Source organism: Euprymna scolopes, chromosome 41 (assembly GCF_053919585.1).
Source record: "Euprymna scolopes isolate OS-2025 chromosome 41, ASM5391958v1, whole genome shotgun sequence".
In the NCBI taxonomy this organism is placed as follows: Eukaryota; Metazoa; Mollusca; class Cephalopoda; order Sepiida; family Sepiolidae; genus Euprymna; species Euprymna scolopes.
In genome coordinates, this window is record NC_136522.1 from 50,063,173 (window position 1) to 50,207,351 (window position 144,179).

Consider the following 144,179-nt stretch of genomic DNA (forward strand, 5'->3'; position numbering starts at 1 on the left):
CATCGATGCGAGCCGTAACCCCCACCCCCCGACGTACTCCAATAAGGGGTCGCGTTCGTCACAGCGCGGACAGAAGCCCCTCGTATGTTCTTTATACCAGCAGAGTTCGTCGAGAAGGGGCAGCGCGTTTCGGACCAGTCGCCAGGTGAGGGAAAATTCCGAGTTGTTCAGAATCTCCCGTCCCGGCGCCAACTCCAATGAGAACGGACAACCTCCATCGACCATCCCATCCGCATACAAAGTGGATCCTTCGCGGTCCCCTCCACTAGCTCCCGATAAAGTTTCTTTCTTGGCTGATCGAGGACACTGGTCCCCGGCAAAGCTCTAAGAGCGGTCCGGCAATCGGAGAAGAACTTAGACTCCCCCCTCGGTCTACGACGACTTTCTACCGAGGGGTTGGGTTTGAGATTGGGAAACAAGTTCTCAACCACAGGGATCCAAGGAGCGTCTTCTTCAACCGAGCGACACAGGAAAGCCAATCTCTCGGCATTTCTATGACACAAGAGACTGGGCTGACCCAGGCCTCCCTCGCTCGGACTCTGGACACAGACCTCTCTGCAGACATAATGCTTACCATCGTTCTACAATAGTGAATCGGGGCGCCCTTGCAAGCGGGTTAATCGTTCTGCAGGGAGAGGAAGTACAGCCAATCGGTAAAGGATGAGCAGAAAGACGTATGTAGCACACGCCTCCGCCCGACCCTTCAAGGACAATTTCCTTCCAATCCAAGTCTTCACCGACGATTTGACCTTGCCATATACTTCCGACCAATTCTTTTCCAGCTGAAGTCCCGGTCCAAACCAGAAAACACTACACTTTGATCTTATCGCCCGGACCGCACAGGGAGGGGAGAAATACAATTCAGTACTGTAGTGTGTAGGTTTCAAATACTCGCTTCCACTGTGCTTTGACTGGTTTGGTAGTGTACAAAGTAAACCCACACGCAAGTTTATGAGATGCCGGTCTCGGAACCTCGTTGTAAATTTTGTGGACTTATTTGGTCAGTAATTATACCACTGTGTTTGTGATAAGTACATGACAAACACAGCGGTATATAAATAAATAAAAGTAAAAAGTGGGACGATATAATTCTCGCCCTAAAGAAAACAGCACGACAGGTTTATTTGAAAACTTTTATTGACAAAATACATTCAGATAATTTTATTACGTAGTAGAGCTGACATCTTCCTAATATAGCCGCCTTCAGCCTCGATATGGGTTCCGAACTGGGAGCATGCCTTTTTAACAAGCGCTGGCGGGTGCTCGGTGATTACTCTGCGGATGGGGCGATACGGCTGGCTTTGTGTTGTGCTACGTCATTTTAGTGATGGCCTCGGCGTATGACCAAAGGAAATAGTCCAACAGGTTCAGATCAGGGGAGGAGAGAGGTCAGTCAGCGTGCTAGCGGTCAGCTGATTGCCCTGGGAATCACAACAGTATACGTCGATTTCCAACTACTTGGGAAAGAAAAAAAAAACATGATGAATGGGTGCCTGATATATTGAACGACAACTTAAACAAACACCGTTATGAAGTGTCATCTTCCCTGATTTTACGCAACAAGAACGACTGGTTTATCGACCAATTTGTGACTCAGCTCAGTGGATAGACGCCGACGAAGCACCAAAAGAAAGTAATGCTGACTTTTTAGTAGTCTGCGACCGGTCTCTTCTATCACAGTTTTTTTTAATGCAGGCAACACCATTACAGCGTAGAAGTACTGTCAACAAATGGATGAAATGCATCAGAAACTTCGACAGCAACACCCAGCATTAGTCAGCAGGATAGGCTTTATTTTCCTACCCGGCAATACCCGACCGCATGTTGCTAAATCGACTAAGCAAAAGTTCAACGAGTTGGGCTACAAAAATCTGTTTCATCCGCCATACTCTCCAAAACTCTCACCTATCGATTACCACTTTTTCAAGCATCTCGGCCTTTTGCAAATTCATCACCACCAGAACGCAAGATTTTTTAGCTATTGGCATAAATGTATTACACTTTAAGTTTTAGCTGTGGTTATTTAGGATTCGTTTTAAAAAAAATCAGTTGATATTCTGTAGAAGCACCAAACGTAATTTTAAAATAGAAAAAATAATTGGGAAAACAAATGTGATATTATGTGTTAATCGCACAACATGCTGCGAAGAAATTATGAATTCCAGCCAAATAAATTGTTGCAATACTTTATCTAAAGAATGATGTCTAAAATATGATGGGGAAGTGGTTTTCCTAATGAACAACGTCTTTTAAGTACATGGCGGAACGATAAATTTGTCGCCATAAAGCAACAAAAACGCTACAGATTTATTTTAAAACTTTTAGCGAAAAAATCAAATCTGATAATTTGTTTATGAAGTAGAGCTGACATCTATTAAATGTATCCACCTTCAGCTTCAATCACCGCCTCTATACGAGTTCGGACTGGGAGCAATCTTTTCCACAAGCGCCAAATGTGGGATCTTGCTGCGTGTCTGGTTAGCCGAGGGAAGTACATCGGGGTGGGGTGCACGTACTACGCTACTATTAATCTGTCCTGGTAACACTAGTTCGTCTTTAAAATTTTCTCATTGATTTTATGGGAACGAGAAAAAAGCTATTAACGTCAGACTTAATTAAGTATTAATTTTTTTCTACACGGTCATCGATTGATTTCGTACATAGGATCAATGTCTGTTTATGTCCATTACACATCTGGACCTGTCGCGGAAACGATCATTGTTATAACGCTTAAAATGTCGACCACGACGCTGGTGTTCATATTCTCCGTCCTCGTCAGCTTTGCGCTCTCCTCGGCCAGTGTCTGCACGGTTGTGACTCTAAACAGAACTATTTTGCATGGTGGTAAGAGACTAAACGGTTTTCAATTCTACCGGATGAACATCGTTCCAGATGTTTTCCAATGTGCTCGCTTCTGCTTTTTCAGACGCAGATGTGTTTCCTTCAATTATAATGCCAACCAAACATTTTGCGAATTCAACAATGCGCGGCTCGATCCGCCTAATGCGAATCTATCCACCGCAGCGGATTTCGTATACTCAAACATTGAAGACTGGGGTGAGGTAAGCATTTTTTAAAATAATTATTACACTCAAAATGTTTACTGTATTGCTTAAACTTATATAGTCTGGCTTCACATTTGGATAAGTAAAATCAGAATCAGAATTATTCTTAACAGAATGGTTCCAAAAAGAGTCGCAAATATACTAGTTCCGCATCATCAAGTTCGGATCCATGTCTCATTGCGACAATGTTGCAACCTGTGCCTGTTTTACAAGTATTTAAAAAAACACGTTTAGAAAAAAAAATCCTATCCTATTCACTGTAGAGGTCCATAAATGAAGCAACGCTACTATAGTAGCTTCTTCCCTGTAACTGTTAGACTTCGGTATTTCTTCCCTGCTCGCTTCTTCTCTGGTTGTACTGACATGCAGAAGTTTAGATGTAATATAACTCGATATCTCCTTGAAATCATGATCCACTGTTGTCATAGTCTCACATAGTTTCCCCTTATGTTCATGAGCCAAAACGCATCGTCCGAGGTGAACATTTTTTCTCTCTAAGTCATTTAAGAATCTGGCATATATGTATTATTCCCCCCCAAAATGATATCATAATTTAAAAAAAGTAAAATGCAAAAAGGAAAATACTTTTCATAACTTTACGTTCTATACGGCTGTACGTTCTAGCTTTTCACAAACGCTTTTCCATAAGGTAAATCGCCAAATTAGTTAAAATGATGATTTTTGCCGTTAAGATGTCATATCTCTACTCTACTCAATCTTAAATAAATGATTTCAAAATAAATTCATGTGGACTTTTTTATTCCGTCACCTATAATTGTCTACCTTACAAATCATGAAATTCTTGTGAAAAAATAGAGAGTAGTTTCAGTTTTAACAGCATAGTTTTAACAGCATAATTATAACAGCATAGTTTTAACAGCATAGTTTTAACAGCATAGTTTTACAGCATAGTTTAACAGCATAGTTTAACAGCATAATTTTAACAGCATAGTTTTAACAGCATAGTTTAACAGCATAGTTTTAATAGCATAGTTTTACAGCATAGTTTTACCAGCATAGTATTAACAGCATAGTTTTAACAGTATAATTTTAACAGCATAGTTTTAACAGCATAGTTTAACAACATAGTTTTAATAGCATAGTTTTACAGCATAGTTTTAACAGCATAGTTTAACAGCATACTTTTAACAGCATAGTTTTAACAGCATAGTTTAACAGCATATTTTTAATAGCATAGTTTTACAGTATAGTTTTAACAGCATAGTTTTAACAGCATAATTTTAACAGCATAGTTTTAACAGCATAGTTTTAACAGCATAGTTTTACAGCATAGTTTTAATAGCATAGTTTTACAGCATAGTTTTAACAGCATAGCTTTAACGGCAGAGTTTTAACAGCATAGTTAAACAGTTAGTGGACATTTTGTTTACCATTTTGCAAACGTACCTCACAAAAGCTGACACTGAATGGAACGCTAATCTCGCAGTTTCTGGGGGTATGCTTGACTATTTGGTAAAGTCCTCGCTACTCTGTTCTCACGAATTAGCAGGTTTATTTAACTCTAGTTCTAGCTACAAACCTTAAACTTACAATTCCATTGCTCTGTTGAAACGTTTCCTGTTTTCAAACGTATATCATAGCATTAATATCTAAAAAAAAAGTACCTTCCAGTAAATGTGCATCATTAGCATTAAAAAGTAGCATTTTTAGTTACTAGTTTGAAGTTACTAATACCTTAATTTATGGAATGCAATTGAATTAAAATTAAAATACAAGAGGGGAAATATATTTTAGAATCTCACGTTATACTCTTTCATAAAAACTTTCCTTCGCTGGTCTACCAAGCATCATTGTGTAAACGTTATCATGCATGCCCCCCCCCGTGAGCGCACAGTGGACGAGGCATAGTTCAACATTTGTCCCACCTCATTTACCCCCTAAAAGGCCACAGGGGTGTCAAATCCTGGTGAAAATAAACTAAAAATTGCAATTTTAGGCCTTAACGCATGCACATTTGAGTTCTGCACCTTGCAAAGAATAGAAATGACCAAGTCCATCATTTGCCCTTTCCATTGAGCCCCCAAAGTCTCCAAGGTCTTAACATATTTAAATTTAAACTCAGCACCATGCAAAACTGCTAAATAGACACACAGAAAATTTTGGACAAACATGATAAAATAGTAACAAAATGGTGTGTTTTAGCCCTAAAAGAACCCCTTGGGCATACTCAAGCGTTATCGCGAAGCATAGACGTCGACAGCGACGACGGCGTTAATAATTTTTTTGTGATTGTTGTTTAGGCTTATTAACAGTTAGTAAACCTTTATGTCTAAGTTTTAATACATTTGGCGTTAACTAGAGTAAAAATAAAATGTCAAATAAATAAGTCGTAATAAAAATCGGCTGATATATGTTACGAAAGGAACAATGAACGGAAACACCTGTATTGCATATCGCATATTTTTTCGTTGATCATTTTCAACATTTCTGATTAATGTTCAACTGTCAGGCTGGAACTTTCAAGCCTCAACGAGAAAATAATTGTGATTTCTATTTTACAGGTGTTTGAACTGAGTCAGGTGTTAAATGGAGCCTGTTGAATGTCGAGCAGTGATCCAGTTTTTGTATTTGAAAGGACGCACACCACAGAAGACTTTTGATGAAATGAAAGAAACATGGTGATAATGCCCCATCATATAACGTTGTAAAACGCTCGCATCGTGAATGCAAACATGGCTGGATGTCTGTGGAAACAGCTCTCATACCTGGTCGCCAGCCTTCTGCTATTGATGAGGCATCTGTCCGTCATGTTGAGGCTGCCATTTTGGAAGATCGGCGCATTACTATTCGCCAAATAGTCCAAGATGTCAAAAATAGTACAGAGTCTGTGGAAACTATCATTCATGACTATTTGCATATGCATAAGGTGTCTGCCAGATGGATTCCCAGGCTGCTCACACCATTCCAGAAGCGAGAACGCGTCGAGTGCTCGAGGATGAATTTGGAGTGCCAAGGAGATGAGTCAAAGTTTTTCAAAAGACTGATTACACAGGATGAAACCTGGATCCATCCGCTGGCAAGGTCATGCTCACAGTCTTCCGGGACCAGGACGGAGTAGTGATTACAGATTTCATGGCAAAGGGTACCACAATTACAGGAGTCTATTATGCTTCACTTTTGAGGAAATTAAGAGAAGCTATCAAAATCAAGAGGCGGGGCAAGATCAGCAAAGCTACCCTCCTCCTGCAGGACAACGTTCCGGTCCACAACTCGTATGTCGCCAGATCAGAAGCACGGGCGTGTGGTTATTAAATCCTCCCCATACTCCCCACTCTCCTGACCTTGCACCCTCTGACTTTCGCCTCTACCCAGCCACGAAGATGTTTTTGAAAAGAAATCGTTTCCCAGATGATACAGGCTTGATTTCTGAAGTCACGTCGTAATTGGAGGACCAACCTGGAGTGTTCTACAAAAAACGGTCTCCATAGGTGCATCAAACGATAAGAGAAATGCATACTTCTGGGTGGTTCCTATGTAGAGAAAGACTAATAACTGTGCCAAGTTTCGTTGCTCTACTGCTATGGGAAGTGGATCAGGGGCATTACTTATTGCACGCCCCTCGTAAGTACCCAAAATTTTATTTTTTATTGTTCAATGTCTTTAATGTTAAATTATAAAATAAAAGATATTTAATATTTCATCTTGTATTATTTATTAAGTGTGTTAAACAACACAGTTAATTTAAATTAAATTTCAATCCCATGATCACATTTTCAATAATTATGTGCTTATATTTTACCCATTTAAAGTTTGTAAAACATGTAAAAACACCTTCTACTCGATACCGATTTTGATTTTTAAGAGTCCCTTTTAGTAATTACTTGGTTTGAGGATATTTGTACAACGAAACGTCAAATCTGCCGAAAACTTTTCTGTATTTTACCTAAAAATTTATTTAATAAAGAAAAGGCATTAATATTTTTGCATGTAAAAACTTCTGTATAAAAAGAAAAAAAGTGTACATCAATTTTGTTAAAAAACGTTTCCTCACGGTAAAAAAAGCAAAAACAAAACAATCGAATCTTAATCGGACCTTAATCGCGTTTTTTTTTTCAAGTTAAATTCAACTTTCACAATAGCTTTTTTTTATATAATATCTTTTTTGTAATAATAAACTGTAAATAAAAAATTGTTTTTTTAATAATAAATTGTAAGTTGAAAGCGCAGAATAGTTACAAAACACCCCCCCTCTTGATGGTAAGAATGGCTGAAAAAACAAATGAAAAAAAAAGATATTTCAGCACATTACCAAAATGCATATGTACGGTAAATTTTATTCGAAAAAAAAACTGTACTTTAACCTGAGAATTCATAGTTTAAATAATAAATAACGTACATCTTTTCGGATATAGAAACAACTGTTAAAAAGAACACAAAAAACGTGTGCTGTCAATTTTGATTTACGACAAAGATGGTTTTGTTAAGGTTCTTTGACTTTTATGTTTCAACTCAAAACACACCTTCTGACGAACAATTTGTTTTAAATGAAAAAAAAAATGGGAAATGAATTTAAATTTTAAAAATAAAATGTTTTTATTTTTCACTTATAGATTAGAATCGTCAGATCGTGGTGGATACATTGAAATAACTACCGGAAGTAAACCCCGAATAGTCCTTCAGAAACGAAAATATTTTTTATTTTATTTAATATTTTTATAATTTGATATATTAATTTATTTTAATAACATAAACACATTCCTGGACTCTAAGGAAAGTCTGTCCGAAAATTTCAATTAAATTGGTAATGTAGAAATATGGTTTTCTTGATAACGAACGAACCAAAAATTACATATATATATATATATATATATATATATATATATGTGTGTGTGTGTGTGTGTGTGTGTGCAAATGAAAATGTCTGTCTGTCTGTCTATGTACATTTCCCTACTAAATAACTCTGTCAATTTTCTGTCAATTTTCAATGTACAGATTCAAAATTTGACATAAGGGGTATTAAGATTTGGGAAAATATTTTAATCGGGTTTCGGCCAGATATTTTGTTGTTAAGGGGTCAAAGTTTAACGATTTGAAACTTTGAGAACTCTACAAAACTCCTCCACCAATTTTGGTTCTGGTTCTAAACACTTCAAATGTTAGATACGGGATCCTTGGACATAGATCTAACTTTATAATTCAACGGAAACGCAAAACAGTAAATGTTAAGGGGTCAAAATTGGGGTCAAAATTAAAAAGATTTACCCTTGCGGTCTCTAACAAATAAGTAAGCGAATTTTTGGTCTAAACATGTGAAATTTTACATAAAAGGTATTCAGACGCAGAGCAAGTGTTTATTATTTTTTTTTTTGCTGAAAATTTAGCTTCGAAATGATTAAAGTTCAAAATATTTGACCTTAGTGGTTTCTTGCAAACTATTTAGCCAATTTTGGGTCTAAGCATTTGAAATTTTAAATAAAGGATATTCAGACATTCAGCAAGCTTTTTAATCAGTGTTTTGGGCGAGAATTTCAAAGTTGAAAGAGCTGACCTTTGCAGATTCTAACAAACCCCTCTGCCAGTTTTGGGTCTAAACACTATTAATTTTAGATGTAGGTTACATGGATATGAGTCAGGCATTTTAATTTGATTTGAGCCCAAAACAATAAATGTAATGGGCCAAAATTAGGGTCAAAGTAAATGAAAAGTGTTAAGTCGTACAGACGACGTGTGTCTATATATTTAAGACGTATCTCCGCTGTTCCTCTTTTTTGTAACAGTTATTATGCTTTACTTTCTATGAATCTTTAATACATTAGATTCTTAATTTATTTTATATATGTTTCGATATGTTGTTACCTTCGCTGATAAGTAAATACGCTATGGATGTTGTTGTTTTTGTTGCTGTTATCATCATCATCATCATCATCATCAAACGATCGAAAAAATAAATATATTTTTTGGCTCCTACTCAAATCTATACCTTAACCAGGTTGCAGAATATTCATATTTCACTTTAATACCACCGTGAAAAAAGATCGGAAATTCAATTTCTTTTTCTCTATGAAACTAAGATCGACACCAAGATGAGAAAAAATAGAATAAGAAAAAAAGGGAAAACAAAAAAACGTCGTCTTTAATTAGTCGGGATCTCACAAAAAGTCTTAAAAAATTAATAAGAAGATAATGCACTTAATTTGTTTATTTAATAACAAAAAAAAAATATACAGTATCGTTCCGTTTTCCAATGTTTAAATGTTACCATTTTACGATGATGCTTTCTAAGGATGTCGCTTGCTTGCATCCATAAAATTGAGTTTATTCTTGTACTGACATAGTTATTAAAAACCGGTTTTTCCTATTAAAAACATATTAAATCAAACTTGTGTAATACACTAAGTCTTGGATAGGCGAGCGACTACATGACGTGGAACTAAGTTACATTTTACTTTGAAGACGAAATTTTATGAATTATTAATTTTAAAATATTTTATTGGATGATTGGTTTCATATGATTATTATGCTTAATTCTATTTATTTATTTTCTACATCTTGCATAATTGCGTTGCGGATGGAAAATTTTAACACACAAACACACACCCACACACACACACACACACACACACACATATATATATATATATATATATATATTTAGAAAAATGATTCATAATTTGGAATAAAAACTTGTTTAAAAGAAAAAACAAACAACATCAATAGATTGTACGATAGCAGTATCAGAATTTTTGTAGGAATTTTTGACACCCCTAACACGAAACTGCGAATACAATATAAAAATCTCGTAATTTCTCTGTTAAAAGTGGGTTATTTATTTTCTTTATGGATTATACTTCCAAAATAAACTATTACAGTTGTTTTAAAAGTAATAGAAATATTTTGTTTTTAAAAAACAGTAATGAATTTTCCGAACTCAATATTTTTCAATTTTTAAATTTTAAAAATCTATCAAAATTTTTCTATTGATTCTATTTTTACGATATTTTCAGGGTCAATGTGAAATTTTATGTTCTTTCCAATAAACCGAATATAATATTTTAGACAAACGTTTTTTTTTAAATTCACGCCCCCCCAAGTGTCACCCATTTTCAACTTTCTCTTAAAAAGTACATAATTAATTTATGGTTAATAGTTTTATATATCACAAATTGAAGAGAAAAGGTCAATAAATAATATATTCAAAGTTAAAACAAAAAAAAAATCGCTTTTTTAGAAATTTACCTGTAAAGTCCGAAGTTTAAAACCTTATTTTATAAGAACACATTGTTTCTTTTTGTCTTTTTTTTTTTTAATGAAACCTTGGTCCTTGCTCCTTTAATTGAAAAAAAAATTAGGGCTTGAATGACATTTTTCGAGGAGTTATAAGCTTAGAAAGATAGGGGGTCGAATAATTTACGCCTCTCATTTTGAAATGTCTATTAAAAAGTAAATAATTAATTTATGGTTAATAGTTTTATATATCACAAATTGAAGAGACAAGGTCAATAAATAATATATTCAAATTTAAAACAAAAAAAAAAAATCGCTTTTTTAGAAATTTACCTGTAAAGTCCGAAGTTTAAAACCTTTTAAAAAAAAAAAAACATTGTTTTGTTTTGTTTTTTTTTAAATAAAACCTTGGTCCTTACTCCTTTAATTGAAAAAAAAATTCGGGCTTGAATTACATTTTTCGAGGAGTTATAAGCTTGGAAAGATGGGGTGGAATTATTCACTATTTTCACGAAATTTCTGACACTGCTAATTGTACGATCCTTTCGGAAACGATGTTTATTTTTATTTAAATAGACAATAAGTTTTGAACAATAATTTGATTAAAAGATTTTTTTAGTATTCAAACAATGCCTCGTCATCAGATAAAAAAGTGCGTTGGGGGTGGGTTAAAGATACCAAAATAAACTAACATTTTTGTATTAAGGCAGATATTCCTGGATATATTTAAAAAAAAATAATAAAGTAAAAGCGATTACTAATTTCCATGGTGATAAATAAAATAAAAATAAAATACTGTGGAAAAGTAAGGTTAAGACGAAATATTTGTTTGTTTTTGTTTTGAAACTGATTTTTAATTAAAAATTATGAATCATTTTACTCAATATTAAATTAGCTCTAGGATATCTATGCCTATCGAGCTTATTATATACTGTTTTCTTTTAATAGTATTAATACATTAAGATAAACCCTGCTCTTTAGATTCTATGTCTCATTCCCTCAATATATATATATATATATATATATATATATATATATATATATATATATATATATATATATATAAGCTGTTAAGGGTCAAAATTCAGGTGACCATGACAGATGTAAATTTGTTATTTATGCAAATGGGCAAATAAATATTCATAGCTGGAAAATGTTTTAGTGTTAACTTTTCTTATCGTCAAACACACACACACACACACACACACAAACACACACACACACACACACACACACATATATATATGTATATATATATATATATATATATATATATATATATATATATATATATATACTAGCTGTATCCTGCCACGCGTTGCTGTGGCTTCATTTCGTGTAATGGAAAATTCTAATAAACAGAGAAAATGCATGTTTCTTATATTCTTAGTACAGCAATCCACTCCAAAAAGTAAAAAAAAAAAGGCGAAAATAAAATATGGTACTCTTGCAGAATTGGATCCGGATCTTCGGGAGTTACCATCAATCATGGCTTGGGCGCGACCAACATTCAGTTGATTAATTGCTAAACCATTGAAACGTTAAATAGTTTTCTTTTTTATTGCATTCAAAAATGTGAGTTTTTAATTAATATTTAGGTAAGGGGGGTGTTACTATAAACAGATTCGAAAAAGTTGTTCAAAAACGAATAAATGAAAGCAAAGGTAAGGTAAATTACGTTTCTATCTAACTAGATAATTTTTTAGTGTTTTTATTTAATGTAAAATGGTTAATCGTCTCAAAAACGCAGTGTTTATCTATGTATTTGAAAAAGACGAATGGTCGCAGACTCTGTTGAATACGTTAAGTTTGGGAAAATCAGTTAAAAACTATACAAAACAATGTCAGACACCTACTGATTATATGTCATTGTGACATAGGCTGACATATTCGCTGGGTTTCTGATAGTATTTGTTTATAGTTTTTTTAATTTTAAATCATTTTCTCAAACTTAACATCATCAACAGGGTCCCTCACCGTTTGTATTTTTCAAGTACACTGATAAACACTGTTCTTCGAGCCGATTAAACGTTATAGTAAATAAAACGGGGTTGTATTACTAAACACAGAAACGAAAAACTTGTTGAAAAATAAATATAACAAATAAAGGTTATCAAAGGCAAGATAAGTTACTTTTCTACCTAACTGGATAGGATTTTAGTGTTTTTATTTAGTGTAAAATGTTTAATCGGTTTGAAAACATGTAGTGTTTATCTGTATATTTGAAAAATACAAATGGCGGCAGACTGTTGAACACATTAACTTTGGGAAAATGAGTTACAACTAAAAAAAACTATACAAAATACTGTCAGGAACTCACTCAATATATGTTACCGTGACATAGGCAGACATGTATTCAGTGGTTTTTAACAGTATTTTGTATAGTTTTTTTTTTTTTTGAACATTTTGAAAAAAAAAAAAAGAAAATAGAGAGAGAAAAGATACACTTTTTAACATTCAACAAGTGCGGCTGCGAAGCGACGAGAACAAAAAAAAGAGACACCTTTTAAAATTCAACCAGTGCGCGCCGCGAAGCGACGAGAGAGACAGATAGATAGACAGAGAGGACGAGGAGAACAAGACAGGCCAGTAAGCGAACCTTTTTTTCTTTCTGTTGTCTGTGCAATTTGGCCTAGAGGGAGAGTGAGAAGGATCACAGAGAGAGAAAGGAGAGAATGCTAAAACAATTGATTGTAGCCCAATTGGCGCTGAATGAGGTTTGTATTTTTCTTTATTGAATTAAAAGCTTGAAAGAAAAAAAAAACAGAGGAAGTGGAAGAAGTTTTTTTATTGATTTTGCTTGAAGTTTTGTTGGTGATTGAATAATTGTTTTTATCATTACTGTGTTGATGTTGTAATTTTTATCTCTTGTGAAGTAATTGATATTGCGTATATTTGAATATTTTAATATCATGGGGGCGTAAATAAATCCTTGCGACAATGTCTAGTTAAGACGTAAGAAGGGATTCCGAAATGCAGGCATTGTAATAGCAAGGAGAGGTCGCATCTGGAACGGTGGTGATGGTGGCAGAGATCAGGGTGGATTTAATTTTTTACGATGAAGCAAAGAAGGCCTTAGCAGCCCTCTCGGCGAAACTGACTTACGAAGATATCAAGAGACAACCTGGCAGTTCAGAGAAATCTCTGGATGGCCGGAAGACTGACTTGATTTTGGTTGATGCCACCAGGGTCCAAAATAAAAGGTCCGAATGACATGTAGTGACATGTGGTCAAGATTAAATGAGAACTGTGGGAGAATGCCTACCTCCTGTGGAACGAGAAATTTGAAATGGGATGACATATGACCCTATGACCCACCGGATGTGAGATTAGAAGGAAAAATGAGTACCCTACCTCGAGATTAGCGTCATACAAGGGTAGAGTTTTGTTCACTTATTTTAAAGTGACTATTCGTTGAGTTCTGTCGAGAGCGAGTTGGCTCTGATGATAATGATTTATGACTGTAATTGCATTACAATTTTTAATTGTGAGGGAAGAATTCCGAGGATTAAGTTTAGCTGAAAACATTTTTTAAAAAAAAAGTTTTTAAAAAAGAAAAAAAAAAAAGAAAACGAGAATACTATTTTAAGCAATTCGTGAACCTTGACGAAACATTTTAGCTGGATATCGGCTGAGTATTTATATAGCGATGTTGAACGCTGTTGTGAGAATTAAACTTTTGAGAGTTGTGTTTTTATGTATTCAAACGAGAATGGTTGGAGATATTAATTAAATCTTGAGAGTTGAATTATTTTTGGAAAAAAAATGTTTTTGTTGCCTCAGTCTGGAGGGATTTCATACTAAACTGAACAAATTTTAGTTGAGTTCAGTTGAGAATAATTAGAAGCAGTCATTTCGGCGATTGAACTGACTTTTGGAGGAATTTGAATTTTGCCTCAGTCAGGAAGGATTTCTTAAATTGCGAAATAAGGGCCAAAGAGGCTGCAAGACTGAATGAAAATAATTGGAAATAATTATTAGCGTCACTGAGTGAAGTGTGGTACATTCAATTGTGCGCAAAAAGTGATTTATTATTTTTTAGATGGATTTTTCCATTGCGAGTACATCAGGTGCGTGATGTTCGCACCTGGAGATATTAATAGAAAAAAAAGATAGAATTTCTTGTGCGATAACTAGGCGTTGACTCTCCTTAAAGGGCGCGACCTGCGGGGTCGTTAATTATCACGCATTTTAGTAATTAATTATCTTTAATTAGTTGAAACGATTACGGAGCATTTAAATTGAATTTTGGGAGTAAGAAGTTCGCCGATCCTTGATAACTTCGTGGTGCATTTCTGGATACGGGTCCGTTCGGACATACTGCATTGCTGAATACGGGTCCATTCGGGCATACTGCATTTCTGGGTACGGGTCCATTCGGACATGCCACCTGGGAGGATAGCTCCCTGTAGTTGTTTTATTAATCGTCCAAAAGGAGACACATGTTGAAGTTGAGGTCGTTGTCTGCACGAGCGTGTGTGTCTCACACGGAGAGAGAAGTGTATCATATTAATCGTCCATAAGGCGACAGATGTTGAAATTGAGGTCGTTTTCTGCACAAGTGTGTGCGTCACACGAAGAGAGAACAAAGTGTATTATGAGAACGTGTTTTGAAATATCGAAGGGAATTCGATAAATTAGGGGGCGTATTTAGCTTCCTGTGTTTTCTTTTATTATTTTGACTATCCGCAAGGGTACGAAGTAATTTAATTGAAACTGAATTGGCTATTATTTAAACAGCCTGTGACAAAAAGGTACTTGACTTTTTGTAAATAGTTGTGTACTGACAGACGGAATTTTCACCGCTTTGTTCCGAGCGTGGGCGTGATCAAGCTGGTGTATCTGTGGAGACCAGGAGAGATGGTCAGTTAGCAGAGTAGCGAGCGGTAACTGGCAGAAGGAGGGAACTGTGTAACGCGACGTGGACACACTCGCCAATTGTTGAGCCTCGGTGGCCCAGAGCACCCCGTTCTCTCTGTTTGTGGTTAATAATAGCATTGATGAGCGTTCGGCCTGGAGGACGGTTGGGGAGATCGATGCCTGTCAGTCATAACTGCGTTAATAAATACAAGGTTTAGGAGTAGGATAATATATCCGAATATTAAACGCTTGGAGGATAAAACATTAGTGTTTGTGGTTGAATTATCAAAGAGGATTCGATAGAACGAGGAACCAAATATAAGGTTTATCGAGTTGTACCCTATCCACTGGACACACCCAAGTTAGGGTTCATAATCAGTTACAGAGGGGAGTCAGAATATGAGCTAATTGATGATGGCAAGAGACAGATTCATGCTGTTGAATCAGCGAGAGGCAGGAATATGCCGAAATAATGGTCTTGGAATTTGACGGATTACAGAGTCCGTTGTATGTCACGAGAGATCATGAGTTTGTGTGTGTTGGGATTATTTCAGTGGGTGAGAGAGTGATAAATAGCGTCTGCAAGGTTGAAGTGGCAAGTGAAGGTCTTTTGCCACTAGCTATACGAGTAGCTAAAGCCACCTGGTTGGTATCCATGCAAGATGGAATTGTCTAAGGTATGCGGTAACACGGCTGCTGGGACAATTTAGGTGGGACCACTTTTAACTATTGTAGAACTGGACAGGGGTTGTGAAGTCCGGGGAAAGGGCATAGGGGTACCTGCATATTATCAGGTTGAGGAACGGTATTTGCTAAAAGCACCTGAGGTAGAGTAGGCGAATGACCAATTGACTAACCTCACTGACCTCTGGGAACACCTGATCCATCGTTCACCGCCACATACCCGACTTAGGCTACCAAAAGCTATAGGAGGAGTTAGACGAATGGATTTGAGTGAATTACAGGCCCGATTAAACGGTCTGGAGATTACAGAAGCTAGGGATAGGCTTCATAAGGTAGTGGTTACAGAAGCAGGAGTGAGCATGATAGTAACGATAATTGTGCTGTTGTTGGTGGTTGTATGGTGCGTGAAGAGAGCGAAGATGAGAGGAAGGCAAGGTGATTAGCATCTCGAGGCCAATTGCATAGGTGGCAGGAGAGGAAGAAATCCTGGTTCGAGACCGCCTGTGGTTCTGGAAGATGCAGCTGCTGGTGCTGACAAAAACGAGAAGCAACCTGAAGACCTCCGTGATGCTGAAATCCAGAGGAACTGAAGACGACTTGAAGATCTTCTTTTCTTTTCTTTTCTATCTGTTGTATCTAAGATACTTGCAGGGACCGTCGAAGGAAAGTCCCAACGATACCTTGAATGACCGTCTATTGAGGTGAGTAGAAGTCCTCAGTGAAAGAAAATCTTACAAGATGCTTATGAAAGAAGACTTGGAAAGTGAAATAAAAGGTGAAGGTTCAACTATAACTGCTTAAGGTGAGAAGATTCCCCTAGCTCAATAAAAAGCGGGTCCTTTGAGAACCCTGATTATGGCTGCAACCCTGTGTTATACAAGACTGTGCTGTTGATAGCAGCGAAGTGAAAAAAAAAAAATTGAAGAAACTCTTGAAAATTGTGACTGTGGAAAAAAAATTGAACTATGATAAAATTGATGAAAAAAAATTGGAAAAAGGGGAATAACTCTTATAAGACTTGAAGAAAACAGTCGAGTAATGTTATTTGAAAAAAAAGAGGGGACAATACTTTTAAACAAGGGAAGTAACTCTTGATTGACTTAATGCATTTTATGGAGTGACAAATTTTTAAATAATGATTATCTTATCATTGAATTATGAATGTAAATTGGAAAAAAAAAGAATATATAACCAAAGGAAAACAAATTGCATGTGAAAAAAGGGAATTATATTACCCCTGACGAACTTTGAACGTTTTACATTTTTGATGATTTTACTTTAAACTTTTACATTTTTGATGATTATATTAGCCCTGACGACTTTGAACTTTTTACATTTTTGATGATTTTACGAACTTTTTCGAATTAACTTTCTTATGAAATTTGAATGAAAAGGAGAGAATATGGTATTGTGTGTATGTTGTCTTGTTGACGGATAATTTGAGGATGGAAAGAGGGGTCTGTGAAAAAAAACTGATGGTGTACTGAAAAAAAGTATGGAGTGGTGTGTTAAGGAATTAGACTCCATTGGTTTTACGAAGCAACATAGTCTAATGGGGCGAATGTAACGAAATCCCCCATTGAGGAGCGTTAGATCTACGCTGAGGTAGCTTTGTATTTCCGGGTGTCGCCAGATAACCCAAGGATTTAACATAGAGAAGATAAATATACATATTTTATTTCATGTCAAAATAGATATTGTTTGAAAACAAGACAAATGTATTTTACGGCTAAAACTTGACGACAGGAAATTTCACTTAGAACCTTGTCTGGCCTTAAATGAACCCAGGGTGGGATGTCAGAATTGACATATGTCCTTGAAAATGGTGAAAAATCTTCAGATGTGGGAACAGTGCCAACCCAAGGACCTGGGGCTTAGCATTTCGTGGAGATTTCGTGACGAAATCTTATTGACTGGGGAAAATTTCCACCCCCATCCACTACCTCACTATATATACGACTGTCGTGCGATAATTAGTCAGAAGAGTGCAGAGTGTTTTCAGATCAGAGTAGAGCAGAGATATCACCCCTCCCCACCTCGTCCATCCGTCGGTCGCTGTCTGTGAAAAGAGTTGAGACTTTGAAAAGAACTTACAAAATCTGAATGAGAATTGTAAAAACATTTTGTACACAATTTTATGAGAATTAAGCTCTTGTAGATAGATTACAATCGTTTGTCTTTCTTCCTGTCTGCCGCTTCGATATTCGCTTTCAGCATACCAGATTAAATGTAACAGCCTCAGAGGAGTCTAGGCGACACGTGCCGAGAATCCAGAGAAATAAGAGTCCTTAACCACCTCCTCGAGGGAGACGTTACATATAGTAAGCTATCATAGTCTACTTATTCTAATGTTATTTACACAACTTCATATAGGGTATGTTTTTTACATGGTCTGATTTTAGTTATATAAAACGATTTTACTCAAATATCCACAATTCCGACTACTATCAATTGAAACTCCACACCATGTGAGGATTTTCTGATCCTCAAATCCTGCAAGTTTGCTTATTTATGAATCCATTTAGATGGAAATGGGGCTTATCGGAAAGAATGAGGTTTTTGAGAAAGTTTTTATCAGCATTGGACAAATCTTGGAATTGCATGGCGTATTCGAGCCTTTTACCGGATCGTTTGGCTGCAGCTCTTGCACGAATTGAATTTTATATGGAAATGTGCCCTCTAAGTGAAGCATTCTATAAAGACATGATTGAGAGACCCCAATTTTACTTGATCTCCTTCTTACTGATGTTGATGGCTCCTCGGCCTCACTCTCAGCTAATCTCTAACGATTCTCATCACTTCTTGTCGTACGGTGTCTACCAGATTAAGGGAGGTCACATACAGGCTATTGCTCATGAAGTCCAGCCACCATATCTTTTATAGCATCGGGAGTACCTGAATTTCTTGTGTTGAAATTGCGTCGAAATTCTCTTTGAGCTATTGATATTGACTCATTCAACCGAAAATACGACTCTACAATAAATATTTACTCTTTGGTCATGTGACGACTCATAATGACCTTGACAGAGTTACTCCAAATAGTCCGAAAAAATAAAAGAAAAATATGAAAAATTAATACAGTTATGAAGTTTTTAACCATCAGCTTCTTTTGGGACACGCTATATATATATATATATATATATATATATATATATATATATATATATATATATATATATATATATGCATCCTGCTTATCAATTCCTTCCAGCTTCTTATCAGCCTTCAAAGTATATGTTTAGTTTAAAAATTTTAGTTTTCAATTCATTACAGACGACGGTTACTTTGAGGATATGAGCTATCGATGGAAAGTCCATGGAATAAGGAACAAAACTTAAAATATTTTAGTCCTTGTCGAAACATAAATTAGTTGTAATTTTTTATTTACAGAAATTAAATGCGAATTTCATATATATATATATATATATATATATATATATATATATATATATATATATATAATCATAATTAAGGTTGGTGGGTTGGTTGTTTTGTTTTACGGCATATCAACCCTTTTCAGGTTATTTAATGCCGAATCTGGTGATTTTGAAGAACGATTTTTTAATATAGTATATTTGTTTTTTTAAGTCGTATTCTATTTAACCCATAGATGGGACCCTAACAGGTACTACCACTCCGGGTTAGAGTGGACCTGGGAGCAATGGCAATTAAAGGGTGGCTCCACACTCCCTAAGGCCTGCAAGCTGGGGCCTCGCCATCGGATATAGTTTAACGTCATATCCAGGTCCTCATAATTCAGGAATTTAAATATTAGCAAATATTGTAAAAGGTTTGAACATTATTTGCTTAAAGTAATAGATAAAAAAAAATTAAATTACGAGATCTGTTTACCCACCGAATACCAAGAGCTTCTATTACAGGATTAAGCATCCACTTTTGATTTGAAGTTCAATATCCCTTATTTTTTGCTGCATCAATATCTATTTTCCCTTATTCTATATAGCTTAATGATTTAGAAACTTTAAAAACATTTAATTTTCTATGTTTATTACCTTTAGCAAATTATTCAGAATAATGTATATATATATATATATATATATATATATATATATATATATATATATATATTACACAGTGATCACCAATTATCAAGGCCCGGAAGCCACTCAGGGATAAGGGTTATTGCAAGTACTTTACGCTAGTGTGGAGATTTGATGAAGTGTCTACTTAAGGGGGCGGTTCATTAGAAATTGTTAACGTTGGACTTGAAGACATCCAAGTTGTAGTCCGGTGGGAAGCAGGCAGACGGAACAGAGTTCCACAGGTGTGCAGTTCTAAGAAAGAAGCTTTGTTCATGGAATCCGCGTTTTGATTTAGGCACAGATATAGAGTAAATGGATATTTTTTTGTTTTTTTAATGTAAAATGTTTATTCAACTCGAAAAACACAGCGTTTACTGCTATATTTGAAAATTACAAATGGCGGCAGACTTTGTTAAAAACATTAGGTTTGGGAAAATGAGTTAAAACAAAAATACTATACAAAATACTGTTAAAAACCACAGAATACATGTCTGCCCATGTCACTGTAACATATATTGAGAGTATAGTTTTTTAGTTTTAACTCATTTCCCAAACTTTGTATTTTTTCAAATATACCGATAAACACTACATGTTTTCGAACCGATTAAACATTTTACACTAAATAAAACTACTTAAATCTTATCCAGTATGGTAGAAAAGTAACTTATCTTGCCTTTGATAACATTTATTTGTTATATTTATTTTTCAACAACTTTTTCGTTTCTGTGTTTAGTAATATAAACCCTTTATTTACTATAACGTTTAGTCGGCTCGAAGAACAGTGTTTATCAGTGTACTTGAAAAATACAAACGGTGAGGGACACTGTTGATGATGTTAAGTTTGAGAAAATGATTTAAAATTAAAAACTATGCAAAGTACTATCAGAAACCCACCGAATATGTAAACCTATGTCACAATAAGATATAATCAGTAGGTGTCTGACACTGTTTTGTATAGTTTTTAACTGATTTTCCCAAACTTCACGTATTCAACAGAGTCCGCGACCATTCATCTTTTTCAAATACATAGATAAACACTGAGTTTTTTGAGCCGATTAAACATTTTGCATTAAATAAAAACACTAAAAAAATTTCCCGTTCGATAGAAACATAATTTACCTTACCTTTGCTTTCATTTATTCCTTTTTAGACAACTTTTTCGAATCTGTGTATAGTAACCCCCCTTACCCAAATATTAATTAAAAACTCACAATAAAAAAGAAAACTATTGAGCGTTTCAACGTTTTAGCCACTTTCGGCTTAATCCATTGAATGTTGGTCGAGCCCAAGCCATGATTTACCGTAACTCCCGAGGATCCTGATCCAATTCTGCAAGAGTACCATTTTTTTTTCATTTTCGCCTTTTTTTTTTAAAACTTTTTGGAGTGGATTGCTATACTAAGAATATAAGAAACATGCATTTTCTCTTTTTATTAGAAGTTTCCATTGCACCAAATTAAGCCACAGCAACGCGTGGCAGAGTACAGCTAGTATATATATATATATATATATATATATATATATATATATATATATATATATATGTGTGTGTGTGTGTATATATATATATCACATTTTCTCTTCGTGTCTGTTGGGTGGTCTTTTTCAAATTCTTCTCTGAAGTTTTGTGTAACAGACTTGAAACATGACATTTACGGAACTTCAACATGGAAACAATTTCGAAATGTATTCAGTCTGTAAAAAAGAAGCTGCAAAGGGGACAAAAATAAGTCGACCTTGTAAGGAGTGAGTCGACTAAACCTGTTACTTATGCAAATACACAAATTAATATTCATAGCTTAACTAGCCGATAGATTAAACGAAAACAACTTAGGATGAAGCGCTTAATGTTATGCGTCGATAAACATGTTGCATTGAATAAAAACACAAACACTATATCCAGTTTGGTAGAAAACTAACTTATCTTGCCTTTGATAACATTTATTTGTTATATATTTGTTTTTTGATAACTTTTTAGAATTTATGTGTACAGTAATACAAACCCTAAACTTTAAATAACCTTGCATCACAGAGGAGACAGCCGTAACTTTCATACCATCCGCGCCATTCTTCCGAACATTAGAAAGTATCACCGTGGTAGAAAAAAAACGGATTCTCTATTACTGAATTCTTTCATTTTCATAATGGCTAGAAAATATTTTGAGGATGACGTATTACATCAAAGTGTTAATTTTAAACATGTGTTCATTTATTTCCTTAAATATTGCGTTACACTTTGGTTTACAAACGTATATATCATACGTATTTCATTTTAAAATTTAAACAACGTTGTATCACGAAGAACACAACCTTAACTATGATTGCTATATATCAAACCGATTAGTGTCATCTCTCCACTGCGGTGCGTTGTGCATGATCATTAATTTCCTATCTATGTTAATCGTACACGGATGAATTGTGCAGTTAACCAAGATTCCAGAGTATATTCATAGAGATACTTGTTAAGTACTTGCCCATTTCCGGGGGACAAAACGTTAAAGGAATCCATGAAGCAAGACCGGAAGCAATGGCAAATGGATACAATCATTCTTAACAATCGTGAACACTGGAGGCTTAGAATAAGGACAGCCCGGCTCACAAAACTTTTTGTTAAAGACGATAAATTTGGATACTGAATGAGTGTGAGTGACACTTGACCTTGTGTCAAACCTTCTGGAGAGAAGATGAAAAATACGTTTTGTTTATTTTAGATCGTCAATCTTCAGGTGTAGTGCGTTGTGCATAGTCATGCTCATTTTTTATATCTTCTGTTAATGATATTTTGTCTTATCCAGCTTAAGGAAGGTTTATTTGTACCAGTCGACGATACGTCTTCTACAACCATACCTACAGAGTGTGACTTTGGGTTTTTCTCTAGCCCTGCTTTGTCGGGCGTAGGCTTGTTTTTATTGTCATTACTTACTTTTTGAAACGAAGGTTAGTTTATTATTAATTGTCTGAAGAGCCCCTTCCGCTAAATGCCAATAAGTCTACCTAGACATTTTTTGTACATCATCTTTGTCCGATATTTTTCATCTCTGTCTGTCTGTCTGTCTGTCTGTCTCTCTCTCTCTCTCTATATATATATATATATATGTAGAGAGAGAGAGAGACAGACAGACAGACTGTCTGTCTGTCTCTTTATCTCTCTCTATATATATATGTAGAGAGAGAGAGAGAGACAGACAGACAGACAGACAGAGATGAAAAATATCGGACAAAGTGATGTGTTCATCAACGTTTCCTCTTTATCTCAATACCTTCTCAAGGTGATTAACGTTTTTCTTCAAATTATTCATCCATAAGTCTTGAAATAAAGACGAAACGTTGCGGGACTTATAATTTGGTCGTTTCCTTTTTCATCTCACCATCACGTCGAAATATCAGTTTCATAATTTTCATCATCATCATCATCATCATCATCATCATCATCATCATCATCATCATCATCATCATCATCATCTTATTATTATTATTATTATTATTATTATTATTATTATTATTATTATTATTTTAATCATTATTATTTTATGTATCTGCATAAAAAATGTGTAAATATTTTTAGTATTAACTTCGACAGTACTCGATACGTAAGTAGACTTGGGTAGCAAGTTTTGAAAATATATATGGCAATGAAGCTACACAGAATGTTCCGCGTTTTATTTTCACACAAATCCTCACGAGGATACAACGCGGAAAACTGTTTAGCTTAATTGCCATGCATGTATTTTATAGATATGCTGTTTTTCTCGTATTTATCTCGTCAATGAAATAAAAACATATGTTTCATATATGAATAAAAAAAAAATGCAATGGAATTGCCCTGGCCTAATGTGAAAAAGCTAACTGTGAATAGCAATGATAGTTGGTGTACGTCATATCTGTAGGTTTGGATTGTGATTACAGTTGCTTTGATTATTTCAATTTAGAGGCGAAATATAAATTGTAAACATTATTTTGTGCTGACACAATTTATGACATACAACATAACTCAAGAGAACATCAGAACACATGAAATTCAGTTTTTTTTTTTTAATGGAAATCGTTTCAGATAATGCATGCAGTTACTTGATCCCAGGAACTAAAAATACGACTTGAAAGTTTACAAAATTGACACACGTGGTTGATTGAATAGATTCAGGAATACTTCGTTCTTTGTCAGAAACCTCGTCCGTGGAATGTGTGGAATATGAGGACGAAGTTAGGATACTGCCAACAGTTAGTAGATGTTCTGGTCTTTAATCTCGCAGATTCTAATTAAGATATGATTGCGGCCATAAGTAAATCGATATTTTCTAGGACAGATTTGTTTGAATTTGATATGATACAAACTGTTGTAATAATCCGATTGCGTATAGCTGGAAACATTTCATTTAACGTTTCAGGCAACGTGTCAACCAATGTACGATTGTACTAAGAAATGGTAGAAGTTCATAATTATAAAGATTATTATCTTAGTAATTATAAATTTCTTCCTAGCTTGTTTGAATCTTGTATATACACACACGCATATATATAAACATATACATATATATAAATATAAAATAAAAATTACAATTAAATTTACCAAAATGATCCAAGATGGTAAAATTAAAGTATATTATAAATATTACATAATTAAGGACTATCCACTTATCTAGTGTTTCCTTTTCAGATTAAATATGGTTTTAACTCATTTCAAAGTATTTTTTTAACATGTTTTATTAACTGTTTGCTCGTATATATACATATATGTATATATATGTATATATATATATATATATATATATATATATATGATGACAATCATGGAAATAGTATTCTGACAAAGTAGAGAAATAAAGAGGAATAAACCGAGTTATATATTCATCAACGTTTCATCTTTATTTCGAGACTTCCTCTGGATAAATGAGATTAAGAAAACAAAAACATCAGTAAAACTATTTTGACATTTTTTCCTGTGCAAAGTGTGACGCTGTTCTATTTCAGAAACGGAAAAGACGTTGGAAATAAAAAAAAGGGAGTTATTTATCATATATATATATATATATATATATATATATATATATATATATATATATATATATATATATATATTGAAGTTACCCGATTTCATCTAATCTTGCTCTAATAATTATTTATCTAGGTTAAGTGCCCAAATTTAAAGTAGCCCGATCTCTCTAATCATTCTCTTATGACCAACTGACACCAGGAGACAAAAGGAAGAAAGAACAATAAGTAAAGGGTTATGGCTACCACGGTCCCGGGACTTGTCATCTTGTGATTTTTATCTTTGGGGGGGGGGTTAAACCAAAATTTATGCAAATAATACTCACAATCTAGACCAACTTAAGGAGAACATTACCAACGTTATCAAGAAAATCACCAGAGAAGATCTACCAGCAGTATCTGCAAACGTTGTTAAACGTGCCCAGAAATGCATAGATATCGATGGGAGAACTTCCAGCTTCTTTTATAACACTAAAGGTAATTTAAACAATGATCCAGACAATTTACACAGTAAAGGAATGTTTCTCCTCGCTAGTACATTCCCTGGGCTACTTTGGAGTGGGCCACTCTATATATACAATTTAAATCTAGATAAGACGTCTGCACGATTTTGTCGTAAATAATCGTCAGATTCAATGTCGTAACTAATACATAAGTGTTTAAATACAGTACTTATCCGATAGCTAAATGTTTTTGTTTCGATTCTATGTGACAACACTCAAGTTATATTTTTTAAACTTTTGAAATCACTTCTATATATTGGGTACAATATAATAATCAATAGAATGTTCTATAATAATAAATATGAAATCAGCATGAATCAAAATATCATATATAAGTGTATTTTACGATCGAGCTAGTTATTACTAGACGTATTACATTGTTTTGACTCTCGAGTATATATCTGACAGAGTTAGACACAATTACTCAACCGAGAACCACACGAATCTGCATAAAACATATGTGTTATAAACGAATACCCACTCGAGAGTCAAAACAATGCTCTTGTCCTGGCCCTAGTAATAACTATTCATTTTCTACTTCTTCCTCCTCATCGAACGTCGTTTTCTGTCACAATACTTTCGATTTAGTGACTATATTACACATGTACTTATTAACATTTTGCATGGGTTAAAATACGTATATATTCAAAGCATAAGTTTTACTTTGGATTTCGGAAGTCACTAAGGTATTTTTAAGTCTTAGTTTTCTTTTTCTAGGCAATTGGCTTCGGACCTTGCTCGAAACGCCCCTGCCGCATATGTGAAGCTTGTTACCCAGCGGAGTCAAACTATACATGCGTCCAAGAAGGTAAGTCGTACGTGAATAGAAAGATATATCGACAAAAAATAGTTCATATTACTCTCGCAGCAGTTACGATCTTAATATTCGACTTCCGTTATGATAGTGAAAATGACGTTGTTATTAACTGAATCTGTGATTGCAACATTCTGTCTAATAAAGCAATGACATTCTGCATCATCTAGTGAACTGCAGCATCTGTTGTGGCTATACAGCTCCAAGCTGGAATTGATTATTTGTATGCAGGAGACCTAGGTTTGCCTTGCTATAACGGTCCTCCTCTGGGCGTTGCAAAAAAAGTGCGACGCAACGGCAAGCTTATACGGCCGGAGGCAACGCAGCTGCAGGAATTGATAGAAAAGTTTTGCCGTGTTTCATCATCCGCCTATTCGGATTCCAAACAAGATTTTTTCGGGGTTTACTCCCTTGGGATTTTTTTCAAGGCATTCACAAAGCAGTGGAGCTATTTGTCCATAGATGGTAACAATTTAAAAATGGTTCCAATTTTGTCGAAAATAATTGTAGCTCGAAAGAAACGTGACTTTTTTAACGGTGAAATTTTGAATATATTTCCAATTTTGACGAAAATAACGAATCGTCTGAAAGAAACGCGACTTCCGTAACGGTGAAATTTTGAATATATTTCCAATTTTGACGAAAATAACGTGTCGCCCGAAAGAAACGCGACTTCCGTAAAGGTGAAATGTTGAATATATTTCCAATTTTAACGAAAATAACGTGCCGTCCGAAAGAAACGCGAATACCGTAACGGTGAAATGTTGAATATATTTCACATGTTGACGAAAATAAAGGATATCGTCATTGTAGTTATAGTATCAAAGTGCAAGCGAAATCATTTAATTATTCTTCTTAAAAAAGTGTCGGGCGAAAGAAACGCGAATTCCATAATGGTGAAAATTTAGAAAATATTTCAAATCATTATTCTAGTTATGTTTGTATGAAATTGAAAAATCCTAACTCGATACGTGTTTTATAATTCGCATACCGTCCTCATGTTGCTTGTTATTTTCATAAAGTTTCGGTTGATATAACCTCTGACCTTATGTAAATTTATCTTATCCTACTCGAGAATCTTTCTATCGGACGTGAAACTTCCGGTTGAATTCTGGAATTTGTACAGAATTTCGAATGGAACCCTTCATTTATTCCACAGGGATAGCATTCTCTTGTTCCGTCCTAAGTAATCCAGAATTCTATTTTTGAGTGTCGACCCCTACTATGGATCGCACTGAACCATCGTCCTCCCGAATACTGTAATTCACTTCTATGAAGTACTCTATCCACCACACCACGGACGTGTACTGAAGTTAGATGCTTAATCCTCAGTGGCGACAATACCTAATATAGAGTTGCGATCTTCTACTTGGCTGGAGAACCGAGAGCATTCTGCCCCTGAGGATGAAATAATTTGTTTCGTTCGAAATTATCTGCATATTTCAGAGTTCGACGGAAAAATTCCCGTGATCGACAGAACAATTACTGAGATATCGCAGAGGGACGGAAGTTACATCGACCGAAACATTTTGAAAACGAAACACCCGATATTCTTGCATACAAGGCGAGTCGCCAGCCACTTGTGCAGTTGCACCAGACATAAGAAAGTTTGCTAGCTAACACAGACAAAGCAACCAGCGGCAAAATCAGACTATGAAATCTATGCACTGCATCTCAAACAAGTCTGTAATCATTCAATCAAACCTATGTCTATGGTTTTTACACTTGCTAAGACAATGTTATCAAACAAGCTAACATAGGAACCAAATTACTAATTAGTACAATAGTCCGAAGAATAAGAAAATATGATCAATCACTCCTCATCAGAGAAATTACGAAACCAAATATATTTGAGATCTTCAAAAAATTAACATCACATAATGGGATGAAAGCCATTGCATTAATTTTTGTTTTAAATCTACATCCGACTTGGGATATGTTTAACTGATGAGCACACATTCTAGCAAAACTCTTAGAAGTCTGCTCAGTTGGATTTCAAGGCTTTTGTGAGCTGCGAAGTTGTTTGGCTGTGGAAAAAATTATTTCATCTCATATTCTAAAAATTCAATTATTAATTTGTTTCCTAGGTTCTTGTTAAATTACATTGTCTTAGCAAGTGGAAAAATCCTCTCTCTCTCTCTCTCTCTCTCTCTTTCTCTCTCTCTCTCTCTCTCTCTCTCTCTCTATATATATATATATATATATATACATATATATTTATCGGTGGTGAAAAAACTGGACTAGAGTGCTCAATGTGTAGTCAGAGCAGTATATAGGAAATGTATTACTGTGAGTCCAGAAATGAGTTTACATATTGTTTTAGCTAGAGTAAGATTCTCAAAGAGAAGAAATATCCAACTAGCATCGTCAGAATTTATAGATGGAGTAAAAAGTTAATAAAACATGTTAAAACACTCTGAAAAAGAGTTAAAAACATATTTAATCTGAAAAGGAAATACTTGATTATATATATATATATATATATATATATATATATATATATATATATATATATATATATATAGTGCCGTCCCAAAAATGTCCACGTATATCATTTTTTCAAAAATCAGAAATTTTAACTAAATTGAATGTAAATGTTTAAACAACTTATACTTAGTTTGATACGCCTTTTATTCCTCTATAATTTACCTGTTCGTATGCTAGTGTTAACGGCAACTAAGAAAATAGCTAAAAATCGAGAAGGCAACAAGAAACACCGCAGCAACAAATGAGCTTACAACCAGCTTTAAATATTCACTTTTTAGCATCTATTAGCGTAAAATATTTATCTTTTCAGTATATCTAATCGTAATTGTGTTACATGAAAAGGGCTGTCCCACTTTCATGTAAGTAAAACAAGATAGAATTAGTTAAATTAAAATGATATCAAATATAACGAGAATCGAACACTGTATATAAGTTTTAAAGAACAATAGGTTTTAAATGGAATGTCCAGTTCAATTGTTAATTATTTTAAAATATTTTATAAATAAAATTTGGCTATCTATTCACATTCTAAGAAAGAATGCATAATAAAAATATCGGTTAGAGAATTAACAAGTAGGTTAAATTCCTTTGTAAAACAAAAAGAATGGGAAATTTCCTGGTCGTCAGAAATGGTTTCAAAACGTGCAAATCGCGCATGTTTGAAACATGTGAGTAACAATGCATGCTTAAACATGGAGGCATGCCATGCCATGTGTCTGATATGCACGTGTTGGTCATGCAATGACGTCATGGGTCTCAATATATTCAGTAAAAAAAATCAGTCGTGGAGTCAGTCAGTCAGAGGGGGGAAGAGAGGAGTCAGAGACAGAGCTGACATAGAACCTTGGAAGCGGAGGTTAGAAGAAGAATCATGTAAAGACTTGAATTCCTTGATGCAAAGCCATTGTCAGGTCATATGGAATAATAGACGAACATCTTCAAACGCATTATCGGTCTATCTATCTATATATCATAAATCTCCTCTCATTGAATTACATGCCGTCGGCTATCCTGTAGTAACTTGTACCCTACCTGTCGGTCTCGTTATATATAAGACTTGTCTCCATCTCTCAACAATATGACCACTCACAATGAATATATATGATATCTAGCATCTCACAACATGATCACACACATGAACCCACTAAGACCCTTACTAACAAGAACACTTAATAAGAACTATGTAACAATTATTGTTGATCTTAGGTTATACAACAAATGTAAAAGCAGTAAAACACTGCCAGTTTTCTTAATTTGCTCATCTTACAGGGAAGAAAACGCTTCCAAGATTACATCTACAGAAACAGATTGGAAACGGCCCGACAGATCCAACAACAGTGTGATTTTGTAAGAAAAGTGCTCTCTTTCTACTGTTAAAAGCAGAGTGAAGGAATTTGATTTTCAGAGATGTATCTCAAGACGAAAATCAATGATTTCTTTTAAGAATAGAATGCGCCGTTTAAACTTCGTCAGATGCAATGAAGACAATGACTCTTTATATTGGTCGAAAGTGATTTCTACCGACAGAAGTAGTACTTCCGTCGAAGGAAAGACGAATAATTCTATCCTAGGTGCATTTTCAACGCTGTAAGGTGGTGGAGGCAGAGTTTTCTTGTGGCGCGTTATTCGTGCAAATGCTCCAGGGCCTGTAGGTCGCTTGTAAGGCCGAATTACATCAATCAAGTACGTTAATATGTTGACTGAGAATGTTCTACCCTATTTGGCTGAAATTTGGATGATAATCGTATCATCATGCCAAATAATGCTCCCATTCACACAAGTGGAAATGTCAAGAGGTTCGTTGAAGAGCATGGTATTTCGTGTTAGGATTGTCCTGTACAATCTGCAGACTCTAATCATATCGAAAAGGTATGGTATTACATCAAGCAACAACTACGCAATGATAAACTTTCAAATCTGAAAGAACTTTGGATAAAAATTAAAGTGAAGTGGGATGCCTTTCACCGAAGTATTGCCTAAGACTTATTCAAGAGAATACCCCAAAATTTGCAGGTTGTTAAATTGCAGAACGTATATGCTACTAAATAATAACTAGTTCATTGTGTTCCTGTTGTATTTTGGTTGCATCAATGTTCTAAAGTTACATTTAAATAACAATTTTCCATTGTTCGTAGTTTCTTTTTGCATTTTCGATTTGAAGTGGGTTTTTTTTTAAATTGATGTAAACAGTAGGACATTATATATATATATATATATATATATATATATATATATATATATATATATAAGCGAAAATGTATGTATGTATGTATGTATGTATGTATGTGTGTCTACAGAGAAGTGGTCGATCGGTTCACAACTTTTTAAAACTTTTTATATGACATATAAATCGTAATATCTCAGAGTTAACAACGAAGATCGCCTATTTATTTAGTTTGCTCGATCTCGGGAAGATAAATATTCAACATTTGTCGCTCGCCACATGTGGGTTAGTCTTTTTCCTATAACATCTTGGGAAGCGTTCCCGCAGTAAATGAAATACTATATCGCAGTCAAACTTGACCTCATTAACTCATTAAAACGGGTACCTGCCAAATCCAAGTAATTAAATAAATTCAAACGTGTTTCCGGTAGCATCTCGCGGTGGGGCAATGGTTAACGTTGTACGTTTTTTTTCACGCTTTAATTTACAACTTTGCCTCAAGGGTTCGGGTTCGATCCTCATACTTAATTTTTTTAAACCCCCTGCCCCCGGAGTTTCCATACACACCTCCAAACACCCGGGCAACGCCGGGTATCCCTCGCTTGTATATTATAAAAGGAACTTTGTCTCTGTCTGTGTCTTTGTGTATGATTATGTTCCCTTTGGTCTCGAAAATTTCTGAGTCGATATTTATGAAGGTACTACATGTGCCTGGCAGTGTTCTTGAATAGTTTTTGTATCGGAATGTCTTCGATAAGTATCAATAATTGGTAAGCGAAAGTATCCGATAAAAGAAGGAACAGTCTAACATCTCAAGTGCACGTGAAAACTTATATTACCACACAAGCTGAAAACTAACCATAGGTCCTTTGATACGATTAGGTGCGTGTTCGAAATGAATGTTTTTGTTTAAAGCACAATTGCACCATGATACTTGATTTTATTTTATTTAAAACTTAAATGCAAATCATTCTCACCGCATAACCAGTTAGACCAGGTATACAAAATCAATGGTAGATATGACGGAGTGTTCGAAATGAATGGTTCTGTTTAGAGCGAAATTGAAGCATGACCATTGATTTCTGTATTTTTAAGTTCAGTACAAGCCGTTTTATGCATCCAAATAATGTTATACAATCAACAGTAGGTTCTCTATAGTGCAACATAGACTACGATGCATTTTGAGGAGGCCAATGAAGCTTCTTCTCAGTGCACCCCGATGGATCCTCAATTTAAGCAGGCAATCTTTTGATTTGATAGAAAAATGGGCGATTTCACCGATATCGATGACAATAAACTATAAGAGTGTGAAACATTTGTTGATCATCATACATTCCCAGGCAACGTCATGTCTCCTTGTGGCTTATATAATTCAAATGGACAGTTTTTCATGCTATAAAGATATCCAATAATTTCATAAAAGTAGGCATTTAATATTACCAATTGATTGAAAATTAGTCTTCTGGCTAGTAATAACGTGTTTTTATTGTGGTATTTCAGTAAATGTTGGAACTTGGTTTGATCTGTTCTGTTTGTAGTGAAGGTTGCTTACGTCACGAAGGCAACAGTGTAGATTTCTATTTCTAAAAAAAGCAGCGCAAAAAAATAGGATCTATTTTTATCAATGCGTTATTTTTTCTTTTAGATTTTTCTAAACTGTGTCCAAATATTTGTTTTCAGAAATGACTAGCTGCAAAGATGTGAAGATCTGCACGAATACCTCATCAGATGGTGATTACTACATCCGGCCCAAAATGGAGACGAGTTCCCGGCTGAGAATCTACTGCCACAAAATGAACACAAACTACCCTAAAGAATATGTGACCCTACTTAAGGAGAACTACAGCAAATATTCACCTATATATTATAGAAATTGTTACACTTATGATTGGACCAGAGGACCACCAGGTGTTATATATTACTGGAAAATCCGACTGGATATTACGGTTTGTAATTCCGTGATGGTTTAACTCGTTAGCTTTCCTAAATTCAGAAAAAGATCATTAGGGATGATTCTACTTGATTCAATTAGAGCTACTAGCTTAATTGTGGAATGATAACATATAAAAATATTTAACAACTAGCAGGGCTACCTGGTGTTGCTCGCAGAAAATGTAATATAATTCTATTAAATGTGTTATCTTTTTTACTTCTCTCTACCTGACTTTGTGACTTTATTTTCGCCCTTTCTTTTTCCCCAAACCATTGTTCTCTTGATAGACATAAACGCATACACCAGACTCCTTTTTTATATAATAAATTCCTCTAGTCATGGGCCGAGATTTTCTTTCTAAACTAGTACATTATATAATAATAATACATGAGTACAACTGGCCAAGTTGAGCCCCAGAGAATGCAATTTTTTTTTCTAAATGTTAGATATAATATAATCTAGGATAATACCGACCAGTAGACTACTAACTTTGTGATTGTTCATTTTGTAGTTTTGTTTGTACTTTTAGCTGGGAATGCACGCATACAAATCGTTTTTATATAATAGATCCTCACGTGCAATTAGTTGACATCTTTTCTAATTAGTAAATAACAATGGCGCTTCAATAATTCTGACGAAACCCGGTATAGTTGACCCCCAGATGATGAATAATTTTTATAAACTCTATGTATTACTCATCCAGTGCAACGTCAATGAAGAATATACCAAATTTGTGAGTATTTGTTTTGTATTTTATTATTTTTGAATAGACAAACAAAACCCATGACCGTGTACAACTATGATCACTCGACGTTGCTCGAGGTCATAAAAACTCAGTAGAAAACATTAAATAATTTGAAGTTAATTACCCCCACCTCGTTTTAGAAGTAAAACTCCTTTTTGTTAAGTAATGAGTGAAAAAATAAATTACAAGTGAGCTCTATAGAATTATTGAAAGTGAAACTAACTAAGGACCTCTACAGAGCACTACTAAAACTATTTTTTTCACTCTTTTTCTTTGTAAAGAAATGATAATAATTAATAAACGATGGATCAAATCCGGAGTTTCCAATTTTTTGAAATTGTAAACAAAAAGGTTGACTAATTTCCTGGGTTGTATTAATATAACATAACTTTAAAAATCCTGATAAAATTCTCTATCATATTAAATGTTACAAGTGACAACTTCAGTCCCAAAGAATTGATCTCATGTTCAAAAGATTATATATTATTTTTCCGACGTTACACTGATTTAAAATATACTAACTTGTTCGGGTTTTATTGTGCACGTTTGAAATTTTAGCAAGGCATACAAACATACAAACATACGAACACACAGATGTTTGCCTTTTCTATACGAAATGACAATGACAAAAAATGCTGTTACTTTATCCCAACACTAACCCAAGAATACGCCTCATCATGAAACAAAAGTGATCATCGAGACGTTAATATGTCTAATATCTAATGATTAGGGCTGTGACAACAGCATATTCTTTTCATAGTTTTGACTCTTGAGTATATTTCTGCTAATATCTTATGTTTTTATATAGACTTATGTGGCCTCCGGTTGATTGGCTGTCTTATTGTGTCGGATATATACACGAGCGTAAAAAGAATGAAACGTATATTCTGATGTCACAATCCAACTAATGATATCAACCAATTTATAGAAAATTATGCTCCCAATGTGGTTACTGGTGTTGCATCACTTCTCTTCTTATCGTCTGACAATTAGCAAACTAATAAAATGTGACAACAGCATATTCTTTTCATAGTTTTGAATAAAATATATGGATTGTTCCCAGTCACACACGATAGCAGCAAAATTAAATGTCATGATTTTGTCGCCTGAAAGTAAAGGCTCACACTAGCACGCAGAAAGGAATTCATTTATTTGAATAAAGTCAATTTTTGTATTTTTTTAAAGAATTTTGATGAGAAGTATAACCAATAGATTACAAATAGGAATATTAATCAACGCACATCTAAAAAAATGAGAAACGTAAGTCTAATTTAAGGAGGTATTGACATTGCCTTCTATTTTGCCAATACTTGAGAAGCCATCTCAATCTAGGAAGATTAAGGCCTCCCGACGCTTATCGTCTATCTTATACCATATCTACTTTCCGGCTGTCTACTTTTCTCACTTTTCTCCTTTACACCAAGTAAGAGATACTGTTTTACAATTTCCACAGCCTCGGCCGACAAGATACTCAAAATACTACATATTCTCTTTTGTTATTATGATCCAAAACACAAAAGAAGCCAATAAGATAAAAGATGGTTCACCCACAAACAAACTCTCATGCTGTTTAAGCTAATCAAGTCATTTCATTACTCCTTATCATAAGTTTTAAATTTTTGTTTCAACTTATCTTTGACATCAATCTTTTTTTTTTACAAGGAGGTCACCACTTATCAAGGCCCGGAAGCCACTCAGGGATAAGGGTTACTGCATGTACAGTACGTTGTACGTTAGTGTTGAGATTTCATAAAGTGTCTACTTAAGGGGACGGTTCATCAGGAATTTGTTTACGTTGGATTTGAAGACATCCAAGGTGTAGTCAGGTGGGAAACAGGCAGACGGAACAGAGTTTCACTGGCGTGCTGTTCTAAGAAAGAAGCTGTGTTTATGGAATCTACCTTTTGATTTAGGCACAGGTAGAGAGTTGGGAAAATTTTTGACAGTGGTTTCAGCTAGACGGGTGTTTTCGTAAAAGATTGGCGAGGGGGCAGAGATTGGAGATCAGAAGAGCACTTGCCATGGAAATAACGGTAAAACAAAGACAGGCTCGCAACGTCTTTTCTGTGGGAAAGAGGTTGCAGGGAAGAGAAAAGGGCATCCTCCACTAAGCCACGAAGTCTATTTTGTATTCTGTCAAGGCAGGATGGGCTATTTTTAGCAGCTCCTGCCCAGATATGGCAGCAGTATTTCATCCTTGGACGCACTTAGCTTTTATATAGATAGAGAATTGCATCAGTACTGAGATATCTTCTGGAGCGGTAGAAGGATCCCACCATCTTTCCAGCGACGCTGGCAACAGACTTGATGTACGTGTTCCATTTCATATCAGGAGTAAAGGTCAAGCCCAGAAGCTTGTCAACACATTGAGCTTCTCCTAGGCGAGAGCCATCCATTACAATTGATGCCAGATGGTGATCAGGGCGTTGATGGTGTAAAAATACGAGCTTGGTTTTAGATGCATTAAAGGTAACCACGTTTTCCCCCACTGAACTACACGTTCGAGATCAGAGGAGAGAGAATCAGAGAGAACTTTGTCATTTACGGCCTTTGATGTGTTGCCGTAGATGGTCGTGTCATCAGCATAGATGTCAACGAATGATTTAAGTATGTGTTTAGGGAGATCATTGATGTAGATCAGGAAGAGTGTTGGGCCCAGGATTGACCCCTAAGGGACTCCAGCATTTATATTGCAGGCCTCTGATTTTTGTCCATCGAACACTACTCTTATGAGCCTATCAGAGAGAAATGATTTAATGATTGAGAAAACATTTCCAGTAATACCGTAGCTGGAAATTTTGTGAAGTAGGCCTTTATGCCATACCTTGTCGAAGGCCTTTGATATGTCAAGTGTAATTGCCCTAGAAAGGTAGGCTTCGTCGAGAGATTCGCTAATCCTATGAGATATAACCTTAAGCACATCTGCGGTAGATCTTGCAGAACGGAAACCATATTGTGTGTCACTAAGGAGGTTATTTCTGCTGCGGTAGTTGACTATTCCTCTATTTAGTATGGATTCTAGCAACTTACTCATGGCACGCAGGAGACTTATAGGTTTGTACTGAGAGGGAGAGGACTTATAACCTTAATTCTTAAATACATGCCATACTGATGAAGTTTTCCATGGTGTTGGTAAGCATTTCTCCTTAAGGCAAGGCTTAAACAGTTTTGTAAGTATGGGAGCAAGTTCAGGTTGAAGCTTTTTTAACACTATAATTGGGATGCCGTCAGGGCCAGTTGCTTTACTGGAATCAAGGTTCTTGATTAGCTTGGCGACCTCACTCACAAATATTTGTATATTACCTAGCGTGTTTTGTGTTATAGGAGGAAATATGGGGAGTTGATGGCCTTCGTCGCATAGGGTAGAATTAGCTGCAAAGTTCTTTGCAAATAGTTTGGCCTTGTCAGACGCTGACGAGATGACCTCTTGTCCATTGATAATGGTTGGGATAGAACGCACACTTCTGTTCATGATCCTATTTGTTATTTGCCAAAACTGATGGGAACCAAGCCACTGATCTAGAAAGAGACACTCAAAGGATTACCAAGTTGTTGTGTGCCGGTGCATCTGTACACACCTACATCTTCCTCCATTACAGGGCTTATGAATAATTCATTGTTCTGGGCACTTTGTCTAAATCTATTTGAGAGTCGACTGGTACCTTACTTTGTCCATGGGATGCTTGGCACGGGCCTGAAAAAAAATCAAGAAATGAGAATAAGTCAATGCCGATATATACGTCCTCATTGCTATTAAACATTCCGCTTCTTTTATATAAAAATATCTTTTGATATGTATAGCTTAAATTCTATGGATATAGTACAGGGTGCTTAATGCCCAAATAACTAAGTAACGGACATTGCTCTTTTATTACTAAACAATTTTCACTTTTTCTCTAAGTTCGGAAGACCTCTATAACATCTCTTCTGACGCGTCTCTGGGAGTCAAGGGCAACATCACTTTCTATCCACGTCAGCTTTCTCTAGTCTACTTTACTTGGTATCTCAGCGTGACCTTTGTCCTTTAAAGGTCATTTCACATAAGCCTCGTGAACGACTGATTTTTGCCTTCCCATTTTTACTAAGACTAGCATATCTCAGTTTTTCGCTAACCCACGCATGTACTCCAACCTCATATCAGTGATCAATTCAATACGCGCGCGCACACACACATACATATATATATATATTAATATGTATCTATTTCTGTAGAAATATATTTTTCTTGTTATATATCAATCCTTATATAAGAAGCTCAATGTGAATACAGAGCAATATATAGAATAAATGACAAAACTTTATATATAGAATAAATGAACAAAATTATATTCCAAAGTACAATGTTGACAATTTTGTATTTTATTCCTTTACAACAGTTGATGATTACAGTTCTTGACAGTATCTGTTTCGTAGCGCACAATCAATCATTTAATTATCATATCAATCAGTGAATTTATTATGCCCTTAACTCATCAGAAGAAATAGCAAAAATTAATCCAACAAAAGAAATCAAATTGTGATACGACATGATGAGAATACACAATTTTGAAGAGAAGCTGCAGTTACCTTTATATTTTTCAATTACACCATCTTGGATATATATATATATATATATATATATATATATATATATATATATATATATATATATATATATATATATACGCACATGTATATATATACATATATATATATATATATATATATATATATATATATATATATATATATTGGCAGCAAATCATTAATCAGGCACGTCTGATTGAACACGACAGTTATTCTTTCTTCAGATCTTCCTGGATATCTTTTCCATTTGCCCAGCGGTCTATTTAATTCCAGCAGGCATATAATATAAAATGGCGCCCAAAAGTTGTTGTTCTACCATTTCTGATAAAGTGCTTTCTATCGGTGCATCCGATTATCATCATGAGCGATTGTTGTTGTTTACTGATTTCTTTTCCTTTGAGGCTTGGTGTATTTATAATTTATTTTTTTTATTTTTATTTTCATTTTGTGTGGCTATAAAGGTGGGTGCAGGAGGGTTGGGGGCGAATTACTTTTAGTTTATATTTTTAAATTTTTTTAAAATTTCTATTTTCCTATTTTATAGTTTATTAATTCACTTTCATGTTGGTTATTAAATGCTGTTAGTATATTTGTCCCGGTGTTTAATGAAATCCGGTTTTAAAAGGGCTGTAGTCTTTTTTGTGTTTTTTGTTTTTTTTTGATAAGTATGGCTCCTAGTAATTTTAATCGTCGTGTTCAGTTGTTAAGATATCAAATTTTAGTATTGTTAGTTAAGATATTTCTAATGTTGGACGAATGTAGGTTTTTATCGTAGGATGTTATATATATATATATATATATATTGTGTTCACCCAAAGCAAGTTACGTTGCCGCTAAACGTAAGCGGGTATGATTCGGGACCATGTCTATGGAAGACTATGCAAGGAGATGGGCGCGATGTCTGTTCAAATTACACTTAAACTTCTGCAGATCAGTACGGCCAGTGAACCAGGAAACGGAAGGGAAATTCCAAAGTCTAGCAATCGGAGAGAGGACTTTGCGGTAGTAAAGTGTTGGAATTTAGATGCGAGACGGGTTCGTTGGATGTATGTACGTCGAGGACGTAAACGAGTAATAAGGTCGTTAGAGTACATTCCATCAACGTATTTTAAAAAAAAAACTAATTAATTCAACATATATACATATGCATATATATATATAATTATATATATATAATTATATATATATATATATATATATGTCAAATATATAATAAATCATTTATTTGCTCTATTTTCATTTAATAAAACCATTATCAGTGCCCAAATATCAACGAAAACCATAGTAAATAGCGTCAACTGCATACCCCCGAATTTACTGACTTACTTCGTTTTATTTTTTAATAATCTCACTTCCGGCATTCTCTACAGTTGGTTTTTTATTAGCACTAAAATTTAAGTAATCTCATATCGAATCGGAACACCTCATTTCCGTGTTCTTAAACCTTTCGTTTACATTACAAATTCATTATAAATATGAATATGCTTTTATGAAGTACAGCTTCAAGTATAGACGCTGAATTTCCAGATCCGGATTCATGCGATTTTGTCAATAATTTCTGATCATAACCATACAAAATATATTTAAAAAATACTCCTTTTACAAATTCGACTCTCTATCGTTCTGCATAATTAACAATTTTATAAAGGAGGCAAGCAACAAAGCATTGACACAATACAAAATAAAATGACCCAACAAGAGTTAACAGACTATTAAGTATCGCAAAGTGTAAAATAGCTCGGACAGCTATATGCAAATGCTTGAGAAATAACCTTACGGGTTGGGAAAAATACTACTAATAATAGGAGATCACGTTAACGATTAAAATAACGTTCGTAATCAAGTTTGAGTCATGTATAACATTCGCGAACACGTTGTAGAAGACAATCACGTGGGCGATATCATGATCGTGACACTGACGAAATAAACGTCGCTGTTACATATAAAAGGAGAGTTGGCGTTTTTTTCTAGTCTGTTCCTGCTTTACGACTGGCGTTACAACGTGTTGGCTCCCGGACAACATTACAGAACATCTAATAGGTTAAACAACGTCAGTCAATCGAGATAGTGGATAACTATGCTAGACAATACAACGATGGGCAAACATTGCATCCGACCTTAATTCTCAATATTGGATGAAATATTACTGAAGTTATATTACGGCAACGTTGACACATAGAATCTGTTTATTTGATCAAAGTGACATTTTGCCACGTTTTTACTGTTATAAAATTAATACGTTTTCTTCAATTGGTGAAGTTATAATAAACAACAATTATTATGTTACTTAATTTTTGAAGATAAACATTGGTTATTCGCATTATTTGGATTCTTTGAACTGTTGTTCACATCGTAATTGTTATTTTCCCAAAGTTTCGGCCGGTGTATATTATTTCTTCAGGTGTTTTTTTTTTTTATCGAACTCGGGGAATATTTCTATCGAAATCAAGAATTCTCACAGAATTTCGGAACCCTTTATTTATTCCACGGGAGTAGAATTCTCTCGTTCCTTCAGCCATGATAAGGTATAAATACTAAGTAATACTAAGTAATTGTATGTTGAGTGTATCCTACAATGAGGATTGAACCTTCGATCTCTAGAAGAGTATAACTTTACAACTGTATTTTATTATTATTTGGATTCTGCAGAATACTGTTCTCATCTAAAGTGTGATTTTCACAACGTTTCTGTCGATATAATCTCTGACGGTATTCATGCGTATACTTTCGAACTTTTCAATCTTTCTGTTCAACTCGGAAAATTTGACATACCCCTTTATTTACTTCAGGAGGGTAACGTGCTTTTCTTTTATCATGATTAGATAGAGCTTCTAAGTAATTCGCAATTGTATTTTTCGGTTGCACTCACTAACGATTGAACCTTCAACCTTCATGGGAATATCACTATTTACACGTACTATGACCACTGCGCCACGATTCCTTACCAATCAAGGCTAACGGAACAAGAACAAAGAGAAAAAGGAGGATCGACCTGTAAATTAACCCTCGTTTGTTCGTCCGTTCGTCCGTTCGTTCGTCTGTCCGTACTTTTCTCAATAACTACGCCTTGGAATTTTTTGAAATTTTGCACAAACATTAAACATGATATTAGTAAAAAATAACGGCACGAGTTTCCCGGGAAAACTTTGGTTGCCCACTTAGAGGTGCCTTTCTTGTTAAAATGAATAAAATGAACACTTTTGTGCTTATTAAAAAAAAAAAAAAAATTAATGCCTTGGATTTTTATAAAACTTTCTGAAAACTTGTAATTAACTGATTTCTGTATAATTTTGTTTGTCTATACTTCGTGATAACTCTTAGGTGTGCCCCAGGGTCTCTTTTAGGGCTAATAAAAACACTATTTTGGGGACTAGTTTTCCATATTTGTCAAATTGTTTTGTGTATGTCTATTTAGCAGTTATGCATGGTGCAGAACTCAAATTTACATATTTTTAGGCCTAAAACTGCACCGTTTGTTCATTTTTACAAGGATTTGACGCCTCCTGGGGCTTTTGTGGCTAAATGACGGGGCAAATGTTGTTTTATGCCTCGTTCACTGTACACTCACAGGGGCCCATGCATGCTTCACTTGTTTTTCTTTTGTAATAACTACGATATATCGAGTACAATATAATAATCAATAGCGATTAATCTCCATAATATAAATGCGAAATTTTCATAAATTAAAATATAATATTTAAACGTATTTTACGGGCGAGCAACGCCGGGCGACCTATTCCTTTAAAATTAATTCCCACCTATGAAAACGTTCATCGAATGATGTGAAATGTTCCTATGGGCAGATGACATACAAGTCAAATATATCTACTGTCAGCTGAAAGGTTTACCCTTTGAATTTGTGTTATACAAAGCTGGTAAGTTTCTAATGGATGACCTAAGGTCAAACAGCTGATCAAACTGGTGGCATGTTAAATGGAGTTAAACAGATGGAATAGAAACTTAAAAAGACAATAGAACGAAGAATTTTAGGTAATGGCTGTTTAGCAAATAGGCAGAAGACATTGATAAATATACGAGGTTGCGGTATGCAATAGAATTCCATCCATCCATCCATGCTTCCGTTCAGTCTTGAAAGACAAAGGGATACCCCTCAGGGGCAGTAGCGCGTGTAATTGTGAGGCAAGGATAGCGCAATCCCTAACCACACTATTCCTGAATCGGCACTGTTTGAATCCAGTGGCAAGGAAAAGATCAGGACGACTGGAAACAATGCCGATATAAGCGGAGAGCACATACAGCACCTGAAATCCCAAATGGTCACCCATTTAGTACTGACTAGGCGCAACGTTGCTTAACTTCGCTGATCCATTGGGAACCGGTGTGTACACGTTATTATGCCATATAATAGAATTCAACATGCTTCATATATAAAGCGAGAAAGAGAGAAATAGTGAAAGAGAAAAGGAGAAAAAAGTTGGAGTGAGAGAAAGGGAGAGAGAGAAAGAGAGAGAGAAAGAGAGCTAGACATAGATGGATACAGAATGCTAGATAGAGAGAGAGAGAGAGAGAGAGAGCGTGATAGAAAGGAAGAGAGAGATAGAAAGCGATTGGGAGCTTCCGAGAGAGAGAAAGAGAGAGAGAGAGAGAGAGAAGAGAGAAATGGAGAACTTTTAATTCTCGTTGCTTTATCATTAGAAATTTGGATGAAACTACACTATAATAACAGAATTCGGAAAACAAAAATATTGCTATAAAAACGATAGTATCTGCTGATGTTTTGTATCAATTTACAATGATGTCCTATTTAATTTGCATGTAAAAAGTTCTTAAATATTACGTGATAATTCTTTTAAAAAAGTTTTCTAAAATAAAATATATATGAAGTGCGCTTGAAAGCCAAATCACAACGTAATATTAGGAAAATAAACAAATATTTTACTTGTTTGAAATTTATTACAAATATATTTCAGAGGTAGACTCCATCTTCAGTGTGTTCTTTGTTTTTCATCCTTGACGTTATTCTCACGTTGCCTACGCACAGTTCAAACATTTCAAAATAAAACCGCTAGATACAACGCGCGGCTCTTTACAAACAGACTTCTTTCCTAACTTTAAAACATGGCAAGGAAGACGAAAAGGAAAAAAAGAAACAAAACAACACACTGAAGATGGAGTGAAATATATTTATGATAAATTTTAAACAATTAAAATATTTGTTTATTTTCCTAATATTACGTTGTGATTTGGCTTTCAAGCTCACTTGATTCGTATTTATTTTATTCGAATTAACTCATCGTTTCTATATGATCTCTCATCCTTGAAAACTTTTCTATTTTACGTACAAACTCTCGTCATTATGTTTTGAGAACCCATGACGTATTAACAACAGGAGTTATTCTATTATGTTAAAAACATGGCAGGCACCCCATATTTATGATTGTTAACGCACAATGTATGAAAAATTTGGCATTAATTACACGCTATTTACCTCCCCTTGGAACTCTCGAGTGTTTATTTAGCCGAATATTTTATTTTCGCTAATTTTTGTACAAAAAAAAGTTTTCTTTAATAATTATTTCTACTTACAGTTTTTGTAACTTTTGGATATATTAATTACTGTAACACGACAATCAAGTAGAGACCATTGGTTTGTACTGCAATTGTGGATTAAAAATTTCGTATTTCGCTGTTATAGTAATAGTCTCATTGGTTTATACTGCAGTAAAAAAAAAATAAAGAAGGCATTAGTCCTTTGTCTTATTTCGATTATTCTAACTACTATTTTCACTGTATGTGTTTCTTTCGCAACGTCTCGGACGACTTCCGCTAGGTGCATCTTGTCCAACTCGGCAATCTTTCCTGTGGAACTCAGTAATTTTTCTTTCTGACTTCGAAATCTTTCTACTGAACATTTCACAAAATTTCGAACAGAACTCTAATTCACGGGCGTAGCATGCTTTCGTTACGTCAGCCATGGCCAAGTAGAAATATTACGGAATTCGCAATTGTATTCTAGTATCGCACGCACTGAGAATTTAACCTTCAACCCCCTTGAAAAGTTATCCTTAAAACTAAATTTTACGTAAGACTGTATCCGTAACGCCGCGTTGCTTGCATGATACAACTGAAGAAAGTCGGAGGTTATATCGACTGATATGTTGTGGAAATAACACTCATGATGAGAACAGTATTCTGAATAATCCACATAATACAAATTATGAAACCTTCTCTAAACTATTTTAGAAATATAAGATGCTGTTAATATTACTTTACTCTGTTTCATGTTTGTTGTTTCACCACGTTTCGCCCCACTCATCCTCTGGCCCTTTACGGTGATTAACAGCAACGGGACGGGGATGCTGAGTCTTGTAAATTAACCCAAGTTATTACAGCCTTCCATAGTCGTTGCCTCACCACGCTCAGGGTCAACTAATACTCTTGCCTACTTGGGTAGGATTGCAACCGCTCTCTTCAGACAATGCTCACCTAGAACCGTACGTTTAGGTTTAGGCACAGATAAAGAGTGGGGGAATTATTGATAGTGTTTACAGCTAGACGAGTGTTTCTTGTGAAAGTTTGGCGAGGGGGGACCATAGATTGGAGCTCAGTCGAACACTTTCCATGAAAATAACGATACATCAGAGACAAACTCGCAACATCACTTCTGTGAGATAGAGGTTGCAAGGAAGAGAAAAGGACATCTCCTATGAGGCTACGAAGTCTATTTTGAACCCTATCAAGGCAGGACAAGTCCTTTCTAGCAGCTCCTGCCCAGATGTGGCAACAGTATTCCATCCTTGGACGTACCTGGCTTTTATATAGATAGAGAATAGCATCAGCAGTGAGATATATAGCGGATCGATAGAAAGATCCCACCATTTTTCCAGCGGCCTTGGCAACAGATTTGATGTACCTGCTCCTTTTAAGATCAGGAGTAATGGTCAAGCCAAGAAGCTTGTCAAAACTTGAGGCCTCCTGAAGACGAGATCCATTCATTTCAATTGATGCCAGATGTGGATCAGAATGTTGATGATGTAAAGAGAGAAGCTTGGTTTTAGTTTTCCACTGCACGACGCCGGAGATATATCACAAGACTCAGCATTCCTATCCTATCGAGGCTAATCATATGAAGAAGGACAAAGGATGAGTTGGCCGAGACGTGGTGAAACAACCACAACTATTAAGAAGACAATAACAGTCTGAAAAAAGAATGAATACAAAAATCGATGTTCTTTTTTGTTTTTTTTTAAAGGAATTTCATACGGATCACGGGAAAACTCCTATTTCTAATAACAAGCGTAACTTTATTATTTGGGTTCGGAAGGTTTTCCGATTTTAAATATTATCATAATTTTTTTTAAAAAATAATCGTATTCTTGAAAATATTTGTTCATAAAATAACACCTTTGCTTTCTATAACATATTTCCATCTGGTAACGAGCTTATAAATTAATCGCTTGCAAAATTATTTACGTCTTGATCTGAAATATGAATCTAAATCTACTTCAATATATTAGCAAGATGTGTGCATTTTGTTTAAGGATTGAATTCATTTTTAACGGTATTATTTAGACAGTGTGTATCTGTAAATTTAACTATTCCGATAAAGTTACCAATATGCTTCAACTAAAGTAACACATAGATCTGAAGAAAGAAACAATGGTAGCGAATACGTAGAAAAATAAATTCTAGAACACAAAACTTCGCTCATGTTAAAGGTATCACTTCCATCTTTAGCTCTTCAAATTTTTGAGTTAAAAATAAGAAGCATTATTTTATGAACGATCCCCTATAAATTAATATTAGAAATACGAACGGATTAATCAACGCTTCGACGATGTTACTCGCTTTTTCGAGGATTCCATGGCTTAACAATACTATTTAAATTACTTAAATTTTAAAATGAAGTTCAATTGTTTTATTTTACTTCAGTCGAAGTTCTCAGAAATCAAAGGGCCCTCAACCTGGAGCTAACACTTGAACTCTATATGAGATACATAGATATTCGAATGTTCTATTTAAGTTCTTTATTTCTCAAACACTGAGTTAGTAAATAAAATGAGAACATAATATCTCTCTCTCCAATTTACCATTTTCATACATTGTAGTATACCTTTCATTTTAGTCTCTTGGTCAACAGAATTGTAGGACAAGAATTTATCTAGTCTGGTGGAGTATCCAGCTCGTGCTATTAATTTAGGTAACATCACTTGGAATGGAAAAAAGTGCACCATTCCTCGTAAAAGCTAATATGGGTTAGCAAATAGTGAGGGTATTGTGCATACATATAGCGTGAAACGTGTTTTTAAACATTTTTCTTCATACAATTGTTTCAGTCGATTTTCAGAATCAACATTTTTATTGACAAGTAATTAAAGGTGGTTAGAAACAGTTTATTGGATTTTCCCACATCAAATTAAGCATAAAATAAAGACCTGTCAATATCTTTATATTATTAGTTTATTCCTTTTTTCTAAACCATACGAATGAAAACTAAAATTCACTTATTCCCTTAAATAAAGAGATATTACATATTATTAGAAGATATAAAAATAACGATGTCAATATTTGTTTTCATTATTCATTATTGCGCATTTACACTTGTCGCTTTAAACCGACTTCGTCCTAAGGAGAAAGTTTCTAGCGAATATAAAATCCATAAGAGATCTTCAGCAACATGTATATCCCGGTCAAGAAAAATGATGACATTAGTTTTTATTTATATATTTTTCTTAGTTCTTGCAATGCGGTATCGCTATCCTCCTACACACAGCGCCTGATATTCCCAAATTGTCACCCATCTGATACTGGCCAGGTTCAATTTGTTTAACTTCGAACCAGCTTATCGACGTAATTACAATGTATATTTATATGATTGTAGTCTTGATTTCTATATAAGAGATTAAAGTTTTTTTTTCTCTTTTTGCTTTTATTTTCTGCAGAGTTTTAATGTGGTGACTGGAGATAAAACATTCACGAATGTCAGTTGTGATCCGAAGCTATTTGGATTGTCGGACCCAAACGCGTTCAAGAAAACGGGAAAAACATGCCGTCCTCAGCTCAACTATGGAACCGGAGCCGATTGCATGTACCTATCTTGCAAGCCGAGACGTGGAAAGTTTCATATAAACTTGGAAGGTACAGGATTAATAGTTGCGCCTTCGGTAAGTATTCTTATATGCTCGGACCCTACGCCAGCGAGTGTAACATTTTACATAAGAATCAGGTTGTTAAAAAGAAATCCAGCGTTAACCAATTAAAACACATTGGAAACAAATGGTCTTTTCATTACACGCGTAGTTGTGCGTTATAGTTGGTGATCGATAAAAAAAAATCGATTAAATAAAAGCTATTATTTGTTTACATACGTGCGTCTGGTCTTTACACTTTGATCGTCATTTTTTTCTATATTATCGTTTCTTAATCGTCCAATGGCGACGAATACCATGGCGATAGAAGTAGACTTGATGGCGGTTATTTGTGAGAACTATTCGACCTTGAAACAATTAAAATATATTTGGTACGGGGAGATAAATATATTGTTTAAATTGAAAACAATTGAAATATATTTGGTACGGAAGATAAATATATTGTTTAAATTGAAAACGATTGAAATATATTAAGTACGGGAGATAAATATATTTTTGAAATTGAGAGTGATTGAAATATATTTGGTACGGAAGATAATCGTATCTTAAAAAATGAAACCGATTGAAATATACTTACTACAAAAAGATGAACAGAATTTTGAAATTGAAAACGAGTGAAATTTATTTGGTACGGGAGATAAATATATTTTTTAAATTGAAATCAATTGAAATATATTTGGTCCGGGGGCTTAATATATTTTTTTTAATTGAAAGCAATTGAAATATATTTGGTACGAGAAAAATAAAAATATTTTTGAAATTGTAAATAAATGACAATATTTAGTACGGGGAAATAAATATATTTTTGAAATTGAAAACAAATTAAATATATTTCGTACGGGGAAAATAAATATATTTTTGAAATTGAAAACAATTGAAATATATTTTGTACGGGAGCTAAATATATTTTTAAAAATAAAAAGCAATTGAAATATATTTGGTACGAGGAGAATAAATATGTTTTTAAATTTAAAACAATTGTAATTATATTTGGTACCGGGGATATACATATATTTTGGAAATTGAAAACAATTGAAATATATTTAGTATGGGGTGAATAAATATATTTTTAAAACTGAGAACACTTGAAATATATTAAGTACGGGATACTATTTTAAATTGAAAATGATTGAAATATATTTGGTACGGGGAGATAAATTATATTTTTGAAATTGAAAACAATAGACATATATTTAGAAGGGGATACTTAAATATATTTCTGAAATTGAAAACAATTGAAATATAAAAAAAAATATGTTCTTGAAATTAAAATATACTTTGTACGGGGAGAATAAATATATTTTTAAATTGAAAACCATTGAAATATATTTGGTACGGGGAGATAAATATATTTTTAAAATTGAAAACACTTGAAATATGTTTGGTACGTGGAAACAAATATCCTTTGGAAATTGAAAACAATTTAAATATATTTAGTACGAGGGAGTTTAATATATTTTTAAATTGAAAACAATTGTAAATATACTTAGTACAGAGAGATAAATAGATTACTGAAATTGAAATCAATTGAAATATATTTGGTACTGGTAGATTAATATATTTTTGAAATTGTAAATCAATTGAAATATATTTAGTACGGAGATATAAATATATTTGTAAAAATGTAAGTCAATTGATAGATATTTAGTACGGGGAGAATAAATACATTTTTTAAATTGAAAATAAGTGTAATATATTTAGTACGAAGACATGAATATGTTTGTGAAATTGGAAGCAATTGAATCATATTAATTACAGGGAGAATAAATATATTATTTAAATTGAAAGCAATTCTAATATATTTTGTACGGGGAGATAAATATATTTTTGAAATTAAAAACAATTAAAATATATTTGGTACGGAGAGATAAATATATATATATATAATTTAAAAACAATTGAAATCTATTTAGTCCTGGAAGATAAATATATTTTTGAAATTGAAAACAATTGAAATATATTTGGTACGGGGGAGATATATATATGTGTGTTAAATGTACTACGGTTGAAATATATTTAGTACGGGGAGATAAATATATTTTTAATTTAAAACAATTGAAATCTATTTAGTACGCGAAGATATATATATTATTTTTTATTAAAAACAATTAAAATATATTAAATACGGGGAGTTAAATATATTTTAAAAATTAAAAACAAGTGCAATATATTTAGTACGGAGAGATAAATATATTTTTTAAATTGAAAACACTTGAAATATACTTGGTACGAGGAGATTAATATATTTAAGAAATTGTAAACAATTGAAATATATTTAGTACGGGAGATACATATATTTTTTTAATTGAAAACAATTGAAATATATTTCGTAGCGGGAGATAAATATATTTTGGAAATTGGAAACAGTTGGAATATATTTGGTACGGGGAGAATAATTATATTTTTGTAATTGAAAACGATTGAAACTTATTTTGTACGAGGAGATAAATATATTTTTTAAATTGAAAAAAATTCAAATATATTTAGTACAGCGAGAATAAATATATTTTTTTAAATTGAAAACAATTGTAAATATTTTTGGTACCGGGGATATACATATATTTTGGACATTGAAAACAATTGAAATATATTTAGTATGGGGTGAATAAATATATTTTTAAAACTGAGAACACTTGAAATATATTAAGTACGCGATACTATTTTTAAATTGAAAATGATTGAAATATATTTGGTACGGGGAGATAAATGATGTTTTTGAAATTGAAAACAATAGAGATATATTTAGAACGGGATACTTAAATATATTTCTGAAATTGAAAACAATTGAAATATATTTTTTACGGGGAGAAAAATATGTTCTTGAAATTAAAATATACTTTGTACGGGAAGAATAAATATATTTTTGAAATTATAAAACGATTGAAACTTATTTTGTACAAGGAGATAAATATATTTTTTAAATTGAAAAAAAATTAAAATATATTAAGTACGGGGAGATAAATATATTTTTTAAATTGTAAATAATTTAAATATATTTAGTACGGGGAGACACATATATTTTTTAAATTGAAATATATTTGGTACGAGGAGTTAAATATGTTTTTTTTTTAATTGAAAACAATTGAAATATATTTGGAAAAGGGGGGAAAATCTATTTTTTTACTGTACATATATTTTGTACGTGGGATTTTAATATATTTTGAAATTAAAAACAATTGAAATATATTTGATACGGGAGACTTAAATATATTTTGAAATTAAAAACTATTGAAATATATTTGGTACGGGGGATTTAAATATATATTGAAATTAAAAGAATTGAAATATATTAGGTACGGGGCTTTAAATATATTTTTGAAATCGAAAACAATTTAAGTATATTTGGTACGAGGAGATAAATATATTGTTGAAATTAATAAACAATTGAAATATGTTTGGTACGGGGAAACAAATATACTTTTGAAATTTAAAACGATTGAAATATATTTATTACGGGGAGAAAAATATATTCTTGAAATTACAATATATGTTGTACGAGGAAAATAAATATATTTTTAAATTGTAATTATTGAAATATATTTGGTACGGGGAGATAAATATATATTAAAAATTGAAAACAATTGAAATATGTTTGGTACGGGGGAAAAATATACTTTTGAAAATGAAAACGATTGAAATATATTTAGTACAGAGGAGTTAAATATATTTTTCAATTGAAAACAATTGTAAATATATTTAGTACAGAGAGATAAATGGATTACTGAAATTGAAAACCATTGAAATATATTAGTACAGCGAGAATAATTTTTTTTTTACAATTGAAACCAATTGAACTATATTTGGTACGGGAGGATTAATATATATTTGAAATTTAAAACAATTGAAATATATTTAGTACGGAGAGATAAAGCTATTTGTAAAATTGAAATCAATTGATATATATTTAGCGCGGGGAGAATAAATATATTTTTTTAAAATTGAAAACAATTGTAATATAGTTAGTACGGAGAGATAAATATATTTTTGAAATTGAAAACAATTGAAATATATTAATTACGTGGAGAATAAATATATTTTTAAATTGAAAACTATTGAAATATATTTGGAACGGGGAGATAAATATATTTTTAAAATCAAAAACAATTGAAATATATTTGGTACGGAGAGATAAATATATTTTTTAAATTAAAAACAATTGAAATCTATTTAGTACAGGGAGAATAATTATATTTTTGAAATTGAAAACAATTGAAATCTATTTAGTAGGGAAGATAAATATATGTTTGAAATTGAAAAAGATTGAAATATATTTAATACGGGGAGATAAATATATTTTTTAATTGAAAACAATTGAAATATATTTAGTACGGGGAGATAAATATATGTTTTTAAATTAAAAACAATTAAAATATATTTAGTACGGGAAGTTAAATATATATTTTTAATTGAAATAATTGAAATATATTGAGTACGAGGAGTTAAATATATTTTAAAATTGAAAATAAAAAGTGCAATATATTTAGTACGGAGCGATAAATATATCTCTTACATTGAATATACTTGAAATATACTGGGTGCGAGGAGATAAATATATTTTTAAAATGAAAACAATTGAAATATATTTAGTACGGGAAGATACATATATGTTTTTAATTGAAAACAATAGAAATATATTTCGTAGGTAGAGATAAATATATTTTGGAAATTGGAAACAGTTGGAATATATTTGGTACGGGGAGAAAAATTATATTTTTGAAATTAGAAAACGATTGAAACTTGTTTTTTACAAGGAGATAAATATATTTTTTAAATTGAAAAAAATTAAAATATATTTAGTACGGGGAGATAAATATATTTTTATAATTGTAAACAATTTAAATATATTTAGTACGGGGCGAACAAATATATTTTAAAATTGAAATCTATTGAAATATATTTAGTACGGAAAAAATTATTATATTTTTAAAATTGAAAACAATTGAAATATATTTGGTTCGGGGAGCATAAATATATTTTTAAAATTGAAAACAATGTAAATATATTTGGTACGGGGAGAAAAAATTTATTTTTAAATTGAAAACAATTGAAATATATTTGGTACGGGGAGAATAAATATATTCTCCAAATTTTAAACACTTGAAATATATTTAGTACGGAGGGAATAAGTATATGTTTTAAATTGAAAACAATTGAAATATATTTGGTACGGGAGAATAAATATATTTTTAAATTGAAAACAATTGAAATATATTTGGTACGAGGAGATAAATATATTTTGGAAATTGAAAACAATTGATATATATTTGGTTCGATAGGATAAATATATTTTCCAAATTGCAAACTATTGAAATATATTTGGCACGGGAGGAACAAATATATTTTTGGAATTGACATCGATTGAAATATATTTAGTACGGGAAGAATTAATATATTTTTAAATTGAAAACAATTTAAATATATTTAGTACGGGCAGAACAAATATATTTTTTAAATTGAAAAACAATTGAAATATATTTGGTATGCGGAAAATGAATATATTCTTCAAATTACAAACACTTGAAATATATTTAGTACGGGGAGAATAAATATATTTTTTAAATTGAAAAATATTGAAATATATTTGGTACGGGGAGAATAAATATATTTTTTAATTGAAAACAATTCAAGTATATTTTAGTACGGGGAAAATAAATATATTTTTGAAATTTAAAACAATTGAAATATATTTGGTACGAGGAGAAAAAATTTGCTTTTGAAATTGAAAACAGTTGAAATATATTTGGTACGGGGAGATAAATATATTTTTAAATTGAAAAAATTGTAATATATTTTGTGCGGGCAGAATACATATATTTTTGAAATTGAAAACAATGTAAATATATTTGGTACGGGGATATATATATATATATATATATATATATATATATATATATATATATATATATATATACATATATATTAATTGAAAACAACGTAAATATATTTGGTACGGGAAGAATAAATATATTTTTTAAAGTGAAAACAATTGAACATGTTTTGGTACGGGGAGATAACTATATTTTTAAATAAAAAACAATTGAAATATATTTGGTACGGGGAGATAAATATGGTTTTTAATAGGAAACAATAAAAATACATTAGGTCCGAGGAAAAAGATATTTTTTAAACTAAACACAATTGAAATATATTTGGTACGAGGAGAATAAATATATTCTTGAAATTAAAAACAATTGAAATATATTGTAGGGAGATTAATATATTTTTGAAATTGAAATAATTTTAATATATGTGATACGGGATGATAAATATAATATGTAACTTTTAAACAATTGAAATATATGCGGTACGTATATATATACATATATTTTTTTAAATTGAAAACAATTGAAATATATTTTGTAGTGATATATACATATATTTTCGAAATAGAAAGTAATTAAACTATATTTTGTACGGGGAGAATAAACTTATTTTTAATTGAAAACAATCGAAATATATTTGGTACGGGGAAAGTAAATATATTCTTGAAATTGAAAACAATTGAAATATATTATGTACGGTGAGAAAATCATATTTTTTAAATTGAAAACAATTTAAAAATATTTTGTACGGGGAGTAAATTCTATTTTTGAAATTGAAGATAATTGTAATATATTTTGTACGGAGATATAAATAAATTTTTAATTGATGACGATTGAAATGTATTTTGTATGGGGAGAATAACATTATTTTTGAAATTGAAAACAATTTAAATATATATGGTCGGGGAAGATAAATATAATTTATAAATTGAAAACGATTCGGATATATATGGTACGGGGATAACAAACGTATTTTTTATTTGACAATTATTGAAATATAATTGGTAGAGGAAGATTAAACTCACTTTTTAATTGAAAACAATTGAAAAATATTTAGTACGGCAAGAATAAATATATTCTTGAAATTGAAAACAATTGAAATATATTTGCACATGGAGAATAAACTCATTATTTAACTGAAAACAATTGAAATATATTTGGTACGGGGAGAATAAATATATTCTCCAAATTGAAAACAATTGATATATATTTTGCCCGAGGGGGTAAATATACTTTTGAAATTTAATATTTTGTACGGTGAGAATAAATATATTTTTGAAATTGAAAACGATTGAAATAAATTTTGTACGGGGTGCAAAATATATTGTTTAAATTGAAGACAGTTGAAACACATTTTGTAGAGGGGGATAAATACAATATTTTAAATTGAAAACAATTGAAGTATATTTTGTACGAGGAGATAAGTATATTTTTGAGATTTAAAAGGATTAAAATATATTTTGTACGGAGAGAATAAACATTATATTTAAAACAATTGAAATATATTTGGTACAGAGAGCTACATATATTTTTTAAATTGAAAACAATTGAAATATATTTTGTACGGCGAGATAAATATATTTTGGAAATTGAAGACGATTGAAATGTATTTAGTACGGGGAGAATAACTATAATTTTTAAATTAAGAACGATTTACATATAAATGGTAAGGGGAGATAAATATAATTTGTAAATTGAAAAGGATTGAAATATATTTGGTACGTGGAGATAAATATATTTTTGAAATTCAAAACAATTGAAATATATTTAGTATGGGGAGATAAACATATTTTTTTTAAATTGAATACAATTGAAGTATATTTAGTACGGTGAGATAAATATAATTTTGTAAGTGAAAACGATTGAAATTTGTTTGTTACGGTGAGCTAAATAAATTTTCTTAGGAGCTATAATATTTTTACAAAAAATTAAAAATATAAAAAATATTTGTAAATATTTTTACTCACGTAAATTTTAGTATAAATATTAATAATATATAAATGAGATGTATAATACGGCATATTCCTTCATTGTAATCATATATATAATTCACTCTGTCTGGTTTTTCTGTTCGGCTCGATTTTTTGCTTTAAAATTTGTCTTTTGTGTTTATATCAGCTGCTACGGACTCCAAAGTGTGATTAAACTTGAATTCTTGGTCTTATAAATTCATATTTATCTATTATCTGATCTTGAATATTCGGGCCCCTACCGGATGGTATAAATTATTTTAATTGGAATTCATTATTGACATTCGTATTATTAATTAATTGTATTTATTGCGGACTATCATCCTCCTCTTTTTGCTTAGTTGTGTCCCGACGTTTCGGCTAACTATTCCTCTGACCTTCGTCGGGTGCTTACCGCGACGGGATAGGAACTCTGAATCTCCTGACTGCATCCACTGCAATTACTGCCTCCCATAGTTGTTGTCTTCTCACCACATTTTGGCCAAGTAAGCCTCTGGCCGACTTTGGTTAGGATTGAAACCGCTATCTTGATCGCCCTTCGGGGCCCGTAGCGTAGTTGATAGAGACGTTAAATCTCTACGGTTCCAGGTGAGAATTATCTGAATCCTACTCAATGCCGGTTAGAGGCTTACTTGGCCCACACGTGACGAGGACAGCAACTATGGAAGGAAGTAATATGATGGATGCAGTTAGGAGATTCAGAGTTCCTATCCCGTCGCGGTTACCACCTGATGAAGGCCAGAGAAATATTTGGCCGGAACGTCGGGGGGAAAAAAACTAAGAAAGAAATGAGTCGGCAATAAATAAAATTAATAAATAATACTCATCTCATTAATGGATTCCAATTAAAATAATACCAAGTAATTTCTTTTAAAATTTATAAAATAATATGATGGTTACTGTGAAGAAAGAATTTAAATAATTAATATTTATCAACTTGAAAGCCTCTTTAAAATTCTCATGAAATATGCTAAAATTGTATTTGTTTCCTAATATATGAACTTAATGAATCAGTTTTGCAATAGTGAAACAATAAGATACTGCCGAAAGTGCAATGCTATTCTTTGTGTGAACTGCTTTAGTTTTTAACATAATATGTACATTGCATTTTGAGTGAATAGTTTTTTTTGTGTGATTGTCCTATTTATAGGAGAGTCAATAGTTTTGTTTTCTATATAAAATAAATAACTTTCCAAATAAAATAATTGTTTCAATAAATAACTTTATCTTTTCAATTAGTGTATTCTAAATCATTTTCTATTCATTATAAAATATAATGTATTTTCTTTAAGACCTAATCTAATAAGATAATATAAGGAATACTTAATTATTAACGGCTTAGATTTCTCATAAATTAAATTGGTAATTAATTAAATTTGTAAATTAGTTTCCTCGCTAGAGTATTCGAAATCATCCGAAACTTTGTATTTTGGGTTTTATCTGGGTAAATTTTTTAGACATTACACTTAATCTTTACACCGATACTTGTAGCCCTTATCACAAACTCAACCTTACGCTTTTATACGTGCCTAAATCTTCTAACCACCCCAACTGAATTATAAAATCTATAGTACAATCCGTCTCTAGTAGAATTTCTACTCTTTCTGCCGATAAAGAACAATTTAATCAAACTGCTACTTTCTTCAATAATGCCCCAAGGAACTCAAGACACAATGAAAATATTAAATACAACCATTATTCTCCTCCTGTCGGCCGACTTAAATCTGTAATCACACACAATATGACTAGCAAAAAAAAAAACAGTTTAAAAAAACAAGATTTGCCGCTATTAATTGGAATGGACCAGTCTACATATATTATCTAAACCAAAATACTAATAGTAATACTTCTAACCTACCCAGTCGCACCAGGAGAAAGAAAAATATTTGGTGTATTCCTTCATTTAGCGTAAATGTCAAAACTAATATACCTAAGGAATTCTTCAACATTGTACAAAACTCTTTCAGATACCCACACAGGCCGTTCTATTTTCAATAAAAACTCAATAAGGATTTCTCATTCAACTATGCTTTACAAAGAATCTTAACACCTAATAACAAAAAAAAATAATAAATCAGCCAAAAATTACATTTCGCAATTAAACCCAAAACTAACTGTAACTGTAATAACAAACATTATGCCCACTCAATAATGATTGCATCCATAAAGATGTTATATATTCATGCACAATTACAGAGCTCTCACGCAATCCTCCCATTAAAGACACTAATATTTTGTCTTCTAGTTATCCCCCTTCACATCCTCCAATCTGATATAGTTACTAATCACACAAGCAGCCCCTCCATCTATAATCATATGGCAGCAATAATAATAATAATAATAATAATAATAATAATAATAATAATAATGATAATAATAATAATAATAATGAGAATAATAATATTTCTCATAATAGCCACCCTAACACTAAAAACACTCATTATCGCCTTCCAAACAGTCCTCATACAATCATTGTCCTGCCCTTAGTTCAACATAATGAACAAAATTTAAACTATTTCCCTAATACAAATCAGCAAATTAATATTAATTTCAGACTTCGAGCTTTTAATAAAGTACATAGATATATCGGTGCTACTTCAACATTAATTCAGAAAAGAATATCAAACTACCTTTATTATTTAACAACCAAAATTCTAATAATCACCAAGGAACTTCTCTAAGCATGGTAAATAAAAACTTAATTCTAATGCTACCCCTTTCTCAATCAAATGGGCCATCCTAAAAAAAATTGGGTCTTATACTCCAGGCTCTAAGTCATGTCGCCTCGGCACAAAGCTATAACTATAATTACTCCCTCTCAAAGTAGCAATATAATAAACTCTAAAAACGGAAATAAAATTCAGTTATGGTAAAGTTGAAATTACATAGCCATTAATTTAACCTTTCAGATATATATTCTTGTCGATAACATTATCGTTTTGTCTACATACTTTTTAATATTTTACAACTTTAACAAATTAAAAAAAAAATATTTTAATTCTTTTTTCTTCCTTGTTTGATCGGTTTTTCATCTGTAATTTCCGCTTTTAGCGTCCAAATATGCCTATCTTTCAATATATTAATCTACCTAGACTTTTATATTTTAATTGTATGCGTATTTATACTTTATTATATGCATTTACTTACATATTTGTTTACATACTTACATACTTACCTGCTTTATCCGGAATTTGCTGATACCGGCCTCTTTCTCCCCTTTAATTTTTTTCATCTATTTACTTATATGTATGTGTGTGTATGTGTGTGTGTTTGTTGTGTGTGTGTATATATGCATATATGTGTATATGTGTAATTGTATGCATTCATGTATATTTATGTATGTATTTACATGTCTATGTATAAATTTTATATTTCTTCTTATTTTATTTGGTTGTCCTTCAAAAACTCCTGCTGATAATTCAATTCTTAAATAATAACTTGTAAATTTCAGTTGACCTCTTTTTTCGCTTAAAATTTTTGGCGCCTTTAATCTTATCTTGTCTGGGTCATTTTGACATTGGTTTTTCTATTTTCTTCCAATAACCATTCAACTTCTTTTTCCCTCTCTCCTTTTTCTTTCTTCTTCGCCTATTTTCTTTAATTCAATCTTGCATCGACAGTCGAGGTTATATTTGTTCCATTTCTTTTTTACGCCCATTTGATCTTTCTTTTAATAATATATTGGAATTCTTTCCCATTTGCTTGTACCTATTTGTGAATTATCCAACGGATTTCTACCTTTTGGATTACTCTGGATCATCTTCCAATGACGCGGTTCCCTTGGATTTGACTTGTGCGAATGGAAATTTAACTAACTTTCTTGGATTCTGCGTCTTTGGGTTTTACCGTCATATGAAATTTTACCTGTCACCAGACTATCCATTCACGTGTAATCACATTTTTATTCACCCTATTCCCTCTACTTCACGTTTTGTTATCAAGTAAGATCTATAACTTATTATAGTTTCATTTAATACTTTCGTAAGAAAAATTCGATCCTGCATTTTGCTAAATCCTCCCTCTGATGAGAAAGAAAGTATTTCTTCGAAACTCCGCGGATTAAGGGCTATCCATTTGTTACGTCTTTCCTATTTAAAACTTATATATGTTTTTAACACTTTTTCAAAGTGCATTTCAACATATTTTATTAACTACTTGTTCTCATATATATATATATATATATATATATATATATATATATATATATATATATATATATATATATAGATAGATAGATACCGATATTGGATATTTTATCCTTCACCAGACTATCCATTAACGTGAAATCACCCTTTTCATTCTATCCCCTCTGCTTTACTATTTCAAAGATCTATGCCTTGCTTGTAGTTTCATTAAATACTTTTGCAAGCAAAATCCGATCACGTGTTTTGCTAAATCCTACCCTGTGATGAGAAGGAAAGTATTTCTTCGAAACTACGCGGATTAAGGACTATCAACTTATTTTTTGCTTCCCTTTTTAAAATTAAATATGTGTTTAACTCTTTTTCACAGTGGTTTTTAACATGTTTTATTAACTACTTGTTCTTATATATATATATATATATATATATATATATATATATATATATATATTAGCAAAAGTACTCGTCCTTGACGGGGTTAAAAAACAGGCTACAGAAAATGGACTCTGATTTATGAAAGTATGATATGTTATAGAAAGGGAGGATTGTAAAGAGTTATCGCCGAATTCGGGGGTATCAAAACCAAAGAAAAATATGATGAAAGTAAAAATAAAATATATAAGCCTAATAATTTATTATAGCATACCTATTCACACTGAAACACTTATCACAATATTCTGTGGATCCATATTAAAAACGTTGTTAAACTGTGTGACATATTTTCATTTTATGGAGGTCAGCCGTGAACGAACCCTCCATAATTTTATTATACCATATTTCTTCATACTGAAACATAATTATCAAAGTATACTTACGCAGATAGATATAAAAAGTGTTTATTAAAGCTTTAAGCTATTTCCATTCTATAGTGACCAGTTGTTAACGCAGATCCCACACTTTTATTATACAATCCCTATTTAAGTTAAAACATACTCATCAAAGTAGTATTATGTACATCTATATCAAAAACACTTGTAAACGTTTTTTTTAATTTTTAAATGTTTTATTTCCATACTTTGTGGACCAGGCGCGTACTCAGACCCCAAAATCTTAATGAATCATCATTATGCCAGATCGAACATACCCATTCTTGTGTCTCGATACATCTTCTATCATTATATATGATCAGTTTACTATAATAGTCAACCATATAAGAGCCTATTCGTGACCAGGCACACACACAGACGTTCAGCTTTATACTATATATATATATATATATATATATATATATATATATATATATATATATATATATATATATAAAGAAACATATATGAGCACTCTTGAAGTAAATACTTAAAATTTACGCGTAAATACATACTTTCGTATATTAATTTATGTGATTAAATGGAGTATATATATATATGTATATATATATATATATATACACATATATATATACTTCATTTAATCACATAAATTAATATACGAAAGTATGTATTTACGCGTAAATTTTAAGTATTTACTTCAAGAGTGCTCATATATATTTCTTTATAAGGTTTGGTCTTGGTTTTGATTCAAACTGATGCACTTAATCATATAGATATATTTTTGAAATCTCTACTTTATAATATATTAGAATATATAGAAAACCGAGTATGTAATAATAAATACGAAATCTGTATAAATTAAAATATCATATTTTAGCGTATTTTACGAGTGGGCTACGCCAGGCGTTCCTGCTAGCTTAAATAAGTACATTTGCAATTTTAACAAAAGAGCTACAATGATATTAAAACATCTCGATTAACACAGAATGCCAACATGAATATATTACATATGAAAGAGTCTGCTATGAAATTTCCACAGGTCTTGCTAGTAGTAACTTTATGTGTTTTTTTTTTCCTTGCTATTGAATTTTTTTTGTTTTTCAAATACTTAATATTTGGTGTGTTTTTCTTGACAGGTTAAATGGAAAGCCAGTGGATACGCGGCGAAAATAAGCACTTTTTACCGATCGCCAACAAATCAAATAATAACAGCATTATGCGGTGGCAACTGTGGATCGTGCTATCCCATAGATGTTTTGACCCTACAGCACAAACCTTAAAGACATGAAGATATCATCAGGGTTAACAGGCGTTACCCGTGTTTGTATGTGAGATAAAAAAAGAGTAATTTTAGTAGTAGATTTTTAAACTCAATAGCTGGTTTGTATAATTTGGATTCATCGCACACCTGTTTACATCTTGAGTACTAGTTTTTTATCATTTCGGTCGATATAACCACCGATCTTTTTCGGGTTCATCTTGTGGATCTTTCTGTTGGACTTGGAAATCTGCACGGAATGACCCGTGGCGTTTTTGATGAAGTACTTAATAAAATATAGTTGTCAGTAACACTGATCTGAAGATTGAAGGTTCAATCCTAAGCGAGGGCGACACTTAAAAAAAAAACAATTGCGGATTACTAAGTACTACCACCCGGTCTAGGCTGACAGGACGAGAGTATGATACCCTTGTGGATTAAATGGAGGTTTCCTTCGAAACTCCGTGCAGATTTTCGAGTTCGACAGATTCTCGTGTTCGGAGGTTACATCGATTGAAACATTGTGACGATCTGAGTCAAGATAAGTACACTAGTCCGAATAATCTAAATAATACGCATTATCAATCTTCATAATCAAAAGTAATTGTATTAAATTACAATTATTAAAGTATATATCGAGATGTAATAGTTTTATACGTTCGATCCCTATTTAATTAACGTGATTTTCTAAACGGGAGAAACCCTAATGGCGCAAAATATGGCAATTTTAATCTTGATAATTTCATTTTTATAAGAATACACTAAGGACCTTCGTGTTCGTACGTATGCAATAACGTTTCACTCGGATATAAAAATGGTTTTGGAATAATCGTACCCATGTAAATATATACTTTAATACTTTTACAATGAATTGTTCCCAAATCAATTCATGTTCGGACGATCTAATAAAAAAGCACAATGAAATAAATACATTAAAAAAATACATTGGTTTTATTGGACACTATTCATACACATGTAGAATATGGATCGTGCTATTTTTAAATAGAATTTTTATGTTATATTCATTTTTTTACGAAATAAATGTTTATTAAACTGTAAATTGAGAGTACAGAATTGTTATAAAAGACTCCTTCCTTTCCATCTTACAATGGGTTTCTAAGTAATAACGTTTTTTTTTTTAAAAAGAAGAGTCTCTGTATATGTCCACTTTATTATTTCAGCACACTTCGTACTCTGCAAAAATACCAAAATATTAAAGTGACTATTATTTGCATAGTAATCAGACAGAAATTTTTTAAAAGAATTGTTACAAATTTTGAAATAAATACGAAAATAATAAAGAATATACATAATATTTAATTTAAAAATATTTAAATAATCGTAACAATTTTTGCGAGATAAGAAAGTGATTTTTTTAAATAGAAGAGTCTCTGTATATATCCACGCTATTATTTCAGCATACTTCGTACTCTGCAAAAATACCAAAATATTAAAGTGACTATTATTTGCATAGTAATAAGACAGAAATTTTTTAAAAGAATTGTTACAAATTTTGAAATAAATACGAAAATAATAAAGAATATACGTAATATTTATTTAAAATATATTTAAATAACCGGGACAATTTTTGCGAGAGAAGAAAGTGATTTTTTTTTAAAGAAGAGTCTGTGTATATATCCATACATGGAGTATTGTTGCTACATCTGAGCTGCTGCATTAATCACTTGTCTCCCGCCCTTCAATAGGACCCAACAAAGAGTCTCAATTTAATAGCTCAAAACCGTTTCTCATCGCTGCAGTGTTATATTCTTATGCCTGTTTTACAAGTATTTTAATAAAATGTGGTGTGATAAACCCATTACATCTGTACCCCCATGACATACATACCTGTGACAAAACCGTTTAGTAAGAAGCACCCCTATACTGTAGTGGTCCTTAGATGCTGAAAAACCTTCTACTCTAAGCAGTTAAACTTTGATTGTTTTTTGTTTCATGCTTCGCTGGTTACTGGCACGAAGAATTTAAAATGTAATGTAAACCAACATCTCGCTCATCTCCTTGAAATCATTATCCCCTGTAGATCTTAGCCCTTTCCGCCCAAGTGGCAATATGCTTTGTCCGATGTAAACAAGAGGAAAAATATACTTCAGTCACATACAGTTTCCATCAAAATCATAAAATGATTGTGAAAAATAGAGAGAGTTGTTTGAGTTTTAAGGGCATAGCTTACTTAGTGACCGTTTTGTTTACCATTTTGTCTCACTAAATTTATCACAAAAACTGACAATGATTGGGCTGCTACTCTCGCGGTTTCTGGGGGATTATGTTCTATCCGGTAACGTCCTCTGTACTCTGTTCTAACATAAAGCAGTTTGTATCTAATTTTAATTCTAACCATAGATATAACACTTACCACTTCATTACCATGTGGACACATTTCTTGTTTTCCAACGTATATCAGATCATTAATTACAAAATATTAGCTACCAGTATATGTAAAATATAAATATTATAACTAGTCTAAAGTTAGTAAGAGCTAAATTTGTAAGATGCAATTGGAAAACTGTTAGAATTCAGGATGGAAACTATATTCTAAAACTATACGTTATAGTTTTACATATACATTTTTATTCGGTGATATAACGGAAAACGGTATGTCACCGTGATTATGCCATGTATTTTTATTACGTAAAACGATTACGCTGTTCAACAAAAAAAAAATTGCTGTCTGTGACTTGCCAGCTGATTTAGGACGAATATTATGCGCTGAATCCAAAAACTACATTGGCTTTGCTCAGTCAGGTCAAGGCTTTGATTTGTAATCACATGTTTTTTTTTTTACGTTTCTGTTCATATGTATGCATATGGGAAGCATTTTAGAAGAGATTAATGGAGTAAATGCCATTTCGAATAATTGGTTTAATAGGGAAATGATTATTTTTTTACAAGAAGTATTCAGGTCCGATAATTCAAGCGTATTATGTCGAAATAGGATCAGTTTAAAGTCGCCAAACCTCGAAAAGTTCCAAAAATGTGTGCTCAACATACGAGAAGGACTGGCTTATACGGGATGAATTGATGCCTTGCAAAAAAAGTAACGTAAACAATGACCCGCTGGTGGACAGACACAGAATACCGTTTCTCTTGTTACAAATTACCCTCGACTTTTTTTTTTCTCCGTTGACTGTAAAATGCCCAGAAAAAAACAATTGAAGGTACTCTGTTTTTTGGGGGTCACCCTGTATATATATATATAAATATATATATATATATATATATATATATATATATACATATATATATATATACTAGCAAAAGTACCCTTCGTTAACTGGGTTCAAAAACAGCCTACAGAAAATGGACTCTGATGTATGAAATTATGATAAGTTATGAAAAGGAAGGGTTGTAAAAAATAGATTCTAATTTGGGGGTATCAAAACCAAAGCAAAATATGATGAAAGTAAAAATAAAATAGATAAAAACCATAATGTATTATACCATATTTCTTCATACTGAAACATAATTATCAACGTATACTTACGCAGATAGATATGAAAAGTCTTTAGTAAAGTTTGTGCTTGTTTCCATTCTATGGACGCCTGGCGCGAACGCAGACCCCGCAGTTTTATTATACTATCGCTATTTAAGATAAAAATACTTATCAAAGTAGTATTATGTACATCTATATCAAAAACACTTGTAAACGTTTTTTTTTTATATTTTTAATTTTTTTTTATTTCCATACTTTGTGGACCAGGCGCGAACTTAAACCCCACAATTGTAATGAACCACCGTTCTGCAGGATCAAACACATCCATTCCTGTGTTTCGATACATCTTCTATCATTATATGTAATCAGTTTTTTAAAATAGTCAACCATATAGGAGCCTATTCGTAACCAGACACACGCACACCCACCCACACACCACGCATACACACACATGTATTCAGCTTTTACATATACATATATAAGTCTGTTTTTTGAAATGTCGTTACTTTCAATGTATACCGTTTTTGTTCAACGGGTCTAGATTGTTATTTTAAAACCATTCACCGTTAATTTTGAGTTAAGCTCAATGTGTCTATTTAATAGGGACAGAGCATATATAGTGCAAGGTTTTGTTGAGCATTCAAAGACTCACGATTTCTTTTTATAACCTTCGTTTATTTCCTGGATTTTTCCATTACATCTGTTTCATTGATGAGTTGGCAATTTTACGATTTATGTTTCCATAAAAATATCCTGTCCCCACCAACTCCTTCATGCTGAGCATCGTATTCGGGTAAAAAGATTTCCAAAGCCATTCTTCCTCATTTCCTCCATCTTTTGGTGGTGTGTAAAGATACACACACACACACACCCACCCACCCACACACACACATATATATATATATATATATATATATATATATATATATATATATATATATATATATATATATACAGGGTGGGCCAAAATAAGGGTCCTATTTTTAAAAATTCATAAATTCATGTAAGTTTTAAGAAGTGTTTTTCGGCCAAAATTTGTTTTGTTTATTTCAAAAAAATCTCGGAAGGGTCAGTCTACACACACATAAAGTTTGGTGAGTTTAACTTTTATTTTGTGGAAGTTATTCAAATTTAAAGATAGGACCCTTATTTTGGCCCACCCTGTATATATATATATATATATATATATAAATATATATACATATATATATATATATATATATATATATATATATATATATATATATATATATATATTAGAGAACACTAGAACCTATCGTTGATAAAGTTATTTCTGACAATCCACAGCAAGGAATCCGAATACATGATGATGATGATGATGATGATGATGATGATGATGATCATCATCATCATCATCATCATCATCATCATCATCATCATCATCAACTGGAATGAATAAATATCATCATGTAATAAGTAAGCCTTTTGTGTTCATTTTTCATCCACCAGAAAAGGTTACGTGATTTAGTCTTTCGTCTGTGTAAATGAGCATTATATACAACCCTCTCTAAAAGTGTGTTAGTCACATTCATCGATAATGTATATCTGTCTGTGTTAAAAGAACTGCCTATTACCACATATCTCTTCGCTTATATCAGTCTCCTATTATAGATATGAACTGTGTGCCATCATTATATATGTCCTTATCCGTGCCCATTCTTTATCCGTTATGTGTCGTACCTGATATGTACACAGTCACTACACAACACCGGCGATTTGGTGCTCGTGACATGGGCATCCTTCAAAACAAAAACAAAAAAAAAAACAAAAAAAACAAAAAGAAAACAACGGAAATCAATACATAAGTCACAAAAACAGGGTGCGTAAAAAAAACACGAAAAATGCTCATCGAAGTAAAGAGAAAAACAAACAAGCAACAGAAAAAAAAAGGTTAAAATTAAATTAAAAGATTTGACTAGAAACCAAAATGAAATAAATAAAAACATGCACTTACACACGGAAACGGAGTGCAAATATAGAAAATGTATTAAAAACCAGAGAGATGTACCGCAAAAAGAAAAAAAAAAAAGAAAAGAAAAAACAGAAGAAAACGTAAACACGAAGTCCAAAAGAGTTTATTTGCGTATTTCATTGATAGATAAACGAGATTCGGAGTTAGTGAATTTTGATCATCGTGGATTTCAATCATAATCTGATAGACAAGCTGCTGATAATAAATTATGTGTGTCGTTGGACTAAATCATTGTTTATTTGCAGGAAGAATTCGGATAATGGATATTCCGTAGCTTCTATATATATATATATATATATATATATATATATATATATGTGTGTGTGTGTGTGTGTGTGTATGTATGTATGTATATGTGCATATATATGTATATATACATATATATGTGTGTGTATATATATGTGTGTGTATATATATATATATTTAATATTTAATACAAACTAATATAGAACATATATAATAATAATAATAATAATAATAATAATAATAATAATAATAATAATAATAAAAATAATGATAACTACCAGGACCCGTGGAAATTCCACGGTAGTTAAAATCTTGTAAAACACATCAATAAGAAATTCCTTATTGTTATATTATAAAAATGAACGTATGGAAGCAAGTAGAACAAACATAGAACTTTAGTTAAAACTTTTATTGAAGGCTATTGCGATCGTAACCTTTTTTTTATATTAATTCAATTTTCACCCCAAACAAGGCACAGTGCCACTTTGAAGCAGGGGGCTACTATCAGGGACTTAATTTGCAGGGTCATTATGAAGGGAGATGAGTAGAAAGATGTTTGTTGACATTACACTTGAACTTCTGCATATCGTTGCAGTTAGGAAAGCAGAATCCCGGAAGGGAGTTCCAAAGACCCGCAGTTCTGGGGAAGAAACTATTGGAGTAAAAGGCTTTCTTGCACCTAGGGATCTCTACTGTAAAGGGATGAGACTTAGTAGCTTGTCGGGTTTGTCGGGGGTAGTTACGTCGGGGAGGTACAAGTGTTTGCAGTTCGTCAGAGCATTCACCATTGAAGTATTTGTAGAACAGGCAGAGGGATGCAACATCTCGTCGATGGGACAGAGGCTGAAGCCTAGATGACAGTTCAGGACCTATCAGGTTGGCGACTCTCTTTTGAACCCTGTCCAGGAGCGAGAGACAATAAGCAGATGCACCAGCCCAGATGTGACAACAGTACTCCATACATGGGCGAATGGTTGCCTTATAGAGGTATAGGATACTGTCAGGCGTAAGTAGTTTTCTAGCACGGTAGAGGGAGCCAACCTTCCTTGCAGCAGCCTTGGCAATGCTCTCAATGTATCTATTCCAGTTTATATTCCCTGTAAACGTTAGGCCGAGGAGTTTAAAAGAAGTACTTTTAGGTAATGTGTTCTTAGCCATTGCTATTGGTGGTAGAGAAGGTTTCTTGTAGTTATTGAAGGAAACAAGCTTAGTCTTAGCAGCATTGAATGTGACCAACCATTTTTGTCCCCATTCCACTACGGATTGGAGGTCATCCTGTAGTGTTTCTGCCATTTCCTTGGATATGTGTTCATTTGTTTTCCCCTGATATCTGTTATAGAGAGTGGTGTCATCGGCAAATATACCCATCTCCGAAACAATATTATCAGGGAGGTCGTTTATGAATTGTCAGGAAGTGCTGGTGATGATTGAGGCGGTGACAAGGACGTTGATCAACTGCTTGGAGTGAGAATAGTGGTCAGTCAGCAGGTTCTGGGGAGTCAGACTGTGAATTTAAAAAAAAACTGTGTGACATTGTTGACATCGATTTTGTGCAAGTTCTGATGACCCTAAGTTGTTTAATATTTCAGGACATCTTGGATTACATGTATAAGTAAGGAATAGGTATGGCTTTCCATATTTACAGAAAACTGCCATTGCATCTTGATACAGTTGTTGAAGATTCCTAGGACTTCCTGTAAATGAAGATGGTAGAATAACTGGTGCACCAGAATCGCCATCTTCATTCCTTGCTAAATGATCCATTAAGCCAGAATATTGAGCAGTTCTTGGTTGGCATTGATAACTTTTACTGAAGTTAAATAAGCAACCGTCAACGTTTACATACTTTTCTATTTATTTTAAATTTTATTCAATGAAGATTTGGAAATTCACAAATATTTTTTAAGTCGAATTATTGATATAGATTTCAATTAATGCATCACAACTTCCTGATAATATAAATAGACCACTTTGAATTTTCTGTACAAAAGTTTTTTCCATAAAAACATTGTAATCTGTTATAATATTCAGACTCTTGTGTATTACATGCATAGAAAATGAAGTGTTTCTGTAAATCTTACGAAGTACAGTTAAATTTTGATTTTTCGATAATCAAAATGATGTGAGGTAGGTTGTACCTATCAAATTTATGTCAATGTTATATAATTAAGTAAAGTTAAACAAACTGTACACTACTTTTTCATCAAATTATGAATTTTAAATATAAGGAAAGCAATTTTAAAAAAAAATTACAAAATTATATTTACATGCAAGTTAATTTTTAGATTCCATAGCTGTTCCTGATTGTTTTCATAACACTTCACGGTAAACAATATTCTTAGTATATGTTATACCACGCTTTCTGCCCTGATTATCATCTCTATGCAGTTGCATTACCTTAAATTTCACACTGTGCTTAGATCGAGCTCTTGAACATGCCACATACAACTGACCATGAGAAAATACAGGTTGTTGAAGATATATACCAACCTTATCCAAAGTTTGGCCTTGTGCTTTATTGATGGTCAGTGAATATGCTAATCGTATTGCAAACCGTATCTGATGAAATGCAAACGGAACATTTGTATCACTTGGCTTTAACTTAATTCTTGGAATGATAACTGTGGAACCTCTATTAGATCCATTAATTAAAATAGCAATGATGCTGTTTTGATGACATTCTTTTATTTTCATCCTAGTTCCATTACAAAGTCCTTGATTTATGGATAAATTTTGCAGTAGCATTACTATTGCCCCTATTTTCACATTAAGTCGGTGAGGTGGCATTCATATGGAGTTAATGAATTTATGAACTCGATAGGATAATTTTGAAGTTCAGCATCATCATCGGAGATGTAATCTGTACTTAAATATGTATTTATGCCTCCGGGAAGATTATTTAGAATTTCTACATTTACTGTTAAACATTCTGTATTTTTTGGAGTCATGATGATTCTATTTTCTATTTCTTGAGGGCTGCAATCAAATATTACTGAGATTAGAGAACCATTACATACCGAATAGTCAGGAACATCTATGGAATCTACAGGAACGTCATTAAGACTGCTCGTTAGTGTACCATTACAAAGATGAAGGAGCCATCTAGAAAACTCCTGTTCATTTATGTTAGTTCTGACGTTTTGTGTTAGGTGTAATTGACTGAAATGATGCCACAATAGGCATTTTTTAAGACAGGTGTCTATAATAGATGTAGGTCATCCATGTGCCACTACTGGCAAAATTTGCCTGAAGTCACCTCCAAGTATGAGAAATTTTCCACCAAATATTTTATCGTTACCCATTATATCTTGTAAACATCTATCTATAGCAAGCAGTGCATGATTAGGTATCATAGAGGCTTCATCTATGATGAATACCTTTACCTTTCTCAAAAAAGAAGCATGCTCTGATAAAGGAGAAACGTTACAGACACCGGTTTCTGTCAGAGGTACAGGTAGTTTGAATATACTGTGGAGTGTTTTCCCTGAAGTTAGTAGCATTGCAGCAATGCCGCAGTAGCGGTTACAGTACTGCTGGAGGTGAAGTAATCATATAACATGTTGAATAAAAAGGTTTTTCCTGATCCGGCTGGGGCATCTAAATAGAAGCAATTGTTGTGTGGGGCTTCTTTTTCAGTTGCCATGACAGCCTTGATTATAGTATTAAAGACCTCTAATTGTTCATTGTTTAACAATTCAACATAAGGCCCGTTTGTATTTCGAGTCATAATATCTATTGGAGGATCACCTGTTGGTTCAGGTAAACCCATTGCCTGGCAAGAAGAGCCATGCTCATTAAATATTGCTTTTATCAAATGAATAACTTGGGGGATATGTATATACACTGGCCCCCGCCCTTTGCGGCCCGGGTGACAAGATCAAAGTGTAGTATCTGTCCGGCAGATACTGCAAGCTATGACTAGCTATGACTAGCAAAGACCAGATGTTGGGGCAACCCCACATGCCTGACTTTTAACCAGCTCCTATTTCCCACCTCTCGGGAGCTGGCCCCCATTTTCCCTTCCCCCTCCCTTCACTCCTCACATTAAAAATCGGCCTTGTGCCTAATTTGCTCGGTGGGGGAGCAAATAAATACTATCTGTTCCAGCAGATGCTGCAAGCTATGACTAGCTATGACTAGAAAAGACCAGATGTGGGGGCAACCCCACATGCCTGACCTTTAACCAGCTCCCATTTCCAACCTCTTTTTTCCGTTCCCCCTCTGTTCACCCCTCACATTAAAAATTGGCCTTGTGCCTAATTTGCTCGGTGGGGGAGCAAATAAATACCATCTGTTCCGACAGATACTGCAAGCAAAGACCATATGTGGGGGTAACCCCACATATCTACCTTGGTCAATGTAGGGGCAACTCTTCATACCAACAGTTCCTATCCAACTCCCATTTCCCACCCATCGGGAGCTGGCCCCCATTCTCTCCCCCCTCCCTCTCTCTCTCTCCACATTAAAAAACGGCCTTGTGCCTAATTTGCTCAGTGGGGAAGCAAATAAATACAAACTGGGGGATATGTACAATATATCCACCAATCCACTACGCTTTACCGTAAAATTCGGCTTAAACAATTGTTGACGAATTACCTCGTTTGAATCGATATCGTCTGTTTGTGACAATTGAAGCGAACACCTTATTAGGTATTTAATGCTAAAACATTTTAATACAGCTGGCTAATTGGCTATAAAGTAAGTTATTCCGAACTTTGATCTAACAGTTTAATTAAAAAAAAGAGCTTAACATTTTCTTGTATCTTTTTTTTTATATTAAGAAAAATGTAAGCATCATGCTGAAATAATAAAAATGCCATTCTTAATAAGGGGAGAGGGTTTGACTATTCTAAATTTTCACCTAAATAACCATTTAATGAAAAAAAATGTTTAAAATGTTCTTGTATCTTTTTTATAATTTTTGTTAAATAAGAAAAATCAATAAGCTTTGATAACACTATTGTAAGAATCATGCTGAAAGCCATTCTTAATATGGGGAGGGGGGTTAACTATTCTGAAACTTTACCTAACAATGTAAAAGAAATAAGGGAACAATATATGTATGAATAATAAATATTTCTTCAGTTAAATAAATTATACTGTAAATCTTTAAATAAGGAATAACTATTTATTTAAACCATAACTATTGAAACAGTATTTTACTGCATAAAAAACGGTTATGGGGAGAAGGGTTAACTATTTTGAACCTTCACTTAAATAGCGATTTAATGAAAAAAAATTAATGGTCTCGTATCTTTTTTTTTGTATAATTTGTTTTAAAACAAAAAAATAAAAACTTTGATACCGCTATTGTAAGAATCATGCCGAACGCCATTCTTAATATGGGAAGAGGGTTGTATCTTTTTTATAAAGTTTGTTAAATAAGAAAAATCAATAAACTTTGATAACACTATTGTAAGAATCATGCTGAAAGCCATTCTTAATATGAGGAGGGGGGTTTACTATTCTGAAACTTCAACTAACAATGTAATAAAAATAATGGAAAAATATATGTACGAACAATACATATTTCTTCAGTTAAATAAAATATACTGAAAATCTTTAAATAGGAAATAAATATTTATTTAAATAAATTAAATTGTAAGTAATGAAACAAAGTGTTTTATTTCATATTAAAAAAAATTGTCGTGTCCATTTTTTATAGTATTTAAATATGCATGCCCTGTCGGTGGGCATTAGAAGATGATGAGTGCCTGTAAAAGAAGCAAAATAAAACAGACAAAACATAAATAATAACTATGTAAACAACGTGAAGATATATAAATGTTACAAAATTACTCGATTCGGCATTAAATAACACGAAAAAAGATTGATATGCCGTAAAACAAAAGCAAAACAGAACAAGACGTAAAATATGTTTTGACTGTGTTACTCAGTGTATTTGCGAATGGTGACTTTGGTTATTTATTTAATAAAGTCATTCTTGACTTTTGTAACATTTATTTCGAAACATATTTTTTGTTATGTTAGGCTTACTCAAAAGTAAATAAAAATATAAAAAAAGATAAAGTAGCACAGTAAAAAAAAACGAACGAACTCGTAACGTTAAATGTAAATATATATTTATTACTGAATAAAATAGAATAACCGTTCTGTATTCACTACACTAATAAACAGAAGACATCGTTAAAAATGTAAGTAAAATACTATACTATTTAAACTGTGGAACGATACCTTCTATGCATTTAAAAATATCCAGAACCATAAATAGACAGTTCATATATATTTATTTTTTGTTGTTGTTGTTCGGGAAGTTTTGGAATATAAAAGGGGTTAATGATTTTTAAACTAATAGAGATTGAACAATAAAGGGAGATAATTCACAATAATTAATGTTTGCGATGATGATTACGTGTGTCATTAATTAATATTTGCGATGATGATGACGTGACACCGTACGTACAAGCATATTAATATATAGATAATGATAATAATAATAATAATAATAATAATAATAATAATAATCAATCTAAAAGGGAAAAAATAAAGTCTTAAACTATTATCTTCTCCCACCCTCCCTCAGACAACATGTCACGTGAACCTTCACTGCGATACTATTATTGTAAAGAATGAAGCCCGCATAATAATAACAACAATAACACACATAATAATAATAACGATAACAATAGCAATAAGAGTAATAATAATAATAATAAATTATACAATTTTGTATAAAATAAAGAAAAATAATATATATATATATATATATATATATATATATATATATATATATATATATATATCCAAAGCTTACAACAGAAATAAAAAAATAAAGAAATACGTAAAATAAAATTACCCCCAACTGACCCTACCCTGTTTCTGCAGTCCAGTCGCGTTCTTTTCCGCCATCTTGAATCCACTTTTGTCTTTTGAAAAGGAGAGGTCCCTTTCTCTCGAAATTATTCAAAGTTACATACCACCCACGGACTTTACATACACCAGAAACAACAGCAACCTGGTTATAAATAATTATACATTGAGGCGAAAAAAAAAACGAATAAAGGCTAGACACCCTCTACTCAAGCACACCCGTCTACATTTGTCTGTTTTTCTTTCTTTACTTCCATAATTCCGGTCTTTCCCTGCATTGTCTTTGGCTTAATATATATATATATATATATATATATATATATATATATATATATATATATATATATATATATATATATGGTGACTGCCACTTCTTTACAGAAGACGGCCAACCCTCACGATACGATGGCGTGTGAGTGAGCCCGCATATAATTCCACATAGCCCCACCCGGCTTGCACAGTTTGCCGCATATTCTGCAGGATAACCTTGTTGGTGACCGCCCCCTCCCTCCCGTGGTCCCAGTTCATGTCCCGCGTGCGTAGTTCTATGACTCTTGAAGCCTGCCTTTGACAGGCACACCCTGCCGCATATCCCGCACGAGTACGCGGGGTGTAGATCAAAGTCCTCTGTATCCTCTCGCTTTCGTAAGGCTCGCTTTATAGTGGCGTGCTCAACTCTCAAAACCTCAAAATTCTCACATCCCGCGTAGACGTAGCGCCTCCAACTTTCCCGGTCTTCAGCTATCTCTTCCCACCTTGTTATTTCTATGCCAAGTGCCCGCAGGTTTCCCTTAACTACATCTTTGTACCTTTTCCGAGGTTTGTGATTGGGTCGTTTGCCACATTCAAGCTCCCCATAGAACAATTGCTTAGGTATCCTATAATCCTCCATTCTCACTACGTGACCCGCCCATCGAGTCTGGTTTCGAAAGACTCGAGCCTCTATGCTGAATGTGCTCGCCTTCTTGAGCACCTTTTTATCGGACAAGAGAACTTGTTTGGTGACATTAAATATCCTGCGTAGGCATGTCTGGTGGAATCTTTCCAGAGCCTTGATATGACAGCGATATGTCGTCCATGTTTCCGAGGCATATAGGAGGACAGGTAGTACACAAGTCTCGTATACCTTTATCTTTGTTTTGAAGGTCAGGGCTCTGTCTGCCCACACTCGTTTTTCGAGATTACCAAAGGCTTTACTTGCCTTATTGATCCTTCCTAAGATTTCCTTATCGAGGGTTCCGTCGCTCGATATAGTAATGCCAAGATATACAAAGTCATCAACGGTGCCCAGTTTCGTTCCATTTACACAGATGACCGGTTCCTCGTAGCGGCTGTTTGGAGCTGGGGTGAACATTACCTTGGTTTTCTCCAGGCTTATTGTGAGGGCAAAGGCAGTGCACGCCCTGGGGAAGCGGTCCATGATGCCCTGCATATCTTCTGCCGTGTGTGCGACGAAGTCTACATCGTCAGCATACAGCAGCTCCCTGACAAGTGAGTGAAATGTTTTCGATCTGGCGCTGAAACGAGTAAGGTTGAATAACTTGCCCGTTGTCCGAAATCGAAAGTGCACTCCCGTTTCACAGTTTCTAAATGCGAACGCGAGTGTTGTTTCGAAATAGATTGAGAACAAGGTTGGAGCTAGAATATCTCCCTGTTTAACCCCGTTGTCGATGGCAATGCCCTCTGAAACTGTGCCGTTTAGCTGGAGACGCGCTTTCATGTTTTCATGCAGTTGTCTGATCATATTTACGAAACCAGGTGGACATCCATGTTTCCCCAATATTATCCACAGGGCAGTTCGGTTTACAGTGTCGAAGGCTTTTTTCAGATCTACAAATACCTGGTATAGAGCTAGCCTTTGTTCTTTGCATTTTTCCTGTATCTGACGGACTGAGAAGATCATGTCCATTGTGCCACGCCCGGGTCTGAACCCACATTGGGTTTCGGGCAGTATTGAGGGGCAAATATATTCATTTAGTCTGTTTAGTAGGAGTCTGGCAAATACCTTACCGACTACCTCCAACAGACTTATACCCCTGTAGTTCCCACATAGGACTTTTTGTCCTTTTCCCTTATACAGTGGGATTAGTATCGCGTCGATCCAATCTTGGGGTACAGGAGACCCAGACCAGACCTTGGATATCAATCGGTGTACTTCAGCTGTAATTTGATTGCCCCCATATCGGAGAATCTCGACAGGAATGCCGTCCAGCCCCGGCGACTTTCCCGTATTTATCTCGCTAATAGCTTTGCTGATATCATGTTGAGTCGGGTGAGCCAGCATCTTTTGTCTGATTTCCTGCTGTGGCAGATTCCTGATGACTTCCTCATCAATAGTTGAGGGGTTGTCGAACAGATCTCTGAAGTGTTCTGTCCAGCGCTGCATGATTTTGTCCGGGCTCCTATTTAGCGACGCCCCATCCTTTGATCTGAGGGGCACCATCACTGAGGATTGAGGCCCAAATACCTGTCTGATAAGGTGGTGCATAGTTTTTGCATCTTTGCTATCAAACGCCAGTTGCACCTGGTTGGATATATTCTTCCACCATTTATTCTTCATGCTTCGTATGTTGCGTTGTAGCGATGCTTTCGCTTCCCTGAACTCCTGCTTTAGTCTCGGCCGGTCCCTTTTGGGCGCTCCGAGCATTTTCTGGAGTGCGTTATTTTTTTGCTCTATAAGTTAATTGATTATGGCATCATTTTCGTCGAACCAGTCTTGATTCTTTTGTTTCACGACACCTAGAACTTCACAGCTGACATTGTGTACGGTCGACTTAAATTTCTCCCATGAACCATCGTAGTCCGCACTTCCGAGAGCGACTTGTAGTTCTTTCTGCACGGCCTTGGACTTTAGCTTACCTGTGGTTAGTCTTTTGGGTGGCTGCGCACCTTGTGACCGGAATCTCCTCCTAATGTGGGGTTTCAACTTGGCTCTAACAAGCATGTGATCCGTTCCACAGTCCGCACCCCTCATCACGCGAACCTTGCAGACATCCTGAATGTCTCTTCTTCTGGTGATAACATAGTCCAGGATATGATCGTGTCCAGAGCGAGGATGAAATCATGTCGCTTTATGGGCGGACTTTTGCTGTGAGAACGTATTGCATATCACCAGCTCAAATTCAGAGCAAAGCTGTAAGAGGTGAAGTCCATTCCTATTCGTCTTACCCGTACCATATTTTCCCAACGGTGATCAAATCTCATGCTCATTTCCCACTCTAGCATTGAAATCCCTCAGCAGTATTATTTCATCCGGTTGCGGATAAATATATATATATGAGGACACTGGAACTTTTGCTGTCTAGAAGGTCATATTTTGAAATGTGTTATAGATTGTTTAATGCATATAAAATTGTTAATTTGACGATGTATATTTTGGAGAACGTACAAGTAGATTGTACCATAAACTTTTGAGTTTAGCTGTCGGCATATTTTGATTTGAAAGCAAATATTTTCCCGATTCCAATATAATTGCCGATTAAATGCTAAATTTGTAATCTTGTATACAAACGCCGATTCCGTTTTGAATTCTTAAGAACTTTTCAATATTTAGCCATGTATTTGTTATTTTGTATATTTTATAATTGCTGTATTGGCGTAAAAAATCGTATATGTGTACATAGTTTTGAAAACGGCAAAAATAGATTCATGCTTATATATATATATATATATATATATATATATATATATATATATATATGTGTGTGTGTGTGTGTGTGTGTGTGTTTTACTGGTGGTTTCAAATCAATAAATATTCATCATTTATTAACGGTACCATAAAAAGAATATTAATTAAAAACACAAACAATTAAAAAAAAATGTTTTTGACATTGAGAAATAAGCACGCATTTTTCTGATTCCGATACCCCCAAAAGTTCCATTTTTTTGTGTTTATCGATACCGATTCTTACTAATCGTCCATTATAACAATTTGTGATCATTTGCAAAAGCCTTGTGTGGGACTTCACTAGCAATATAGCTGCACCTTAGATGATTATGTTTTATTCGGCTAAAATGTATTTCCTTTTGTCGATATCTTTTTTTAGTTTCATTAAACGATTATGTTATTTCTGACAATCCGCAATGTTTGTTTCCCTAACTTCATAAACTAAGTTTTTATTCGGCTACGAGGTGTTTCCTTTGCCGACCACTTTTTACTTTCTCTTCTTTTTTTTTTTTTCATTTTTCTTAAACTTTTTCTTCTAGGGGATGGGACATCCAACCAGATGTCTGACATTTACCCCTATTTTAGTGAGTCTAACCAAGAGATCTTTTCAGGATTCTAGCCGTCCCTTTCAGTGCAATCGTTAGTTTCAATCCACAACTGTGTTATTATTTTCAATTCACAATATTTGTTTTCCTAACTTCTTAAACGATCATTTTGACGCTCCATTACGCTATAATGTTTGTTTCAACTAGTTGCGTAAACATAAATGATTTTTTTGTATATTCGACCTTGACATTTAACAGTTTGCTTTACAAGTGTTTTACTTTTGACAATCCACCATTTTTGTTTTTCCCGTTCAGGTGCGCGGCGATCCCAAGTTCACTTATTTCTGACAACTGAATGAGTACTCTTGAACTGGACATTGAACAGGCATATTATTCCAACATATCATAAGATCTTATTTACATCAACGCATCTCTAACAATTCCATTGTTTCTCTTCGTTGAACATTACCCGATTATCACGTATATACTTTGGTTTCGAGTTATCATCGATTTTCGGAAACGTATTTAGGCTTGTTTTCTTTTTTTTATGAACATACACTTTGTTTGAGTACTAATATATAACAGGTATTATTTTAATTTCGAAATAATATTCCTCTGTAAGTTATTTCAAATGTACGCTAATAAAAATATGTCCTAGACATTAATAGAGCTGCACCATCAAAATCGGTGTTTTAAATAGTTTAACAAACTTGCTGTACTGATGCTCTCTCGACGTAAATACGTGGTGGAACGATAAATCTTTCGCCCTAAAGAAAACAAAACTACAGGTATATTTTAAAGCTTTTATTGAAAAAAAAATCAATTCAGGTAACTTAATTATGTAGTAGAGCTGAAATCTATCATATGTAGCCGCCTTAAGGCTCAATCACGGCTTCGATATGGATCCGGAACTGGGAGCATGTGTTTTCCACAAACACCGGTGGGAGCTCGGCGGATACTCACTGGATGGTTGCGATCAGGTTGGCTTTTACGTTGTGGGAGGTCATGTTGGTGGTGTTCACGACATATAACCGAACAAAGTATTCCAGCAAGATCTTGGGCGGGGAAGGAGAGAGGCAATAAAAGAAGGGTACAAAATCGTAGCACTCATTATGGGGGGAAGCCTGGATCTCTTTCGACTTATGAGCCGGCGTCGAGTCCTGCTACTCCACATAGGATCTGCCAGCGGCAACCTGATTGCACCAGGGGATCACCACACACTTCAGTACATCCAGCTACACTTGGGTGTCGACGTTCTGGGTAGACTTCGAAGATGTTAGGTGTCCTGATGTAGCCGCCAGTTGAAACCACACCAAAGACCATGACGATGATCGGAAACTTCATTGAGCTGTGCCCACCAAGCGTTGAACCTCCCAGATTTGCATTTTGAGCCTACTGGTAATGGTCCTGTTTTCATAACTTTGATCGGTTAAGAAATGAGTTGTACAGCAGCGCATCTCCGATCTAGTTTTTTTAACTTTGTTTCACTTTCAGGCAAAATAGAAAGCTCCTATTACGCTTGAGATTTGCACACAACCGGTTAAGTAATAAATGATCTGCAATAAAAAAAACGAAAGCCAGTTTTCATAAAACGGAAATGGAATCATGTCGTCTTTTTTAGGGCAACAATTTTATCGTTTCGCCCTCTACTCGACCACCTCGATCAGTAAAATATCACTGTAGCGTTACACAATCGTTTAAACACGGTCAGCATAGGTTGCAGACAGCCTACGTCGCAAAGGAACATAAGACATAGTAATAACTGTACTCCTGTTTTTGTAGCAACATTTGATTTTCCATTTTTCTGCCAATCGTGACTCCTGGTCTCGAACGTGACGCCAGCCCTCTCTCTTACTTCATCTCTCTATCCTTTTTATAATCTTTTTTTTTACCGCGACGTTATTTCGCATTTCTTACCGCGACGTTATTTCGCATTTAATGTATTATATATGTTTGTATATCTGTATAGTCATATTCAAAAAATCACACACAATGATTAGTTTTTAATGTATTTATGTGTACAAGAAATTCTATTAAAGTAATAAGGTGCTTGTGTAGTATCGTACTCATGAATAAACAAAGAAACATCTGACCTGTGCCATACATGAAAGTAATTAACCCGAAAGCCACGTTTAATATTCGAGTAGTATGACTTACATATGCGAAAAAGGTGCTTCTTCACTGTAGCACCCAGATAACAAAACAAATTTGTACCCCTGACGTACAGAAAATGTAACAACAGAAAATTACATAAACGTATCGAGTTTTTTCTTCATTTTTATATTAGAAAAAGGTACTTGTACAGTATCCTACCTTAGAAATGAGGTACTTGTACAGTATAGTACCCATATGAAAAACAAAGGACATCTTACCCGTGGAGTACTCCACCCCGAAAATTATATAATATATTCGAGTAGTATGGCATTTATATAAGAACTAAGGTGTTTCTTTAATATAGCACTCTATTATAAAAACAAACTCTCACCTCTGACATACGGAAAAGTTCGCACAATAGAAACGTATGTAAAAACGTCGAGTAGTTTCATCTATATATTAAAAATAAGGTACTTGCACATTAAAGAACGTACTTGTGTAGTATAGTACTCATGAAAAACAAATCAAACCCTACCCGTGACTTGCATAAAAGATATTAAAACCGAAAATCACGTTATATAATCGAATAGCATGGCTTTTAAATGAGAAATAAAGTGCTTCTTCACTATAGCACTCAGATGAAATAACAAACAAATTCTTACTCTAGATGCACAGAAAATTTAGCACAACAGAAAAGTATCGCGTTCTTTCATGTTTAAATTCGAAAAAAAATGGGGTTCCTACAATATCTTACCCAGAAAATAAGTGAAGTACCCATATGAAAAACAAACAAATTCTTATCTGTGACGTACATAAATTATACAAATAAAAAATATTGTAATACATACGATTAGTATAACATTTATATAAAAAATCTCCGGTTCTTCTTTATTATCGCAATCTGATGTAAAAACAAACATACTCTTACCTGTGTCATAGCGAAAATTTATCAAAACATAAACTTATTTAAATAATTTTAAATATGTGTTGAACATAACCCGCCCTAGGTAAGGACATTCTTTCCACATACCTGTTGTAAATTTCCTGTCCAATGAAGGTACAATTATTCCGTAGATATGTTGTGTAATAGCCGTCCTAGGATAGGTAAAATATTCCTTTGCTCAAGATGGCAAATAATACATAGACATAAAAATTACTCTATCGTAAGAATAACAGGCATGTTCGAAATCTTTCTCATTGCCTTATACGGTCCGAACAAACACCAGGTGACCTTGCTAGTCTAATATATAAATATCACTATCTGTGTGCGTGTGTCTGTCCACGCTTTTCAAATTGTATCCCTTCATAGACGGATGATCGTTGGGCGGCGTGCAATAGCTCAAAATATTACATTTTTAGTGCAGAATTTTATTAGAGGTATTTAATCGATTAAAATAGTTACTAAGGGATTCAAAAAAAGGTGACAACTCGAAAGCGATGAAACTTCGAGTAGTGTAGTACAATGGCGTCACTCTGCACATGCGTACATCGAGTAAAAAGTCTATTTATTTAGATATTTCATAAAGCTGTTGTCCCTTTGTTGCAACGGGTAGCGTGACTGATTACTAGCACAAGTGTTGCGGTTCGATCTCCATCTGTTCCTTTTTTACACATTCTGATATTCTTGGTTTTTAAATATTATGTAATAAATACACAAGAATAATTTTCTATGATTAAAAAAATATGGAAAAATGTTTTTGATTTACGTAACGAAAATGTCATATTCAAAATATATGTGATATATTGGCTTATTTGTTACATTCCAAAAATCACATAAATAAATCAAGTAACGACATTTGTATTGGATGTACTCCTATACTGATTAACCTATCATTATGAATATTAATTATGTGTATATGTTTATATATTTTTATGTTTTGGATCCACTCCTAAACTATTTAACCGATCATTATGAACTTTAAATATGTTAATATTATATATTTGTATTATTAGATCCACTCTTAAACTAATTAACTAATCATTATTAATTTTAATAATGTGTATATGCTTATATATTTTTATGTATTGGGTTCACTCCTAAACTAATTAACCGATCATTATGAATGATAAGTATGCGTATATGATTATATATTTGTATGTATTGGATTCACTGCTATACTAATTAAATGATCATTATAAATTTAATGTATTATATATTTGTATATTTGTTTAGATGTGATATTCCAAAAATCACGAACTATGAACACTTATTTTTTAGTGCATTTATGAGTACAAGTAATTCTATTAAAGTAATACGGTACTTATGTAGTATAGTACTCATATGAAAAAAAAAGCAAAGAAAATATTACCTGTGACATACATAAAAAGTTATTAAAACCGAAAATCACGTTTTATATTCGAGTAGTAGACTGAGAAATACAACTATAGCACCCTGATGAAAAAAACAAACACATTCTTACGCTAGATGCACAGAAAATTTAATACAACAGAAAATTATTTAAAAGTATCGAGTTCTTTTATTTCTAAATTAGTAAAAAGTACTTCTACAGTATCCTACCCAGGAAATACGGTACTTGTACAGTGAAGTACGCATATGACGAACAAAAACAATTCTTATCTGTGACGTACAGGAGTTATCAAAATCGAAAATCATGTAATATATTCCAGTAGTATAACATTTGATAAAAAAAAACGGTGCTTCTTCACTATAGCCCCCTGATGTAAACGCAGACAAACTCTTTCCGGTGACTTACCGAAAATTTATTACAACAGAAAATTATGTAAATAATTTTGAAAATGTGTTGTACATTACCCGCCCTAGGAAAGGATTTTTTTTTCAACATACGTGCTGTAAATTTCCGTGTCCTAGAGAAAGTACAATTACCCGGTACATATGTTGTGTAATACCCGTCCTAAAGTAGGTAAAATATCTTTTTGCTCAAGATGCCAAATGATACAAAGACATAAAAACTTCCTCTATTCTAAGAATAGCAGGTATGTTCAAATTTTTTCTCATTGTCTTATACGATCCCGTGCCAACCCTTGATAGTAATAAATTAATATAATTAATTAATAATAGTATAACAAATAAATAATTAAATAAGAAAACAGTTAAAATTTTATTAATATAAAATACAATATTTTCTGCTCCACTGTTAGTTGTCTGCGTGACAACTACTCGGATGTTGTATTTCCATTTTTCTTCAAGTTTTACTGCAAGCTTTTGTTATTTTCATTTTTGAAAAAGAGATGCCTTACCCTCGAAATTATCAAGTACACTATACCGCCACATAATACTTTATAGTAATCTCATATTGATCTATATGTGACAATTTATTGGAACTAGATATATGAAAAATCGAGATTTAAATGCTGTAAGCTTTCTCTTACACCCACATATACGGTTTAACATATTTTATTTTGTGCAGATGTTTTAAGAGTTTAGAATCTGACAATTAATAACATGTCAGTTTGTTTGTTTTATTTTCACATTTTGGTATGTGTTTTGTTTTGTTTCTAGATTCTTAAAAATAATATTTCGGCCATTCTTGGATATAAATATTTTCAGCTAATATTTCTTTTTGCTTAACAACATATTACACTGTTCTATGCAGGTTTTTGTACTATTTATTATCATATGTTATTTTGTTAATGTTGATTTTTGACAACAAAATAAGTTTGTTCGAATTATTTTCTTAAAAACACACTATTATTTGTGCAAAAAATTACGTTTACAAAAAATTTTTTTTCGTGCATTTTTTTTTACACAGTGATCACCACTTATCAAGCCCCGGAAGACACTCAGGGATAAGGCTTATTGCAAGTACATTACGTTAGTGTGGAGATTTGATGAAGTGTTTACTTAAGGTGGTGGTTCATTAGGAATTTGTTAACATTGGATTGAAGACATCCAAGTTGTAGTTCGGTGGGAAGCAGGCAGACGGAACAGAGTTCCACAGGCGTGCAGTTCTAAGAAAGAAGCTTTGTTCATGGAATCCGCGTTTTGATTTAGGCACAGATATAGAGTGGGGGACATTTTTCACAGTGGATTCAGCTAGACGGGTGTTTTTCGTGAAAGATTAGCGAGGGGGGACCAGACATTGGAGTTCAGACGAGCACCTGCCATGGAAATAACGATAAAACAAGGATAGGCTCGCGACGTCTCTTCTGTGGGAGAGAGGTTGCAGGGTAGAGAAAAGGGCATCCCCCACTAAGCCACGAAGTCTATTTTGTACTCTGTCATGGCAGGATAGGCTGTTTTTGGCAGCTCCTGCCCAGATATGGCAACAGTATTCCATTCTTGGACGTACTTGGCTTTTATACAGATAGAGAATTGCATCAGTAGTGAGATATCTTCTGGAGCGGTAGAAGGATGCCACCGTCTTTCCAGCGACCTTGGTAACAGACTTGATGTACGTGTTCCATTTCAGATCAGGAGTAAAGGTCAAACCCAGAAGCTTGTCAAAACACGAGGCCTCGCCCAGATGAGAGCCATGCATCACAATTGATGCCAGATGGGGATCAGAGCGTTGATGATGTAAGGATAGGAGTTTGGTTTTGGATGCATTAAAGGTTATCAGTCACATCTTCCCCCACTGAACCACGCCCTCGAGATCAGAGGAGAGAGAATCAGAGAGAGCTTTGTCATTTACAGCCTTTGATGTGTTGCCGTAGATGGTAGTGCATTTATTATATTCGAATATTTGTTGAATATATGTGCGCATCCGTATTATTTGGATTTTTCGGACGATTGTTTCCATTCTCACAACATTTCGGCTGATATAATCTCCGTCCCTTTTCAGGTGTATTTTGTATGGATGAAATTTTGAACGGAACCCTTTACTTCATGGAAGTAGCATGCTTTTTTCTGCCAGTCATGGCTGGATATACATCCTAAGTAATTCGCAATTCTATTTTTCGGTCGTCCAAAGTGAGAAAAACATCTTCAACCTTCAGAAGAATATCACTTTTACCATTTCTTTTCCCCAGTACTCTACCCACTCCGTTACGGGTCCTTGTGGTGTGAAAATGACACCCAATATTAGAAATTGAATCCAAATAACACGGATAAATAATTCTCATCGCAAAAATTCAGACGCGTAATATGTGCGCATGGTTTGCATTCTAATCATGTGTTTTTGTGTTAGTCCTTTGCGACATAATCCGGTTATTTGCAGATGTTTGCTTTCTAATTTCAAATGCCTCAAACATTGGCGATATGATTTTTCTGTAAAACAAAATGCATGCAACTTTTTTCTGCAAAGTAACCAAACCAAAGACGATGAATAATAATTATTTTAAGATATCAAATACTTACCGCATAAAAACATTTACTAAAATGACTGAAACCAAAAAGGATTTATACGACGTAAAACGAAACAACAAAACAGAAACCCATGGAGATAAAATAAAGAACTTGAAGCATAAATACGTTTCAATTAAATGATTTCATTCCGCATTAAATAATATGAAAAGGTTTAATATGCAACTGGTAGGTCCCGTTAACCGGCGTTGCCCGGTAGAAGCCTCTTCTCCTCGCAAAAAGTAAACTCCGATTGTTATAACCTGTTTGAATCTGAAAAAAAAAGCAAATAAGGAAATGCGTAAATCCGTGAGCAATAATAGAATGAGGAAAAATGGTCCATTAAATAAGAAAATAAGGCATAAACATATTTTTTAGAATTCAAAGGTTTTTAACTGTATATGAACTGTTTTGATTGGTAGAAACTTCCCATGTTGAGAACGGCTTTCAGAATAGACACCAATAACCTCCGTTGGAATAGTCTTCCTCAACATCCTAATGTAAAAAACGTATATCGGAACAGACCCCCCCCTTTTTAGTTGGGGCAGTAGATAAATAAATCACAAATTTCACCGTGAAAATCATAGGCAGTATCCCCACCTGCAATTTATATGGGTTGTGACGGTATCGATCGGAGAGAAGTGGATTTTTGTATCGCTCACGCAAGGAAAAATCTGGCAGGGATTGAATTAATGTACGGACTACATGTGTTTATATCTTTAGAAGCACTTATCTGCACAAAATTTGAATGAGATTTTCCTAATCAGTAAAGACGAAAACCTATAAAAATGTGGAGATGGACGTAATGTATACGTTTACTATTTCCCCACAAAAAAAATGTCAACGTGTTCGCGTGTAAAAGAAATCTAACCGTCTACCGTACTAGTAAATGGTAAAAGGCAAAAGTCGTATTTGTAACGAAAAATATCGAGGTGGACGTAATGTGTTAATTACCCCCCCCCCCCCAAAAAAAATGTTAAGGTGTGCGCCTGAAAAAAATATTACCGTCAACCTAACTAGTAAATGGCAAAAGCAAAAAAAAAAAAGAAAAAGAAAAAGAAATTTAAAAAAAATAAGAAAAGGTGAACATTGTTTGATGATTGTGCATTTTTGCCAACTCGCTATTTTTAAATTGTTTATTCAGGTTAAAACCAAGTTTCACAATATCTTTTTTATTATTAAACTGTAAGGTGTAAGCACGGAATGGTTACCAAACAGTCTGCCCTCCCCATGGTTAGAATGGCTTTGAAAATAATAGCTTTTTATTTCAGCACGGGAGCAGAAGAGCACAAGTACCCATGTACTTGCTTCATGACAGGCGTTTATTTGAGGGGATGGCGGCGATACTGGTAAATGCGGAAATTTAATTACCCTGGCCTAATCACTGCGAAAGAAATCGTCCGCGTCCATCAAACTTAAGCATCGAATTGGAAACTTCCAAAACAAAATGAAACTAACTTTATTTTTATTATTACCAGAGAATATGTATTTTCTCTCTTATTATCTTAGTAAAAACTAATTACGAATTAGTTATCTTTTTTGCTAAAATGAAATAAAATAATGATTTTTTTCAATTCGTACTTAAATAAAATTCACTGAAAATTGAGAAATGAAAAACACGACACTATTGGTCCAATAGTATGACAGACAAGAATTATATGAAGGTGAATTATGGTCCGAAGACGATGGAATGAAAATCTTCCAAAACTTTCAATCTTTTAAATTAACTGAGAATTTGCTAAGCATTTTAAAACCGTGAATCATTATGCGACAGTTTACGAGCTTTACCTATTTTGTTTATTTTTTTTTATAAACAATGCACTTTTAATTGTTTGTTTATAGTTACTTCGTGACTCCTCAGAAACTTTTAAACTATCGAATAAAAAGGCATGTCTTTAAAATTCTTAGCAATTTATCATAATAAAAAATTACCTTCATTTCATTTTGTTTTCAAATTTCCAATTCGATGTTTAAGTTTTATGGACGCGGACGATTTTTTAGCGGTAATTTGGCCATGGGAATCTGATAAGAATGAGAATTAACTAGGAATATAAAAGCCGTGAATTTTTATTCGACAGTTTAAAAGCTTTACCTATTTCGTTTCGTCTGTGTAAAAAAAGAAATTTTAATTGTTGATTGTGTATATGAATTATGTTATTTTCACACGTTAGGTCCATAAAATAAGGCTATAAGTAGTTAACTGTCTGTTTATGAGCGATTAATAGTTTTTAATTTTATTTTTAGCGCTCACTATTGTGTCCTGCGGATAGCGACAGGAGTGTAGATAATCGATGTAGGAAATTTTGTTTAAAATGTTTTTACCTGTAAGTGTCTGTGGCGTTATATGAGGTTAGCAATATGTAAATGTCTCTTTCCGAATGATTAATAATCAGTAAATATAAGTTGTTTTAACATTTGTGTATCCCGTGGATGGCGACGCCATATTTGTCAAATTTTAGAAGTATTCGTTAATGGAGGAATTCGTTTCATTCTGAAATATGAGAATGTCCGGGTTCAGCCAACCGAAAAAGCTGGAAAATTGCCATGAAGAAGTTTGTAATTTTAATACTGATATCGGAAGAAATATGTTCTGCATTATTATAGGTACGAAAAGTTGTAATCGCACTGTAGTAACAAAAAAAATCGTACCCGGTGACAACTAGTTGCAGTTGTAGGACTAAATATATAGAGAAAACTAGGGAATTCTTCTAATAATGTTAAAATTGAGATGGCGGTTCTCCACGTATAGAATCTAGCATTTTAATATCACGATTGAATGAGTATGTAACGGCGTGCAAAAGTTACATGATGGTGGTTAATAGTATAGAAAAATTAAATTTGTATGTGACATCTTTAAATGCAAATCTACAGTAATTTTGTCGAGGGCGATTTCTGCAATCAAGAGAAAACAACCAAACCTAACACCATGTATAACTATTTACAAAGAACATTCACCGGTATATTCACTGTAAAAGCTTCATATGCCGTAAAACAAAACACCCACTCCTAAACCAAACTCCATGAATAAATATTTAATATAAAAATAACGGGTAGTTATTAACCCGAAGAAGCCTGACATGTAAAATAATACCAAATATTATCGATGACTATTTGAAAAAAAAAAATTCGCCAGTAAATAATATGAAAACAGATTTATATGCCGTAACACAAATTAACCCAACAAAACACCATGAATAAATATTAGAAGTTATTAAAAAAACATTCGCTAGTAAATAATCTAATAAACGTTAATATGTCGTAAACCAAAACAATCCAACCAAACCCAACCAAACGATACGATAAAATATTTGAAGATATAAAGAACATTCGCCAGTAAATAATATAAAAACAGGTTGATATGCGGTAAGCAAACATATAAGACCAAACGCCATAAATAAATATTGAAAAATATAAAGAACGTTCGCCATCAAGTAACCAGTAAACGCCTGATATGCCGTAAAAGCAAAAACACAAAACACAACACCATGAATAAAGATTGAAAAATATAAACAACGTCCGACAGTAAATAAACAGTAAAATTTCATTATGCCGTAAAACAAAACCACCAAACCAAACGCCATGAAAAAAAAAGTTTTTTTATTACAGTGATCACCACTTATCAAGGCCCGGAAGCCACTCAGGGATAAGGGTTATTGCAAGTTCATTACGTTTGTGTGGAGATTTGATGAAGTGTTTACTTAAGAGGGGCGGTTCATTAGGAATTTATTAACATTGGACTTGAAGACATCCAAGTTGTAGTCCGGTGGGAAGCAGGCAGACGGAACAGAGTTCCACAGGCGTGCACTTCTAAGAAAGAAAAATATATCAAGAACATCCGCTAGTAAATAACCAGTAAAAGTATAATTTGCCGCAAAAATCAACCAAACTAAACACCATAAATAAATATTTAAAGATATACAGAACCTTTGCTAGTAAATAACTCGAAACGGGTTGATATGCCGAAAACAAACAACCAAATAAAGACGACGATTAAATATTTAAGATATAACCAGCATCTACCAATAACTATCCAGTACAATGTAAAATAAAACAAACAAACCACTGAGCAGTCTTTGATTGCAATGGATATACTGGGGTGCCTTATCGCCTTTATTGATACCTTTTCGTCAGAATAATACGTCGTCCGTAGGGAGATGCGCGAGGAGAAATACATTTGCGGGACTCGTGTAGAATTCATTGAAGCAGAAGCACTCCGGATGAAGCAAAGATTGGGAAATCTTCTGAAGCAATATGAAGAGGCTTGTAAAAATCTCACCGACTAGAGAGAAAGATCACAGGTGAATGTGCACACAGCGTCTCAAAATCAAGAATTGATGCGCAAAGTTGAGAATTTAAATGTCCTTTCCGAAAGCAATGCTACGCTTAGACAAGCAAAAGAAAAAGTAAATGGAGTATTTAAAGAGTTAACTACCAAGGTGAGAAAAAAAAAGTTTGAAGAGGACATCCAATCATTACAAACAACCATCCGGGAGTCAACAAACATGAAAGATACATTAGTGGTCGAGAAAATCAGTTTAGCTAGAGAAGTGGAACGATAGAAGGGTCGAACAACATGCTTGGTTGAACAATGCAACAAATCGTCATTTAGTAAAAGTTAATCTCTGAAAACCAAGTAAATTGTGTAAAAAATGGGATTTTATTGGGATTTGTGTTTTACTTAACATCAACTCTATTCGCCATTTTTCTCCAAACTGTCTATATAATCTATATAATAAAATAAAGTCGACTTCTTCCGTTTATATTGACACCCAGCCTTTCCCAGTCGTACAACACGCTTAAACATGATATTTTAATTAATGCAGATTGCGTATGTGTCATTATAGAATCAATCCTCTATTGATTATTATATATTACTAAGCATTTATTTGCCTGGTGGACTAATTTGCAAAAAAATAAAAAAAAGAATATCAATGATAATGACGTTCATAAAATTCCGTCTGTGTCTGTTTACAATATCACGTCAGCTGATATTTGGGTTTGATGATGAATGCCATGGAAAAGTCACCTCTGATTGATTTTAATTTTAAAATACGCAAACGAAGAAATGATTTTCGGCGATTTTAAATGGGACCTCTTCTTTTATTATAAACTAAACAATTAAAAATTAAATTGAAGTACACCCACGATTGAACGGGGAATCATTCGATCTGTAGTCGAATGCTCTATAACTGAGCTATATCTCCAGATGTCAGTAACTCCGTTTTGTTTTTAAGAAGAAAGTTTTATTATCTCCATTATCGGTGTAATGCAAAATATTCCCCTGTAAAAGTTATTTTTTTAATTTATAAGAAAGAAAAACTATTTTTAGAATCGGATATTTTCGTTTTGTGAAAATGATTTGCTGAGTTTTTTTTTCTTAGCCGGTGTAACGTAAAATATTCCAGTATAAAAATATTAATTTTATCTATAAGAGAGAAAAGACTATTTTTGATATCGTATTTTTCGATTTTCGATATTTAGCAGTTGAATTTCTGCAGAAAACATATCTAAGAACACAACCAGGCATATTAATTTCTTTTGTGTGAAATTTGCAAAAGATAGTATTGTTCCGAAATGGGTTTGCGCCCTTCTATTTATTTACTATTATTATAAAGCGTTCCTGTTGCTATTCTCTTTTACGTTTTCTTGTTGCTATCTTTTTACAATTGCTTCTACGAGTACGGGTCTGTGTGTTCTTATCAGCGTTCTTACTTATATGGGTGTGTGTATGCTGTTAGTTCTTGCCTTGAAAGATCTCGATGTGTAGCTGCAAATAATGTCATGCGTACATACCTGCTTGCCTTGTCCAGCGGATGATCTCTTCTCGTCGCTGGGCTGCCATGTCGTGGGGAGTGGTCACTGCTTCAGACAGACGCATTGAGAACACAAGATGGATTTGAAGCTTCAACTCTTTTTATTAAACCTATCATGGACCCTGGTTGCCGCGGAGAGACCCTAATCTCCTGCCTGTTCCATCTGCAGACCAAAACCAACTCTCTGCCCACATGGTCGCCAACCGGAAACCTACGACCGCAATTCAGCGTCACCACTAAATTCCGGTGCACGTCACCCCTGATTTCCGGTGCATTCTAGCTAGGTTGATACCTGTCAACCCTAACCTTCTGTGGCCCCACTAAACTCGCTGATGGGAATCGAAAATATACTTGCATAACTTGCTATTTCTCCAAACTACCTAGATAGCATTTAAGCTGGGATTCCCAATACTACAGTATCAGCTGTTTCGCAACCTATGAGGAAGGAAGTCACATGCACACAAAGTGACTTTTATATAAGATTTTAGATATTGCAGATCTGCAAATGCAAGCGGTACGTACAATTCGACTATGTTCACGCATTATGCTGATACTTGGTGTATATTACAGAGGACATGAGCACGTTCTTATCTTACAGGAATTTCTCAATTTTTTTTACCTAATAACAATTCATTTTAAATATAGAATATACAGGACGTCCGAGCAGCTAATGCTCTCACACAAAGATCTACTTCTAACCACACAACCCAACCATCTTATCCGGGAAAATCACATTCATAAGATATTTTTTTTTATTGAAACAGGCATTATTTGTTTTTATTACGTTCTATTGATTTTTTCGGGTATAATTTTACGACCCAAATGTGGGTCACTCCCTTTTCTTTCTTGCGCCGATTTGATTTGTTATCCCAGAATAAACTAATTAGCAGAAGGACTTTCATTGTTCGGTACCGATCGCAATCATAAGTTGTTACTGTTCGTGTACATACACGTATAAAATAATACATACGTACATACATTAAAAAAAATTGCCGGCAATATATATTTTCTTTTTTGTCTTTCTTTTCATCATTTCACTATTATTATTGGTATTATTTCTCTCATCAAACGACACCTTTACTCTTTAGTATGCCCTTCTATCAGGTGCAGTTCGTTAGTTATTTTTCTCTTAGTCCTCATATCTCCGTTTGTAGTAAAAAAATATTATCTAGACCTACAAAGTTGACTTTATTTCTCGCTCTGACATTGATATAAAAAAGCTTAGTTTTAATATTTTTTTAAAATAAAAAAGTAACTTCATTAATATACTCATATGCGAGCGACTACATGAAGATTAACTTATTTGCCTATCATGTTGATAAACGAGTGTTAATTATTTATTATTTCTTATAATATGATCGGTTTCATTTCACTATTATAGAACCGCTTTACACTTTTTATTACAATGTTACTTCAAGACACGGGCAAAACGAAATGGAGGGAGTAAATATTTTTGAGGGGATCTCTATTTCAAAGTCTACAAAAAAAGTAAGTAATCCATCAATACGTATATATATATTCAATATTTTTGCGAAAAACACTACTTTTTAATCTTTAAAACATATATATATATATATATATATATATATATATATATATAGATTTATTTTAGTGAGCCTAATATTGTTAATATTTCAGAAAATAGGGAATGTTTCGAAGAATCGATACCAAAAAAAAAAAAAGAAAAGAATCGATTAATGACAGAGTATTTGCTAAAAAAAGCAATACTTTTTTTCGGAAATTTCTTGTTTATTCATCTATGGTAGCCCAATCCTGATACAAGATGCATGAGTTGTTTTCAACACGTACGGCGCCTAGCATTCCCAAACTGTTCATCAATCTGGTACTGTCCAGCCTCATCGTTGTTTACCTTCGGAGCTAATGTAGGCAACACACACACACACACACACACATATATATTAGCTGTACCCTGCCACGCGTTGCTGTGGCTTAATTTCGTGTAATGGAAAATTCTAATAAACAGAGAAAATGCATGTTTCTTATATTCTTAGTACAGCAATCCACTCCAAAAAGTAAAAAAAAAAAAAAGGCGAAAATAAAAAAAATATGGTACTCTCGCAGAATTGGATCCGGATCCTCCGGAGTTACCATTAATCATGGCTTGGGCTCGACAACATTCAGTGGACTAAGACGAAATGTTCTAAACGATAAATAGTTTTCTTTTTTATTGTATTAAAAAATGTGAGTTTTTAATTAATATTTGGGTAATGGGGTGTTACTATACACAGGTTCGAAAAATGTGTTCAAAAACGAATAAATGAAAGAAAAGGTAGGTAAATTACGTTTCTATCAAACTGGATAATTTTTTTAGTGTTTTTATTTAATCAAAAATGTTTAATCGGCTACAAAACGCAGTGTTTATCTATGTATTTGAAAAAGACGAATGGTCGCGGACTCTGTTGAATATGTTAAGTTTGGGAAAATCAGTTAAAAACCATACTAAACAATGTCAGACACCTACTGATTATATGTTATTGTGACATAGGCTGACATATTCGGTGGGTTTCTGATAGTATTTTGTACAGTTTTTTAGTTTTAAATCATTTTCTCAAACATAACATCATCAACAGGGTCCATCACCGTTTGTATTTTTCAAATACACTGATAAACACTGTTCTTCGAGCCGACTAAACGTTATAGTTAATAAAACGGGTTTGTATTACTAAACACAGAAACGAAAAAGTTGTTGAAAAATAAATATAACAAATAAATGCTATCAAAGGCAAGATAAGTTACTTTTCTACCTAACTGGATAAGATTTTAGTGTTTTTATTTAGTGTAAAATGTTTAATCGGTTTGAGAAAATGTAGTGTTTATCTGTAAAATAAAAATATTTGGAAAATACAAATGGCGGCAGACTGTTGAACACATTAAGTTTGGGAACATGAGTTAAAACTAAAATACTATACAAAATACTGCCAGGAACTCACTCAATATATGTTACTGTGACATAGGCAGACATGTATTCAGTGGTTTTTAACAGTATTTTGTATCGTTTTTTTTAGTTTTAACTCATTTATCCAAACCTAATGTGTTAACACAGTCTGTCGCCATTTGTAATTTTCAAATATAGCAGTAAACGATGTGTTTTTTGAGCCGAATAAAAATTTTGCATTAAAGAAACAAAAAAATTATTCATTTCGGTAATAAAGTAACATATCTTGCCTTTGATAATATTTGTTAATAAGGTCACGTGAGTCGATTAATGGGTGCTAATGCACTTACTGATCCGCGCTATTTTTTTTAATCCTATTTTCAAGCTTAATTAAAGTTTTGTTTTTTTGGTATTTTGTTTTAGATTAGGTCCACCTCCACAATTTTCTTTTAAATGACGACTTTTATAACTTTCCAACTATGCTGAATACAGAAATCGCATTGAAATTTTGCAGAAATAAGTAGTTATCGAATAATAGATAGTTGTTTTATGCATTGTATTCTTTGTCGGCCATCTTTGTTACGCGCGTAGATTTGCAAGCGTGTAAAAAAAGACGGCTGTCAGAGATTACAATGCATTATACACATTTTTAATATCTCGATAACTACTTAGTTCTGCAAAATTTCAATGCGATTTCCGTATTCAGCATAGTTGAAAACCTACAAAAGTCGTCATTTAAAAGAAAATTGTAGAGGTGGACCTAATCTAAAAATTTACCGTTTTTTTTTCATTCAATTGTAAGGTTAAAATACAGAATAGGTACAAAACAAACTCTTCTCCCAATGTTAAGAATGGTTTTTAAATAATAACGTTATTATTTCAGCACGGATCAATAAGTGCCCGAGTACCCAATTTCTTTATAAGCATTCATATTTTCTTATATAAAAACAACTTGTATAAAAAAAGAAAAAACGTGCACTTTCAATCTTTGTTAAAAAAGGTTTTCTTAAACAAAAAACAAAAAATATACGGTAAAAAAAGCAAAGAACAAAACGTTAATCGATATTCATGCAGAGAGTGATCCTGCTGAAGTAATAACGTTATTATTTAAAAAGCCATTCTAAACATGGGGAGGAGGTTTTGAATAAAAAGCATATCATAAAACTTTAATTAAACGTGGAAATGCGATTTAAAAAATAGCGCAGATCACTCTCTGCATCAGCACCGAAAGTACAGAATAGTTAGAAAACACCTTCCCTCCCCATGTTAAGAATGGCTTTCTAAATAATCTTAATGATTCAGTACTGTTCCTTGTCTGCCTAAGTTTAACTTTTGTTTATCAAATTGTTAGGTGAAAGTCCAGAATAGTTGCAAAACACCCCTATCTCCATGTTAAAAATGGCTTTCTAAATGATAACGTCATTATTTCAGCGGGGTAACTTCTCTGCATAAGTACCATGTTTTGTTTTTAAATTGTTAGGTGAAAGGACAGAATAGTTACAAAATACCATCCCGTGTTAAGAATGTCTTTCTAAATAACATTAATTCAGCACGGTATTTTCTATGCATACGTACTATCTATTTTTGTTTATCAAATTGTGAGGTGAAAGTATAGAATAGATGCAAAACTCCCTCCCCATGTTAAGAATAGCTTTCTAAATAACGGTATTATTTCAGCACGGTACCTTCTCAGCATAAGTACTATCTTTTGTTTATTAAATTGTTAGGTGAAAATATAAAATAGTTACAGAACACTCTCCCTTTTCCATGTTAAGAAAGTCTTTCTTAATAGTGTTATTTCAGCACGGTACCTTCTCTGCATAAGTACCATGCTTTGTTTATTAAATTGTCAGGTGAAAGTATAGAATAGTAACAAACCGTCCTCCCCATGTTAAGAACGACTTTCTAAATAAAGTTATTATTCTATTATTATATTATTATGGTACTTTCTCTGCATACGTACCATGTTTTGTTTATTAAATTGTTAGGTGAAAGTACAGTACTAATGCAGAGAGTGATCCGTGTTGTAATAATAATGTTAATATTTAAACAACCATTCTTAACGTGGGGAGGGAAGGGCGTATTTTAACCTTACAATTGAATAAAACGAACATATAATTAAACTTTAATTAAACCTGGAAATACGATTTCAAAAATAGCGCGGACCACTCTTGCATTAGCACCAAATATTATTTAAGCAAGTTAACAATCCTTACAAAAAACTGTACTTTTACCAACCAATCTTATATCGAAAAACAACAAAAAAACTCAAAAAGCAAATGACAAACTTTTTTTTTGGCCTTATATAAAAAAGAAAAAAATGTGTAAATTAAAAAATTTGGAAGATAAACAAATGAATTATGTTTTTTTTTTTTTGTTTTTTTTTACTTGTCGAGTAAACAAAAAATGAAATCTACTTCGTTTCGTGGCTGTGAAATGAATCGAACCGGAAGTTCAGTTTTATCAGCAAAGCAGGTTCGCACTAACGGTTACAAAAATATATTTATTATATTTAATATTTTAATAATTCGCGAGGTAAATTTATTTTAATAACATAAAAACATCCCTCGACTTTAAAATGGGTTGTCTGAAAATTTCAAATAAATTGGTAACGTGGATGTATGGTTTTATTCATTTGTAACAAACCAAAAATTACATATATATATATATATATATATATATATATATATATATATATAGTTGCCTAAATAACCCCCAAAACAAAACAAGAAGCAAAAACAAGAAAATTACAAATACATATGTTTATATATATATACGTATTTATATATATTTGTATATTTTTGTATTTATTTATATATACATTATATATATATATATATATATATATATATATATATATATATATACTTCCCTTTATTGGCTTCAGTTAGTAGAGACATCCTTCTAGATCTTGGGAATTTTTATACATCAAATATTAAAGCTGTAGTGTAATTTTGCAAACCTTTTAATAAACAGACGAAACACTTCATATATCAGTGTACAAACACTTTTATTTTTTTCTGTACTCAAAAGTATAGACAAACAAAATCATAAAAATAAATTAAAACAAATGATTTTCCTTATTTCGGAATATTAAAGTAAACATTCCATTTCTTTACTAAATTAAAAGAAACCTGTTTTCACTTAATCTGAATGTTCTCATTAACATTTGTATAATATTTTATTGGGACACCCTATATATATATATATATATATATATATATATATATGTGCGTGTGTGTGTGTGTTGAAACTCGACTGAACACACGGAAATAAATAACTGCAACACAAAAGTAAAAAAAGAACAAACATATTGAAAGCAAGAAAGTATATAAAAGTATATACAATATTAACATTACATTGGTATAGTCATGGGGAGACCGTCCCTGGAGAAATGTGTCGGCTGGGTCGTCGTCGGCACTCGATGTCGTTGCCTCGTTAGGTCTCTCGCTGGGCCTCTCCTCTCTTTACGGTGCCAACCATATTTATATGGGTGATACTTCACGTATGCTAATTAAATGGATTCTACCACAAAGAAACCACTCTTCATACGGAGTGGTTAATTTGTAACTATTTTGTACTAGCAATTTAATAAACAAAACATCGTAAAAAATGAATTTAACGTGAAGATATTATGAAAAAAAAGCGTCCTCATTTTTGCTAATTTGAAATGTTTAATATTGTAAAAAAAACGTTCATGAAAACCTTTAAGTTAGTTAGTATAACTTTCGGGATTTAGTAATCAATGAAAAAATTCAAAAATCAGAAACAGGGACCCAAAAAGTACATGAGCACAAAAAAAACGCAGCCTACATTATAAAATAGATATCGATTTTGTGAAATACCTATAAAAAAAACGAAAATAAATGATCGTAAAAAATGAACTCAATTTTAAACGAGAAATCACGTACGTTATTGAAAAACTTTGTTTTAAAAAAGAAAAAACTCCTTCGAAAAACGCACCACGCATGAATATATTTCCCCCACTTTTTAAAAGAAAATCTTTCTTTAATATTTCAAATCAACGAACAAAACAAAAACCCAGGTTATGCATGTTTCTTTAAAAATGACATGTGCGTTGGCAGTCAACCGGTATCAAATGAAAAGCGTCCCCTTTTGAGCTTCGCGACTTCCATGGTCCTTATTCCATACTTCGTCCGCGCCCTGAACAGATTGTATTAACGTTTACCTGAGCACTGTTTTAAGGTATATACAACATAAAAAGAAAATAGAATCTTAGTAAGATCGCCATGATCCTAGTAATTATAAGAGAAAGCGGGCTCCTAACAAAGAATTTCCAAAACTACTCTGCAAATATACCCGATGAACCAAGTGAAAGATTAACGGTAGGAATCTTAAAAAGAAAAAAAGATCTACGGTTGAAAGATATGAGGTAGCAGATGAATGGTGTTGTATCCGGTAGAATGTCCCATACCCATCTAGAACAAAAAGATAAGAAAATAGAATAATTACATTTTACCAAAAGTGTTCTTCGGTTAGACTAATAATCACTTCTATTTTTATTCATTATTTACTGTACAATTGTCTCGTTATGTGGTGCCAAATGTACAGTTCATTTATGCGAGGGGTATCCTGCCCGGTTAAGGCATTCGCGGTTATGGCTCTGCATCAGACACCTTTCAACGACCTTTAATTACTTTGATCGGTACTTGACCTTGCCCAAGAGTATCCCATGGGCTAGGGGATGGAATGAAGCGCCTAACTTTTCCTTTGACAGTAACGCTGTCCTGCCAACCTATACAGCACCAAGTATTCCCAAATGGTCACTCATCTGATATTAGCCAGGCTCATCATTGCTTAACTTCGGCGATCTGGCGGGGACCGGTGTGTCAACGTGATTATGCCGTATAGAAATCTACACCAAGTAATGAAAAAATAGAATTGGTAAAATATCAGTCTAACCGAAGATCATATTTTGAAGATATGTAGAACATGAAGCACAGAACCTTTTTGCCAAATTAATGGAGTCGGCATAAAATGTATTAATATGCCCTAAAAAAAAAAACAAACGAAACCTAACATTAATACATATATGTGAAGATTGTATGTCTGTTTATAGGTAATCAATGATTTATATTGACTACTTAATAGCTTAGTTCCATCTATTTAAGAGATTAGGTTCGGTTGAGGAATCAATGTTAAACACAGACATAACGGAACATTTATATGCATGTGTTACGTTTAAAATGCACTTCGGAATTGGCGCCAAGTTTTGGATTTTTAATTTCAATAAGTAGGCTGATGACGACGTACTCTTTAAATGTATTCTTTGAAAAATGAAAAGAAAAAGTGTGCCTTTTGTTGGGATGACTCGCTTTGAAAGATGAAGACGCGCTACGCCTTTTTTTTTTTTTTTTTTTTTTTTTTTTTTTAGGTTTTTATTAAATCTAATTGTTCGTTACTTGTATTTCTGTTTTCGTTAACAATGCATTTTGATAGATGAGTTCTTTTAGAAGAAACATGGCACCCAACTGCATAGTTTACTTAAAAATACATTCATCTGGTTTTAAGCGGGCATGATTTTATAGATAACGGCCCCAAAAAATGCAGTCAAGAAATAAATATATAACAGATCAATGTTACCAAAGTCCAAATAAGTTATTCTTCTACCTACCTGGATATGTTTTTGGCTTTTAAACCTATTTCAAAGCATAAATATAGCGCGAAACACAAGACATACAAAACGCTGAAATTAAAGCGACGACAAAGATGGCGGACATAATGGGCACATTTATAGTCTCGAGAATAGCCCAAAACTTGAAAATAAAAACAAATTACTGATAGAAATCCACCCAAAAAATGTCACGGTATATATGATTTCTATTATTATAACTTATTTTCGAGTTTTGAGCAATTTTTCTGATAATAAAGTTGGCACCTCGCGTCGGCCATCTTTGTTATTTTATTTACAGTTTACTAATTGCAATCCCAATTTATTATCGCTTTATAATATCTTAACACCCCATTATTCAGATATGTTGAAGAGTAACTTATATTGCCTTTGGTAACATTTATTTGTTTGTTTTTTAACCAAGTTTTCGGTTAGTTGTCTTTAGTAAAACATGCCTGTTTAAATAATAGTTAATGCGGTATTCAGTAATTTGTTTAAATGCGTTGTATGCCTTTTTTATTGGGGGGGCTGCACTCACCAATGCCTAAAGACTACTCAGGGATAAGGGTTTATGAGTGTCGGTGGGTAACCGTGATGATGGAGCATCGGCTAGGATTTGATTATTTAAGAGGACGGCTCAACAATAAAGTGGTTATATTAGACTTGAAAACGACTATGTTGTGTAGTAAGCTGGGAATTAACTTCGTAGTAGTGTATTCCACAGGCGTGTATTTCTAGTAAATAAATTTTGCTTATTGGATTTACTGTTTCTCTTTGCAGCAGAGATAGATAGTAAGGTACATTATTGATGAGTGCTTGTTGCGAAAAATTTACAGGGGAAAGGGTATAGAAGCTCAGTCGAACACCTGCCATAAAAATAACAATAGAGCAGAGATAAACTCGCACCGTTTCATCTATGAAAAAAAGAGAGTAAGGGAGATAAATCGTGCTGGCTCATTTATTTTATGTAGTAGTTTTTGTGTCTTTGCAATAATAGTAATAATAATAAAGAAATATGGCTCTCCCATAGTGCAGTGTACTAAGAAGAAACATGAACACTTTTTAAACCCTCCTAATATTAAGAATGGATTCCTAAATAGTAACTTGATTATTTCAGCATGGTCTGTATTCTGTCTAAGGATCATTATTTTGAGGAGTAGGTGGTTGAGTAATTTACAGCAATCTTTTGTCTATTAAGTTGTTAGGTGAATGTATAGAATTGTAAAAATAAAAAAAATACTACACCTTTCTTAATGTTAAGAATGGGGTTCTAAATAATAATAAGCATATTCTGCTTTAGTATGGGCGAAAAGTGTAGATAAATGTAAACAATATATTTCTTATTGTATTTTTATGGAAGCTTCAGTATAGCTGGAAATGTCTTCTCAATTGCTAAATTATTTCTCTCTGATAGGTTCATAAGAGTAATGCTTGATGGGCAGAAATCGGAAGCTCGCAATATTAATGCTGGAGTTCCTCAAAGGTCCATCCTGGGCCCAACTCTCTTCCTGATCTACACAACCCCCCCCGCTTCGGCGGCACGAGGGACAAGATCAAAGTGTAATATCTGTTCCGGCAGATACTGCAAGCTATGACTAGCTATGACTAGCAAAGACCAGACGTGGGGGCAACCCCACATGCCTGACCTTTAACCAGCTCCCATTTCCCACCTCTCGGGAGCTGGTCCCCTTTTTCCCTTCCCCCTCCCTTCACTCCTCACATTAAAAATCGGCCTTGTGCCTAATTTGCTCGGTGGGGGAGCAAATAAATACCATCTGTTCCGACAGATGCTGCAAGCTAAGACTAGCAAAGACCATATGTGGGGGTAACCCCACATTCTGACCTTGGTCAATGTAGGGGCAACCCTTCATACCAACAGTTACTATCCAGCTCCCATTTCCCACCTCTCGGGAACTGGTCCCCCTTTATCTCCCCCTCCCCATATCTCCACATTAAAAAATGGCCTTGTGCCTAATTTGCTCAATGGGGAAGCAAATAAATCCAACTCTCTTCCTGATCTACATCAATGATCTCTTGTAGCCAAGATTAAAGTGTATTATCTGTTCTTCAGATGCAGCACTTCCATTTCTCGTTCTCTTTCAGTGGGGGAGAAATCCTTCACGACTGAGACTATTTTTATTTTTGTACCTTTTCTCCACGTGTCTAACTCTGTCCCGTGGGGAGGCATTGTGAATAGGTACATCAATGACCTCTCAAAACACATCCTTAGATCATTCGTAGACATTTATGCTGACAAAACTACAATCTATGGCAACACACTAAAGGCCGTAAATGAACAAGTTCTCTATGATTCTCTTTCCTCTGATCTTGAACACGTGATACAATGGAGAAAGAGGTGGCAGGTTACTTTTAATGCATGTAAAAACCAAGCCTCTATCTTTACATCATCAACGCTCTGATCCCCGTTTGGAATCAATTGAAATGAATGGCTCTCGTCTGTGGGAAGCTCCATGTTGCTACAAACGTCTGGGCTTGACCTTTACTCCTGATCTGAAATGGAACACGTACATCTCATCTGTTGCCAAGATCGCTGGAGAAATGCTGAAATCCTTCTACCGTTCCAGTAGATATCTTACTGCTGATACAATTCTCTATTTATATAAAAGCCAAGTACGTCCAAGGATTAAATATTGATGCCATATCTGGGTAGAAGTTGCTAGAAGCAGCTTGCCCTGCTTTGACAGAGTTCGAAGTAGACTTCGTAGCTTAGTGAGTGATGTCCTTTTCTCTTCTCTGCAACCTCATTCCCACAGAAGAGAGTTTGGAGCCTGTCTCAGTTTTATCGTTAATTCTATAGCAAGTACCTATCTGAGCTCCAATTTATGGTCCTCCCTCGCCAAACTTTCACGAAAAGCACTGGTCTACCTGAAATCATTGTCAATAATTTTCTCCACTCTCTGTGCCTAAACCAAAACGTAGAGTTTATGAAGTTTATCTTTCTTAGAACTGCATGTCTGTGGAACTCTCTTCCGATGACCTGCTTTCCAGCTGACTACAATTTCGTAATCTTCAAGTCAAACATAAACAAATTCTTGATGAACTGCCCCCTTAAGGAATCCAATCTACATCATTTCCACTACTAACGATTACTATCGTATTACTCCATTGACTACTATACACTCAATATCCCTTATCCTCGAGTGGCCTCCGGGCCTTGATAAGTGGTGACCGTTATGTAGAAAAACGGTTGTGTGGCCTAATGGTTACAATACACAAACACATCGCATTGACGGTGTTACCTTTCATCTCTTAATTATTTTTTACGGGTTTTATTATTCGTTAGAGACAAAGCTCTCATCCCCTGTCATTCTTTTAATGCTCTTTGTTATCAATTTTCTAATTGTTTCATTCTTGCTGGGGATGGTGCATCCTACCAGATAACGAACATTTACCCGCTTTCATATACCAGAGGGTAGATCGCAAACGAAAGATATTTTTAAATATTGTAACTGTTCTGTTAAGTGTAATTGTTTGTATATATCATTCACTTAGTTTACCGGATATATATCTTAGTTGGTTTGGAAATACTTTTTCATGGGCCAGATTGCTCTTGCAATTACTAGAATGATGGCGATATTCGTAAGCTTCCTGTTTGTTTTTCATGTAGTAAATAAGACCTTACTATTAAGGTTTGTGTTTCATTTTACTTCAATTGAAATTCTCATATCCCAATATTGTTGTATAGCCGGGTGTCCATATTGTGGAGAGACGGTGACATGTAATACCGTGAGAGGGGAAGAAGAGAGAGGAGAACGACATTCATACATTTTACAGTCTGTAGGCTTATTACATATATTGTAAAGAGGAGAGAGGTAGTGATCAGTTCTTTAACACAGAGAAGAGGGTGCAGTCGTTACTTAGATGAAGAGGGGGACACATTACTTAGATGAGTAACGCCTGTGGAATTGTCTTCCGTTTTCCTGCTTTCCGGCTGACTACAATATGGTTGTCTTCAAGTCTAACGTAAATAAGTTCTTGATGAGCCGTTCCATATAAGTTATCAAATTTAACAAATTTTCATTACTAATGATTATTATATTGTCCAATTTCTACTGTACACTCTTTAACCCTTATCCTTGAGTGGCCTCTTGGCCTTAATAATGTCTTGATACCTATGAAAAAAAAAGAAAAAAAAAGAAAAATGTCCAATGTGAACAAGTTCTAATTGAATCGTCCCCCTAAGTAATCCAAGTTACAAAATTCCCACTGTTTACTATGCTAAAATCACAATGATTAATGTATACCTATTAACCCTTATCCTCGAGTGGCCTCTGGACCTTGATAAGTGGTGACACCCATGTAAAAAAAAAATGAGTTATACACAATGTTCATTAAAAACGATGAGGGAGACAATTTTCATAAAAAATGAGAGGACACAATGTTCATATTAACGATTATTTCACATTACCTTCAATTTGGTAGAATGAAGACTCAAGACGGCAGTTACAAAATATGATGAGTTCTTTTATTACATTCGACCGGTCGCAATGATGATGACACCCAAGAATTCAAAGTCGACTACATAGTTAACACTTTCTCTCTCGCTTCCAAAGGGGACTGCCTTCTCTGACGATGTCAGCTCTGTCTCGATCCTGTCTCTTTAAAACTTACAAACTATATTGAGAATTCATTTCTCCATGGCGTCATACCTGTATCTGGCCACGTGATCGGTTCACATGGCCTAAATATGCGTTGTTTGGCAAGTTTCCAAACCACTTTTGCATACAATGAATTTTCTCTAACTTATTTTTCGACCTAACTTATTTTCAACATATTTAAATTTGCTATTGTTCCTTCTAACTGACCTTATTTTAATTCCGTTTTCATAAAAGAATTGAACAATCAACATATCTAAACTATTTTATGTGAAAACTGAACAATCGAAATTCTACATTCCATTTCTGAACCTATTTCTGAACCTATTTCTGAACCTTGCTTACAAGGTTCGAATCTCGGTCTATCTAATCTCATTTTTACTCATCTAATGTTTTTCTTACTTACAAGAAAAGGGGACCTTTCCTTGTAACATTTGCTACATTTGTTACTTCTTGGTGTTTTATGAATTTTTTGAAGACTAACACAAATATGTCCATTAAAATCCACATTTTGCCCCCATCTAATCGCAAACAGCTGACAGCTACCGATATTAAATATGTGAATGAATTATTCAACAGAAGACACATTGGCTGGCTCCATTAGAGAAATCATTACAAAGAGACGCATTGATTTAATAAAAGGAATAAAACTCTGAGGATTTTCTAGAAATCATGTATACACAAAAGAGAAGATCAAAATTGTAATTAAGTTATAGACAATGAAATAATGCAATGTGATACGCGCTGAGATTATAATCTCAATTTTTATAAAATTGACATACCGCAAGGGCGATAATCACGACTCGTACTATTATTTGTTTACTCAATTTGTAGCCCCTCCCCCATTTCTTTACAGTCGTGCACACTTTATAGAGCGGACACATTATCTCACTATCAGACACATATTCGTGTATTCAATTAAAGTTTTCTTTACTTCTCAAATACCGAGTTAGTAGAGAAGTTGGGAATATTATTTTCCTCTCCTCAATTGACTATTTAAATAGTTATATCTGAACGATGCGTCACTGTAAATTTTCATGTTTGACAAGAGCATTATTCTTTTTAATTTGTAAATTCATTAAAACGAACCAATAATGCTAATATAACATGATAAATACCCGGCTTTCCCGGTCACAAGTCATTTCCTGGCCACGGAAGCGTAAATATTACACGACGAAGACCGTAGTGTCCACCGGTACATAAGTGTTGTCCCAGATCCGATAGCGCAGTCTCGGTTCCTTCTATGGTGAAGTCGTTGGAGTGAGATTCCAATAGTTTTTTGCCATAGCCGTGACTCGCAGATAAAAGGTAAAAATAGGAAGAAATACGAAAGCCATAAATCTCCAAAAAGTCCAAATTACTCAATTTAAATTCTCCAGGCAAGACATGCGCCTCCGATGCACGGCGTTAAGTTAGCTACACTTTCCTCCTCAAGAGTTAACATCTTCAATATAGCCATATTAAGCTACCGTATTTTATTTGTTTTTCGGCATAATATTAAAAAAAACGCAATTGCGTTTTGTATTTTGTAGGAAATATATAAATATAAAAAACGCAAGTTTTTGGGCGCTCAACTCTTCAATATATAAATATATATATGTAATACGGCAATTTGAAACATCACCAATGTACAGATAGTTCGTGTAATGTCAACCAACTCGACAAAGTGTGAGATTGTTTATCTTTTGACGTCGTCGTCTTCATAAAATAATCACCAAAAACATTTCCGTTAATTGCTTTTTTTATTTTTGTTCGTATTTTGATTTTTGTTAGAATACATTTTAGTACAAAAGACGCAAATATTTGGGAGCTGAACTTCTCAATATATAAATACATACGTAATGTGACTGTTAGAAATATTACTAATGTAAACTTACTGGGTTTAATTTAATTTGTTTGTAATTTTTTATAATAACAAAAGACGCAAATACTTTTTTTATAATAATTTTTTTTTTTATAATAACAAACGACGCAAATGTTTGGGTGACGGTTTAGAACATACACAACGTACACGTAGTGTGTTTAATGCTGAAAAAAAACGAGAAACTGTAAGATCGTTAATCTTTTGGCGAAGAAGTCGCCGTTTTCGTCATTATGACAATTAACAAATATACTAACGTATTTTATTAATTGTTTTTGGTTTTTGATTGTTTTTAATTTTTTCAAGAGAAATCTTAATATAAAAGACGCAAATATTTGGGAGTTTGTGATTATCTATGCATGAAATAACCTTTATTGCGGGAAAAATAATATGTCTCTTAATTTCACCATATTTTAATGTTCGGAAGTGTTCGCTTTTAAAGCCAATAACTGGATTGCATATTACGATAATCATCAGGACTTAGCCAATCTGAATGGGCGGACTTTAATAAGGGAACCTTCATTATTTATGGATCGGAAATTGGAAAGATTATGCTAAGTCTATATTTCTAGGGGGCAATTACGTTCGATGCAATTACAGAATTGTGCACTATATGGAATAAGATACGGTGACACCTGGTAGCAACGGGATGGCTAAATATTTAGAGAGAAAATGCGATCTTACTCATCTAAAGATGTTGCAGTTGTGATGGTATTGCTCGTAGGGTGCAAGGTACCATTTCATTATCACGATTTCGTGTGTCTAAAATCGTCTTCGAAAGCTACCTAAAGTCGTGGCTATTAGCTTAGATGTATTGAATTTGTATGTGACGTCTGCTGTTGCAAATTTGCTATAGTTTCGTCCAGAGAAGAATTCCTGAAATAAGTTCATTATATAGAAAATAATCTTTCTTTTTTAAAATAGTCAGATTCTTTAATTATCCATAAGAACCAAAGCAACATAAATGTGCATGCGATAACAAGTGTTTCAAAATCCGAATAATCAGTTTAAAGATCTTCAGGTAAGAAAAAAAAATCAGAAATAACCATTTATGATGCTTACCAGATATCATCAAGTATCCATCTCAAAATCAGGAATAATCATTTTAAATGCTTACAAGTTGTTATCAAACACAATATCAAAATCGTGCATAACCATTTTAAATACTTACAAATTATTATCAAACATTCATCTCAAAACAAGGAATACTCACTTTAAATGCTTATTAATTATTCTAAAGCATAAAGTTACAGAGTCGGCGGTTTTACTATTTATCGCCTCCTGCGCCTTCATCATTCGTCCGCCTAGTTTGGGCGAAGTGCTCTCGTTTCTTCGAGCCTTGCCATTTGGGAATCATGGGTTATCATATTATCTCACTTTCTTATTCCTAGTCTGCGGCGTATGTGCACCACGTAGATTAGTGGCCAAACTGATCACAGTTCGGAGAAATCGATCTCAAGTTCCATGAATTTCTCTCTCAATTCTCATGAGATTCAAACAGAGTGTGCATCGGAGTTTTACTGACAATGCTCGTTCGGGACTTATTAACACGTTGTCGACATTTTACAACATTATATGGAGCAAAATGAAACAAGAGACTCCTGCAGTTTCACCGGACTGCCCTTAACGATATCTGTCCCAATGCTTCCGTCTACCAAGGCTTCTCTCACCGACATTACCTCACCTGCTCTTCGAGTATGAACCGTTTCCTTATCATACCTACAACATTATACTCATCAAACTGTTCATTCATTGTTCATGGCCGCAGTTGCTCCCAGAACAACTAAGGGTACCCCTTAAGTTTCCGGTCGATAAACCGTTATACTAGTCCGTCCACTACCGCATACGAATCCAGAACAATCCGTCTTTCACTGACGACTTGTAAATATTTATCTTATTCTCTTCGATCCTTATCGACAATCTATGATCCCTCCTGAGCACCCATCCTTACTTTATTCAATTACTAATTAACCAAATATATTACGCGTAGCAAATTAAACCGACTAACGTATCTAGTTTATTTACTTTGATTTCTATTCTTATTTAATTCCAACAAAACAACAACGAAATGAAAAAAATATGACTTTTGAATTCCAATGTTACATTTATATAAAACAAAAATGAAAATAAAAACTTGTTCATCACCAACCACTTCTCATTGTTAATCCCGAATCAAGAGTTTCATATGACATTAACGTATATTCCCCGTTAATTCGGCCTCCCTCAATTTCTCACTTACCATTTCTATCTAAAGCACGACTGATATCATCCAGCAATTTAAAATCATCACTCAATTAACAACAATATTATAAACGAGAAATTCAACCTCCTGTTGTTTAGATACGACTCGGGCTTAAAAAGTGTAACAAAAACAAAATCTGTTTTTAACACAAAATTGATATAATTCAGCAATTTAAAGGCAGCACTCCATTAACAACAACGTTATATACGAGAAATTCAGCATACTTGTTTTCAAAAATACGACCCGAACTTATAAATTATAATTACAAATACTATTTTTTCTTTAACACACGACTGGTATCATTCGGCAATTTAAAGGAATCAAACCCGCTTTACTTAAAATCACAGTTCTTGCCAAACCAATCGCTTAACAAGCGTTAACTATTCTCTACTTTATGACACAATTCGCCTTCAAAAGTCCTCACTAACGGCCAGGGAAAGAAAAAATAAGTAAAAAAAAAAAAAAATTAACTAACCCGACCGCTTAGTTTGACACGATAGCAAGAAAACTCTTACGTGACTTTCGCCAACTATAACACGTTCCAACTGCTGTACTTCAGTGGATGCAATCGAACCGAATTCTGTGTGATGGCCAAAGAATATATGTTGTATGGTGTGTGCTTTTTCTTAAGATTTTAGAATTCGTTAATATTTAACATAGCAGCTCCAATCTTTACGTGGCAATCAATATAATAATCTTCGTGATCGTTTTAAAATCGTCTAGAGTTACCTGCACTTCGCAGACTCCCAAAGGACATTTCCTGATTTAACGGCACTAGTATAAAATGATGAAGACCCGACCTCCCCGGTCAAAGGTTACTTTATGGTCACGGAAGCGCTAACATAACACGGCGAAGAAATCCTAGGCGGCTTCAATTCGAACACCTACGGAGCTATAAGAGCGTGGCCTAGGTCGCTTTTTTGGTAACGGGGTTGGAGTGAGGGTTCTTTAGTTCTTGCCACAACATCGGGTCGCAGGTAATAGTAATAAATAGTGGGGTAATACTAAGGAAAACATCTAAAAAAGTCCAAATTGCTACACGCCTCCAGGGAACACAGGCGCTGCCGGTCGGATACTCAGCGTTACGTTGTCTACACTCTCCTCTTGATTTCTGCTTGCTGAAGGAAATTACTTCAATTTGAAATGGTTCATCTGCAAGTTAATCACAAGTTCTGTAAGCGACCAGTAACTTACTCCAGACGCAAGTTTGAATATTCGTTTGTATGGAATAATTATTTAAATACATTCTTATTACCAGAAAAAATATATTTTTACAATTATAAACAAAATAAAATAAAAAATGTCTGCAATCTCTTTTCTTCCACCAGCAATCTGCTTAAATAGTAACTCCAACGAGACCTTTTTTCGACAACCGATATAGTATTCTTTTTATCGGACGGTCAATAAACGGGGAGTGTACCGGTGGTGGTGACAGTCATGACTTTCGAATCAAGACTCCTGATTCTCGACTGATGTCTGACTGAAAAATCGCTCTGCTTTTCCTTTTATAGGTAGAGGGTGGGTGAGGTTTAGCGAGTCTGGGGTTCTCATCCAACCAATCCCTCTTCATTACGTCATAATCTGATTCGCATTACTTGGTTAATATGCCACAGCATCCATGCATATCAATTAGGCGATTACTCAACAGAAATCAAATTTTCCGTTTTCCAACACAGGCAAAAAATACTGCCTTCACTTTGAGACTAATTTGAAAGTATTACATTACTCGAAGACGTGTAAGGATTCTCTTCACAAACCAATAATATTGTTAATGTTTTACGAAATTACGTTGCCTTCATGTATTTTGGATCAGCAATTTAACCGTTTTTAGCAGGGAGTGTAGCTTCTTCTACTTCGAGTAAGCTTAAATAAATAAAATCTCTAATTAAGCTCTAATTCGCCTCCTTACTCAGCCAATTATTGGCCATCATATATGGTTGGGTCACACTATATAATATTCGCCGTTGGGTGTTCTAGTTTCAAGATTTTAGATTCAAAATTAACAAAATAAATCCTTGTGTATCTCAAAATATGGAGGCCAAGAGCTTGGCTGCTGATATTTGCGTTGTTGGATTATCTTAGTCAGCTTTCATTTGACTGTTGATTTGACTACTACGTAAACTTGTAGATTCATGTTTGATCTAATTATCACACATTTACGAAAACCCATGTTATTTTATGCGCTAAAATGGATTCAAACAACTCATCGACGCGGAATATATGCATAATAGCGTTGAAATATTGGATTGTTTTTCTTAAGATGTTTCTTGGTCGATTTTAGGTTTGTCTGGAATTTCCTGAATCACTGAAGTTAAGCGACGTGGAACCTGGCTATTACCAGGTAGGTGACCATTTGAGAATGCTAAGCGTTGTATGTTATCTTCCGATAACGGTGGTATGCATCCAGCAAGGAACCGCTAAAATCAACTTAGGTATTAACGGTTCAAAATCCACTTTGAATACACTGGGAATTGTTGATGCAAAATGGTGAATTAACTGTCTTCTGAAATCTTCCAGTTTTCTGCTCTCTCACATATCTCCAAATTGTTACCAGCCTGAAAAGAATGTGGACTGGCTTAGCTTTCTTTCGAAAATAGCTCCATTTGTATGATCAGGTCGTCCAGTATATTTTGTGACAAGCTTAAAGTCAGCACACCATATTTTATCCATTTTTTTCAACAACGCAGAATCTACATAACACGCACCAAGCCAGTTCTTATTTTTCTGATAACTTTTTACTATATTTTTTACCTGAGCATCGCCACTTATCCAGCCCAAGATGCCACTTGAGGATAAGGGTTAAAGAGTTGACAGTACAAATTGGACAATATAGTAATCGTTAGTAATGTACATTCAGTAAATGTGTTAACTTATATAGAACGGCTCATCAAAAACTTGTTTTCGTTAGACTTGAAGATATCCATACTGTAGTCAGCTGGAAAACAGGAAAACGGAAGACAATTACATAGGCGTGCAGTTCTAAGAAAGAAGCTTTGTTCACGGAATCTACGTTTAGGTTTAGGCACAGTAAAAGAGTGGGGTGATTATTGATAGTCATTGTGCTAGACGGCTGTTTCTGGTGAAAGTTTGGCGAGAGGGGACCATAGATTGGAGGTCAGTGGAGCACCTGCTATGAAAATAACGATAAAGCAGAGACAAACTCGCAACATCTCTTCTGTGAGAAAGAGGTTGCAGGGAAGACAAAGCGACATCTCCTACGAAGCTACGAAGTCTATTTTAAACTCTATCAAGGCAGGACAAGTCCTTTTAGCAGCTCTTGCCCAGATGTGGCAACACTACTCCATCATTGGGCGTACCTGTATATGTATATGTATATGTACATTTTCTTTCATTTTATTCACCCCGCCAAATGGAATGAGAAATGTAAGCCTCTTTTTGAGTCTCGCAAGACAATAGATACCCTTTGAAAGGGTTGCTGCGTGTGGAGTTTTAGGGTAAGCGTTGCGCAATACCTGACTACATCTTTTTTGAATAGTTCAGTGGCAAGGAAGAGTCCAGAAAGACTGAAAACAATGCAGAGATAAACTGAAAGCACATAGAATTCCCAAATAATCACTCTCTTAGTACTGACCAGGCTCAACATTTCTTAATTTCGGTGATGAAACGAGAACCGATGCGACAACGTGATTATGCAAAATATCTTATCCTTAAATTTCTTTCTCGCCAAGTATGTTACTAATAAACACATTGTAACCATTTTATCGTTACATCTCTCTTTGTAAGTCAGCTCAACTTGGACGTGCCTGATTCTTAAAAAAGTTAGATCAATTAAGTGACATTTTTAGAAACAATCATATATGAATTGAGTAAATATTTTATTTTATGAAAATTGCTTCAGACAATGCATGAAACTACTTTATATAAGGATCTGGAAAAAATACAATTTCTGTCACATATATATATATGTGTGTGTGTGTGTGTGTGTGTGTGTGTGTGTGTGTAGATTATTAATGTTTCATCTATAACTATATGTCTTGATGTCTTTTCTTAATTAATTATATAATATATTCTACTAATTATATACTTAATCCTAAACTCCATAGTAAAATGCTGCCTCTAATTGAACTACTACGTTTACCCCTACAACTACTACTGCTACTACTGAAGTATTAGTAGTAATAATTGTTGACTGAAGTTGACGTATCTGTTTACGCATAGTATATCTCCTATCTTATCATTTATTTCTTTTTATCTGATCTGAAATCCACTCTTAATAAAGCCGCTACATTTCGATCGACCTCATCTTTTCTCACCCCTAACTCGATCTACACAAGTTATTCAAATGCATTATAAAATCTGCTTTCGTACTTGTCAACCCCCTCTCCACCACCATTCGCGTCACCGGCTGTTGATTTTGTTGATCGTTGCGTGTTTTGATTAAGATCAGTGGATAAGCATGACAAGTCTTCGACTTGTTATATTTCGATTGGTGCTACTCGTTCGAAATCGATTAAACATCGGGTCGTGTTCGCGTACACACGTCAGCCCACGCGCTCACGACACGTTCTCTCTCCTCTCTCTCTCTCTCTCTCTCTCTCTCTCTCTCTCTCTATATATATATATATATATATATATATATATATATATATATATATATATATATATATATATATATATAAAGCGATCCCGCACAAGAAGGCAAACAATGTGTTACCCGGTCGCTATGACGTATTTGCAAGCATACTTGAGATGCGTCCAGTGTGTGTTGCTCGTATACCGATGAAATCCTATTAAAAGTAAGCGTAGCAACGTAATTAAAATACAGGTAAAAATAACCGTAAGAGAAAGAGTGACAGGAAAATGTTTGAGAGATATTGTGCAATAGAGTTGTAGATAGATAGAAAATGTATAATAAAAAGAGCAAGTGTTTAATTAATTTGAATTCTTCGGACTCCTGTTCTCACCTTGAGCCTTTTCTTTTCACAACCTTGCGATCGTGTAATCTTTGACTTTCTACAAGTGTATCTTGTCAAATTCAGGAACCTTTCTATCGAACTCGACAATATTTCTGTCGAACTCGGGAATATGCATGAGTGTCCTCGCGCGTAGTGGATAAAGTACTTAAAATGATAAAATTCGGTTGTAAAGTTACACTCTCCTTGAAGTTTCAGGTTCAATCATCAATCCGGGCGACAAATGCAAATGGTAATTGTTATGGCTATGAGAACAGCATATTATTTTCATTATTTTGATTCTCATGTATATATTATTAATAACTTATATGCTTTTATGTAGAGTGATCTGGTTTTCGGTTGATTAATTGTGTCTTCGTCAAATATATACTCGAGAGTAAAAACAATGAAAAGAATATGCTGTTGTCATATCCCTAGTTATTACTTAGGAATTCTACCCGGTCATCACTGACGAAACGAGAGCATGCTACGCCTCTTGATTAAATAAAGGTTTCTGTTCAATCTTCCTGCAGATTCCTGAGTTTGACATAAATATTTTCGGGTTAGATAAGATATGACCGTAGAAGAAATTACATCGACCAAAATAGTGTGAAAAAAAAAACACCAAAACATTCCAGGCGAGAACAGTAGTTCAAAGAATCACAAAAAATACGAATAATTAAACCATTATCTAAAGAAAAAGTCAGAAATAAAATAAGAGCGAAGTGTCAACTTTAGCTTCAGACACGTGACTACTCTCCGCCAATCAAAACCTAACAGATTTGTTTGCGGTAAATATTTTCTTATATTTGGGGTTATTATACTTACATCAAAGTTCTAAAAACATAAAGTGGACTTTCCTATGGCTAACAATTAATACAGGATACACAGATATTCGCATATTCCATTATACGTCTCTGTTTTTCTTTTAAGCGTTGAGTTAGAAACAATTTAATAATATTGAATTCCATCTCACTTATCAACTAGTTAACAATATTATGACTAAGGCTATGACAACGGCATATTCTTTTCATTGTTTTTACATCCGTTGATATCTTCTTTGTTTTTAAATAGAATAATGTGGTTTTCGGTTGATTAACATGTTTCTTTCGATCTATTGGTCTTAATCGATTCATGTACAACAATTCATCTAGTTTTTTGGAGTATCAAGCTAAGAGTTGTTTCTATGTAACACCATTTTAGAGGAGGAGGACCAATCTAAGTATAAGTCAGTGTATGTAGCCATGATCAGTGGATTTTTGGGGGCTTTAAATACTGTTATTTTTCATATTTAGTCAGGGTTTATCTGTAGAAGTAATTGTCCTCATAACAGAGTTTACCGAGAAACATATGTACCGAGAGAACTTAGACACTCGAGGACAGTGTCTAGTAGATATGAAACCAATCGTGACAGTAATATAATATTTCCTAAAATAATATTTCAGATTTAACCGTGATAGATAGAGATATCCGAAGTTTGAGAAAAAGGATGTATAAGGGGATTCGGGACAGATAGAAACTAAGAATGAGATGCCAGCGTAAGTTACAGAAATTAAACTCCTCCCCGCCAATAAACAAAAGGAAAATTTAGTTGCAGGAAAATAAATCAAAGCGTGAAACGATAAAAATTTCACCCTAAAAAAACAACACTACAGCTTTATTTTTAAACTTTTGATGAAAAAAATCAATTCAAGTAACTTGATTAAATGTAGTAAAGCTGATATCTGTTCAATGTAACCGCCTATAGCCTTAAACATTACCTCGATACGGGTCCTGAACTGGGAGCATGCATTTTCCACAAGCGCTGGCGGGAGCTCGGCGAATACTTAGCGGATTGCGGTGATCAGGCTTTGGTATTGTTCGATGGCATATTGGTGGTGTTCTCGACGTATGACCAAACGACGTCGTTCAGCGGGCAAAGGTCGAGTGAGAATCGAGGCCAGTTAGAGAAGGTTACAAAGTCGTAACACTCTTTCTGAAGCCAAGCCTGCGTCTCTTTGGACATGTGATCAGGGGTCGAGTCTGACTACGTCTACCTGATTGCACCCACTCTTCAGTAACGCCAAGTATACTTTGGAGTTACGTTCAAGCTGACTTCGAAGATGTGAAGTGGCATGATGTGGCCCTCACGTGAAACCGTACCAATGATCATAACCGTGGCCGGAAACGTTGTTTACATCACCCTGGCCGCGCCCCTGTTATTCGTATCAATAAAGCTATACATTTTGATGGTGCTGGCAATAGTCCGATTGCTATAACTAGGATCAGTAAAGAGCATGTGTTGTACAGTTGCAAATCTTCTTTCCCGTCGTTAAACATGAGAGAATGCTCTTATCACTCTTGGGATATGTACACAAATGATCACCTAATTGAAACGCAAATTGAATCATGCACTATTTTCTATGGCAACAAATCTATCGTTCCGTCCTATACTTTATAATAATGGAACCAACGCCGACAAACATATAAAAGTGAGATCGCGAAATTAATCATGATTATTGAACTTTAAAAGACCATATGATTAGTACCGAAGCGATTTGTTCAGAATGTCGACGCAATAACAAAAGCTTCAATATTTTGGGTCGCTTTGGTTGCATAACTAGAACGTAATTTTTATGAAAAAAATAAATATAAAACTGAAAAGAATACTTAATATTAAAATTAAATTACGACCGTAACGAAATTACAACAAAAGAAAAAAAATAATATATTTAGCAACCCGGAAAATTGTTAGGAAAGTATCATAAAAATGTGCCACATAATATCCGACATTATGTTCATGAATTCTTTTTGATTGGGGTTGTTTATTCACATTATTTCTATTCTTCGGATTATTGTCCTCACCATGAGTTTCATTTTGCTTACGTTTCGGTCAATATAACTTCCGATGTTCTTCATATGTATCTTGTCTAACTCGAGAATATTTCTGTCGAACTCTGGAATTAGTTCGAAGTAGCCAGAAGAATTCAAATAATACGAATAATTCCCTTACATATGACTCTAGCGCGTATGAAAATATCAGCAGAAACCAAATGATGGGTGGCAAGCTGTTTTATTAGCAACAAGAGCAGCGTTTGTACGCGTATGCAAATTGGCAAATGTGGTCGGATGGCGTCTGAAGAAAAAGAAAAACAGTACACCACGTATTCGCAAAAGAAAAAAGTCGACGCCGAAATAAACGGACGACTAATGTGAAACGGGTTGGCTGTTGTCAACGTGCGATTGGAAGAAAGAGAAACGCACCGTATTAAATGGACATGTTGCAGCGAAAAAAGTTAAAGTTGGCGTCGATATGGGACGAAAGAAAAACGGAAATTAACGACTTCTGTTCAAAAAAGAAAGACAAGACTGATATTTATTTCGTTTGTCCGTGTTAGGTTATATTACATACTATTGAATGTCTAAAATGTGCAGAAAACAGAAGATAAAATGCATAGCTAAACCAACGGAATGTGTCAAAATGGCCGCATGGTATTGTATGATCGTTACAAAAAGGTGTCTGTGGTGTAATGTGTACCATAGCACCTCTGTGCATATGTGTACTTGTGACGGAGCTTCATCCTGATGGGTATACGTGTAACTAAATGTCTATTGTTGATTCTTCACTATTTGAACCCTAAGTTATGTTTTGTGCACGGTGTGTATGAAACATGTATTTTGGACATACCTTAGTTTTCTGCGACTTGTCCACCTGAGATTCATCTTGTTCTTGAAGGGGAGGCTGGAGCCTGTTTGGACGAATATTCGTTTTATATAGTTTTTATCCACTTTTCAGGTGTCGATCGCAGAAGAATGGAAAAAGAATATCTTTTCCTGCGTGGTTTATTCTAGGTCTTCATTCTAAGACACGTCAGTCCCCTCTCTGGTAAAGGGGGGCGAGACGACCTCTTAAACCGTCCGTTCTGCTCAACGTCCAAATTCCAACTCCAATTATTCTTCTCAGCTAACTAGAATCACGTAACATAAACGTAGTTCCGTCAGCTGACCAGATACTTCCGGTAAACTTGTCTACAATATGATTTTACAATATTTTGACAGTTTTTCAACATTCTTCACATGCAACTTCCGTCCATTTCTCAAGTTAGACAGACAGATAGATCGAGACGGATACATACAGAAAAATATAGATAACTAACAAATACTTTCTTGTTTCAACTTACTATCAAACAATGGTTTCACTGCCGGGCAACGTCCTTTTCTCGAGCCGCTTACCTTGGAATTTCCTACTTGATACACGTGATAATGCACTTTTGCAATCCGACCCTAATTACAGTTGCCCATTACGCCTTTATAGGAATGCAAAAAAGTTTACTAAATGTAGTAAATAAACCTTTTGAATATTCATGGATATCTCTAATAAAATATGCAAATGGATTTTAAAATATTCACAAAGAACTCAGAAAGCATTCGGTATTTCAACAGTGATGACATCAAAATATGATAAAATAAACTATAAAAACGCGTAGAAATTACAAATGCTCGAGAAAGCTGATGACAGAATATGGAAGAAATCTTAACAGAAAATGTGTAACAATAAGCATTGAAAGTATGCAAAGTAAATGACACAATCTGATCAAGCAATCATTAGAAAAAGAGAGGTAGTAAGATACAGAATGTATGAGGAAAAAAGGAAATGTATAGTTGAATCGAGACGGATAAAAACAGTACGATAACCAGAGCCAGGTGTCAAGTATAAAACACGTGACTCCTCTCAACCAATTAAAATGAATAGATTTGATCGAGGTAAATATTTTACTTTACAAACATGCAACTAACTGTAGCTGGCATAAAAATAATGTTTCAAAATTAACCGTGAGAGAAAGAGAGATAAAAAGAGAAAGAATCCGTGAGAGAAATATGGTGTGGTTGAATCGAGAGGGAGAGAAACGGTTTAACAATAAGATATTGATGTCAACTCAGACCTATGACTACCATGCTCAAATCGAAAACGAAAAAAAAATGATTGCGGGTGGATAGTTCACTCATCAGCCTCACCAAAGAGTGATACCAAATAGCCGAGAAGGTTCAAGAAGGATATAAAGACCGAGGAGAGAGCGCTGAGCAGATCTCCGCTGGACAAGTACGAAGAGAACTGAGAATTTTAGAAGGCTTAGTGCTACCTAAGTTCCATTGGAGACAAATGGCCGATGAAAGCTGGAAACTAATGGTCGGCGGATGTTGCAATGACGCCAATTCAGCTGCAAATGTTATTGAAAGAGAGACTTATTGTAACTCAGCTTTCCAGGGAACACAAGGGTTTGTTTTCAAGAAAAGATCTTTGATGGCCTATGTGAAAGCTCTGTGTGAACCAATGCAAACCGGTGAAAAGATATCTTAAAATTTCCTATGGCTGTTGAATTAAAACTTACAACTATCTTAGTTCAAAAACAATTGATTCAGAACGTTAATATTTTAAAATAAATACGAAACTATGGGTCGTTTAGATTTGAATTATTAAATCGTAATATTCGTCAACGATAATTATAAAGCTTGAAAAATATTGTTAATTATAAAACTGTATAGAACATCTGGCCGTACTTGCTTGCTTGAATTCGTAATATGATAAAGGCGCATTTCCGTCTGCCTGTATGACCTTCACCTTCACCGAGGTGCACGATTTATATAATCTTCACCGAGGTGCGCGACTTGACACACAAAAAAACATCCTCTTAATCACCTGCTAACGCACGCGTCACTGTAACGTCCAATGACAACAACAACAACCTTCTCACTCGACCTGCCTTTTATACTACTATCTCAATCCCTTCTCTTGCGCATGCGCCTGTAGATTCCTGACAACCTCGAGACTTCCGCTTATAAAACACCAAGTTTTGTTGTCGCGCATGCCTATACAAGGCACACACACGTGGGCGTTTGTTATGTTGGTAAGTACTACAGTTTGTTTCTTCACAATTATCAAAATATGTATAAAAAAGACACACTGGTTCACAAATAAATGGTCATACTTTATACCGACTTCCACACGCTTTTATTCCATCATAATGTTTCTATATATACTATTTATCAAAAGAAATCTACTTCAATGAATATCCTTATTTGCATCTTACATTAAGGAAATTCTATTCTCATAAATAGCTTGATTTTATTGTTTATTGTAATTACACCGTTTTAACTTCTTCTATTTAGAAATGTTATTTAAATTTACTTATTTTATTTATTTTTAATTTGTTTTATATTTAATTCATGTTTAATTATTAATAGCTGGCAATAGTTGCGTTATAAAGTGGAAGTAAACTTATTTTTAGGCTATGGCAATTATTCCCTCGTTTAAGCTATAAGAATTACTTCCTGTTTGATTTTCATAAACCAAGATGGATGTATTTTATTCTTCCCTAAATATAACAAAGTAAGGATATTCAGTGTATCTTAAATAGAATGTGCGTAGTCCTTATTCTCAGCAATATGTTTCGACCAAGCAAGGCCGAGTATATGCATCTAATAAGTTTTAAAATTAAATGCGGCGATAGAAAATGCTTAAGAAAAGACCAGAAAATATGCAACAACCCTAAAAAATACGCGAGTTATATCATAACAAAAGCGATATCCAACATATTTCTTTAAATAAATAGCGTAATATGAAAAAAAAAAACATGTAGAGCAACAGAAGATACAACATGGAAAAACGATGAAAATGTACAGAACACCATGTAAAATTCATGAAACAACAACAAGACTGTATATTTATGTTCACTCTTTCGCTGCCGGAAGTTCAAGTGCTCCGAAACGTTTTCTGCGATATTTTAACTTTTACACGTAATCCACCACACTAGTTTACTCCAATTTATTTTCTCTCATAAAATGTTATATATATGTATATGACATCTAATTTACATAAAGAAAACAAAACACGTTGCTCTCCCCCATCATTATATATAGCCCCAATCCTCCGACTCTCTCGTCAATGACCATCCCTCTTGAAGAAGCTCGCATAAATCGGGCGAAACGTTGAGTATTCAGGTCCTTCCACCTCCATTTTATTTCATATATAAGTATATATATATATGTGTGTGTATATATATATATATATATATATATATATATATATATATATATATATATATATATTTCAATAGAAAAATGTGAGCAATAAAAAGTAATACGGTTAAGCTTAAACATGGGAAGAAAAGGGCAATGTATTCTAATAGAAGTATAATAAATTTATAACTTAAATTTGGCAGCATTAAGAATTTATTATATAATGTTCGATTGCATTTTTTAAAATCATGCTGCAATGTGAGAGTGCAAATCATCATGTAATGACGGGCAACGTCGGATCTCCCTGCTGATATATATATAACCATACATTGTGTATATATAAATACATACACAAACCTCATTTTATATCAATTCATTTATTGTAAAAGTTAACAAAGAAAAAAAATATTAAACAGAAGTTGAAAACATCTGAAAAAAATAAACATGTGCAATTTAAGAAAACATGGAGAGTGCAGATGACATTAACGGAGAAAAGCGGGAAAAACAAAAAAAGCAAACACCAGAAAATTAATAGTAAAAAGCAAGTTTTATTCTGAAACGTGGCGACGAGTAAACACTCGACGATGCGAGATTAGGAAATGTCCAAACCACGTTGATCCTGTGCACATATGTTGGCTTTCAAATATTTATTAAGTAACGCGACACATAATAAATAATCAACTCCTACACGATCTCAGGAAAATATAAAATATTGCGATGACTGCATGACAAATTAGCGGTAGAGATCAGTTATATAAACATCACCTGCTATTCAAGATAATAATAATAATAATAATAATAATAATAATAATAATAATAATAATAATAATAATAATATCCAGCAGAACCCATGGAAATTTCATGGTATATTTTGAAAAACACATATAAATATGTTGAATAAAAAATAAAATAAAGCAAATAACGACGAATTTAAAATAAATTTTTATTTATTTACCTTTAAAAATTAAAAAGAATTGATTAAAAGCGTATTTTTTTCAATGACGATTAAACTCACATCCCATTGTTTTTTGTTTTCTTTTGTTTCTTTTTCTTAATAATTTTAATAATTTTTTTAAAAGAATAACGTAAATTCACTGCACATTTTTTTGAGTTTTAAATAGGAGCCAGATTAAAAACAATTACAGTCTCCTCTTAACAGTCCTTTTTATTATAAAATAAAATAGCCAATTAGAGACCGTAAACAGGCAGACATGTTTTTTAATTTTTTTTTGACAGGAAATTGTTTTAATAATTTTTAACTGATAAGGTTAATTGCGATGATGACGATTTTTGTGACAAGTAAATGTATATTTAGATAATAATAATAATAATAATAATAATAATAATAATAATAATAATAATAATAATAATAATAATAATAATAATAATAATAATAATTCTGATTTCGTTTACCAACGTCTCTCTGGAAAGGGATGGGATTCATTTCCAGAGGATTTCCCTTAATCCCGGCTTCAAACCAGGAGTTTCAAAGATCAAGGGTTTTCCTAAGGATGTTAGTGGTACCTATAATTGCAGAGGTTTGAAGGTCGCCTAAAACTTCGGGGATTTGTAGTTTTTTCAATTGTGCTTCCAGACGACTTGATACTACTCCTAGTGTACCAACTACGACCGGGATTATTTGTGTTTTAACCCCGTGTATACGCCTTATCTCCAAGGCCAATGAAGCATAATTGCTCCACTTCTCATTCTCCTTTTCTCTCACATTCCTGTCCGAGGGTACTGAGAAGGCTACACTCTGCCAGTTTTTTTTTAAACCTTGTGAATGATGACCAAATCCGAACGACTATGTTCGAATTACTTTGTCGTTATGACACTTTTTCCCCAATACCTCTACCTTGCCATCCTCACTTGTTCTCACTTCATCAGGCACCTTCTCAAACCATTTTCCAGCACACTTTACCCCAACCCTCTTACACACCTCCCAATATATCCGGAGCCCCATGCGATCGTGTTTTTTGCGGTACTCTCTCTCTGGGCTAGTCCACTAGACCCTGCCGCAAGGTGCGCAATTGACTCTGAGGTCTTACCAGAAATCCGGCATTCTGCAGTAACTTCCTCTCCTAGAACCACTTTTTTTAACAATTGTGCCCTAATGCCTGTTCTTGGACTGCACAAACAAAAGCTTCAGTACTCTTAGCCAGATACCCAGCTCAAAGCCATTGCCATAATCTTTCATCAGCCACTTCTGCTATATCCTGGAAGAACCTTCCATGCATTTTCTTCCTAGCCAGGTCGTCTGCCCTTTCTCTATCCATACGTTTCACATAATCAGCCTTGTTCTCACATACATCCACTTCATTGGCCGCAACCTTAAGCATTCACTCCTCTTCTAACCACATGCTCCTTCAACAACATCTCCTCGGTTCTCACATAATCTTTTACACTTTTCAATCCTCTCCCACCATATTTCCTCTTTTGATACAGCCTTGCTACGCTACTTCGAATGTGATATATACCAAACATTGCTAAAACTGTTCTTGTTTTGATATCCCTGTCATGTAAATCCTTGTCAGATAAGTCTAAAATTTCTGCACTGTATCTCAAAACACTGACTGCCCATGCATTTACTGCTTTTATTCGGTTTCCTCCATACAGTTTCGACTTTGCAATTAGTTTCATTCTTCTACGATACTCCTTCCTTACTTTCTTCTTCATTTCTCTCTCCATGATGTCTACACCCTCCAGCACTCCCAAATACTTATATCCTCTATCTTCTATTTCTTTCACGATTTCTTCATTTGGTAGCAGTATTTCATTCGAATGTCTCTTTACTCCTCTTTTCATCACCAGCACCACACATTTACTAATCCCAAACTCCGTCCCAATGTCTTCTGAGTATGTCCCCACAAGTTCTACAAGTCTCACCATTTCCTTTTCATTTCTACTAAATATTTTAAAATCATCCATATAGATGTTTGAGGCTTCTGTCACCAGATCCAAAGTTATACCCCAGTTTTTCTCTCTTCAAGAGGATGCTAAGTGGCATAATTATCATTACAAAAAGAAGAGGCGATATCGAATCTCCATTGAGCCATACTTTTCTCCAAAAGCCCTACCACATTCTCAGCAAACTTCGTCATAAATAGAGTTTCACGTATCCATGAATGAGGAAGCATGCCATAAGCCTTTCTGTAATCGATCCATGCCAAGCTCAGATTCCTCTTCTTCTTCGCATCCTGCATTATTATTCAAGCAATAATGCAATAATGCAATAACAATAATGCTAATAATAATAATAATAATAATAATAATAATAATAATAATAATAATAATAATAATAATAATACTGAAAAAAATAATAATACTAATGATAATAATGATAATGATAATAATTTTTAAAAATAATATTAATAATAATGATAATAATAAAAACAATAATAAAAATAATATTAATAATGATGATAATAATAATAAATATAATAAAAAGTAATGATAATGATAATAATAATGATAATAATAAGGAAAATAATAATAACAATAATAATAATAACAATGAGAATGATAATAATAATGAGGATAATAATAATAATAAGAATAACAATTATTAATAATAATGATAACAATAATAATAACAACAACAATAATAATAACAATAATAATAATATAAACTAATAATAATAACGATAATAATAATAAAATTAATATTAATGACAATAATAATAATGATAATAACAGTAATAACAATAAAAATAATAATGATAATTATGATGATAATAATTATAAAATAAAATAATAGTAATAATGATAATAATAATGATAATAATACTGATTATAATAACAATAATAATAAAATAATAAAATAATAACAACAATAATAATGATAATGATAACAACAATAATAAAATAATAACAATAATAATAATGATAATATTAACAATAATAATAATGATAATAATAACCATAATAATGATAATGATAATATTAATGATAATAATAATAATGATAATAATGATGATAATAATAATAATAATGATGATAATAATAATGATGATAATAATACTGATAACAATATTATTAATAATAATAATAATAATAATAATAATAATAATAATCCAAACTGGGACCCAGAAGAAAGATATGGGTGTCTTGATCTGCAGGTGTTTCCTCGGTAGCCAGCAGGTGTTTCCTCGTCATCCTGCGAATGTTGGAAAACTTTCTGGTTTCAGAAACTCAAATAACATGGACGCTGAACAGGTAAGTATAACCTCTAATTTCAGGAAACAAACTGATACCGAACAAAGACAGCACAACCATGATAACCATCAAAAGGGGGAAAAATGAAGAAAGAAATTGACAAGAAAAGAGAATAGACTCGTAATGAAATGCCACTATAGAATTCATCCTAAATATAGATATGGAGTTTATCGGAAACGAATGAAAGAACTATGGGGCCTATTCAGGTACTTCCATATGACAGAGCAAAGAATTGCGAATTAAGCAAGACTGATACTCAAGAAAGGTTGGCTCTCTAAACTAGAACTAACAGAAATACAGCGAAAAATAAATGATGAAACTGAACAAGAACATCCCTCAACGGGACCGCACGTAGAGCAACGCCACAAGTTGAAGCCCCACAAGTAAAAACACCAAAGGCCGATGACCAACAAAGAACGAAGTCCACAAACGTGGAAACCGAGAAGAAATGAAGTAAATAAAATAATGCAGCTGATGAACGAGGAAAAAACAAAGCTCCCATCGTTAAGGAACCAAGAGCAGAAGAAACTAAAAACAGAAACAGAGAAGGTTAACAAACTCCTCCCACATATCCCAACAAATGCAATCACAGACTTAAATAACCTAATTTACGCAGGCGCCAAAATGATAAGTATGAATCTCAAATCAGAAAAACAACCGGGGACAAGCGGACCGACAAAACCTTGAATGGAAATAAGACTAGAAACTCAAATACATAAACATAAAAAAGAAAGCAAAATGATCAACAGGAAGAAAACAATGTGGATAAAACGGAACATTGGAAACGTAACTAGCCGGGAGAGGCTAAACAAGAAATATGAAGATCTGGACCAAAAAATAAAGCAAAAGAAGCGAGATTGAGACGATATAGATATAAATCTGAACAATGCAAACAAAACAGAACATTTGAAACTAATAATAGCCAATTCTACCAAAATGTGAACGGAGGAAAAACAAAAACAGAACAACCAAATCCGACAAAAACAAAACTCTACTGGAGTAAAATATGGGAAGAGCGACGAGATCACAATAGAAATGCTGAATGGCTGAAAGACATGAAAGAAGAGTTACAACAAATCGAAGAAGGAACAGTGAATGAAATCAGACAGGAAATCCTAAAGAAAAGCATAGGAAAAATGACAAACTGGAGAGCACCAGGGCACGACGGGATACATGCATATTGGTTTAAAAAATTCACAACTTTCCACGAAAGGCTAGCCCCAAACCTTAGAAGATGTATAAAGGAAGCAAACGTGCCAGACTGGATGACAAAAGGTAGAACCACACTGCTACAGAAGGACACGGAGAAAGGAACCGTCCCTAGCAACTATAGGCCAATCACGTGCTTACCAACTATATGGAAGATACTAACAGCACAACTGAGGGAACAAATCTACCACTCCCTGAATAACCGCGGACTCATCGCCGAGGAGCAGAAAGGATGCCAAAAAGGGAAAAGAGTAACACATGACCTGTTATATATAGATCAAAAAATCCTAAAAGAGGTAAAAAGGAGGACAAACAATTTAGCCATGGCATGGATCGACTACAAAAAAGCGTACGACAGGATCCCCCAAGCATGGGTAATAGAATGCATAAAAATGTATAAAATACCAATAATAATAGAAAATGCCATGAAAACATGGAGACTGGAATTGACAGCCGATGGACAACACATAACAGAAATTAACATACAATGAGGCTTCTTTCAAGGAGACTCACTATCACCACTATTGTTCATCATAGCCATGATGCCCTTGAACAGTATTCTGAGAAAGTGCCAAGCCGGATACAAGTTCTCCAATACAGAGGAAAAAAAATTAACCACCTGATATACATGGACGATCTGAAACTTTCTGCAAGACCGAAAAGGAGCTAGAGACAATAATTAACACTACCCGGATCTTCAGCCAAGATAACCAAATAGAATTTGGAAGGGAAAAATGGGCACTACTAGTTATAAGAAAGGGAAAACTGGAAACGACAGAAGGCATGGAACTACCCAACCAAACATAAATGATAGCACTAGGGGAACAAGACAACTATACATACTTGGGAATTCTGGAAGCGGCCACCATCAGAACAACAGAAATGAAATAGAAAATTGGAATGCAATACCTCAGGAGAACAAGAAAACTCTTGGAAACTAAATTATATAGCAGAAACATAATAAAAGGTATAAATACATGAGCAGTATCACTAGTAATATACTCTGGACCGTTTATAGGATAGACAAAAGAAGAACTGAGACAGCTCGACCAGAAAACCAGGAAACTCATGACCATACATAATGCACTACACCCAAAGTATGATATTGACAGACTCTACTTGAAAAGGAAAGACGGCGGGAGAGGACTGATCTCTATAGAAGACTGTGTGAAGGACACAAAAAAGAACTAGAAAAATACATAATGCAAAACAATGAAAGGGTAATTATGGCAGCGAGAGATATGGAGAAAACAACAAAACAGAAAACAGAGACAAATGACAAAACGAGAAAAGAGAAATGGGAAGAGAAACAACTCGACGGAAGATTCATAAGAATGACAAAAAGATGAGAATAACGAAAAAACCTGGACATGGATGCGATATGGATATATAAACCGAGAAACTGAATCTCTAATAACTGCAGCACAAGATAACTCGAAAAGAACAGACCATATCAAAGCACGGATCGATAAAACACAGGAAACAGCAAATACAAACTTTGTGAACAGAGAGACGAAACGATAAACCGTATAGTAAGTGAATGCGCCAAACTGGCCCAAAGGAACACAAAAACAGGCATGACCAAGTGGGGATGGCGGTGCACTGGCAAGTATGCAAACGACTGCATTTTGAGCGTACAGACAAATGGTACAAGCATAAAACTGCAACAGCATTCGAAAACGAGAACCACAAAAACCTATGGGACATGGACATACAGACAGACAAATCCATTCAAGCAAGAAGACCAGATGTCGTAATAATTAACAAGAAAGAAAAATCCTGTAAAATCGTAGACTTTGCTGTCCCAGCTGCCCCCAGGGTGAGTATGAAAGAAAAGGAGAAACGAAGCAAATACACAGAGCTAGCCAGAGAGTTAAAAAGGATTTGGATGATGAAGAAAATCAAAATAGTACCGAAAATTGTAAGAGCACTAGGAACAATTCCGAAAAACTTCGAAAAAAGAATGGCAAAAATTGGAATCAGAGGAATAACTGCAAAAATACAACGCCTAACGATAATAAAAACGGTTGAAATATTAAGGAAACCCTAGAATGTGTGGGATAACACAAGACAATATAACAAAGAAGCGTTACAGGAAATGAAGAACGCCGAAGCTGCATATCAAAAGTTCTACACCACAATCATGCATCCCCCATTGTCTCATCACCGTTACCCCCCTAATAGAAAAGTGATACCAAACAGCCGAGAAGGGTCAAGAAGGATGGAAAGACCGAGGGAAGAGCGCTGGCCAGACCTCCGCAGGACAAGCGCGAAGAGAAGTGGGATCGTGGGGATGCTTAGTACCACTCAAATTCCAGTATAAACCAATTGCTACCACCAGCGAGAAATCAATGGTATGCGGCTGTTGCGATGACGCAGATTTATTTGCAAATGCTATCGAAAGAGGTGGAGAGAGCTAGACGTCTGGTGAGACTTGTTGTCACTCAGCTTCCATAGAACACCACAGGTCTCCAAACCGATCGTTTGTTGACTTGTGTGAAAGCTCCATGTGAGCCAATGATAATAACAATAATAATAATGATAGTAATAATAATAACAATAATAAAATAATAATAACAATAATAATGATAATAATAACAATAATAATAATGATAATAATAACAATAATAATATTTATAATAATAATAATAATAATAATAATAATGATAATAATGATGATACTACTACTACTACTACTACTACTACTAATAATAATAATACAAAGAACTAGCCAGAGAGTTAAAAGGGATTTGGATGATGAAGAAAATCAAAATAGTACCGATAATAGTAGGAGCACTAGGAACAATCCCAAAAAAAACTGGAAAAAAGAATGGCAGAAATTGGAATCAGAGGAATAGCTGCAAAAATACAACGCCTAACGATAATGAAAACGGCTGAAATATTAAGGAAAACCCTTGAATGCGGATAATAACACAAAACAATATAACGAAGAAGCGTTACAGGGAATGACGAAAACCGAAGCTGCAGATCTACATATTCTACCCCGCCCCCATCATGCATATCTCCATTGTTTCACCACCGCCCCCCCAAAAAAAGTGATAACAAAGAGCCGAGAAGGATCAAGGAGGATGGGAAGACCGAGGAGGGAGCACTGGCCAGTCCTCCGCTGGATAAGTGCGAAGAGAACTGGGATCTTGGCGAGGCTTAGTGCCACTCAAATTCCAGTATAAACCAATGGCCACTGCCAGCAAGAAATCAATGGTGAGTGGCTGTTGCGATGATGCAAATTTATTTGCAAATGCTATCGAAGGGGGAGGAGAGAGCTGGACGTCTGGGGAGTCTTGTTGTCACTCAGCTTCCAGAGATCACCACAGGTCTCCAATCAGATCGTTTGCTGACTCGTGTGAAAGCTCCAGGTGAGCCAATAATAATAATATAAGGTGAAACGATAAATTTGTCGCCATACGTGAGACGACAGTATTCTATTTCCGTTTGATGAAAACTGGTTCTCTTTTTTTTTTCTTTTGCAGCCTCTCTACTAGTTAGAATGCTGTGTACAACCGAATTCTATTTGTATTATTATTTTTTTTAAGAGAATATTGTATGGCTTTTTAATATTATATAATAATACGTAAATATATACACACACGCACACATACACACGCACACACACACACATATATATATATGTGTGCGTGCGCGCGTGTGTGTGTGTGTATGTGCTGGGTAGTCCTGATTAAATATACTTCTATACTTTATTTTTAATCAACGAAAGCGTGTATCATGGTTAATGACTTTTGACCCTTGAAAACCTATGAATTCGAGAAAGCAAGTAAATTCAGCGATTGCAGGATATTAAATGATTCACTGCAATAAAACTTTCTAACAGGGAAATAAAAATAGATTACATTCTTTTATATTATTTTATATAGTTTTCAAGGGTAAATTACATCCCAGTCTGTATGTAATAATAATAATAATAATAATAATAATAATAATAATAATAATAATCAGAAGGAGAAGAAGAAGAATCCAAGCAAGAAATCGTAATAATTAACAAGAAAGAAAAGTCCTTTTAAATCGTAGACTTTGTAGTTCCAGCTGACCACAGGGCTAATATCAAAGAAAAGAGCTCGTCAGAGAGCTGAAAGGGATATAGATGATGAAGAAAATCAGGATAATATCTATAATAGTAGGAGCACTAGTAACAATTCCGAAAAGCTTTGAAAAAAGAATGGGAGAAATTGGAATCAGAGGAATGACTGACAAGCTACAACGAATAATTGAAATTAATTGAATATTAAGAATAGCCTTTGAATGCGAACACTGATACACATGAGCGAGCCTAACAATAGCTGGAAACACTTAAAACCTTACATAATTCTTCTAAAAAAAAAAACCCCAAGAGAACTTGATCAATCATTGACATAGTCTGCCTTTTCAATTGTACAAGAGAAAGAACATGAAACATAATTAAATATAAAGACATAGAAGCGGAATTTAAGCCATGAAAATTTAAAAAAGTCAAAGTGATTTCCATTGTAATTGGAACGCTTGGGACCATAAGGAAAAGCCACTATAAATGTCTCAATCAGATTAGCGAGACAATTTCATCACCAGTTTTGCAAAAGGCTTGCCCGTTAAGAAACAGCAAACGTGTTACGATACAGCCTAAATGTATAATGTCACAGGATATTAACCTAATATTAAAGAAAAATCTAAGTTAACATATCCAAACATGCGGACAACCTGTATAGACACAAAACACAACATGTACTGGTAAACGGAACACAGCGTCCTCTGAGAAATAAGGGTAGGAAGAGAAAATCTCATCCAAGCAAAAAGACCTGACGTAATAATAGTAAACTGGAAAGAAACTGCAAAATTGTAGTTTTTGCTGTTTCTAGAGATCAAAAACTGAAGGCTAAAGATGCAGAAAATCTCTTCAAAATCATAGAAACTGCAATATACGTGAATGGACGACGTATCAAGTTTCTGTGATACAAATAATTAGAAAGAGTCACGAGAAATTAACGCATTATACGAATAAAAAAAACAGTTTAACTATTTATGAAAACACTCAGTTATCGAAACCTACATATCATAAAGGTCTACTACAGAAGATTGTCAGCTACACAATATTATTCTTATTTTCTTTCTGTCTTATCTGCTTATAAGTGTAGTTGATGGGCAAAAATTTGAGCTCATAGTAGCAACGCTTGGTTAAATCCTGGACCCAACTCTGTTCTTGATCTTCAGCAATGATCCCCTAAATCAAATTCTTAGTTCATTCATAGATATTTTTGCAAACGAGACCACGATCTATAGCAACACTTCAAAGACCATTAATGATTAAACTCTTTCTGAACTAAACTTTTTGTTCGAACTTGAGCACGTGGTGCAATGGGGAAAAAGTTAACTGGTTAATTTTAATGTATCTAAAACAAAGCTTATCTCTTTCAAAAAAAAAAATTCCAAGTTTGGCAAGATACGCCAGAAAAAGGTCGTAGGTTATATAATCCGAGACCTGGTAAACAATCAATCTGAAACCATACACTGCAAACCTCTCTTAGACCCACACACCGTTTGGAACGTTCGTAAAAGAAACAAATAAATAAAAGAAAAACAAAAAGAAACAAAAATCTGACTCGTTTTTTTTTCTGTTTTAGCAAAAGGTATTTATTACCGTTACTTTCCAAGCAGTGCCTGCTTCTTGTTTTTATTTTACTGTTCGTTTTGTCTGGCGTAAGATAAACAAAACCCTGCCGACTCGACAGCAGCTTAAATCTCTCATCACCACCACGGGGATATACGCCCATCTCACGGACAGCGTTTTTTATTTCTGCTGGAACACGTGCTAGAATTTTTACTTTTTTCTTTGTGACACAAGCGCGCACGCACTTGCTTTTTTTACATAGTGTTCAAACTGCTGCTAATACCTGCGCTATCTAGTTATTCTTTAGCTGCGGCTGATATTTTCATACGCGCTTATACGAGAACTTTTACAAACCCTCAGCTAAAACATTGAGAAACATGCAACTACATGTACGATTTTTTAGATTCGTCAAAGACGTCGCACCCAAAGCCACATAAACATGACTAGAAATATAACTATTTCTGCAGAAACAACGTAAACAGAACTACCTACATAAAAGCTAAGAAATATAACAAAAAACACAAGTAAATGTAGACGTTGTGGACAGAGAGACGAAAAGAGAAAAACATGGGAAGTAAATGCACTAAACATGTCGAATACAAAAAGCATAATATGAGATTTTATTTCAAAGCGAAGATGCCGAGATATTTGTAATCATTAAGGTTATAATAACTAAATATCCTTTTCATTGTTTTGACTCTCGAGTATATATCCGACACAGTTAGACACAGTTAAATCAACCGATAACCACATCACTCTACATAAAAGCGTATAAAATATTAACGGATACACACTTGAGGGTCCAAACTATGAAAAGAATATGTTGTCCTAGCCCTTATAATCGCGTGGAGTTCAGGTAATGCCGCCTATTTTATCCGGTTTGGTTAGATCCTCTTGAAACCATTAAATTCTTATCAGATTTGTTTATTTTTTTACTGCAAGCGTCCCTTCTTCTTAATTCGATCGCCATCCGGTCTTTTCTGAACTATAACAAAAAAAAAATCAGCTTCTCGCGTGGAACGTCCTTCTGATCACCTACGGTGGCATGTGACCAAAAAGGTCAGCGATGTCAGTGTAAATCAAACAGGAAAAATACGTCATCGCTCTGACGTAAAGCAACAGAGGATAGGAATTATGTTTCTTCTGGAATTTGGTTGAGTTGTTATTTTATTTGTTTCGCCATGATCACGACAGGCTCGGGACAAGGATTTCACAGAGAAAAAAAATTTAAATAAATACATGGGTTTCTCTCACCTCGAGGTTTCGGGTGTAAAATAAAGATGTCAAAGCAGCAGAAAAATATCCCGAAATCAATGTACTAGGAATAATGTGCATAATGATAATAAAATGATTAGAAAACAATATCTTAGAATTAAATAACTTGCTTTTTAGATCATATTCAACTGGCAGATCATGGCGTATATACTTCTATATGTAAAATGAAAAAAAAAAGAAATACCAAATATATCTATCCATCTATCTCTCTCTCTCTCTCTCTCTCTCTCTCTCTCTCTCTCTATATATATATATATATATATATATATATATATATATATATACGTAAATTGAATAAAATCACAACCTACATGAATAGAACTTATTTTGGCGTTAAGCTCTTACAACTGTTTCGTGAAAGGATGGACAATTACCTCTCGTCCATAGAACTGTAAATCTTCCATCCAGTCACTCCTCAGAGACGCTTACAACTATTCCCAACAAGTTTTTCAATCCGTTGTGAACACGTTTATTTTTCCCTCCATATTAAATGGAGCTAGTACTTATACTTAGTTTTTAGTTTCGTACAACCCTTACAGTCAAGAAAATCTTCCTATAACTTTGTTTTTAGCCTATTTTCGGGGCACTATTTAAAATATTTCACACACACATATATATATATATATATATATATATATATGCGTGAGTGTAACTACTTAATTTACTCACATAAAATTAATATACGAAAGTATAAATTTATGCGTAAACTTTAAGTATCTATTTCAAAAGTGCTCAATACGTAGGTATAGCTTGTTAGTAAGTTATAAAATATATATGGCGATTAAGCTACACTGAATATTCCACGTTTCATCCACTCTAGGGCTCTTCAGGCTTATGCGCGAATTTTGTGGTTGTTTGTCGTTTTTATATACACATTTTCTATTGAGATTTTAATTAGCTTTCTAGTATCCACCGTATGTATGCATACATATATATGTATATATATATATATATATATATATATATATATATGCAAATATGTATGTATATATATATATATATATTTATATTTATATATAAACTAAAAGAAACAAAAAAACCCTAACCTAGATTTAAAACAGATCAAGAAACTAGATATCCAGGCTAAATCGAGCAAACACAAAGGAACAGGTCAACCAGAGGTCAAATAGTCCCTTGTCTGATAAGTGCATGCTCATTGGCTGATAGGAAGGGCGCGGTGGATACTAGAAAGCTGATTGGCTAACTAAAATCTCAATAGAAGATGCGTATATAAAAACGACAAACAACCAAAAAATTCCCGCATAAGCCTGAAGAGTCCTAGATTGGATGAAACTCGGAATATTCTGTGTAGCTTAATCGCCATATATATTATATAATTTACTATATATATATATATATATATATATATATATATATATATATATATATGCCTGGTAGGCCACAGGGAAGACAACCAAAGCAGCAAAACTTATAACTCGCCCCCGGGACGCTATATATATATATATATATATATATATATATATATATATATATATATATATATATATATATGTATATATAAATGAAAATTTGGACATATTTTATTGGTGTGAAAATATAGGTTCTTTTAACCCAATTTATACCAATGAAATTTTAAGCAAAAAATAATATTCTAGTCTTAAAAAAACTTGCAAATTTTCATTTAATCTCGACCCATAGAACCAGGAATATGACTTTTTCAATGTTCAATTTGGCAACCGGCATATATATATATATATATATATATATATATATATATATATATATATATATATATATATATACGGCACTTTTTTAAGTTCCAAATTCTAGCATTGATTGATCAGAATTTTACAAATTAAGGCTTGTTGGAAAGACTATGACGTGATTTGTGTGTTGACCTATGAGACATGGTCCCTTAAGATTCCACGTTAAAGGGACTATCTATTATACAGAAGCTATTGTTAACCCTTTTTTACAGACATAAAATGTGGTGAGTTGACAGCAGCTATTGAGGGCAGTATTTGCTATGGATATATTCGGGGGATTCGACATTCCTATCCGGTCGCGGATAACCTGACGAAGGCTAGAGGAATAATTGGTCGAAACGTCGTGAAAAAACAACAACTAGGAGACGAGGATAATTGTCCAAATAATTAAAATAAACTAAAATCAATTTGTAAAAGTTGCGAATTACGAAGGTCTTCCAAATATTCATGGCTGACAGAACGAGGGACGCTACCCTTGTGGTTTGATAAAAAGAGCTCTATTCGACATTCTCTGCAGCTTCAGAAACGTCATGAGGACAGTATTTCTAATAAGGCAAATAATATTAACTTTCAAAATAGATTGACATGTAAGCATAAAAAAGGGTAAATCAAATCATAGCAACTACAAAATCTAATATGGACGCATCCGTAAAAGTCTATCTTTCCTACGCTTTCCTTCTTTATTTTTAGTATAAACATCTTTTACTTTTAACGAGTTGACATTTTTCACTCGCATTTCTTATGCGGAAATAGACACACCCCAAAATAGAAGCAAGCTCTTTCTCTCAAGGTAGATACCAAACATATCCACAAGAGAAAAAATAGTTTTTGAGAGCAGATGAGATAAGCAGACGAATGTAGAATTCACGAAAGAAACCATTAAATGGAAATCGAGCAGACTTTGCCCAAGAGGTTGGAACTATATTGGATTGTCAATATAAAGAAAGCGTTGTAGTTAACAGCACGAGGGAAAGTAGGTTGAAGGCATATTGAATAGAATTTCATCCTGAGTTTTTTTCATAAAACAGCAATTTTTCAAAGTAAGCAAAAAAAAAAAAAAAGAAAACGAAAGTGATTGCAATTATAGACCTTTTAGAGAAAATAAAGCAAGATTCAAATATAAAATGAATAAACGTTACAGACGAGAGATTAAACGAAATACCTATGATAGGGTGGGATGTTGGTGTCTTGGAAACTGTGCAAAGCACATTTTGTGTGAAACAGGTATCTTATGAGTTGATATCTTGAAATAGTACCCGGGATGGGCATATTTGCTAATGACATATTGTAAGGTTTTCTAGGAACCAACATGTTGTAGCCTCAGTCGCAAAGCAGACAATATGTTATTTTGTGAGTGTTATTTTTTTGAAGTACCAAATATGAGAGTATGTTACGTTGTTCTTATTTATTTGTTGTTGTTCATGTTGCAAGAGTCTTACTGTGTTCATGTGTGTGATAATGTTGTTGGATGTTAGATATTATATATTCATTGTGAGTGTTCATATTGTTGCGAAATGGAGACAGGTCTTATATATAACGAGACGGACAGGTACATACTGATACAAGAGAACCAACGGCATGTAATACACAATGAGAGGAGATGAGATATATAGATAAATAGACCGAGAGATAGTGCGTTTGACATTTACGTTGACAGCTGTACATTTTTATAAACACAAAGTTCATATTAATATTATTTCGCTTTACCTTTGGTTTGCTGATGATGATTTTCACAAAGTTCTTATAATATAAATGAACAATATCTTTTCTGATGAATAACAACACAGAGACGCAGATTCAAATACACATGATGATACGTTTATTTTTTCTTCGACCGCTCGGACATGATTTTGTATTTCAGGGATTCAAAGTTGTTACATGGTTATCTCTAAACCCTCTCGCTCCCAGAGGGTGCCTTGACTCTAATTGAGAATCAGTCTGAACCTCTCTGATTCTCTGATCTGATGGATCTAACTCCCCTCTCTCTTCTTGTAACTCTGATTCTCATTCTGACTGATCTAACTAACTTCATAACTCATGACGTCACTTCATGACGAAGCACGTGTCTCTCAGAACACATGGAATGACATGCCTCCGTGTTTAAGCATGCATTGTTATTCACATGTTTCTTACAAAGCTGACCCTCTAACCTAATTTTCGTAACTCACTTCACAAATAACATTCTCCATTGTCCGGTTTTAAATTCCTTATTTTAATTTTCATTTTCATAAAAGAAACAACATTCATCATTACATTCCATTTTCAATAAACAGATATCTATTTTGTGCGAGCTAAACAATGGCAATTCAACATTCGTTATTTTCAATAACATTCTGTATTTAGTTTAACTTATGATTGGCATTTTCAATTCCAAATCTAGCTTCGCAAGTTCGAATACTTAATTATCCTATTCCATATTTACTCACTTACAAGAACAGACTTCTGGTCTTGTAAGAAATAAAGAAGAATTCAATTCGTTTTTTTTTTTTGCACAACGGCACTTATTTCCTAATTTTCTTGACGTCCTTCACCTGATCATCTTCCTTCATGTGTTCTCAAACGACATCCACGCCTTTAATGGAATCGTCTTTTCTAACGTGATCCTCCTCTTTTTTAGTCTTTTTCTTTGGCGGTGACGTCATTTATCATACGGGCTTTTAAATATTAAAGTATATCTATTCATGGGACTGAAAAAAATATTTTTGACACAATAAAAAGTAGTCTGTCTGCAGCATATATAACAGAGTTAATTTATTTTCATCTGAAAATATCTAAAAATATAGCCATTAAAAGTTAAATCTCTGGCAATAAAATGAGTACACCCCTTACAAAAAGTCGTCAATATTTACATAGAACGTGTCAACTCTCGATATTTTGTGCGGCCACTATCATCATACAAAACTGTCTTTACTATCCTGGAGTTTAGCACAGTTTCATGCCCTTCAACATTTTCAGTTACGACGTCGCGCAACTGGCTGCTATTTGAGACTTTGCGTAGCTCCACTTTCTGCTTAAGAATGCCCAAACGATGTTCAATAAATTTTGAATCTGGAGACATGCTTGGCCAGTCCATCACCTTTACCCTCAGCCTTTTCAGTAAAGAAGTCGTTGTCTTGGATTTGTTTTGGGGCATTGTCATGCTGGAATACTGTCTGCGACCCAGTTTCTGGAGAGAGGGGATCACGCTCTGCTTCGGTATTTGACAGTACATGCTGGAGTTCATGTTTCCCTCAATGAAATGTAACTCTCTAATACCCGCAGCACTCGTGCAACACAACACCAAAAAATTTCTCACCACCATGCTTGACTGCAGGCATGACACACTTATTTTTGTACTCCTCACCCTGGTCGACGCCATACGTGCTTAGGCCATCAGAATTAAACAAATTAAATTTCGTCTCATCAGACTATAGAGCATAGTTCCAGTCATTTATGAGTTTTGTTCACATGTCTTAAGCAAACTGTTGGCGGGTTTTTTGTGCATTGCCTTCGGAAGAGGCTTCCTCCCAAGCTGACAGCCATGTACATCAATTTGGGAGTGCAAAGATATCTGTTTCTCTGTTAACTCTACTATAATATAAAATGAAACTTTGTGTGTGTGAGTCAGTGCATGTGTGAGTTCATTTACTATGGACTCAAAAACGGTTGGCCCATTTTTTAAAGAAAATCACACAAATACATTTTACGTGTTTGGAAGTTTTCCTGTATCATTTTTATATAGGAATGTCTCCGATGAGTATAAAAAATCAGATAATCGAAATAATCCAATGAGATAAGGAACACGAGTGTGTTTGAGACGTTTTATTACCACACAAGCCGAATAACATACATATATTATCAAAAGCAGGTTATTGATATGACATAGGCGCGTTCAAAACGAATGTTTCTATTTAGACCACAATTACACCATGATACTTGACTTTTTCATTTTAAACTTAAATTCAAGCTATTATCACGCCACAAGCAGTAAAGCCAAGCTTATAAAACCAACACTAAGTTGTTTGATATAACATGGCCACATTTGAAATTAATGCTTTTGTTTAGATTACAATTGAAGCATAATAGTTCACTTATTCATTTTAAATTTTATTTCCAGCCATTATGTATGAAAAATAAGTTTATCAAATCGAAAATAGTTCTGTTCAGTGCAATGTATACTACAATGGATTATGAACCAATTCACTGCAGGGGAGCCATGTGAAGCTGTTGTCCGGTGCACTGCGATGAGTTTCCAACTAAAGTAGGCAGCAACTGATTTGCTTGAAAAAAATGGGCGATCTTACCAATTTCAATGGCAATAAGAATAGAGGTGTGTAAAGCATGCGTTGATCATCATCCAATTCAGGGCTACGTCACATATCGCTGCTAGGATTAATACAATATTGCATGCATGTTTTTTCAAAGCAGTAAATCTACTCTCTATAACTTTATTTTATTTGCCACGGACTTTATAACTGCTTCATTTGTCCAATGCGTTAGGTTTAGATGCGAAATATCAATTTAACTCGACTTCTGTTATTGGGACCATCTTAATGGTTTTGAGACAGAGATAATAATATCAAGTATATTGACAAATACAATATGCAGGATTGAGAAAAAAAGTTCCTAGGGGACATTTAGCTAGAAATGCGTTGTGAGGTCGTCTATTATGTGATGGAAAATGCTTTTCTTTCTGTTCACTAGAGAAGATCGTTTTCGAATCTATTTGAGAGAGAATATTGCTAAGAAATACGAACGATGCTTTAATATAGTAAATATAATATTATATAATATATTATATAATAATCTGAAAGAAAACCGTATTACATAATCATAGCGCGGACGGCTATATGAAAATACCGAGTTGTGAACAAAATGGCGTCACGATAAGGAAAAAGAGAAATATTAAAAGAAGGTAGCACGTTCGCGGAGACGATTTCGTAAGAAGCTTGGATGACGGTCCAGAACACGTTCAATAAAACAGTTACGTGTGAGACATCAAAGCGGTAACGAGAGTATGAGGAAATACATGTCGTTGTACTACATAAAAAGACAGCTGACATTTTTTTCTATTCTTTTTCTGTTTTGCTACTGAGGCTACAACGTGTTGGTTTCCAGATTACGTCACAATTGTAATATTTTTACGAAGGAATACTATGCAAAAGATGAACTACAATGGTGCAACATGCCCCTTTTACCTGCTAGGAAAATCTTTTACATCGACCGGATATATATCATAATTGAATTATTTTATTTGTTCACACACATACACAATATATATATATATATATATATATATATATATATATATATATATATATATACATATATATCGTTTTAACAAAAACCAAGACTTCAATAATTTTGTAGTTTAGGGTTTCAAGTCATCTTTTTTTGGCTTAACATTTATTGGTATATGAACGATCACTGAATTATATAAACCCAGTAAAATTCGGAATACTACAAATACGACTATCTATCTATCTATCTATCTATCTATTTCTCTCTCTCTCTCTCTCTCTCTCTATATATATATATATATATATATATATATATATATGGCATTTTTGTCTTTATAAGACTCGAATATGTAGCTAGGTAAGGCTATAAAACAGACCGCTGAGTTGGAACAACGGAAAAGGTCACCTTTTCATTCTCATCCATAGTCGTTTCCTGTTCGGCCACAGCTATCATTCAAACACTGTAGGGTTTGAATATATGGTTAAGTGGCAGTTTTAGTCATTTTTAACTGCTTTAAAGCTTAACCGCTCACTCATTTTTCGACCAAATTTCAAACAATTATTACAGTTTGTAGATCACCATCTCAGCTATATTGTGAAAAAAATTCAATTTTCGTTCAGTAAAACAAATGTTATGATGAATTTTCTCGTGTTAAAAATCGTAAAATAATATAAAGAAGTGAGCAACGTTTTTTTTAATGATTGGTTTCCATAACAACTACGCCGCTTTAACGACGACTGGTTCGACTAATTCACCAATGAAAGCATGAAAGGGAGATAATTGGCGATTGTATTGAAAGCAGACGAGTGCCGTGCACTGTTATTACATATGTGTTTATGGGGTCCAAAAAGAACAATAAGACTGAAATTAAACAAGAACTTATTGGAAGTTTGGAAAAATCATGGATTACAGTAGAAAAGTTCGAGCATGGTTAAGCTTAAACATGGAAAAGTAATGCACTTATTTTTTTATTGGAAACGAAAAGGACAAGCTATTCTAGTAAAAAATATAATAACTTTTTAACTTAAAATATTGCACCATCAATTTTTTTATTCAGTTTATAATATTATACAATCAATTCTTAATGCTGCAATATTTTAAGTTATAAATTTAATATATTTTTAACAACTAGTCATTTACTTTTCCATGTTTAAGCTTAACCATATTACATTCCATGCTCGCACTGTTCTGTTGTTTTAACCTCATTGTTTGGAAGGGAAGTACACCTATATAAGATTAATAAATATTTCCTCAGATTTAACATTGTTTTCGAGAACTAAGTCAACGTAACAGGATAAACCCTTATATTCCCTCCTGATACATGATGACGTCATATAAAAAGTCATGACTTTTGAAGTGTTGCATTGAAGTTAGTCTCATATGGGCGAAATAATTGTTTCTAAAATCAAGTGGATCCGTTGCTATTTTTAAAAGCAACAGCTTAATTGGTTAAACTAGAACAGGCGAAAGGCAATCGGAGAACACAAAAAACGCTAATGCTGTTGCTGACGTCAATGACCACGAAAGAAATATGTTTTCTTAATACGAAAACACAACAGAAAACTAGCCTAAAAAACAAATTCAATAGCATCAAATAAAGATAATAACAGAGGAGCGAAGGAGGAGGCAGTTGTTTCAATCGCGTTATTAGCACCTTCGTGACCAGCTGCTAAGAGCCACGACTTTTAAACACGGGACTAAACAGACAGCAACCATGTTTTTCCAGGCTCGATTTTTTTTCTTACTAGTTTAATACAAGAAAAAAAAATGGCTGATAGCGAACAGGTCAATTACTTGAAATTAGCATTGCATCATTTTTCCGATTAAAATTATATCGATTTTCTTGCATGTTATTCTTTCTGGAAATTCCATGCGTTATTAAAACAAACAGCGGAAACAGCATTGTACTTGATGCCAAAGAATATCAGGTCGCTGCACAAGAATTTGACGTTTAAAAGAAAAATGATTTTAATGAATTGTAAGTTATTTACTATATACTGGCTGGCAATACAGCGTTACCCGGTCGCAAAATTCGCATATGTGTTATAATTTTTAATTATAATATAATTACTCCTCTATTAATTATAATACATTGCGAGTAATAAATTGCCATGTGGACTAATTAACAAAGAAATTAAAAACATAAAAAATAATGATGTTGCTCATCAAATTCCGTCTGTGTTTGTTTACAAATAATGCCCCTTTCAGGATTGTCAGCAACCACTGTAAAATAGTAATAAAGAAAACGAGAGAATTGTATGCGCAGTCTGTCAAATCAAAATAAGCTGAGCAGCGTCTTAGTTCCCACCAATTTTTGTAAATAGCGAACAGGGTCCAGAACAGAAGCATGCGCTCTATCCCAACAATCGTCAAATGACCTGGGGTAATCTCGTCAGCATCATACAAAGCCAAACTCTTTGCAAAGAACTTTACAGTTAATTCTACCGTATGCGACCAAATCCGTACCCCCCGCCGTATTTCCTCTTGTATCAGAAGAATATTTATGCAACATACAAATATCTGTGCGTGAGGTTGCCAAGCTAATCAAAAACCTTAATTCCAGTGAAGCGACTGGTCCTGACGGTAATTCAATTAAATTGCTGACAAAACTTCAACCAGGACAGGCTTTCATACTTAAAAAAAGTTTTTAAGCGTTTTCTTAAAGAGAATTGTTTCCCACGACACTAGAAAACTTTATCAGTATTCCCTGTATTTAAGAATTCAAGTGATCAGTCATCTTCCTCTCAGTACAGACCGATACATCTCTTGTGCGTCACGAGTAAGTTGCTGAAATATATGTTAAATAGAGAAGTAGTCAACCACCTTAGCAACAAAAAAAAAACCCTTCTTAATGGCATGAACTCTCTGATTCTCCTCTCATCTGGCTCTCGTGTTTGACAAGCTTCTGGGATTAACCTTTGCTCCTGATCTAAAAGAGAACACGTACATCAAATGCATTGCTAAGGTCGCTGGAAAAATGGTGGAATCCTTCTACCACTCCAGTAGATATCACAATGCCGATACAATTCTCTACCTGTATAAGAACCAAGTACGTCCAAGGATGGAGTACTGTTGCAACATCTCCGTATGAGCTGTTAGAAAGTCTTATCCTGGCTTGGCAGAGTTCAAAATAGACTTTGTAGCCTAGTGGGCGGATGCCCTTTTCCTTTCTCTGCAACCTCTTTCCCACAGAAGAGACGTTGCGAGCCTGTTTCTACTTTATCGTTACTTTCGTGGCAAATGCTAGTCTAAGCTTCAATCAATTGTTCTCCCTCGCCAAACATTCACAAGAAGCACTCGTCCAGCTGAAACCACTATCGATAATTTCCCCACCCTTTATCTGTGCCGGAATTCAAACGTAGATTCTATGTGGCAAAGCTTCTTTCTTAGAACTGCACGCCTGTGGAACTCTGTTCTGTTTTTCTGCTTTCTAACTGACTACAATTTGGCCATGTTCAAGCCCAACGAAAACAAATCTTCGGTGAGCCGTTCCCTTAAGTAATCCAGTTTTCCAGATTACCACTACTAACGATTAAAACCATATTGTCTAATTGACTACTATACACTCATTACCCCTTACGCTCGAGTGGCCTCCGGGCCTTTATAAATGGTGATTTATGTAAAAACAAATATGTTTGGACTTGAGGGTGAATGCTTTGCAAAACTCACTTTTTATTTATGTTTTGTTTTATAATATACAACAGAAGAAATGATTTGCAGCGATTTTAAATGGTACGTCTTTTATTGTAATTTGTACTTATTAATAAGAAAAAAATTAAATAGTATATTGAAGTACACTCTTGACGCAACAATACTAATTCGAACGTTGTCCAACTAAACTCTATCTCCAGATTTTAATAAATATGTATTTTTAAGAAGAAATGCTTTACTTAAATTTTACTATTTCTTTTGATCGGTGTAACGTAAAATACTCCCCTGTAAACATGGCTGGACTTAGACAGAGTATTACGTGTTCGACTCGTCAGAGTCTCGTTAATCACATCTGAGTTCGAAAAATCTTGTGAACAACAGGCAACCTTACTTTTTAGAAACTACCTGCAAGTAAATTAAAACTGAAAAAAGTCATATTCTTTCCTGTGTCTGACAGAAATATTCCCGAGTTTTAAAAGATACGCCCGAAGAAGATCGGAGGTTCCATCTACCAAAACGCTGCGAAAATGATACTAAAGATGAGAACCGTAGTCAAAGAATTCAGATTAGACGAATCTAGGAATTTTTGTTTGTACTACAATGCATGTTTGTTAGTAAAAATAAACCTCTATGCAAAATGTCTTTTCCTGCATTGACCATGAGATGATGGGGAAAAATACTTCTACAATAAAATCGACAGTTTGTGTAATGTTATTTTGGCGTCATCGCGTTTTAAAGAATTGTGAAACTGATGGCATCAATCACCTAAAAGTTTAGCGCATGCTGGTTCATAACATTTTTTTTTTTTTATCAGCCGGCAAAAATATGTTCGAAACAAAAAAAAATGAAAGTAAGTATGTAAATACGTGAAAATTCAGAAGAAAAGCACAAATTCTTAGGTGCAAAAAGTGGGAAAATATTTGGAGTTATGATCTCGGCTGATTTAAATTTATTCATACGTCAGGAGTATAGGACTGCGGTTGAAATAATGCAAAAATGTGACTTAATAAAGCGTTGGCGCCACACAAGTAGTGAACTCTATGACTATGCCCTGACCTGCAACATGGTCAGATGCAGTCACCAAGTAGGGCACATT

The 144,179-nt window shown here is 33.8% G+C and overlaps 1 protein-coding gene across 1 annotated transcript; it reads left to right on the forward strand.

Annotated features, from left to right (window-relative positions):
* Positions 1–2,681: 2,681 nt before the first annotated feature.
* On the forward strand, positions 2,682–62,174 carry LOC145266714 (A disintegrin and metalloproteinase with thrombospondin motifs 9-like). Its single transcript, XM_080122638.1, has 5 exons — positions 2,682–3,062; positions 26,047–26,137; positions 32,475–32,740; positions 46,942–47,163; positions 60,989–62,174. The coding sequence occupies exons 1-5, from the start codon at positions 2,736–2,738 to the stop codon at positions 61,130–61,132; spliced, it is 1,050 nt and encodes a 349-aa protein (XP_079978764.1). The 5' UTR covers positions 2,682–2,735; the 3' UTR covers positions 61,133–62,174.
* Positions 62,175–144,179: the final 82,005 nt, after the last annotated feature.

Coding starts and splice junctions, on each gene's coding strand:
- LOC145266714 (XM_080122638.1), top strand. CDS start 2,736: ATGTCGACCACGACGCTGGTGTTCATATTCTCCGTCCTCGTCAGCTTT. Junction 3,063..26,046: donor ACATTGAAGACTGGGGTGAG/GTAAGCATTTTT, acceptor TTCTTTTTCTAG/GCAATTGGCTTCGGACCTTG. Junction 47,164..60,988: donor GATTAATAGTTGCGCCTTCG/GTAAGTATTCTT, acceptor TTTTCTTGACAG/GTTAAATGGAAAGCCAGTGG.